This window comes from Vitis riparia, chromosome 18, assembly GCF_004353265.1.
Source record: "Vitis riparia cultivar Riparia Gloire de Montpellier isolate 1030 chromosome 18, EGFV_Vit.rip_1.0, whole genome shotgun sequence".
NCBI classification, from domain to species: Eukaryota; Viridiplantae; Streptophyta; class Magnoliopsida; order Vitales; family Vitaceae; genus Vitis; species Vitis riparia.
Window position 1 is genome coordinate 16050170 of NC_048448.1, and position 144179 is coordinate 16194348.

Consider the following 144179-nt stretch of genomic DNA (forward strand, 5'->3'; position numbering starts at 1 on the left):
ATCAAAAGAACTTAAGAAAATATCTAAAGTGGAGTCGGCAAAACAGGGGAGGGGGTGTGCGAATTTCGCACACCTCAAGAGGGATTTCGCACAGGTGTGCGAATTTCGCACATCCTTCAGAAGGTATGCGAAATTTTCGCACACCTGGAGCAGTTCTCTTCCGAAAGTCATAACTTCCTCGTTTCAGCTCCAAATTGTGCACGGTTTGAAGCGTTGGATTCTTGACTTCTTGAGCTTCTAAATGGTATATAGAATGTAAAAAATGGACTTCGGGAAGTGCTCCAAAAGTGCCAAAGAACACTGCAGCTGCTCACTTCAGATTTCCTCCTTGCTTCTCTTTTGATTTTCTTTGCTTCTCTTTGCTTTTCTTCTTTGGTTGGCTTGTCTTAATGATCCAAAAAGATGTCAAAACACTAAAACTAGCCACAAATATGATTAGAAGTCATTGCTAGGTCCTTAACATGCCAATTGGAATAAAGGTGAAGAATTACTACACAAAAGTGCTTAAAACATAATGACTTAAAGGTGTAAAATGGCACTTTTGGGTAGTAATCAAGCCTTAAAAATGAAAACTTCATTATCAGGGTGCTGGCAAGTGCCTTATCTGAAGTCACAAATTGTTCATCAATAGCCTTCAGTAATGCCTTGACATTGTCATGTTGATCTACAGAACCACGAATACCATCAAAGATTTTGGTCTTTATGAACATCAGACTAAGGCGATTTGATCGCTCCCATTGTCCATAAAGAGCCTTTTTTGTAGTAGTGTTGGTGTCAATAATGGTTGGTTTGTCTTTCCTGATAGCATAATCAATGTCCATGCACCCCAAATGAGGGAGAATTCTCTCCTTCCAAACCTTATAGTTATCACCTTTCAATTCGAGAATGTCACATTTTATATTAGAGAAATTCGCAGGTTGCATGACTGCACAAAAATTAAACACACGTGCTTATAATTCAAATTTGAGACTAATAAAAAAATATTATGTTTTACCAATGTAACTCATGTTCAAAAATTATGAATCTAGTGACATAAAACTTGCCTGTGGGCTAAAGTTCTAATTCAATTATGGTAAAACTATCAAATTATGTTTCATTTCCTAATTTTTGTGGGTAATTAAGAAATATAATTTGATATTTCACCCTAATTAATTATACAAATTTAATAAAAAATTCATGTGGGATAAAATTTTATTATATCAAATATAATTAATTACCCATAATGTCATTTTCCTATATGTGATCCTAAAACAATTAATATATAATTTTGCATAATTAAAGATGTTGTAGCTACTCCTTAATTAATTAAAATTATATGGATCACTTGACATTTAATTAATTCACAAGAAAACTTATATAAATTACATGAAACCATAAGCAATTTTTACACAAAACTCAATATCAATGTGCAAAATTTCTGAAATTGTATAAATTATAAGCACATTAATATCTAAAATTAAAACCATAAAAGCCTTTAAGAATAAATTTAATGTGCAAATTATTTAATTTAATGTTGTATGCACAATAAACCTTTGAAAATAAAAATATGCATTCAACTAGCAAAAATAAATATTCTATCACATAAAATATCCATAAATTAACATATTTTAAAAAACACTAAATTTTATGATTTTTTTTTTTTTTTTACGTTTTATTTTTATTATCACATTTCACTAAATCCAGATGCACGGACACGGAAATCCGTGTCATACAAGTCTTGAGGCAGAGGCTTTTTGAAAGAAAGAAATACCAGCAAAATCAACCCCTTTAAAAAAAATAAGGTTATAGGTTGCTGCCAGGAGGACTCAAACCCGTGCAATGAATGAATGAGGACAAGGCTATGACCAACTGGGCTACTGCCCCTTTTCTGATTACTTGTTTACATATTTAAATCTTATTGACAGTCAAAACGATAAGCCCTTATAGTCGTCCCCTACCTTCAGCCGGGTCTATTTGACCTATCTGTAACCCGAAATGAAACCCGACAATTTCTAGGCATTCCAGACACCAAATTGATGATTTAAAACACCGAAATGTTAGAAATCTCATCTCCTAATGATTTCTAACAATATTTTTCATCAAAACTTCTAAAACCAAAACCTCCAAAATACCGAAACTCACTTGATTGAAAAATGCAGATTGTAAAATGAACAAGGCAAAGGCATACAAGGCTCTGATACCAACTATAATCTTCATATCTAAACATGCTATAAAAAAACATTAAATAACAATTAGATCATAAACGGAATTATAAACTGATCGAAAAACATACCTCCCGCCATTGCCATTCTACAGGTTAAAATGGGTTTTGCTATTTTCGGGTTTCAGGTGCTTTTAAACCTTCACAATCTCCACTTAGATGGTGTTTTGAAAATTGAAAAGAGATTGCAGGCTTAGGGAACCCTCCCATTAGTGTTCTGCCTCATTTTAAAAGACTCTCTCCATCATTGAGTCTACCTGGAACATGAACAGAACATGGGGTAGTGATGCAAACGTGGTTTGGAGCATGAATCCCCATTCCTAAATTGATGAAATGATGTGGACCACATTCCAATCACATCTTCGGTTTAATACTAAACATGTAGGAGAAATAAAATCCCAACATCAAAGGCTTCAGCTCATAACCTGGAGTCTTCCATGTCAACCACAACCCTGAATGGTTCATAGTATCTAGAGCACTAAGCTTATAACCTGGTGTCGTTCATCTCATCCATAGACCTGAGTGGTTCACAAAATTTAGAAGCCTAAGCTTATGACACAGAATCGTTCATGTCATCCACAACCCTAATCTATCAATCACATCTAGAGCCCTAAGCTCATGACCAAGAGATTTTCACATCATTGACAAGCATGACTTGTTCATAGCATCTAAGGCCTTGAGCTCAAAACCCGAAGTCATTTATGTCAACCATAACCTAAAGTCATCCATAACATCTAAAGTCGTGAGCTCACAACCTAGAGGAGCTCATGTCATCCACAACCCTAAGATGTTCATAGCATCTAAAGCCTTGAACCCATGACTCAGAGTAGCTCATGTTATCCACAGTCTTGAGTTGTTCATAGCATTAAGATCTTTGACCTCACGACCCAAAGTTGTTCATGTCAACCATAGTCTAAAGTTATTCATAGCATCTAGTGCCTTGAGCTCACAAACCAGAGTAGCTCATGTCATTCATAGCCTTGAGTAACTAATTGCATCTAAATCCTTGAGCTCACCACCTGGAGTCGTTCATGTTAACCCTAACCCCAAGCTATTCATAGCATCTAGAGCCTTGAGCTCATGACTCAGAGTTGTTCATGTGAACCACAACCTAGATCTATTTATAACCTCTAAAACCTTAAGCTCACAACCAAAATTCATTCATGTCATCCACAACCTTGATCTATTCAAAGCATCTGGAACCTTGAGCTCACGACTTGGAGACTTTCATGTCATCGACAGCCTTGAGCTGTTCATAGCATCTAGAGCCTTCAACTCATGACCCAGAGTTGTTGATGTTAACTACAATTCAGACCTATTCATAGCATATAGAACCTTGAGTTCATGACCTAGAGGATCTCATGTAATCCACAACCCTGAGCTATTCATAGCATTTAGAGTCGTGAGCTCACGTCTTAATGTAGCTGATGTCATCCACAACCTTGAGCCATTCGTAGCATCAAGAGCCTTGAGCTCACGGCCCGTACTCTTTTATGTCATTGACAACCCTAAGTTATCATAGCATTAAGAACCCTAAGCTCACAACCCGAAGTCATTCATGTAAACCACAACCCAAAGTTGTTCATAGTAACTAGTGCCCTAAGCTAATGAACCAAAGTAACTCATGTCATTCACATCCCTGAGCTGTTAATAGCATCGAGAGCCCTGAGCTCATGACCCAGAATCATTCATGTCAACCACATCTTAGAGCTATTCATAGCATCTATAGCCTTGAGCTTATGACCTAGAGTCATTCACGTCAACCACAACCCAGAGCTATTCATAGCATCTAGAGTGCTGAGCTCACGACTCGGAGTCTTTCATGTGAGACATAACCTAGAGTTGTTCATTACATCTAGGGCCTTGAGCTCATGACATAAAGTCATCCATGTCATCCACAACTCTGAGCTGCTCATAGAATATAAAGCCCTAAGCTCGCAACCTGGAGTTTGTTTTGTCATTAATAACCCTAAGTTGTTTGTAGCACCTGGAGCCAAGAGCTCAAGCCTCGGAGTCGTTCATGTCAACTATAGCCTAGAGTTGTTCATGGCATTTAAAACCCTGAGCTCACAAGCCAAAGTGGCACATGTTATTGACAAGCCTAAGTTGTTCATAGCATCTAAATACTTGAGGTTATGACCTAGAGTCATTCATGTCAACCACAACCTTGAGATGTTCACATTATCTATAGCCCTTAGCTCATGACCTCAAGTCATTCATGTCATCTAAAACCCTGATCTGTTCATAGCATTTAGATCCCTAAGCTCAAGACCCAGAGGAGCTCAAGTCATCCACAACCCTGAGTTGTTTATAACATCTAAAGCCCTAAGCTCACGACTTAGAGTAGCTCATGTCATTCACAACCCTAAGATGTTCATAGCATCAAGAGCCTTGAGTTCACGACCTATAGTATTTTATGCCATCGATAAACCTAAGTCATTCATAGCATCAAGAGTCATCGGCTCATAACCCAAAGTCATCCATGCCAAGCGCGACTAAGAGTTGCTGATAGCATCTAGTGCCTTGAGCTCACAAACAAGAGTAGCTCATGTCATCCACAGTCCTGAGCTATTAATAGCATCTAAAATCATGTGGTCATGACCTGGAGTCGTTTATATCAACCGCAACCTAGCATCTAGAACCTTGAGATTAAGACCAAAAGTGGCTCATGTCATTAACAACCCTGAGTTGTTCATAGATCTAAAGCCCTAAGTGCATGACCCGAAGTCATTCATGTCAACCACAACCCTTAGCTCAAAACCTCGAGCCATTCATGACATCCACAACCATAAGCTCATGACCTAGAGTCTTTTATGTCATCAACAGCTCTGAGTTGTTCATATCATCTAAAGCCCGGAGCTCACGACTTGGAGTTGTTCTTGTCAACCATAGCTTAGAGTTATTCATAACATCTAGAGCTTGACCTAAAGACCAGGAGTCATTCATATCAACCACGACCCAGAGTTTTTCATAGAATCTAGGGCCTTTAGCTCACGATATAGGCTCATTCATGTCAACTACAACCTAAAGTTATTCATAACATCTAGAGCCTTTAGCTCATGACCCAGAGTAGCTCACGTTATTCGTAGCCTTGAGCTATTCATAACATCTAGAGCCCTGAGCTCATGACCAAGAGTTGTTCATGTCAATCATAGCCTTGAGCTATTCATAGTATTTAGAGCCCTAAGCTCATAATCCAAAGTCGTTCATGTGAACCATAATCTAGCATTGTTGATAGCTTTTAGAGCCTTGAGCTCACAACCCAGAGTAATCCATGTTATCCACATCCTTAAGCCATTCTTTACATCTAGAGTCCTCAACTCATGACCTAGAGTCGTTCATGTCATCCACAACCTAGATCTATTCCTAGCATCTAGAGCCCTGACCTCACGACCTAAAGTCTTTCATGTCATCCATATCCCTGAGTTATTCATAGCATCTAGAGCTCGGAGCTCATGACATAGAGACATTCATGTCAGCCACAACTCATCCCTATTCATAGCATCTAGATTCGTAAGCTCACGACCCAGAGTAGCTCATGTTATCCATAGTCCTCAACTGTTCATTGCAACTAGTGCCCTAATCTCACAACCTAGGGTAGTTCATGTCAACCACAACTCTAAGTTGTTCATAGTATCTAGAGCCTTGAACTCATGCCCATAGTCTTTCATGTCATTAACAACCCTAATTTGTTCCTAGCATTAAGAGCCTTAAGCTCACGACTCGAAGTCATTCATTTCAACCACCACGTAGAGTTGTTCATAGCATCTAGAGCCCTAAGCTCACGACCTAAAGTAGCTCATGTTAGCGACAACCCTAAGCTATTAATAGCATCTAGAGCCCTAACCTCATGACCCGGATTCATTCATGTCAACCACAACTTAAAGTTATTCATAGCATCTATAGCCCTAAGCTCAAGACATAGAGTAGCTGATATCATCCACAATCCTGACCTATTCATAGGATCTAGAGCTTTGAGCTCCCCACCTAGAGTATTTCATGTCAACCACAACCTAAATTTGTTCATTGCATCTAGGGCCTTGAGCTCATGACCCAGTTTCATACATGTCCTTAATACCCTTGAGTTATTCATAGTATCTAGAGCCTAAGCTCACAACCCGAAGTCTTTCATGTCATCGATAGCCCTGAGCTATTCATATCGTCTAGAGTTTTAAGCTCACAACCTAAAGTCGCTCATGTCAACCACAACCCAATGTTGTTCATAGAATTTAATGCCCTGAGCTTACGATCTAGAGTATCCCATGTTATCCACAACCCTAAGCCGTTCTTAGAATATAAAGCCCTAAGCTCACGACTCAGAGTCGTTCATCTCAACCACAACCTAGAGCAATTCATTGAATCTAAAGGCCTTACCTCATGACCTAAAGTTATTCAAGTCATCCATGGCCCTAACTTGTTCATAGCATCTAGAGGCTTAAGCTCACGACATGAACTTGTTCATGTCAACCACAACCCAATGTTTTTCATAGCACCTAGAGGCCTCAACTTATGACCTAAAGGAGCTCATGTTATCCACAACCCTTAGTTTTTTATAGCAACTAGAGCCTTGAGCTCTTGACCTAGAGTAGTTCATCTCAACCACAACCTTAAGTAGTTTATAGTATGTACAGTCCTAACCTCATGACCCATAGTCTTTTATGTCATCGAAAACTTTGAGTTGTTCATATCATCAGAAGCTTTGAGGGCACAACCTAGAGTCATTCTTCTCAACCATAGCCTAAAGATGTTCATAGCATCTAGAGCCTTGAGCTCACGACCTAGAGTGCCTCATGTCATCCAATACCCTGAGCTATTAATAGCATCTAAAGCCCTGAGCTCATAACCCGGAGTCATTCATGTCAACCATAGCCTAAACCTATTCAAAGCATTTAGAGCTATGAGCTCACGGCTTAAAGTATTTCATATCAACCACAACCCTGAGCTATTCATTGCATTTGGAGCCATGAGCTCACAATTGAGAGTCGTTCATGTCATCCATAACCCTGACCTATTCATAGAATCTAAAGCCTTGTGCTCACAACCCCAAGTCTTTCATGACATAGAAACCCTAAGTTGTTCATAGCATCTAGAGTTGTGAGCTCACAACTAGGAGATGTTCATGTCAACCATAACCTAGAGTTTTTCATAGCATCTAAATCCTTGAGCTCACAACCTAGAGTAGTTCATGTCATCGATGACCCTAAGTTGTTTATAACATCTAGAGCCATGAGCCCACGACTCATATTCTTTCATGTCAACCACAACCTAGAGTTTTTCACTACATCTAGGGCTTAGAGCTCACAACCGAGAGTCATTCATGTCATCCACAACCCTAATCATAGAATTTAGATCTTTGAGCTCACAACCCGAAGTCTTTCATATCATCGACAACCCTGAGTTATTCATAGCATCTAGAGCCTTGAGATCATGACTTGGAGTCGTTCATGTCAACAACAACCGAAAGCTTTTCATAGCATCTAAAGCCTTTAACTCATGACCCAGAGTGGTTTATGTCATTGATAGCCCTAAGCTATTCATAGCATCTAAAGCCCTCCGTTCAGTACCCAGATTCGTTAATGTCAATCACAACCCAAATCTGTTCATTGCATCTAGGGCCCTAACCTCTCAACCTAGAGTTGTTCATGTCATCCATAACCCTATGTTGCCAATAGAATCTAAAGCCTTGACCTCACGACTTGGAATCTTTCATGTTATCAAGAACCTTGAGTTGTTCATATCACCTAAAACCCTGAGCTCACCCCTTAGAGTCATTCATGTCAACCACATCCCAGAGTAGTTCATAGCAACTAAAGCCCTGAGCTTACGACCCAAAGTAGCACATGTCATCGACAATCCTGTGTTGTTCATAGCATCTAAAGCCCTAAGCTCATGACTTGGAGTCATTCATGTCAACCACAACCCTGAAATGTTTGTTGTATATATTGTCTTTAGTTCATGGCCCAACTCATTCATCTCATCCACAATCCTAACCTGCTCATAGCATCTAGAGACCTCAACTCATGACCAAGAGAATCTCATGTCATCCACAGGCTTGAGTTGTTCATAGCATTTAGAGCCTTGAGTTCATGCCTAGAGTAGCTCATGTCATCCATAGCCCTAAGTTGTTCATAGCACAAAGAGCCCTAAGCTCACAACCTGTAGTCTTTTATGTCATCAAAAACCCTGAGTTGTTCATAGCATCAAAAACCCTTGGCTCACGACCCAGAGTCATTCATGTCAACCACAACCAAGAGTTTTTGATAGCATCTAGTGCATTAAGCTTAAGAACAAAAGTATCTTATGTCATCCATAACCCTGAGCTTTTAATAGCATCCAGAGTTGTAAGCTTACAACCTGGAGTCGTTTATACTAACCATAACCTAGTGTTACTCATAGCATCTAGAGCCCTAAGCTCAAGACTTAGAGTGGCTCATATCATTGACAACCTTGAGTTGTGCATAGCATCTACAGCCTTGAACGCATGACCTAAAGTCGTTCATGTCAACCACAACCTTAAGATGTTATGGTATCTATAGCCTTTACCTCAAAACCCTGAGTCATTCATGTCATCCACAACCCTAAGCTCATGATTCAGAGTCTTTCATGTCATTAACAGCCTTGAGCTGCTCATAACATCTAAAGTACAGAGCTCACGACCCAGACTCATTCGTGTCAACTATTGTCCAGAGTTATTTATAGCATATAGAGCCCTAATCTGATGACTTAGAGTCGTTCATGTAAACCATCACCCAGAGTTGTTCATAGCATCTAAGGCTTTGAGCTCACAAAATAGAGTCGTTCATGTCAACCACAACCCAATGTTATTCATAACATCTAGAGCCTTGAGCTCACAACCCATAATCATTCATGTTAAACACGACCCTGAGTTATTCATAGTATCTAAAGCCTTAAGCTCACAACCCATAGTTTTTTATGTTCTTGATAGTTGATTACTACTTAAACATGCTATTTTGTGGCTTGTAATTAGCTCTTTTAAACACCCTTGAGTAGTAATTATTACCTTTTAACTCAATTGACATGTTAAGGACCCTTGCAATCGTTTCTAATCAAATTGTGTTAAGTTTTGGTGTTTTTGATAGCTTTTAGCTACACCAAAGCAATCCAAGAATGAGGGAGAGCTGTATATATTTCATGGAAAAGCTTTTGGAAGCTCAAATTCATGAAGAACCAAGCTTTGGAGCTCCATAGCCCTTTGCCAAAGTCGTTCAAAGTATGCAAGGAAAGAACAATGGAGAAGAGGAAAACAGAGTGAAGAAAACAGAGGACAGCAGCTGCAGTCTTCTTTTGCACTTTTGGAGCACTTTACGAAGTCCATTTTCTACATGCTATATACCATTTCAAAGCTCAGGACGTCAAGAATCCAACGCTTCAAACCGTGTACGATTTGGATCTGAAATGAGGAAGATATGGCCTTCGGAAGACAACTGCATCAAGCCATGCGAAAAATTCGCAAGGAGATTTTCTTCATGGTGCGAAATTTGGCCATTTCGCACCATGAAGAACTACCTTGCGAAATTTTTCAAGGTGGATTTAGGCACCTTGCGAAAATGCCTTTGAAATCCCCTATTTTGAGACGTTGTTGATGATATTCCACTACTGGTTCTCCAAGATATTTTGCTTGATTTTTAGCTTTGTAAATACCTATTTTACCCTTGTAATCAACCAATGAAAAGGTTGCTTTTGTAATAGCTCTTGTAATTTAGCTTGTTATTGTCTTTAAATAGAGGTGAAGAGCCTCAGACAAAGATATCTTGTAACTTGTAACTTTATAAGTTATAAGAGCACTTTTGTTCATACGCTTCTTTCTCATTTTCTTAGTAGCCAAACATCCTTGGAGGATGAAATCCCCAAGGATGAGAGGCTAAAACCTTTTAGTTTCTTGAAGTAATGGATGCCATGTGAAGCTCCTATGTCAGGATGGAGATTTCCAAGCCATAAATGTTAGTAGCTGAGCGTCATAAATGTTTTCATTCAAAGTAAAGCTTTTAATCCCTCTGACTTGCTTTGAATGGCCAATACTTAATAACCTTTTGGTCTCAGTGGATCCTTATTGTTGGATCCACTGACGTTCATTAGTTATCTCCTACAAGCCATTATATTGCAAGTCGAGGAGATGACCTATATCAATAAAAGAGCATTTATGAGGTTCAGCTACCCTTTTTGTAAGTTTTCAAGGACTAAAACTCAATTGTTAAACTCATACCGGTTCGGGAAGTAAGCATCACCTTAGTTGCTTCCCCAACTCGAGGTGAAAAGTCCCAAAATCTCCATTTTTACACAGTGAGTTAAGCATGGCTATCCAAAGCTTTGAGAAACTTCTTTTTCCATCTTTTAACCTATTTTCATGTTAGTTTAGTTTACAACACCTTCATCTTTTTATGTTTTCATCTTAACCTAAGTTTTATTAAGAAAAGTTCACTCCATCCTCCGAACTTCACCAGTTAAAGTAAAAACCCTTCCTAGTGTTCGATCCTAGAGCCACTATGCTATAGTAGCTTTGCTACTTTAGTGTAAGGACTTTAGGTATAAATTTTGTTGATACCCTTACATGTCAAGCTACCAAGAGTCGGGTTATCAATAGCCCTGAGCTATTAATAGAACTTATAGCCCTAAGCTCACAACCTGGAGTCGTTTATGTTAACCATAATCTAATGTTGTTCATAACATTTTAAGTCTTGAGCTTATGACCTAGAGTAGTTGATGTTATCCACATCCCTTGGCCATTCTTAGCATCTAGAGTCCTCATCTCATGACATGGAGTCATTCATATCAACCACAATCCATAGTTGTTCATAGCATCTAGAGCCCTGACCTCATGGCTTAAAGTCTTTCGTGTCATCAATAACCCTGACTTGTTCATAACATTTAGAGCCTTGAGATCATAACATTTAGAGCCTTGAGATCATGACATAGAGTCGTTCATATCAACCACAACCCAACATTGTTCATCGCATCTAGAGCTCTAAGCTCGTGACCCAGAGTAGCTCGTGTTATCCATAGCCCTTAATTGTTTACAGCAACTAGTCCCTTAAGCTCATGGCCAAGTGTTGTTCAAGTCAACCATAACTCTAAGCTGCTCAAAGTATCTAAAGCCTTAAGCTCATGACCTCTAGTCTTTCATGTCATCGAAAACCCTGAGTTGTTCATAGCATCAAGAGCCCTGAGCTCATGACCTGAAGTCGTTCATGTCAACCATGACCTAGAGTTGTTCATAGCATCTTCAGCATTGAGCTCACAAGCAAGAGAAGCTCATTTCATCCATAACCTTGAACTGATCATAGCATCTAGAGCCTAAAGTCACGAACTAGAGTCATTCATGTCAACCATAACCCAGAGCCATTTGTAGCATCTAGAGCCTTGGGCATAAGACCTAGAATAACTGATGTCATCAACAACACTGATTGTTCATAGAATCTAAAGCCTTGAGCTCATGACCTAGATTCTTTCATGTCATCAACAACCCTAAGTTATTCACAACATCTAAAGCTCTGAGCTCTTAACCTGGAGTCGTTCATGGCAACCACAGCCTAAAGTTGTTCATGGCATTTAAAGCCTTGAGCTCATGACTCAAATTAACTTATGTCATCGACAACCCTAAGTTGTTCATAGCATTTAAAGCCATGAGCTCAAGACTAGGAGTCGTTTATGTTAACCACAACCCAAAGTTGTTCATATAATCTAGTGCCTTGAGCTCACAAACTAGAGTAGCTCATGTCATCCACATCCTTGAGTTGTTAATAGCATTTAGAGCCCTAAGCTTAGAACCCTGGATTCATTCATGTTAGCCACAACCCAACGTTGTTCATAACATTTAGAGCTCTGAGCTCATGACCTGTAGTCGTTCATCTCAACCACAATGTAGAGTTGTTCATAGAATCTAGAGCCTTGACCTCACGACTTAAATTCGTTCATGTCATCCATAACCCTAACTTGTTCATAGCATTTAAAGCCATGAGCTCAAGACATGGAGTCATTCATGTAACCATAGCCCAATATTGTTGATAGCATTTAGAGCCCTGAGCTCACAACCAAGAGTATCCCATGTTATCCACAACCCTTAGTTCTTCACAACAACTACAACTTTGAGTGCATGATCAAGAGTCGTTCATGTCAACCATAAACCTGAGTTGTTCATAGTATTTATAGCATTGAGCTCATGACCCATAGTCTTTCATGTCAATGACAACTCTAAGTTGATCATAGCATCAAGAGCCTTGAGCTCACAACCCAAATCCGTACATCTAAACCATAGCCCAAATCTGTTAATAGCATTTAAAGCTCTAAGCTTATAACCTAGAGTACCTCATGACTTCCACAACTCTAAGCTATTAATAGCATCTAAAGCCTAGAGCTCACGACTTGAATTTGTTCATGTCAACCACAACCTAGAGCTATCCATAGCATTTAGAGCCCTGAGCTCAAGACCTAAGGTGGCTAATGTCATCCATAACACTTAGTTGTTCATAGCATCTAGATTCATGAGCTCACAACTCGGAGTCTTTCATGACAACCACAACCTAGAGTTGTTTGTTGCATCTAAGACCCTGAGCTCATGACCTAGAGTCGTTCATGTCATCCACAACTTTGAGATGTTCATAGCATGTAAGCCCTAAACTCATGACACAGAGTTATTCATGTCAACCACAACCCAATGTTGTTCATAGCATTTAAAGCCCTGAGCTCACAACTAAAAGTATCCCTTCTTATCCATAACCCTTAGTTGTTCATAGCAATTAAAGCCTTGAGCTCACAATCGAGAGTCATTCATGTCAATCATAACCCTGAGTTGTGCATAATATCTACAGTGTTGAGCTCATGACCCTTAGTCTTTCATGTCATTGACAACTCTAAGTTGTTCATAGTATCAAGAGCCCTGCGTTCACAACCTGGAGTCGTTCATCTCAACCATAGCCCAAAGTTGTTCATAGCATCTAGAGCCATGAGCTCATGACTTAGAGTACCTCATGTCTTCCATAACCCTGAGCTATTAATAGCATCTAAAGCCTAGGGAGTCATTCATGTTAACCATAACCTAGAGCTATTCACAACATTTAGAGCCCTAAGCTCAAGACCTAGATTGTCTAATATCATCCATAGCCTTGAGTTATTCATAGTGTCTAAAGTCATGAGCTCACAACTCGGAGTCTTTCATGCCAACCATAACCTAGAGCTATTCATTGCATCTAGGGCCTTGAGCTCACAACCTAGAGTTGTTCATGTCATCCACACCTCTAAGGTGTTCATAGAATCTTGAGCCCTGAGCTCATGAACCTGAGTCGTTCATGTCAACCATAATGTAAAGTTGTTCATAACATCTACAACCCTGAGCTTACAAGCCACAATCGTTCATGTCAACCACTGCCCAATGTTATTCACAACATTTAGAGCCTTAAGCTCACGACGTAGAGTAACCTATGTTTTTGACAGCCCTCGACTATTTTTAGCAACGTGCCCTAAGCTCATGACCAAGAGTCATTCATGTCAACCCCAACTTTGAGTTATTCATAGTATCAAGAGCCCTTAGCTTATGACCCATTGTCTTTCATGTCATCAACAACCCTGAGTTGTTCATAGAATAAAGAGCCCTAAGCCCACGACCTGGAGTTTTTCATGTCAACCACAACCTAGAGTTGTTCATCGCATCTCAAGCCTTGAGCTCATAACCTAGAGTAGCTCATGTCATCCACAAGCTAGGATTGTTCATAGCATCTAGAGCCTTGAGCTCACGACCTAGAGTGGTTGATGTCATCTACAACCCTAAGATGTTCATAACATCTAAAGTCGTGAGCTCACAACCCAAAATCTTTCATGTCAACCCTAGCCTAGAGTTGTTCATTGCATCTAGGGCTCTAAACTCATGACTTAAAGTTGTTCATGTTATTAACACCCTTGAGCAGTTGATAAAATCTAGAGTCCTAAGCTTACGACCTGGAGCCTTTCTTGTCATCGACAACCCTGAGCTCACGACCCGAAGTTATTCATGTCAACCATAACCCAAAGTTGGGCATAACATCTAAATCCTTAAACTCACGACTGAGAGTGGCTCATGTCATCAACGGCCCTGATTTGTTCATAATATCTAAAGCCTTGAACTCTAGGTCTTCAACTAGTGACTTAGAGTTGTTTATGTCAACCACAACCTAGAGTTATTAAAAGCATCTAGAGCCCTTAGTTGAAGACCTAGAGTGGCTCATGTTATCCACAACCGTGAGCTATTCATAGCATCTAGAGCTCTAAGCTCATGACCTAGAGTCTTTCATGTCATGTACAAACCAGAGCTATTCATTGCATCTAAGGCCTTGAGCTCACAATTGAGATTCATTCGTATCATCCATAGTCCTAAACTGTTCATAGAATCTAAAGCCTTGAGCTCATGAACCAGAGTCTTTCATGTCATTAATAACCTTGAGTTGTTCATAGAATCTTGAGCCCTTAGCTCACGACCCAAAGTCTTTCATGCTATTGACAACCTTGAGTTGTTCATAGCATCTCGAGCCCTAAGCTCACAACCCGGAGTCGTTCATGTCAACCATAGCCCAAACTTTTTCATAGCATCTAAATCACTGAGCTCACGACTAAGAGAAGCTCATCTCATCCACAAACCTTAGTTGTTCATAGCATTTAAAGACATGAGCTCATGACTTAGAGTAGCTCTTGTCATCCACAACCTTGAGTTATTCATAGGACAAAGAGCTTTGAGCTCACGACCCATAATATTTCATATCATCTATAGCCCTGAGCTGTTTATAACATGACGAGTAATGAACACACAACCCGTAGTCGTTCATGTCAACCATAACCTATAGTTGTTATAAATCCTGAGCTCACGACCTATAATAGCTCATGTTATCCACAACCTTGAGTTCTGAATAGTATTTAATGCCCTAAGCTCATGACTTATAGTTGTCTAGGTTAACCACAACCTAGAGCTATTCATAGCATCTAGAGCCTTGAGTTGTTCATACATAAATTGGCTCATGTCATCTACAACACTGAGTTGTTCATAGCATCAAGAGCTCTAAGCTCACGACCTGTAGTCTTTCATGTCATCGATAGACCTAAGTTATTCATAGCATCAAGAGCCCTGAGCACATGACCTAGAGTCATTAATGTCAACCACAACCTAAATTTTTTCATAGCATCTAAAGCTCTTAGGTCATGACATAGTGCAACTCATGTCATCAACAACCTGAGCTATTAATGGTATCTACAGGCTTGTGCTAATGACCCAGACTCAATCATGTTAACCATAGCCTAAAGCTACTCATAGCATCTAGAACTTTGAGCTTAAGACAAAGAGTGGTTCATGTTGTCCGCAACACTGAGTTGTTCATAACATCTAAAGCCTAAAGCTCATGACCCAAAGTATTTCATGTCAACCATTGCCTAAAGTCATTCATTGTATCTAGGGCCTTGAGGTCACGACCTAGGGTCGTTCATGTAAACCATAGCTCAGAGCTATTCATAGCATCTAGAGCCTTGAGCCCAAGACCCAAAGTGACTCATGCCATCCACAACCCTGAGCTATTCATAGAATCTAGAGGTTTTAGCTCACGACCCAGTGGTTTTCATGTCAAGTGTAACCCAGAGCTATTAATTGCATCCTATGCTCATAACCCAGTCATTGATATCATCCACAACAATAATTTGTTCATAGAATCTAGAGCCCTGAGCTCATGAGCTAGAGTCCTTCTTGTCATCATTAGCCTTGAGTTGTTCATAGAATCTAGAGCCTTGAGCTCACGACCCAGAGTCGTTCATGTCAACCATAACCTAGAGTTGTTAACAACATCTAAAGCCTTGAGTTCATAACCTAGAGTCCCTCATGTCATTGACAGCTCTGAGCTATTCTTAGCATCTCAAGCCCTGTGCTCACGACCTTGAGTCATTCATGCTAACCATAGCTCAAATCTATTTATATCATCTAAACCTCTAAGCTCATGACCTGGAGTCTTATATATCAACCACAATCTAGAACTTTTCATTGCATCCAGGGCCTTGAGTTGATGACCCAGAGTCATTCATGTCATCCACAGCCTTGAGATGTTCATAGCATCTAAACCCTTGTGCTCACGACCCAAAGTCGTTCATGTGAATCACATCCCAAAGTTGTTCATAGCATCTAGAGCCTTGAGCTCATGACCTAGAGGAGCTCATTTCATCCATAGCCTTGAGTTGTTCATAGCATTTAGAGTCATGAGATCACCACCCAAAGTAACTCATGTCATCCACAGCCTTTAGCTATTCATAGCATTAAGAGCCCTAAGCTCACAACCCTAAGTCTTTCATGTCATTGACAGCCCTGAGTTGTTCATGCTTACCACAACCCAAAGTTGTTCATAGCATCTAGTGCCCTGAGTTCAAGGAATAGAGTAGCTTATATCATTTAGTACCCTAAGATGTTAACAACATCTAGAGCACTTAGCTCCTATCCTAGAGTCATTTATGTCAACCACAACCCAGAGTTGTTCATAGCATTTAGAGCATTGAGTTGAAGACCTAGAGTGGCTCATCTCATCCAAAATCCTAAGTTATCCATAGCATTTAGAGCCTTGAGTTCATGAACTGAGGTCCTTTATGTCAATAAGAACCTATAGTTGTTCATTCAATATATGGCCCTAAGTTTACGATCTAGAGGTGTTCATGTCATTCACTGTCATGAGTTGTTTATAGCATTTAGAGCCCTGATTTCATGACTCAGAGTGTTTCCTATCATTGATAGCCTTAAGCTATTCATAACTTCTAAAGCCTTAAGCTCACGACCTGAAGTCATTCATCTCAACCATAGCCCAGAGTTATTCGTAGCATCTAAAGCCCTGAGCTCATGCCTAAGAGTGGCTCATGTCATTAATGATCTTGAGTTGTTCATAGCATCTAAATCCATGAGTTGAGAACTCGAAGTCATTCATGTCAACCATAGGCCTGAGTTGTTCATAGTATCTACAGCCCTGAACTCAAGACCTAAAGTGGCTTATGTATTCCACATCCTTGAGTCGTTCATAGCATCTAGAGCCTTGAGCTCATAACCCATAATATTTCATTTGAAAAGAAACCCAAAGTTGTTAATAGCATCTAGATCCTTGAGCTCCTGACCTAGAGTTGTTCATGTAAGCCATAACCTAGACCTATTCATAGCAGCTAGAACCCTGAGCTCACGACTAAGAGTAGCCCATGTTATCCATAGCCCAGAACGGTTCATAGCATCTAGAGACCTATGCTCACGACCCAGAGTCATTCATTTCCACCACAATTCAGAGTTGTTCGTAGCATCTAATGCCTTGAGATCCCAATCGAGAGTAGCTCATGTCATCCACAACCCAAAGTTGTTCATAGCATCTAGAGCCTTTAGCTCACGACTCAGAGTAGCTGGTGTCATCCACAACCCTAAGTTCTTCATAGCATCTTGAGCCCTAAGGTCATGACTCGAATTCTTTCATGCCATTGAAAACCTTAAGCTATTCATAGCATCAAGAGTCTGAGCACACAATCTAAAGTTTTTTATGTCAACCTTTGCCCAAACCTCTTAATAACATCCAAACCCCTGAGCTCACGACCTAGAGTACCTTATTTCTTTGATTACCCTGAGTTGTTCATAGCATCTAAAGCCCTAAGATCACAACCCTAAGTCATTCATGTCAACCACAACCTTAAGATGTTCTATGCATCCACAACCTTAAGCTATTCATATCATTTAGATGCCTAAGCTCATAACCTAGATTCTTTCGTGTCATCAATAGCCTTGAGATGTTCATAGCATCTAGAGTCCTTAGCTCATGACTCGAAGTTGTTCAAGTCAACCATAGCCAAGATTTCTTCATAGCATCTAGAGCCCCGAGCTTACGACCCAATGTTACTCAAGTCATCAATAACCCTAAGCTTTTCATAGCATCTAAGGCTTTAAGCTAATGACCTAAAGTCATTCATGTCAACCATAGCCTTAAGCTATGCATAGCACCTAGAGCCTTGAGTTGATGACCTAAAGTACCACATGTCATCTATAACCCTAAGGTTTTTATAAGATCTAAAGCCTTGAGATGCGGACTCGAAGTCATTCACGTCAACCATAGCCCTGAGTTGTTCATAGTATATAGAGCCCTAAGCTCACAACCCCGAGTCGTTCATGTTATCCACAACCCTAAGTTGTCCATAGCATTTAGAACCTTAAGCTCATGGCCCAGAGTCTTTCATGTCATCGACAGTCTTGAGTTGTACATAGTGTCTAGACCCCTGACCTGATGAACTAGAGTTTTTCATGTGAATCACAACCTAGAGTTGTTGATTGCATCAAGAGCCTTGAGCTCATGACGTAGAGTGCCTCATATCTTCAATAACCCTTAGTTATTCATATTGTCCAGAGCCCTAAGCTCAAGACCTAGAGTTTTTCATGTCATTCACAACCTAGAGCCGTTCTTAGCATCTAGAGCCTTGAGCTCATGACTCGGAGTCGTTCATGTCATCCATAGCCTTGAGTTGTTCATAGCATCTAAAGGCTTGAGCTCATGACCTAAGGATTTTCATGTCATCCACAACCTTGAGTTACTCCTAGCATCTAGAGCCATGAGCTCACGACCTAGAGTCATTCATGGCAACCACAACCCTAAGTTGTTAATAGCATATTGAGTCCCAAGCTCATGACCCATAGTCATTCATGTCAACCACAACCCAACATTGTTCACAGGATTTCGAGCTATGAGCTCATGACCCAAAGTAGCCCATATTATCTAGAGCCCTGAGTTATTCTTAGCATCTAAAGCCCTGAACTCATGACCTAGGGTTGTTCATGTCAACCACAACCTAGAGCTATTCATAGCATCTGGAGTCCTGTCCTCACTATCTAGAGTGGTTCATGTGATCAACAACCCTGAGTTGTTCATAGCATATAGAGCCTTGAGCTCATGACCTATAAAAGCTCTTGTCTTTGATCGCCCTGAGTTGTTCATAGTATCTAATGCCCTGAGCTAATGACCCAAAGTCGTTCATGTCAACCACATCCTTGAGATGTTCATAATATGTATAGCCTTGAGCTCACAACCTTGAGTAGTACATGTAATCCACAACCCTGAGTTGTTCATTGCATCTAGACCCCTATGCTCATGACCTAAAGTCTTTCATGGCATCGATAACCCTTAGTTGTTCACAGCATCTAAGGCCCTCAACTCATGACCTGGAAACATTCATGTGAACCACAACCTTGAGTTGTACATAATATCTAGAGCCTTGACCTCATGACCCAAAGTTGTTTATGTCAACCATACCTCAGAGTTGTACATAGCACCTAGAGCTTTGAGCTCATGATCCGGAGTAGCTCATGTCATCCACGACCTTGAGCTATTCATAACATCTAAAGCTCTGAGTTCATGACCCGCAGTCAGTCATGTCAACCATAGCCCTGAGTTGTTTATAGTATCTAGAGCCTTGAGCTCACAACTTTAAGTCGTTCATGTAATCCATAACTCTATGTTGTTCATAGCATCTAGAACCCTTAACTTGAGAGTCGGAGTCTTTGGTGTGGTCAACAACCCTGAGTTGTACATAGTATCTAGGGCCCTAAGCTCATGACCCAGAGTCGTTTATATCTACCATAGCCCAGAGTTGTTCATTGATTCTAGATCCCTTAGCTCATGACCCTGAGTAGCTCATGTAATCCACAACCCTAAGTTGTTCATAGAATCTAGGGCCCTTTGATCACGACCCTGAGTTTTTCATTTCAACCACATCAAAGAGTTTTTCATAGCATCTAGAGCCTAAGCTCATGCCCCTTAATAACTCAAGTCATCTATAGCCTTCAGTCGCTGATAACATCTAGAACCCTGAGCTCTCGACCCGGAGTCATTCATGTCAACCATAGCTCTAAGTTATTCATAATATCATGAGCCTTAAGGTCACGACCCGGAGTCATTCATGTTAACCATAACCCATAGTTGTTCATTGCATTTAGAGCCCTCAGCTCACGACCTAGAGTCGCTCATGTCATCCATAGCCCTGAGCTATTCATAGTATCTCAAACCATGAGCTCATCGGATCCTTAGTCTTTCGTATCATCCACAACTCAGAGCTACTCATATCATTTAGAGTCCTAAGCTCATGACCCAAAGTCATTCATGTCAACCACAACCTTGAGGTGTTCATAGTATCTTAAGTCGTGAGGTTAGTATCTAGAGTTGTTCATGTTATCAACAACCCTCAGTTCATGACACATAGTCATTCATATCATCAATAGCCCTGAGCTGCTCATAGCATCTAAAGGCTTGAGCTCACGGGATCCCTAGTCATTCATATCATCCACAATGTTGAGTTGTTCAAAGCATCCATACCCCTAAGCTCACGACCTAGAGTGACACATATCATCCACAGGCTTGAGTTGTTCATAGCATCTGGAGCCCTATGCACATGACTTGGAGTTGTTCATATCTTCAATAACCCTGAGTTATTCATAGCATTTAGACCCCTAAGCCCATGACCCGAAGTCATTTATGTCATCATAAGCCTTGGGCTATTCATAACATCTAAAGTTGTGAGCTCATGACCCGAAATCGCTATGTTATCCATAACTCTGAGCTATTTATAGAAATTAAAGTCATAAGCTCACAACCAAGAATCGTTCATAATACCCATAACTCTATTTTGTTCCTAGTATATTGTGGCTTGAGCTCATGGGATCCTAAGTTGTTCATATCATCTACAACTCTGAGTTGCTCATAGCATCCAGAGCCTTGAGCTCATGACTCGAAGTCATTCATGTCAACCACAGCCTTGAGCTGTTCATAGTATCTAGAGTTGTGAGCTCATAACTTATAGTCATTCATGCCATCCACCACCCTTAGCTCATGACGCAGAATCATTCATATCATCCATAGCCCTAACCTGCTCAGAACTTCTAAAGGCCTTAGTTCATGGGATATAAAGTCATTCATATCATTCACAATGCTTAGTTGTTGAAAGCATCCATAAACTTGAGCACATGACCCAGACTGACACATATCATCCACAACCTTGAGTTATTCATAGCATTTAGAGCCTTAAGCACACAACCTAGAGTCATTCGTGTCATCAATAAGCCTAAGTTATTCATAGCATTTACACCCGTAAGCCCACAACCCAAAATCATTCATGTCATCTATAGCCCTAAGATTTTCATAAAATCTAAAGCCCTGAGATCATGACTCGGAGTCATTCATGTCATCCCTAACCTGACTTTTCATGGCATCTGAAGCCTTGAGGTCATGACCCAGTGTCATTCATGTTCACCATAATACTGAGTTGTTATAGTACCTAGAGCCCAAAGCACACCACTCAAAGTTGTTTATGTCATCGATAGCCCTAAGCTATTCATAGCATTTAGAGCCCTAAACTCCTAACCCGAAGTAGTTCATGTCATCCAAAACCCTGAGTTCTTCATAGCATCTAGTGCCCTAAGCTCACAACTCGAAGTTGTTCATGTAATCCACAACCTTAAGTTGTTCATAGCATCTAGAGCCCCAAGCTCATGACCCGAAGTCGTTGATGTCCACCACAACCTTTATTTGTTCATAACATTTAAACCCCTGACCAAACAACCTTGAGTCATTCATGTCATCAATAGCCCTAAGTTGTTCATAACATCTAGAGCCATAAGCCAATGACCCAAAGTTGTTCATGTCATACATAGCCCTAAGTTGTTCATAGCATCTTGAGCCTTGAGCTCACGACCTGGAGTCATTCATGTCATCCATAGTCCTAAGCTATTTATAGTAATTAGAGTCATAGGCTCAAGACCAAAAATCATTAATATCATCTTTAGCCATGAGTTGTTCATATCATCTTAAGGCTTGAGCTCACAACATCCCAAGTTGTTCATATCATCCACAGTTTTGAGCTGCTCATAGCATCTAGAGCCTTGAGCTCATAACCCTGAGTCATTCATGTCAACCACAGCCTTGAGTTGTTCATAATATCTGGAACCATGAGCTCACGACCCAGAGTCATTCAACTCCTCAACAACCCTCAGCTCATGATATAGAATCATTCGTATCATCCACAACCCTGAGCTGTTCATAGCATTTAGAGGCCTAAGCTCACGGGATACCAAGTCGTTCATATCATTCGTAATGTTGAGTTGTTCAAAGCATCCATGACCTTAAGTTCACGACTCAAAGTAGCACATATCATCCAAAGCCTTGACTTGTTCATAGCATCTAGAGCCCTAAGCTCACGACGAAGAGTCATTCATGTCATCTATAGCCTTATTCTATTCATAGCATCTAAAGCCTTGAGCTCACGACACAGAGTCATTCATGTCATCTAAAGCCATGAGCTATTCATAGCATCTTGAGCCATAAAGTAACAACCTGAAGACATTCATGTCTACCACAACCCTAAATTGTTCATAGTATCTAGATTCTAAGCACATGGCCCGAAGTTGTTCATGTCATCCACAACCATGAGCTGTTCATAACATATCGAGCCCTAAACTCACGACCTGAAGTCATTCATGTCATCCATAACCCTAAGCTGTTCATAGAATCTATAGCCTTGAGCTCACAAGCTAGAGTCATTCATGACAAGGATAGGCATGTGTTGTTCATAGAATTTTTTAGGCATGGTCTCATGACCAAGAATCATTTATATCATCCACACCCCTAAGTTATTCATACCATCTAGAGGCCTGAGGTCACGAGATCCCAAGTCATTCATATCATCCACAACCTTGAGTTGTTCATAGCATCTAGAGCCCTAAGCTAACGACCCAAAGTAGGTCATGTCATCCATAGCCTTAAGTTGTTCATAAGATCTAAAGTGCTGAGGTCACAACCCAAAGTCATTCATGTGAACGACAACCCTGAGCTGTTCATTACATCTAAAGCCCTAAGCTCATGACTTTAAGTCGTTCATGTTATCCTTACACCTGAGTTGTTCATAGCATTTAGAGCCATAGGCTCATGACCAAGAATCATTGATAGCATACACAACCCTGAGTTGTTTATGACATCTAGAGGGCTCAACTCACAGGATTCCAAGTCATTCATACCATCCATAAAGAAGAGCATTTCAAAGCATCTATAACTTAAGCTCACAATCTATAGTAGCTCATATGATCCATAACCTTGAGTTGTTCATAACATAGAGCCTGGAGCTCAAGAACTAGAGTCATTCATGTCAACCATAGCCTTAAGTTGTATGTGGCATCTATAACCCTAAGCTCATGACCAAAAGTTGTTCATATCATCCACATCCCTAAGCTATTAATAACATTTAGAGTCCTAAGTTGTTCATAATATTTAGAGCCTTGAGCTCATGACCCAAAGTCATTCATGTTCACCATAGCCTTGATTTGTTCATATCATCCTTAACCTTGAGGTGTTCATAGCATCTTGAGGCTCGATCTTATGAGATCTCAAGTCATTCATAACATCCACAACTCTGAGCTTTTCATAGCATCTAAAGCCTTAAGCTCATGACTCAAAGTGGTTCATGTCAATGATAACCTTGATTTGTTCATAGTATCTGGAGTCATGAGCTCACGACTTGGAGTCGTTCTTGTCATGCACAACCTTGAGCTCATGACGCAGAATCATTCATATCATCTACATCCCTGAGCTGTTCATATCATCTAGAGGCTTGAGCTCATGGGATCCTAATTCATTCATATCACCCACAATGTTAAGCTAGTCAAAGCATCCATAGCCTTGAGCTCATGAACCAGAGTACCACATATCATCCACGGCCTTGAGCTATTCACAACATCTAGAGCCCTCTGATCACAACCCAGAATAATTCATGTCAACCACAATCCTGAGTTGTTCATAGTGATTACTACTCAAAAAGTACTATTTTATAGCCTGAAATTAACTCTTTTCAAACGCTTCTGAGTAGTAATTAACACCTTTTAACCCAATTGGCGCATTAAGGACCTTTGCAAGTATACTAATCAAATTTTGGTAAGTTTTGGTGTTGTTAATAGCTTTTTTATCATTAAAATGAGCCAAGAATGAGGGAGTACTTTGTTCCATTCATAGCAAAGCTAGTTGAATCTCAAAACATGAAGAATCCAAGTCTTGGAGAGCTTCGAAGCCTTTGCCAATTCAATCAAGTGAGCAAGGAGGAGAATCAGAGAAGGAATCTAGCATTCATCAATTTCGTAAGTTACCTTTCAACTTGCGAAATTTTCGCAAGTTCCTCTTTCAACTTGCAAAACTGGTGAGGAGTTTGTACTGCAGGACAAAGAGCAACAAAGTTGAAGGAATTTCCCAAGTCCTTGTTTTAACTTGCAAAATTTTCGCAAGTCCCTTTTAACTTGCGAAAATTCCCCCTGTGTAAATTTGGGATATTTTCTTGCCGACTCCGTTAGATTTTTATTTCAAGATATTTTGTGTAATTTCCTATTCTCTCCTTGTAATCAGTAGAATATATTTTTAGATATTATAACCAGCTGAAAATCTTTTATTTTTAGATTTTTAGGATATTTTAGTGAGGGGCTGCAAATATTTCTCTATATATGGCTTAGAATATCTCCTTTTGTAATATCAATCTCGAACTCTCAAAAGAAGTTCTTAGGGGATCACTTGTACATTCTTATTAGTAAGTAAAAATACAGAGCTTTGCTCTGCCTTACCTACTCATTTTGTCTTTTATTTTCTTTCTAGCCAAACACCCTTTGAATACGTTTTCTCAAAGGATGAGTGGCTAGACTTTTTCGTTTCTTGGACTAAAGGAAGTTAGGTAAATGATCTAGATACAATATTGGGAGTTTTCCTTATTTCAGTTTTAATGAAAGGAGGTTGTGACCCGTGAATGGTTTCTATTTTTCTAGTTAACTTAAAATCCCTTAAAATCGTCTGGGCTAACACTTGGTAAGCATTTGGACTCAGCCCATAGAGATCCATTAAGTTATCTCTTGCAAGCCTCTAAGAGGTGGTTTAAAGGTAGGAGTACTTGTGAGCTTTTGAAGGGTATTCCAAGGTTAAGGACCTCCTTAAATGGCTAATACCAGGTGAGAGGTATGAACCATTGCAAGGTGAGTCAGTGAGAGGTTTTAGGGTTGAAACCATTAATGGGAAGCATTTGTACCACACTGGTTATGGAAATAACTACATGTTAAATCCCTAATTCGAGGAAAAGATCCGGAAATTTTATCTTTTTGTATAAGGGACTTGAACCTAGTGACCTGGAAGTCCAAGAAACCTTTTCTTTGTAATTAATCACAGTTATTATTTTGATTAGCTTAAACATAATCTTTTTCAACCAAACGATTATGTTTTCTTTTAAAGCAAACTAGTAAAAGGAAAATCATCTTTTAAAACTAATATCATGTGTGATATGAAAACCAATCCCTATGAACGATCCTAAAGCCACTATGCTATGCTAGCTATGTTACCCTAGTATATGGTGAATCAGGTTTATAAATTTTTTTGATAACTCCCATCTGAAGACCAAATCAAGTTGCACATCGTTAGGGACGAATCAAATGGCGCCGCTGCCAGGGATGGTACCACTTCACAGTGATATGATTTTCTCAAAATACTTGTGATCTTCGTCACAAGTTCGATGATTTTTCTTTTCTTTTACTAACCCTTTTTAATCGTTTTCTTTTAATTTGTGCTTGTTTTAAGTTACCTTTGGATTTGTTTTAATTAATTTTAATCTTTTTTTAGATTAGTTTTTTTTTTCTTGTTTTTGTTTCAGTTACTGCTACTTGTGTATGCCATATTGGATACGAGACAGTGGGGGAAGACTTGTGAAAATTGAAAATCCTCACGAGAAAGAGTTGGATTTGTGCTTGAATATCATGGAGCCTACACCTAAAGATCAGCATAGTCACAACGCTCAGGAGGACAATCTCAATGCATTCCGCTCTATGCGGGATCGCATGCACCCACCTCGTATGAGTGCACCATCATGTATAGTGCCATCTACAGAGTAGCTAGTGATCACACCACATATTGTACCACTTCTACCTACTTTCCATGGCATGGAAAGAGAGAATCCCTACGCACATATCAAAGCATTTGAAGAAGTTTGTAATACGTTTCAAGAAGGAGAAGCATCCATCGACTTGATGCGACTGAAGCTATTTCCTTTTACCTTAAAGGATAAGGTCAAAATTTGGCTTAATTCTCTGAGACTAAGGAGTATCCAAACTTGGATGGATTTACAAGCTAAATTTCTCAAGAAATTTTTCCTGGCTCATAGAACTAACGGCTTGAAAAGGCGAATTTCAAATTTCTCAGCTAAAGAGAATGAGAAATTCTATGAGTGTTGGGAAAGATACATGGAAGCAATCAATGCTTGTCCTCAGCATGGCTGTTGGTGAGCTATTTCTATGACGAAATGTCTTCCTCAATGAAGCAGCTCTTAGAAACGATGTGTGGAGGAGACTTCATGAGTAACAATCTGGAGGAAGCCATGGATTTCTTGAGTTATGTAGCTGAAGTTTCACGAGTGAAGACATGCGAGGTACAGGCCGTTGTTGAAGCCCCAATGCAAGTTATGCCATGTTCAATTTGTCAATCTTTTGAGCATGTGGTGGCAGAGTGTCTTACAATTCCAACTGTGAGGAGATGTTCGAAGATCAAGCAAACGTTATTAGGCAATCTAAACCCGATAACAATGCTTCCTATGGTAACACCTACATTGCAAATTGGGGGAACCATCCAAATTTCTCCTAGAAACCAAGGGCACCTCAGTACACGCAACCCGGCTAAGCACCTCCACAAGCATCAAATCTGGAACAAGCCATTGTGAATCTTAGCAAGGTCGTGGGAGATTTTGTTGGAGACCAAAAATTCATTAATACTCAACTCAGTCAAAGTATCAATAGTGTAGAGAATACGTTGAATAAAAAGATGGATGGGGTGAAAAATGATCTATCTCAGAAGATAGATAATCTCCACTACTCAATCTCTAGGCTTACCAACCTCAACATAGTGCAAGAGAAGGGAAGGTTTCCTTCCCAACCTCATCAAAATCCAAAAGCTATCCATGAAATGGAGGCTAACCACAAAAGAGGGAAGTAAAAGCAGTGATCACTCTAAGGAGTGGTAAAAAGGTTGATCTGCCAACAACCACGCCAGAGCAAGAAACAGAGAGGGAAGTAGAGGAAGAGAAGAAGGAGGAGTTCAAAGGAAAGAGACCAAGGAACAACAAGAAGAAGGAGGACCATGATCTTACTGTAAAAAAGAAGGACCGGAGAGGAACATTGCCAAAGAAGATATGAAGAAGAACCACATGCCTCCACCTTTTCCCCAAGCTTTACATGGGAAAAATAGAATCAACAACGCATCAAAAATTCTTGAAGTGTTGAGGCAAGTGAAAGTTAATATCTTGTTGCTAGATATGATTAAACAAGTTCTGACGTGTGCAAAATTTCTAAAGGACTTATGCACTATAAAAAGAGGGTTGAACGTGAGCAAGAAAGCCTTCTTGATCGAGCAAGTAAGTTCCATTATACAGTGCAAATCCCTAGTAAAATACAAAGATCCAGGCTGCCCTACTATCTCGGTGACGATTGAAGGGGTGCCATTGGAAAAAGTTTTATTGGACTTGGGAGCAAGTGTAAACCTGCTACCATACTCTGTCTACAAGCAATTGGGGTTGGGAGAGTTGAAACCAACATCAATCACTCTATCTCTAGCAGATAGATCTGTGAAAATTCCAAGAGGTATAATTGAAGATGTCCTAGTCCAAATTGACAAATTCTACTACCTAGTAGATTTTGTTGTCTTGGACACAGATCCAAATGCAAAAGGAACCAACTGTGTCCCTATTATACTTAGGAGACCATTCCTAGCTACATCAAATGCCCTTATCAATTGTAGAAATGGAATGATGCAACTCTCTTTTGGCAATATGACAATGGAACTCAACATCTTCTATTTATGCAAGAAACAATTCCATCTGGAAGAAGAAGAAGGACCAAAAGAGGTGTGTATGATTGAAAACCTAGTGGAGGAGTATTTTGATCAGAAAATGCTAGAAGAATTCAACGAGAGTCTTAAGGATCTTGATGAAGGGTCACCTGAACCCTCAGAATTGCTTGCTACGTTTTACCCTTTGAAGAGGCGGGAAGAAATTCTACCTCTATTCAATAGGGTGGAGACACAAGAAGCCATTAAGGAGGAGATCCCAAAGCTGATTCTGAAGCCATTACCCACTGAGTTGAAATATGCATACCTGGAAGAGAACAAGCAGAGCCCTGTTGTTATTTCTTCATTTCTTACCATTACTTAGGAGGATTCTCTACTGGAAGTCCTCAAGAGATGTAAGAAGGCGATAGGGTGGAAAATCTCTTATCTAAAGGGGATCAACCCTTTAGTCTATACTCATCATATATATATGGAAGAAGAAGCTAAGCCAGTTCATCTACCTCAAAGAAGATTGAACCCTCACTTGCAAGAAGTGGTGCGAGCTCAGGTGTTGAAGCTACTTCAGGCCGATATTATTTACCCCATATCAGATAGTCCATGGGTGAGTCCTATGCAAGTCGTGCCAAAGAAATCAAGGATCACTATGGTGTAAAATGATAAGGGAGAGGAAGTTTCTACACGCCTCACTTCAGGTTGGAGGGTGTGTATTGACTATAGAAAGTTGAACGCTGTAACAAGGAAGGACCACTTCCCGTTGCCGTTTATGGATCAAGTGCTTGAGAGAGTCTCAGGCAATCCTTTCTATTGTTTCTTAGATGGCTACTCCGGGTACTTTCAAATTGAAATTGCTATTGAAGACCAGGAGAAGACCATATTTACATGCCCATTCGGAACATATGCCTACAGAAGAATGCCTTTTGGCTTATGCAATGCACTGGCAACATTCCAAAGATGCATGTTGAGCTTTTTTAGCGATATGGTGGAGCGTATTATGGAAGTCTTTATGGACGATATCACCATATATAGAAGCACATTCAAAGAATGCTTAGCTAACTTGGAATATGTTCTTGGTCGATGCATTGAAAATGACCTGGTGCTTAACTGGGAGAAATGCCATTTTATGGTACACCAAGGAATTGTCCTTAGACATATTGTCTTTAAGAGAGGCATTGAGGTGGACAAAGCAAAGGTAGACCTTATTGTCAAGTTGTCGTCTCCTACTACTGTTAAAGGAGTGAGGCAATTCCTCGGCTATGCTGGGTTCTACAAGAGGTTCATCAAAGATTTCTCTAAACTTGTCAAGCCTCTATGTGAACTATTGGTAAAGGATGCAAAATTTGAGTGGGATGATAGACGTCAACAAAGTTTTGAAGAATTGAAGAAATTTTTGACAACCGCTCCAATAGTAAGGGCACCTAACTGGCAATTACCCTTTGAAGTGATGTCCGACGCCAGTGACTTTTCTATAGGAGTCGTCCTTAGGCAAAGAGAAGAAGGAAAGCCCTACGTGATCCAGTATGCAAGCAAAACGTTGAACGAGGCACAAAGAAACTATATAACCACAGAGAAAGAGTTGTTGGTTGTAGTCTTTGCCTTAGAAAATTTTCGAGCTTACTTTGTGGGGTCTTTCATTGTGGTTTTCACTAACCACTCAGCTCTGAAGTATCTGCTGACTAAGCAGGATGTAAAAGCGAGGTTGATCAGATGGATCCTACTACTTTAAGAATTAAATCTTCAAATCAAAGACAAGAAAAGAGTTGAAAATGTGGTAGTCGATCATCTCTTGAGGCTTACCATCACGTATAATTCCCATTGTTTGCCAATCAATGATGATTTTCCAAAGGAGTCGCTTATGCTAACAAAAATTGCTCCTTGGTATGCCCATATTGCTAACTATTTAGTTACTAGAGAATTGCCAAGTGAGTGGAAAGCTCAAGACAAGAAGCACTTCTTTGCAAAAAATTCATGCTTACTATTGGGAGGAGACATTCTTATTCGAATATTGTGCGGACTAAATAATCCGGAAGTGTGTCCCTGAAATAAAGCAACAGGAGATCCTCAGTCATTGCCATGAAAGCATATGTGGAGGCCACTTTGCTTCACAAAAGATAGCTATGAAGGTATTGCAATTAGGTTTCTATTAGCCCTCCCTTTTTAAAGATTCTCACACCTTGTGCAGGAGTTGTGAAAGATGCCAAAGGCTTGGGAAGCTGACAAAAAGGAGCATGATGCCTTTGAACCCCATTTTAATCGTTGATATTTTCGATGTCTGGGGCATTGACTTCATGGGACCTTTTCCTATATCCTTTGGCTACTCTTACATCCTAGTGGGGGTTGATTATGTCTCTAAATGGGTTGAAGCAATATCGTGCAGATACAATGATCACATAATTGTTCTCAAATTTCTGAAGGAGAACATTTTCTCGAGATTCAAAGTACCCAAAGCCATTATTAGTGATGGGGGTGCTCATTTTTGTAACAAACCATTTGAAACTCTCTTAGCCAAGTATGAGGTAAAGCATAAGGTAGCTACACCTTATCATCCTCAGACTTCTGGCCAAGTCGAGTTAGGAAACAGGGAGATCAAGAACATACTGATGAAGGTGGTCAATGCAAGTAGAAAAGATTGGTTAGTTAAGCTCCATGACTCATTGTGGGCTTACAGAACAACTTATAAGACCATTCTTGGAATGTCGCCTTACCGCCTCATTTATGGCAAAGCCTATCATCTCCCCGTGGAAGTAGAATACAAAGCTTGGTGGGCAATCAAGAAGCTCAATATGGACTTGAACAAAGCTGACATGAAAAGATTCTTAGACCTTAATGAGATAGAGGAATTGAGAAATGATGCCTACAATAATTCAAACATTTCAAACTAGAGATTGAAGATGTGGCATGATCAGTTAATCTCCTGCAAACAATTCCAGAAAGGACAAAGAGTCTTGCTGTATGAATCTAGGCTCCACATATTTTTGGGAAAGCTGAAGTCAAGGTGGATAGGTCCATTTACTATTCACCAAGTATATTCAAATGGAGTAGTTGAACTACTCAATCCTAACAACACCAAGAGCTTTAAAGTCAATGGCCAACATCTCAAGCAATTCATGGAGCAATTTTCTCGAGACACGGAGGAAATCACCCTCCTTGAGCCACATCAAACTTGAAAAAGAACGGGTTAGATGGGCTTCGTATATTGAAAGACTACTGAAGTCCATATTTTTTTGTATGTCCATAGTTTTTTGCTTTACTGTTGATTGAAAGATTCATTGATTTATTTCTTGTTTTAAATTTGATCTTTTTGTTTCAATTCTAATCTATAGTGATTTAATTTACCTTTTAATTATTAATTGCAGGTAGATTACAAAATAGATGGAAAGATCTATGAAAATTCTTCGGAAGGAGAAAAATTCTGAAAGAGAAAAACAAAGCATGTTTCGCAACTTCAAATCCAACTTGCGAAAATTTTGCAACTACCCATTTACCCTACGAACAACTTGTGAAACCATTTCGCAAGTCTATTTATCTTGCGAATAGGTTGTGGAAATTTCGGAACTTAAAATAGCCTTGCAAAACGCCTTGCGAATCCCAATAGGCGTCTGAATTCAAAAAGCTACCTGTTAAAACAACTATTTAAACGCGACAAGCCCTGTTTTCATTTCGTATTCCTACCTGAGCCTTACAAAACCTCTCCACCACTTTCTGAAACTTAAGTGACCCGTGGCCAACAAACGATACCTCTCATTTCATTCCAGCCATGGTGCACATTAAAGGAGGCCACACCGACCCCTCAGGTTCTCGTGACCAGAGGCCAAGAGCCTCCCCACCTTTGGATTCTTCTTAGGCCCCCGCGCCTCAAACCATACCATCGTCCAAAGGAGGAGTGCCATCTAGCCCTCCTCAACGGAGATACGCCACGCGGAGACCACCAATGTCTCCTCCCCTTGAGCCATCAGTACGCAGAGCCCCACCCAAGAGAGCCAGGACCTCAAGCCCTGGAGAGTCTTCTAGGCATCCACGGCCTGAGCCGAGGGCCCCTTCAGATTCTCAGATACCTTCCGGCCTTGGTCCGGAAGCCATCATCAAGAGGCCTATGGTTACTATGCCACCCATTGAGGGAAATTCTGACTGCAAAGCCCGACCTTTTCATTCTAAGCTTTATTTTGACATAAAGGCCTTGCGACAGCAGCCAGAGCTTTAGGATTCATTCGGTCTACTTTAGAGGTACCATCTGGAACACCTCATGACCCCCAGGGAGTTTTTCTATCCCCGAGTAGCCATAGATCTACCAAACCATGACTACTTGAGATGTCTCGAGCCCGACAGCCGTCCATTTCATTGTCGACGAACAACAGGGGATCTTAAAGGCGAGAGACATAGCACATGCTCTTCATATTCCATATGAGCCAACTGACCCAACAAACTTCAAAGAGTGGTCTCAGATATCTCAGCGGGACATGGTCCATATCCTATCTAAGGGGACCTCATCAGACTCATATATTATCCGTAAGGAGCTTCCATCTGTGATGCTCCTAGTGGATTTGATGTTGTGGTCCAACATCTTCTCTCTCCAGCATCTAGTGCAGAGACGAGGAGTCATCCTGGAGGCATTATTCAGGATATCTAAGGGCTACTACTTTGGGCCCCATCACCTGATTATGGTCGCTCTCCTCCATTTTGAGGAGAAGGTGCACAGGAAAAGGCTAAAACAAGCAGACCACATTCCTCTATTATTTTTTAGGCTGCTTTGTCATATATTGGAGCACATGAGCTACCCTACTCAGCCCCACCATGAGCGCCGCCATCATTGTCGAGAGCATTTCATTCTCAACAAATGGACACATTGACATGTTATGCAGCCCCTGTAGCAAAGCCACCACAGGCTGAGAAGGTACCGCAGGATGAGCATTCCATATAGTCTCTACCACATGCCCCTGCACCACCTATGCCTGAGGTCACATCTACTATTCCACCACCTACTCTTGCAGCACCTACCATAGTGCCAGTACCTGAGAGTACTTCTACTACACCCCCTCTTCCACCAGCCACATCTGTATCTTCTACACCACAACCCTTTATGACCATATTAGCCACAGAATTTCATGGTATGATTAGTTTGTTCGAAACACTGACTAGGACACATGACGCTTTATTCCAGCAGATGGACTCGATGTGTGCGCAACTCAACCAGCATACTGCCATCCTTCATTAGATACAGTAACATCTGGGAATCCTGTCACCACCTCAGGCTGACATTCCTTGCCCATCAGAGCCTGTAGCTCCAGCTGAGTATGCCATCACAGCCGAGACCCCAATCCAGACTACACAAGAGGTGACCACAAATCCATCATCATCACATGATCCAGCCACCAGTTGATCATCTTTCTATCTTTTGTATTTACTTATTATAGCATAGTTATACTATTTTATTTAGTTGATTTTGTATTCTAGGATTGAATATATTACATGCTCATATTCCATATGTACTTTTCTAGAGTAATATAAAGACATGATTTCTAATTATATTTGCCATTTTTTTTCTTCCTCTACTCATTACTCGTTTGTTTTTTTTTTAAGCATGTGGTTTCTCCTATACGACTCACATCCAAACACATTCGGGAGGTACCACTCATCCCTCTATTTTTAATCGTTCTTGCCACATTGAGGGCAATGTAGATCTCGGTTAGGGGGAGAGTTGAGGAAGGAAGTTTTGTTAATAATATTAGGTTAATTTACTAATTTAGTTGTTTTGCCTAAATTTAATTTTTTTTTAAAAAAGTTTTTACTCTACTCTCTGTGTTTATTAAGGAAAAATTCTCAAAATGAAATGGGAGAAATTGAGTTCTTATCTTTTTACTTTAAGTTTAGAGTTAGTATTATGCTTATCGAGGTTGATGAATTATTGAAACACCTATTGAATTCAACCTTATTTCTTCCACTTTAATCTTACCACACACTGTGCACACTAGGTTCCGTTTATAAGATGCAAAAATTTTTTACCCCATTGACTTAGGAAAAATCTGACATAGTTTTCCTTTGACCTTGTTTTAATAGTGTTTGGACACCTTGTGAAAGGCCAATGAGCCTTTAGAAAAAAAAAATAACAAAGTATTATGCTTGCTTTGAAACCCAAGCAAGGTCCTAGGGGCATATGGTGAAAATCTTTAAAAGTCGGTGCCCTAAGCCTTGATTGGTTGAGAGTCACTGACCTCAATGCTCGTTACAAGGGTGAATGGGTGGAGTTTAGCATATTGTAGGTGCTTGGGTATTAAATTTCAAATTCAAAAGTCCGGGGTAAAATCTGAAGAGTTAGTGGTCGAAAGATCCTTAAAGCTTGATGCCTTGAACCTTAATTGGTTGGGAAACATCAATGGACCCCCGTTATGTGGACACTTTAGAAAACAATACCTTGAGCATTGCACTCCTACAATGAAAAAAAATTTAAAAATAAATTGTGAAATAGAGAGATGTGTTCCTAACTAATGTGTTTTGTTGGTCAGTTTACTAAGGACTGAAAAAGAACTAGGTTGAGGGGGAAAGAATAGTTTGGCATACTATTTTTGGAAACTAATAAATACCACGTAGATTTTTATGGAAGAGTAAGGATCGACCCTTTGGGAGTGAAAATTCCTCTGATGCTTAAATTTGCATAAAGCCTTCTCTATATGAATTGTGATCAGGCAAGTTATTTGATAACACTTGATTCGTTCCCAATTGGTGTACCTTGATTTTTGTCCTCGGATGGGAGTAATCAACAAAATTTATAACCTATATCACCATGTGTTAGGATAGCCTCAACTAGCATAGCATAGTGGCTCTAGGATCGTTCACTGGGAAGGGTTTTCATCTCACAACTGATATTAATTCAGAGTTGAATTGGTGCTTTTTCATTTCAAGGTTACCTTTAAAAGAAAACATAAACTTTGGTTTAAAAAGGATTGGTTTTAAGCTAACCAAAAATAATAGTAACTGAAATTACTAATAAAGAAAAGTGTTTCTTGGAGTTTTTGGATCATTGAGGTCAGGCTCCTAATACAAAAATAGAGTTCCGATCACTTAAATCTTTTCCTCACATTGGAGATTTAACATATAGTTATTTCTCTAACCGGTGTGGTACAGATGCTTCCCTTTTATGGATTCAAACACTAAATCTTTCTCACCGATTCATCTTGCAATGGCTCGTGCCTCTCACCTAGCATTTGCCATTCAAGGTGATCCTTAACCTTGGATTTTCCTTCAAAAGCTTGCTAGAGATAACTAATGGATGTCTCCTTAGAGTCCAAAAGCTTACCAAGTGTTGGCTATTCTAGAAAGTCCTACCTTTGAACCACCTCCCAAAGGCTTGCAAGAGATAAACTAGTGTATCTCAATGGACGGAGATCACTTGCCTTACCAAGTGTTGGCCTAGGTGATTTAAAGGCGTTTTAAGTTAACTAAAAACATAGAAACGATTAACGGGTCACACTTTCTCTTCATTAAAAGCTGAAACAACAAAACTTCCAATTTTTGCATTTGGCACCTTACCCAGCTTCCTTAACTCCATGAGACAAAAACCTAGCCACTCATTCTCTGAGGAAACATCCTCAGAGCTTGTTTGGCTAGTAAGAAAAATACAATCAAAATGAGTAGGTAAGGCAGAGCAAAGCTCTATGTATTACTTCCTTCAAAACTATACAAAAATTTGTCTTTGAGAACAAGCTCCCAAGATTTCTGAGTAAAGAAAATTACAAAACTATATGTAAGAGGTTATTCACCCTTTGTTCTTACTTACTAACTAAGGAATCCTATGATTGGTGGATTACAAGGAGAAAATGGGGATTTAAACAACAAATATCTGAAGAAAAAATCTAAAAGAGTCGATCGCAAATATTTAGAAGCACTCAGGTGGATTTCACAGCATGCAATATGGGCTGTGAGATTTCGCAAGCAGAAAGTCTCCATTTCGCAGCCAAAGGTCGATTTCGCAGCTAGCACTTTGTGATTTCGCAGCTGCGAAATCAGCTTTCAGCTTGGTGCGATTGGCTTCCAATGGCTATAACTTCTTCATTTCAGCTACGATTCATACACTGTTTAAAGCGTTAGATTCCTGACTTCCCGAGCTTCGAAACGACATATAGTATGCATGAAATGGACTCCATAAAATGCTTTAAATGTGTCCAACAATTGATGTCCTCTTGAATTCTTCATGTTAGATTTCTCTCTTTGTTTTCCCTCCTTGCATTCATGATTTGCTTTTGGCAAAGGACTATAAAGCTTCAAAGCTTGGGTTCTTCATGTAAATGAGCTTCCAATTGCTTTGCCATGGATTCTATAGAAATCTCCTCAATCTTGGATTGCTTTGGTGATCAAAAAGCTATCAAAAACACCAAAGCTTAACACAATTTGATTAGAAACACTTGCAAGGGTCCTTAACATGCCAATTGAGTTAAAAGATAATAACTACTACTCAAAAGTGTTTAAAAGAGTTATTTATAAGCTACAGAATAACACTTTTTGAGTAGTAATCACTCCCCCCAACTGACATATTGCTAGTCCCTTAGCAATTAAGGAGAGAAAAAGAAAAGATAAATAGTAGTATAATTTACGAAATCATGTTGATCACTTAAAAAAATTTTAAGTGGCATGAAGATCAAACCCTCACATGGAACATTAAAGATATAAAACTCAAACTTCAACAAGAGTTATCAAATACGTTGCCTAATCACAATTCATAAAGAGAAGGCATTATGCAAATTTAAGCTTTAAAAGAATTTCCACTCCCAAAGGGCCAAACCTTATTCTTCCACAAAAATCTAAGTGTTACTTGATAGTTTCCGAATATAGTATGTTGAACTAATCTCTCCCCCCAACCTAGTTCTTTTTCAACACTTACTAAACTAACAAAATTCAATTGGCTAAGAACGCACCCTTTTGTTTCACAATTTTTTCATTGTAGGAGTACAAGGCTTAAAGGTATTCTTTTCTAAATTGTCCATGTAACGGGGGTGCATCGATGACTCCCAACCAATTAAGGTTTAGGGCATCAAGCTTTAAGGATCTTTCAACCACTAACTCCTCGGATTTTACCCCGGACTTTTGAGAATGAATTTTAATACCCAAGCACCTACAGTATGTTAAACTCCACCTATTCACCCCTGTAACGAGCATTAAGGTCGGTGACTCCCAACCAATGAAGGCTTAAGGCACCAGGTTTTAAAGATTTTCACCATATACCCTTCAGACCTTACTCGGGTTTCAAGGCAAGTAAACATTTTTTCTTTCTTTTTTTCAAAGGCTCATTGGCCTTTTATAAGGTGTCCCAACACTATTAAATGAGGTCAAAGGTACCAAGTCTAAATTTTCCTAAGTCAAAAGGGAAGTAGTTTTTCATCTTATAATCGAAACCTATTGTGCACAGTGTGTGAATAGCTTAAAGTGGAAGACATAAGGTTGAATTCAATAGAATTTTCAACAATTCATCAACTTTAATAAGCATAATACAAACTCTAAGTTAAGTGAAAAAGACAAAAATTCAATTTCTCTCGTTTTATTTTGAGAAATTTTCCTTAATAACCATGGAGAGTAGAATAAAAACTTTAAAAATTTTAAAAATTAAGAAAAAAGCAACTAAATTACCAAAATAACAAAACTTCCTTCCTCAACTCTCCCCCCAACCAAGAACATTGTCCTCAATGTGGCAAGAGTGATTGAAATTACAGGAAGGAAGTGGTACCTCCTGAGTGACATGGAGTCTGAGTCATATAGGAGAAACCACATGTTTAAAAAAAAAAACACCAAAAGATATGAGTAGAAGAATTAAAATAAGATTATGCCAGGTATACTAAAAAAATGATAGATATGTATTACTTTAAGAAAGTACACTATGGAGCAAAAACAAGTAATACATCCAATCCCAATATATAAAACATCAAAAACATGGGATTATGAGTTCTAGTAAAGTAAAGAAATACAGAAATGAAACTAGGTAAATGATCAGATGATGGTGGGAGGATCATGTGGAGATGATGGCTCAGCTGTAGAAGTCTGAATGCTCGGGATGGATGCCTCTATCTGTCTTGTAGTCATCTCCTCAGGGGGCATAGTCTGCTCGGCTAGAGGAGGGCCCTGTGATGGATCTATAGGCTCTGATGGGATAGGCATATCGTGCTCAGGTTGGGATAGAATACCCAAATGCTGCTGTATCTGCTTAAGGATGGCAATATGTTGGGTCTGGGTGGCGATAAGTTGATCCTGATGAGCACGTATGGCCGCCATCTGCTGGGTAAGGATGCTTTGAGTAGTGGTTAATGTCTGCAAAGTATGACATAGGCCTTTGAACTCTGAAATGGATATGGCAATCCTAGACTCAGATGGATGAGGCTCGGATGCAGCTGGTACAACTGGTGGAGTCCCTGGTGTGGCAGGAGGAGAAAAAGTGCAACCTCAGGCATAGGTCCTGTAGAGGGCACTATAGGGGCAAGTGCTCTCATGTCCACAGGTATCTCAACCAGTTGTGGCTCCTCTGGATGCTCTGGTTGTGGTATCTCTAGATGCTTTGGTGCAGCTGGGGCTCCTGGTTCTACATCATAAGTTGTCATACTCGTCCATTTTTCGAGAGTGAATATCTCTCAGCAAATGCATCGACGCTCAAGCTGAGGCTCAAATGGATACCCCAAGTGCTCCAAGATCTAACAGAGCAATCTTGGGAATAAAAGTGGAATGGCATCCGCTCTCAGCAGCTTCTTCCTGTGGACCTTCTTTTCAAAGTAAAGAAGAGCGGCCATGATGAGATGATGAGGGCCAAAGAAAAATCCCTCTGATATCCTGAACAAGGCCTCTAGCAAAGCTCCTCTCCTTTGCACCATATGCTGAAGTGGATAGATGTTGTGGCGCAAAAGTGCATCAATAAAGAACATGCTGGGAGGGAGCTCATTCCTCAATAGATATGGGCGTGTAGATGTCCCCCTGGACAATATATGAACCATATCACTCTAAGAATGATGAGCCCATACTCTATAATCCTTTGGATGTGCTGGCTCATAAGGAATACGCAGGGCCTCTGCTATGTGTCTAGCTCCCAGGATACCATGGCATCCGTCAATGGTGAAGTGGATGACAGTAGGATCCTGGACGCGATGCGTAGTCATAGACTGATAAAAGTCTAATGCTACACGAGGATAGAAGAAATCTCGTGGAGTCATCAGGTGCTCCAAATGGTACCTCTACAGTAGATGGAATGAATCTTTGAGCTTCGACTGAAGCCTGAAGGTCTCTCTATCAAAACAAAGCTCGGAGTGGAATGGCCTAGCCCGATAATCCAAATTACCCTCTATAGGTGGCTGAGTGACCATGGGTCGCCTAATAATCACCTCAGGAGTCATCCTAGAGGGAATCTGAGACTCTGTAGTAGGCGGCTGAGGCTCTGATGAAGGCTCTGATGGCTCAACTGGAGCTGATATCCTTGTTTTCTTCTTAGGAGGGCGGCTAGCTGACTTCTTAGGACGAGAGGAGCTTACGCTTGGTGTAGTGGGTGGTCTCCTAGTCTCATATCGTCTCAGAGGAGGACTCTGAGGTGCGCCCTCTACTGAAGGTAGGACGGCAAGTGGCTGTGAAGGCTTAGTCATGGAGTCTTGCACAGGAACCACTCTCGGTGCTCTGTTATGACCTGAGGGAGATGGGGTCTTGGCTCCTCGTGTTTTGGCCATGGCTGACTTAGAGAAGGTTAAGAGAGGGTGGCTAGAGGTGCGCGTGGGGCTTGGCTTTAGATGGAGGTCCCTTGGAATCCCCTTGAAGATGGTGCTATGGTTTGGTTGAATTTCGCACCTGAGGGGGGTTTTTCGTAGAGCAAATGACCGATGTGAAATGGTCTTTAGCAATTTAAAGGCTCAAGTTAGGATTTAAGTGACGGTTGAAATTTTCGCTCGAGAAGGCTCATTTCACAACCAAGGGGCGATTTCATAGCCAATGGGAAATTTCGTAGACCATTTCGTAGCCCATTTCGCAGTTGTGAAATGGAAGTGTGGGGCTGCAAAATGGCACTCGTGTGCCAAGGGGGCGTTTCACAGCTGCGAAATGGTTTCCCAGAGGGTGCTTGGGCTAAGAAATGAAGCTTTAGATGGTTTTGCAGAGGGTTTCGCAACTGCAAAATGAGGGCTTGGGCTACGAAATGGCACACGTGTGCCTGAGAAGGGTTTCACAGCTGCGAAAATTTTCGCAGAGGGTGGTCTTGGGGCTGCGAAATGGTTTAGCAAAGGGGTGCCTGTTTTGTAACAAGACCTCAATTTCGCAGAGGGTAGTCTTGGGCTGCGAAATGATTTCGCAGAGGATGCCTCATTTTGTAAGGAAGCTATTTTGGCTGCGAAATTTTCGTAGGCCAATGAATTTGCATGCTTTTAAGCTCTTTTGGTTCCTTGAGACCTTCCTTCACCACTTTTGCAATTCCTCCTAAATTTGATCATTCAAAAAGTCTAAGTTACATCAAAATAACATAAATTAAAACTAAGATTAAAATCAAAACAATTAATAAAGCTCATAAATTGGCAAAATTAAACAAAAATATGGACTTTGGCAAGACTAAGTCCATCTAACCCCTTTCTGATTAGGATTTCTGTGGCTCAAGGAGGTTGACTTCCTCCTTATCTTCATTGAATGGCTCCATGAATGGTTTGAGACGATGGCCATTGACTTTAAAAATGTCTGTGCTATTGGAATTCAGTAGTTCCACCACTCCATTAAGATGCACTTGGTGAATAATGAAAGGGCCTATCCACCTTGACTTCAGCTTCTTAGGAAAGATATGGAGCCTAGAGTCATAGAGTAAGATTCTTTGTCCCTTCCGGAATTCTTTGTTGGAGACTAATTGATCATGTCACTTCTTTATCCTCTGTTTTGCAACTTTGGAATTGATGTAGGCATCATTTCTTAATTCCTCCATCTCATTAAGTTCTAAGCACCTCTTTGCCCCGGCTCTGATCAAGTCCATGTTTACCTTCTTGATTGCCCACCAAGCCTTATATTCAACTTCCACAGGGAGATGGCATGCTTTGCCATAGACTAGGTGATAAGGAGACATGCCAAGAATAGTCTTATAAGTTGTTCTGTATGCCTATAGTGAATCATGGAGCTTAACGGACCAATCTCTTCTGCTTGTGTTCACCATCTTCATCAATATTTTCTTGATTTCCCTGTTTGCTAGCTCAACTTGCCCGAAAGTCTGAGGGTGATAAGGTGTAGCTACCTTATGCTTCACCCCATACTTGGCTAAAAAGGTTTCAAAAGGCTTGTTACAAAAATGAGTACCCCCATCACTGATAATGGCCTTAGGCACCCCAAACCTTGAGAAGATGTTCTCTTTGAGAAACTTGAGAACCACTCTGTGATCATTCTGTTTACAGGGGATTGCCTCAACCCATTTAGAAACATAGTCTACCCCCACCAAAATATAAGAGTTACCAAAAGACATTGGAAAAGGTCCCATGAAGTCAATGCCCCAAACATCAAAGAGATCAACTATTTGGGTAGTAATCACTCCCCCCAACTGACACATTGCTAGTCCCTGAGCAATGAAGGAGAGAAAAATAAAGAAAAATAGATAATATAATATTTTACAAAAATCATGCTGATCACTCCAAAAAATAATCAAGTGGCATGATTGGATCAAACTCTCACATGGCAAGTCAAGGATATAAAACTCAATCATCAACAAGAGTCATCAAATAACTTACCTATCACAACATGCAAAGAGCGGGCATTATGCAAATTTGAGTATCAAAATAATTTCCACTCCCAAAGGACCAACTCTTAATCTTCCACAAAAATCTATGTGTTATTTATTAGTTTCCGAATATAGTATGTCAAACTAATCTCTCCCCTCAACCTAGTTCTTTTCAAAGCTTAGCAAACTAATCAACCTCCAATAGGCTAAGAACGCACCTCTTTTCTTTCACAATTTTTTCTTGTAGGAGTGCAAAGCTTAAAGGCATTCTTTTCTAAATTGTCCATGTAACGGGGGTCCATCGATGACTCCCAACCAATCAAGGTTTAGGGCATCAAGCTTTAAGGATTTTTCAACCACTAACTCCTCGGATTTTACCCCGGACTTTTGAGAAAGAATTTTTAAATACCCAAGCACCTACAGTATGCTAAACTCCACCTATTCACCCATGTAACGAGCATTGAGGTCGGTGACTCCCAACCAATTAAGGCTTAGGGCACCAGGTTTTAAAGATTTTCACCATATACCCCTCAGACCTTGCTCGGGTTTCAAGGCAAGCAAACATTTTTCTTTCTTTCTTTATTCTTTTTTCAAAGACTCATTGGCCTTTTACAAGGTGTCCCAACACTATTAAATGAGGTCAAAGGTACCAAGTCTAAATTTTCCTAAGTCAAGGGGGAAAATAGTTTTTCATCTTATAAACGGAACCTAGTGTGTTCAGTGTGTGGATAGCATAAAGTGGAAGACCTAAGCTTGAATTCAATAGAAGTTTCAACAATTCATCAACTTTAGTAAGCATAATACAAACTCTAAGACTATGGCAATAAGATAAGAATTTAATTTTTCCCATTTACTTTTGAAAATTTTTCCTTAATAACCATGGAGAGTAGAATAAAAACTTAAAAAATTTTAAAATTAAGCAAAAAGCAACTAAATTACCAAAATAACTTAGCATTATTAACAATACTTCCTTCCTCAACTCTCTCCCCAACCAAGCTGAACATTGTCCACAATGTGACAAAAGCAATTGAAAAATAGGGAGGAAGTGGTACCTCCTGAGTAACATGAAGTATGAGTCATGTAGGAGAAACCACATGTTTCAAAGAAAATATAAGAGTTAGTGAGTAGAGGAAATAGATAAATGTCAAGTTTAAACAAAAATGATGTCTATATATGATGTATCATCAGTAATACATCCAATCCCAAAATTTAAGACATCAAAACATGGAGCTATTTATACTAATATAATATGTAAAGAAAAAAAAAAGTAAAAAGATGATCAAGAAATGGTAAGGTCCTGTGGAGTTGATGCATCTATTGTGGCCTTCTAAGTGGGTTGGATCAGGACTTTGACCTCTGTTCTGATAGTCTCCTTAGATGGCATAGTCTCCTCGGGTCTTAGGCATAAGGGAGCAAAGAAATGAGGCTCAGAGGCTTGGGATTAGGGAGGGTAGGGATGGAGAAACTAAAATTTTCGCACAAGGGGAGGTGGTGTGCTAAATTTTCGCACAAGGGAGGGTGGTGTGCGAGTTTCGCACAGGGCACTATTCACCCATGCAAATGCGAAATTAGATTCTTTCAAATGGCCATAACTTCTTCGTTTCAAATCCAAATCGAGCACCGTTTGAAGCATTGGACTCCTGACTTCCCAAGCTTTGAAACGACATATGGTATGCATGAAATGGACTTCGATAAGTGCTCCAAAAATGGCTGTCATGACTGTCATCAAGAATGCTTCATGGCAGATTTCTTTTTGCTTCCCCTCCTTGCTTTTTGAGCTCCTCTTGATTTTGATCATCCAAAAACCTCATGGGATGTGGACTGGGAGTTGAGAAGGTTGAACCACCAAGATAAACGAGGTGCAAAAGTTTTTGCACTGGTAATTGAGGTGCGAAGATAGCATCCCGGGAGACTTGGCTTTCCAAAATGTATAGAAATTCCTTTTCGCACCATGCACTGTCACTGTGCGAAAAATTCGCACTGAGTGTGTTCATGGTGCGAAATTCCACTGAGAGCTTTGCTTATGCATTTTGGCTCCCCTGTTTCCTCTGTTTCACCTCCATTTCGATTTTTGCAAGCATCGTACCTGCATGAACACTTCAAAACTCATCTTAAAAACATATTAAAACTAAATTAAAGCTAAGAATTCAAACTAAAACATGCATAAATTTAAAGAAAGCATAGAATTTAAATGAAGCTGATAGCATGTATCCCAAAAAGGAGATGAACCGTTTAGCTCATCCTCACTCACACACCCACGTCATGCTGAATTCCCCCCTGGATCCCAAACAAAATTGGCATCCTTCCCATTTGGTCCAAGGGAATTCATTTCTCTTCTCTTCCCTGCAGAAGTGGATGCTTTAAAGGGTTCAGGTAACCCTTTATCATCTTGAACCTTATGATTTTCAATGGAAGGTTGGTCCATAGAGTTGTCATAGCAATCCCCCACCAAAGTGTCGATCTTCAACACTTTCCTTGATCTTTTTGTATTGGTTCCTTGAAGGTTATGGTGGGGTTGAGGAGGAAGCTTCCTTTTCCCCCTTGCTATGTCGAGATTGGTGAGCTTCTCAATGGAGTCTTGAACTTTTTCTATCCTTAGTGATAGATCATTATAAACCTCCTCCATTCTTACATTTATTGAACTCTCCAAATTATCAATCTTTTCATTAAGATGAGAGTTGATCTTTTGTTGCTCACCTACAAAGTCCTCCATGACTTTGCTTATCTTCAAAATGGCTTGCTCCAATGAAGATGTACTCATTGATGGTTGAGGTTGAGGTTAGGTTGTAAGGTTGGGATGGTTATTCCAACTTGAGGTGTAGGAGCTTTGGTAACCGCACATGTCTCTCACAATTGGAATGGTAGGGCACTCCCCTACCATATGCTCATATGAATCATCTCCATTCAAAGCATACTTACTACCCCATTGGCTTTGTTGAACTTGCCTTTTTCCTAATTCAATCCGATCCCTCATGGATAGGTATGCGAATTTGTCCTTCGGTTGATGTTGAGAGCTTTGATCTTCATGTGGAATTTCCATTTCTAAAAAAAAAATGATATTCAATTAAGGCTCTTTTCTTCAACTTGTACCAGGGTTCCCTCTTGGTCTCGAATCCAACAAGGAATGCACAAATTGAAATTAAAACAAAAATAAAAGAAAAGAGAATAAAAAATTTAACTAAATAAAAACTAAACTAAAAAAAAAAATTATAAGAAAACTCACTAAACTTGTGATGAAGATCACAAGTTACCCTTAATGGTTGCTTCACTGTGCTTGTGGCACCTTCCCCAGCAACGACGCCATTTGATTCGACTCATGGTAGCTTAGCTTTAAAGGCATATCAACAAAATTTATACCTTAATACTATTACTAAAGTAGCCAAGCTACTATAGCATAGTGGTTCTAGGATCGTCCACAGAGATGAGTTTTCACTTCACAAGTGATATTTAAATTAGGAAAATAGGTGATTTTCTTATGGATGTTAGCTTTAAAAGAATATGTAAATGTTTTAGAAAGATTTAAAATAATTTAAGCTAACATTAAAGACTAAAATGAAAGGGTGTAAAAACAAGTTTCTCAAAGATAGGATAGCTATGCTCTGACTCTTATGCAAATTGGAAATCTCAGGATAGGCTCCTCGCGTTGAGGTTGCAACTATGGTGATGCTTGCTTCCTGAACCGGTATGGATTTAGCAAATCAAGTTTTAATCCTTTAAAATGGCAAAACAGATGGTAATGAATTTCATCAATGGTTATTCACCTTCGACTTCCTTTGAATGGCTCGTAAGAGATAACTAATAGTCTAAAGCTAAAAGCTTACCAAATATTGGCAACTCAAAGTCATTCCATGTGATAAACTCACCTTTCAATGACCATTGAAATTGGTTCTAACAAATTAATGCAAAACTTGGAATTGAAAACCTCACCTTCCAATAGCTCATAGGAGATAACTAATGGATAGAAATCCAAAAGCTTATCAAGTATTGGCCGTTGGAAGTTGTCCAAAGGAAATAAAAACCAAACTTTGCATTAATGAACCATTAATGAAAAACGACTACCTTACCTTCCAGGTGCGAGAAATTTCCATGGGATTGCATCCAAGCCATCACATAACATCCATACTTTGAGAAACTTAAAAGGTTTTAGCCTCTCGTCCTTGGGGATTTCATCCTCCAAGGATGTTTGGCTACTAAGAAAATGAGAAAGAAAGAGAAGGAAAAACAGAGCAAGGCTCTGTATGTCAATTCTATATATTTTAGTAATAATTTCTATATATCTATTACAACGGATGCAAGGGAATATATATAGAGAAGTTTTTCCAACCTTCCTAGCTAAGAAATCTTATGATTGGTGGATTACGAGGAGAAGAATGGAAATTTATACAAAAATATCTAAAAGAAAAGATCTAAAGTGGAGTCGGCAGAAACAGAGGAATATTCACACCACGCATGGGTTGTGCGAATTTGGAAGGTGGTGTGCGAATTTCGCACTCCGTTCGCACAAGCTGAAGGTGTTGTGCGAATTTCGCACAAGCCTGGAGTAGTTGTCTTCCGAAGGCCATATCTTCCTCATTTCAGCTCCAAATCATACACGGTTTGAAGAGTTGGATTCTTGACTTACTGAGCTTTGAAATGGTCTATAGCATGTAAAAAATGGACCTTGGGAAGTGCTCCAAAAGTGCTAAAGAAGACTGCAGCTGCTGTCCTCTATTTTCCTCTTTGCTTCCCTTTGCTTCTCTTTGCTTCTCTCCTTTGGTTGGCTTGTCTTAATGATCCAAAAAGCTGTCAAAACACCAAAACTAGCCACAAATATGATTAGAAGTCATTTCTAGGTCCTTAACATGCCAATTGGAATAAAGATGGAGAATTACTACACAAAAGTGCTTAAAACATAATGACTTAAAGGTGTAAAATAGCACTTTTTGGGTAGTAATCAATAGGCATTTTTTTCCTTTGTGTTAGCTTCCCGAGCCTTTGGCATCTATCACAACTCCTACACATGGTGTGGGCATCTTTGAAGAGTGATGGTCAACTAAACCCTGATTACAACACCTTCATGACTGTTTTTTGAGAGGCAAAGTGGCCTCCACATGCACTCTCATGACAATGACTGAGGATTCCTTGTTGCCCTTCTTCAGGGACACATTTCCTTATTATTTGATTTGCACAATACTTGAAAAGGAAAGGTTCTTCCCAATAATAGGCATGAATCTTTGCAAAGAAGTGCTTCCTATCTTGTGCTTTCCATTCACTTGGAACTTTACCAGTAACCAAATAGTTAGCAATATGAGCATACCAAGGAGTGTTTCTGATTACTAATCAAAAAGTGTTATTTGATAGCTTGTAATTAACTCTTTTAAACACTTTTGAGTAGTAGTTATTACCTTTTAACCCAATTGGCATGTTAAGGACCCTTGCAATCAATTCTAATCAAATTGTGTAAGTTTTGGTGTTTTTGATAGCTTTTTTATCACCAAAGCAATCCGAGATTGAGGAGAGTTCTTTGGAATCCATGGCAAAGCAAATGAAAAGCTCAGAAACATGAAGAACCAAAGCTTTGAAGCTTTAAAGTCCTTTGCCATAAGCAAATCCGGAATGCAAGGAGGGGAAGCAAAGAGAAAACCAACATGAAGCATTCTTGATGACAGTCGTGTCAGCCACTTTTGGAGCACTTCCTGGAGTCCAATTTATGCATGCTATATGTCGTTTCGAATCTCAGGAAGTCAACAATCCAATCCTTCAAATGGTGCATGATTCAGAGTTGAAATGAAGGAGTTACAGCCATTGCAAGCAGATCACTTCAAGCTGAAGGCAGAATGTTGCACGACTGCGAAATCAGCCTTTGGCTGCGAAAATGTTGTCCTTTTGTTGCGAAAATTTCGCAGCCATTTTGCACAGTGCCGCGGTGTTCTCCTGAAGCTTCCCGACCGACATTTTGAGATATTTTTCTTTAGATATTTGATGTCTAAATCCCCAAACTCTCCTTGTAACCCACCTATCATAGGATTCCTTAGTCTTTAAGTAAGAACAAAGGGTGAATAACCCCTTATATATAGTTTTGTAATTTTCATCATATATCAATATATGTAATTGGTGGAAGGAAGAAATATATTTTTACAGAGCACTTGCTCTGTTTTTCCTTCATATTTTTGTTTTCTCGTTCTTTTTCTTTCTAGCCAATCAAACTCTGAGGATTTTTCCTCAGAGGATGAGAGGCTAGGCTCTTTGTCTCTTGGAGTGAAGAAAGCCGGGTAAGTTTCCTCATGCATAAATTGGAAGTTTTGTTGTTTTAGTTTTTAATGAAGAGAAAGTGTGACCCGTTAATGGTTTTTATCTTTTTAGTTAACTTAAAACGCCTTTAAATCACCTGGGCCAACACTTGGTAAGGCAAGTGATCTCCATCCATTGAGATGCACTTGTTTATCTCTTGCGAGCCTTTGGGAGGTGGTTTAGAGGTAGGATTTTCTAGAATAGCCAACACTTGGTAAGCTTTTGGACTCCAAGGAGACATCCATTAGTTATCTCTTGCGAGCTTTTGACGGGTAATCCAAGGTTAAGGATCACCTTGAATGGAAAATGCTAGGTAAGAGGCATGAGCCATTGCAAGGTGCATCAGTGAGAGGGAATTAGTGTTTGAACCCATTAAGGGGAAGCATCTGTACCAAACCGGTTCGGGAAATAACTATATATTAAACCCCAATGCGAGGAAAAGAAACAAGTGACCGAAACTCTCCTTTTTGTATGAGAAACCCGAGCCTAGTGATCTAAACTCCAAGAAACACTTTTCTTTGTAAGTAAAATCAGTTACTATTTTTGGTTAGTTTAAAACCAAACCTTTTTCACTCAAATATCTTTATGTTTTCTTTCAAAGCTAACCTTGAAATGAAAAAACACCAATTCATCTTTGAAGTACTATCAATTGTGAAGTGAAAACCCATCACAGTGAACGACCCTAGAGCCACTATGCTATGCTAGCTAAGGCTATCCTAGTACATGGTGTAATTGGTTATAAATTTTGTTGATTACTCCCTGAGGACCAAAATCAAGGGACACCAGCTAGACACGAATCAAATGGCACCACTGTTAGGGACCATTGAGAGGACATGAATCAGCTGAGACACTAATTGGGAACGAATCAGTTTCCTAGCAACATAAGTGATTCCTCAGGAAAGTCATCATTAATAGGTAAAACATGGGAGTTATTTGCTATAGCCAACCTTGAAAGGTGGTCAGCTACCACATTCTCCACTCCTTTCTTATCTCTGATTTGGAGATTGAACTCTTGTAGTAAGAGAATCCATCTAATCAACCTTGCTTTTGCATCTTGCTTTGTCAATAAATACTTCAAGGCTAAATGGTCAGTGAAAACAATGATGAAAGACCCTACTAGATAAGCATGAAACTTGTCTAAGGCAAACACTACAACTAACAATTCTTTCTCTGTGGTTGTGTAGTTCCTTTGAGCTTTGTTCAATGTTTTGCTTGCATAGTAAATCACATAGGGCTTTCCATCTTCTCTTTGGCCAAGAATAGCTCCTATAGCAAAGTCACTAGCATCACACATCACTTCAAAGGGTAGTTTCCAGTTAGGAGCCCTCACTATTGGAGCGGTTGTCAAGAATTGCTTCAGTTGCTCAAAACTCTTTTGACATCTTTCATCCCATACAAACTTAGCATCCTTAGCCAATAATTCACAAAGAGGCTTTGAAAGCTTAGAGAAATCTTTTATAAACCTTCTGTAGAATCCTGCATGGCCAAGGAATTGCCTTACTCCTTTTACAATTGTTGGGGATGGCAATTTGACAATATGTTCCACCTTTGCTTTATCAACTTCAATGCCTTTCTTAGAGATGATGTGGCCAAGGACAATTCCTTATTGTACCATAAAATGACATTTCTCCCAGTTGAGCACCAAGTCCTTTTCAATGCATCTGTTCAAAACCGCTTCCAAGTTGACTAAGCATTCTTCAAATGTACTTCCATATATGGTGATGTCATCCATGAAAACCTCCATAATTCGCTCCACCATATCACTGAAGATACTTAGCATACATCGTTGGAATGTTGCAGGTGCATTACATAAACCAAAAGGCATTCTTTTGTAGGCATATGTTCCAAATGGACATGTGAAAGTGGTCTTCTCCTGATCTTCAACATCAATTTCTATTTGAAAATACCCGAAGTAGCCGTCCAAGAAACAATAGAAAGGATGGCCTGAGACTCTCTCCAACACTTGATCAATAAATGGCAATGGAAAATGATCCTTCCTTGTCACAGCATTTAATTTTCTATAATCAATACACACCCTCCAACCTGAAGTGAGGCGTGTAGCAACTTCTTCTCCCTTTTTATTTTGGACCATCGTGATTCCTGACTTCTTTGGTACCACTTGAGTAGGACTCACCTATGGGCTATCGGATATGGGATAGATAATACCTACTTGAAGTAGCTTCAGAACCTCAGCTCGCACCACCTCTTGCAAATGAGGATTCAATCTTCTTTGAGGTTGACGAATTGGTTTAGCTTCTTCTTCCATGTATATATGATGTGTATAGACCAAAGGACTGATGCCTTTCAAGTCAGATATTTGTCATCCTATTGCTTTCTTACACCTCTTGAGAACTTCAAGTAGACACATCTCCCGAGGAGTAGTAAGAGATGAAGATATAACACCAGGGAACTTTTGATTCTCTTCTAGGTATGTATATTTCAACTCCGTGGGCAGGGGCTTTAGATTGAGCTTTGGGGTCTCCTCTTTAGCAACTTCTTGTGCCTCCTCTTTATTGAACAAAGGTAGAATTTCTTCTCTCCTCCAACCTTGTAGAGCAGCAAGCACATCAGAGGGTTCAAGCAACCCTTCTTCAAGATCCCCAAGACTTTCATTCAACTTCTCTTGCATTTTCTTATTACAATGCTCCTCCACTAGAGTGTCAATGATGCACACCTCTTCTAGACCTTCTTCTTCTTCTGGAGTGATTGGCTTTTTAGACATATAGAAGATATTGAGTTCCAATGTCATGTTGTCAAACGTGAGTTGCATGAACCCGTTCCTACAATTTATGATTGCATTTGATGTAGCTAGGAATGGCCTTCCAAGGATGATAGGAACATAATTAGTTTCCTTGAAAATTAGGTTTGTGTCCAGAACAACAAAGTCTACTGGATAGTAGAAATTATCAACTTGAACTAAGACATCTTCAATTATCCCCCTTGGAATTTTCACTAATCTATCTACTAGAGATAGAGTGATTGATGTTGGCTTCAATTCATCAAGTCCCAATTACTTGTAGACAGAGTATGGTAGCAAATTCACACTTGCTCCCAAGTCTAACAAAGCTTTCTTCACTACAGTTCCTCCAATCATGACTGAAATGGTAGGCTAACCCGGATCTTTGTACTTCAAAGGAGACTTGCATTGTATGATAGCACTTACTTGCTCAGTCAAGAAGGCTTCTTATACACATTCAACCCTATTTTGATAGTACACAAGTCCTTCAGGAATTTTGCATAAGTTGGAACTTGTTTAATCATATCTAGCAATGGGATGTTGACCTTCACCTGTCTCAATACTTCAAGAATTTCTGATGCATTTCTGATTCCCTTTTTCTCATGCAAAGCTTGAGGAAAAGGTGGAGGTGTGTGTTTCTTCATCACATCTCCCTTGATAAGTACTTTCTCCGGAGTTGCTTTCACTGTTGAATCATGGTCCTCTTTTCCTTCACTACTATCTTTCTTCTTTCCTTTGATTTCCTCCCTCTTCTCTATCTCTTCTTCTTCTTCCTTTTCAACATGTGGCTTGGGTGTTGGCAGCTCAACCTTTTTACCACTCCTTAGAGTGATCAAGGCTTTGACATCTCTCACCTGAGAAGATTCTCCCTCATGAGTTTCCACTTCATGGATACCCTTGGGGTTTTGGTGAGGTTGAGAAGGAAATCTCCCCTTCTCTTGCACTGTGTTAAGGTTAGTGAGCCTTGAGATTGAGTATTGGAGATTATCTATCTTCTGAGATAAATCATTTTGCATTCCATCCATCCTTTTATTCAATGTATTCTATACACTATCAATTCTTTGACTGAGTTAAGCATTGATGGATTTTCAACCTTGCTTAGATTCACTATTGCTTGCTCAAGATTTGAAGCTTGTTGAGATGGTTGAGCTGGCTGTGTATACTGAGGTACTCTTGGCTTCCAGGAGCACAACGATATGACTGATCATAAAGGTGCATTTTATGTCAAAAATGACACTAAGATGTTGTGATTGATCTAACCAGGTGTGGTCTATGATTACTACCCAAAAAGTGCTATTTTGCGCTTTTAATTCATTATGTTTTAAGCACTTTTGTATAGTAGTTCTCCATTTTTATTCCAATTGGCATGTTAAGGACCTAGCAATGAATTCTAATCATATTTGTGGCTAGTTTTAGTGTTTTGACAGCTTTTTGGGTCATTAAGACAAGCCAAGTAAAGGAGAGAAGCAAAGAGGAAAAACAGAGGAAAATAGAGGACAGCATCTGTAGTCTTCCTTTGCACCTTTGGAGCACTTTCCGAAGTCCATTTTCTACATGCTATATACCATTTCAAAGCTCAGGAAGTCAAGAATCCAACACTTCAAACCGTGTATGATTTGGAGCTGAAATGAGGAAGATATGGTATTCGGAATACAACTGCATCAAGCTGAGAGACAATTTCGCACCTTGCGAAATTGGAACTTCAACGTGCGAATTTCGCACCAGCCCATGCGACTTTGGTGCGAAATCTCCTCTGTTCTGCCAACTCCACATGAGATCTTTTATTTTGTATTTTTTTATGTAAATTCCTTTCTTATCCTTGTAATTAGCCAATCACAGGCTTTGCTTTGTAAAGACTATAAGAGGGATGGAAATCATCTCTCGAAACAACTTATGTATGTTTTACACTTAGTGAAATTTTCCTCTCGGGAAAAAATACAGAGTTCTCTTTGCTTTCCTTTTCTCTCTTCTATTTTCTTTTTCTTGGAAGCCAAACAACCTCTGAGGATGTTTTCCCAGAGGATGAGAGGCTAAACCTTTGGTTTCTTGGAGTGAAGGAAGCTAGATGAAAAGTCCAGATGCAAAAGTGGAAAACTCTCGTGCATTAAATACAGGTAGTTGGAGTGCATAAATAGCTTTTAAATCTAAAGTTTTGCTTTAAATCCCTTAGAATCACTTTGAATGGCCAATACATGATAAGCTTTAGGTCTTTGTGGATACTTATTGCTAGATCCACATCAGACCATTAGTTATCATGTACTAGCCATTGGAAAGTGGCTCAAGGTGAAGACCCATAGTGTCTAAAGCCATTAATGGAACTTGACTACCATTTCTATTGACTTTTTATGGATTAAATCTTCATTGTTAAACCTATACCGGTTCAGGAAACAACCATCCTTTATGTTGTTGTCCCCAATACGAGGAGAAAAATCTGAAATTTCCCACTTTGCATTTGGAACTTGATCCTAGCAACCCTTAGCTCCGGGAGACTTTCTTTCTTCCATTTTTACCTAGTTCTATGTTAGTTTAGTTCCAAACACCACTTTCAAAACAAATTTTATTTTCTTTTAAACTTTAAGTTTTTGACAAAGGAATTCATCAGATTCAATTTCTAATCTTGAGTCTATCACTGGTAGAATGAAAACCCATCCCAGAGTTCGACCCTAGAGCTGCTATACTATAGTAGCTTTGCTACGCTAGTATGAGGTCATAGGATTTATAAATATTTTTTATTAAAACACCCAACTGAGCATGAATCAGTCTATGATGAAAACCAAATAGGACAATGACGTGACCAATCTTACAAGTGCGCTCTATGCTGAAAACGTTACTAACATGTCGTGATCAATTGGCCCAGTGCCGACTATGATGAAAACTAGATAAGACAAAGACGTGATTGATCATACCAATGTCGTCTACGTAAAAAACAAAACTAAGCTTCCGTAATCGATCATATAGGTCTGGTTTATGTCAAAAATGATACTGAATTGTTAGGACCTATCGGACCAAGTGTGGTATATGATGAAACAAGACAGGATAATGATGCGACTAATCTTCCACATGCAAGCGACACCGAAAATGAAACTCAAATGTCGTGACTAATCAGATTGGTTGTAGTTTGTCATGAAAACTAAACATGGCAATGACATGATCGATAGTATAGGTGTAGTCTACACCAAAACTGATATAGAGCTATCCTAACCGATCAAATTGGGTGCAGTCTGTGACAAAAACTAGACAAGAAAATGACGTGACCAATCGTACAGGTAAAATCTACGCCAAAAATGAAACTGAACTTTCATGACTGATTTGACTAGGTGCCCACTATGATGAAAACCAGATAGGACAATGACATGACTGATCGTACAAATATGGTCTATACTGAAAATAAAACTGAGTTGTTATGACTGATCGGATCGAGTACAGTCTATGACGAAAAGCAGATAGGAGAACAGCATGACGGAACTACAGGTGTAGTGTACGCCTAAAATGAAACTGAGTTCTCATGATCGATCAGTTCGGGTGTGGTTTATGATGAAAATTAGACAAGACAATGATGTGACTAATCGTATGGGTTTAGTCTACGACGAAAATGATACTGAACTGTTAGGACCAATTGGACTAGGAGCAATCTGTGATGAAACTAGACAGGATAACAACGTGATGGATCATATAAATTTGGTCTACATTTAAAATGATATTGAACTCTCGGGACCTATCAGATCAGGTGCAGTCTATGACGAAACCAGACAGGATAACAATGTGATCGATCTTCCACGTGCAATTTACGTTGTAGGTGTAGTAAAACTAGACAAGACAATGACGTGACCGATCGTATAGGTCTTGTCTACGTTGAAAATAATATTGAATTGTCAGAACCTATCATATAGGGTGCGATCTATGACGAAACCAAATAGGACAACAATGTGATCGATCATATAGGTCTGGTCTATAACCAAAACGGTACCGAACTATAGGGGCCTATCGGATCGGGTGTAATCTATGAAGAAACTAGACAGGACAATAACATGACCAAGCGTATAGGTCTGGTCTGCATCAAAAGTGGTAGTGAATAGTCAGGACCTATCTAACCTGGTGCGGTCTGTGACGAAAATCAGACAAGACAAGGACATGATTGATTGTATAGGTGTGGTCTACGACGAAACCAAAACTGAACTATTGAGACTTATTGAACTAGGTGCAGTATTTCACCAAAACCAGATAGGACAATGACATGATTGATCATACAAGTGTGGTTTTTCATTGAAAATGAAATTGAGTTATCGTGATCGATTGGATAGAGTGCAATCCGTGATGAAAATAAGATAGGACAACGATGTGATCGATCGTACAAGTGTATACTATGTCAAAAATGAAACTGAACTGTTATGACTGATCAGACCGAGTGATGTCTCTAATTAAAACTAAACAGGATAATGATGTGATTTATCGTACAGGTCTAGTTTATGCTAAAAACAATATTGATCTATCAGGTCCTATCGATCTAGGTGAGATCTATGACGAAACCAAACAAGACAACAATGTGATCCATCATATAAGTTTAGTCTATGTTGAAAATGATACTAAATAGTTGGGACCTATCTGATCGGTTGTAGTCTATAATAAGAATAAGATAAGACAATGATGTGACTGATTGTTTAGGTTTGGTCTATGACGAAAATGAAACTAAGCTACTGTGATCTATTTGATCGGATGCAGTCAATCACGAAAACCAAACAGGACAAATACCTGACTGATCATACAAGTATGGTTTATGTCGAAAATAAAACTATGCTTTCATAATCGATTGAATCAGGTGCCTTATGTAGTAAAAACCAGACAAGACAATGACGTGATCGTCTGTATATGTGTAGTTTACACCGAAAATGAAATTAGGTTATTATGTCACATTGGACTGGGTGGTTGTCTGACAAAAACCAGACATGACAACGATGTGATCAATTGTACAAGTGTGGTTTACACCAAAAACAAAATTAAGATTTTGTGATTGATCAGATCGGGTGTAGTCTATGATGAAAACCATATAGGACAACAATGTGACTGACCGTACAAGATAGTCTACATAGAAAATGAAACTAATTTATCATGACAGATCAGACCAGGTGTAGTTTGTGATAAAAACCAGACAGGACAATAATGTAACCGATCATATAGGTTTGGTTTATGTCGAAAACCAGACAGGACAACGAGGTGACCAATTTTATAGGTGTGGTTTATGACGATACTGAAAATGAACTGTAGGCATCTATTGAACCGAGTGCGGTATGTTACCAAAACTAGACAGAACAACGATATAACAGACCGTATAGGTGCGGTTTACATGCAAAAAAAAAAAAAAAAGCTATTATGACTGATCGGACCATGTGCAATCTATGATGAAAACTAGACAAGACAACGACGTGATCGATCATATAGGTGTTGTCTATGCTGAAAACGAAATTGAGTTGTCATGATCGATTGGACTAGGTGTAGTATGTGATGATAACTACATAAGACAACAACGTGATCGATTATGTAGGTCTTGTGCAAGCCGAAAACAATACTGAATTGTTGGGACATATCAGACTAGGTGTAATTTGTAACAAAACCAGATAGGAGAATGACATGACATATCTTATAGGTCTGGTCTATGCAGAAAATGATACTAAACTGTCAGGACCTATCAAACCGTGTGCGAATGATGATAAAACTAGACAGGACAATGATGTGATCGATCATATAGGTTTGGTCTACACTGAAATCAATATTGAACAATTGGGACCTATCTAAGAGGGTACGGTCCCTGATAAAAACCAAAGAGAACAGCAACATAACCGATTGTATAGGTGGGGTCTACGTAAAAAATGGAACTGAGTTGTCATGACTGATTGAATCAAGTGTAGTTTATCATGAAAACTAGATAAGACAACGACCTGACCGATCATACAAGTACGGTCTACAATGAAAATAAAGTTTAGCTATCGTGATCGATCGGATTGGGTGCAATCTATGATGAAAAACATACTAGATAATGACTTGACCAACTGTATGGTGCGGTTTACATAGAAAAAAAAATTAAACTGTTGTGAACAATCGGACTAGGTGCAATCTGTAATGAAAACCAAACAAGACAATGACGTGACTAATCGTATAGGTTTTGTCTATGTCGAAAATGATAGTAAGCTATTGGAACCTATCAGATCGGGTGCAATTTGTGATGAGTCCAAAGAGAACAACAACATGATTGATCGTATAGGTCTGGTCTATGCAGAAAATGATTCTAGGATGTCAAAACCTATCAGACCGAGTGCAGTCTGTGATGAAACCAACTAGGACAATGATGTGACCGATCTTCCACATGCAACCTACGTCGAAAATGAAGTCGTGCTATTGTGACCAATCTAGGTATGGTTTTTTATGAAAACCAGGCAGGACAATGACATGATCGGTCGTACAGGTGAGGTCTATGCTAAAAACAATATTGAGTTGTTGTGACTGATCAGACTGGGTACAATCTTTGACAAAAAGCAGATAAGACAACGATGTGACCAATTATATAAGTGTGGTCTACGGTAAAACTGAAACAGTACAGTCGGGACCTATCTAACTAGGTGTGGTTTGTGACAAAAACCAGACAGGACAATGACGTGACTGATTATATAGATTTCGTCTAGGTTGAAACTGAAAATAAACTATCGGGATCTATCGAACTAGGTGCGGTATGTTACCAAATCCAGGCAAGACAACGACATGATTGACTATGGAAGTACAATCTACACCAAAAATTTAAACTATAAAATTGGGACCTATCTAACCGAGTGCAATATGTGATGAAAACTAGACATGACAACAATATGACCGATCGTACCAAAGCAGTCTACGCCAAAGATGAAACTAAACTGTCATGATTGAATAGACTGGATGCATTTTGTGATGAAAACTAGACATAACAATGACGTGATTGTTCATATAGATAAATCAATGCCAAGAATGAAACTGAGTTGTTGTTATCGATTAGATCGAGTGAAGTTTTTTATGAAAACCAAACATAACAATGTCGTGACCAATCATACAAGAACAGTCTACGCCAAAAATGAAATTGAATTATCATGACCGATCGAATTGGGTCCGGTATGTTACCAAAACCAAAGAAGAGAGCAACATGAATGAACGTATATGTGTGATTTACACCAAAAAAGAAACTGAGTTATCGTGACTGATTAGATCGAATGTAGTCTATGACAAAAACCAAATAGGTTAAAGATGTTACTGATTGTATAGGTCTAGTATACTCCAAAATTGAAATTGAATTCTCAAGACTTATTTAACTGAGTGTAATCTTTGTTGAAACTAGACAGGACAATGACCTGACTGATGATATAGGTATGGTCTACATTGAAAACAAAACTGAACTATCAGTACCAATTGGATCAAGTGCAGTATGTTACCAAAACCAGAGAGGACAATGGCATGACTAAACGTACAGGTGTGATTTACATAGAAAAAGAAACTGAGTTTTCGTGACCGATCGAATCGAATGTAGTTTGTGACGAAAACTAAATAGAACAAAGACAGTACTGATCGTATAGGTCTAGTCTACTCCAAAATTGAAATTGAATTCTCAAGACTTATCTAACTGAGTGCAATCTTTGTTGAAACTAGACAGGACAATGACCTGACTGATGATATAGGTATGGTCTACATTGAAAACAAAACTGAACTATCAGTACCGATTGGATCAAGTGCAGTATGTTACCAAAACCAGAAAGGACAACGGCATGACTGAACGTACAGGTATGATTTACATAGAAAAAGAAACTGAGTTTTCATGACCGATCGAATCGAATGTAGTTTGTGACGAAAACAAAATAGAACAAAGACATTACCGATCGTATAGGTCTAGTCTACTCCAAAACCAAAATTGAATTGTAGAGAACTATCTAACCAAGTACGGTCTTTGACAAAACTAGACAGGACAATGACTTGATCGATGATACAAGTATGGTCTATGCTAAAAATGAAATTGAGTTATAGTGATCGGTTGGATAGGGTGCGGATTATGATGAAAACCAAATAAGACAATGATGTGACCGATCATACCGTTGTAGTTTATGTCGAAAACAAAATTGAACTTTCATGATCAATGAGACCTAGTGTAGTTTGTGACGAAAACCAAACAAGACAATGACATGACTGATCATATAGGTGCAATTTACATCGAAAATGAAACTGAACTACCATGATCGATCGAATCGAGTGCTGACAAAGACAAAAACCATATAGGACAATGACTTGACTGATCGTATAGATGTGGTCTATGTCGAAAATGAAACTGAGCTACCATTATCGATTAGATCGAATGCGGTCTGTGACGAAAATGAGATAGGACAACAACATCACCAATCGTATAGGAGTGGTCTACGTCGAAAACAAAGCTGATCTATCATGACAAATCGGACCGAGTGCAATCCAAATAGGAAAACGACGTGATCGATCGTATAAGATGTGGTCTACGCTGAAAATGAAAACAAGACAGGATAATGACATGATCGATCTTATAGGTACGGTCTAAGCCGAAAAGGAAACTAAACTATCATGACAAAAACCAATGACATGTGATGAAAAGCAGGACAATGACATGATCGATTATACAAGTACAGTCTATGCCAAAAATGAAACTAAGTTGCTATGACCGATCATGTCAAGTACGGTGTATGATTAAAACCAAATAGGGCAATGATATGACTGATCATATAAGTCTGGTCTATGTCAAAAACAAAATAGAGCTATCGTGATCGATTGAACCGAGTGTGATATGTGATGAAAACATGACATGACAACGACCTGATTGATCATAAGGTGTGGTATACGCCGAAAACTATATCGAACTATGGGGACCTATCAGATCTAATGCAGTCTATACAAAAACAAGAGAAGACAACGATGTGATCAGTCTTACATGTGTGGTGTAAGCCAAAAAGGAAATTAAACTATCATGACAGATCGAATCGGGTGTAGTCTGTCATGAAAACCAAATAGGATAATAAGATGACTAATCATATGGGTGCGATTTACGTCAAAAATGCTATTGAGTTGTCGTGACTAATCGAATTGAGTGTAATCTATGATGAAAACCAAGTAGAACAATGATGTGACTAATTGTATAGGTGTGGTTGACGTCGAAAAATGAAATAGAGTTGTCGGGACCTATCGAACCAGGTGCGATTTATTACCAAAACCAGATAGGACAATGACATGACCGACTGTATAGGAGCAGTTTACACCAAAAACGAAACTGAGTTATCATGAATAATCAGACTGGGTGAGGTCTGTGACGAAAACCAAATAGGAAAATGACATGAACGACCATATAGGTGCAATTTTCACTGAAAATGAAATGAGTTGTCTTGACCGATCGGATCGGGTGTAGTTTGTGACAAAAATCATACAGGACAACGATGTGACTGATTGTATAGGTCTGGTCTACTTCAAAACGAAAACTAAATTATCGAGACCTATATTACTAGGTGCATTCTATGATGAAAACTAGACATGACAACAACTTGATCGATCATACAGGTACAATCTACGTTGAAATAGAAAGTGAGTTGTCTTGATCGATTAGATCAAGTGCGATTTGTGATGAAAACCAGACAAGATAATAACTTGATCGATCCTACAAGAGTGGCCAATACCGAAAATGAAATTGAAATGCTGTGACTGATTAGACCAGGTGCCGACTGTGACGAGAACCAGATAGGGCAATGACATGACTGATCGTATAGATGTGGTCTATGCTAAAAACAAAACTGAGTTACCATTACCGATCTAACCGGGTACTATCTGTGACGAAAACTAGATAGGACAACGTTGTAACCGATCGTACAAGTGTAGTCTACACCGAAAACAAAATTAAGTTATCGTGACCAATCAGACTCGATGCTAACTATGATGAAAACCATATAGGACAATGACATGATTGACCATATAGATGTGATCTACGTCAAAAATGAAAATAAACTGCATAACCAATCGAACCAAGTATGATCTGTGACAAAAACCCAATAGAACAATGACGTGATCAATTATATAGGTCTGGTTAACGCTGAAAATGATACTGAACTGTCGAGACCTATCGGATCAGTTGCAATATGTGAAGAAACCAGATAGGACAATGATGTGAATAATCTTCCATGTAGGGTCTACGCCAAAAACGAAACTTAGTTATCATGATCAATCAAACTAGGTGTGGTCTATCATGAAAACTCGATAAGGCAATGACATGACTGATCGTATAGGTGCGGTCTACATAAAAAACGATACTAAGCTTTTGTGACTAATTGAACTGGGTGTAGTATGTGAAGAAAACCAGACAAGATAACAACGTGACTGATTGTATAGGTGTGATCTACATCGAAACCGAACTTTCAGAACCTATATGACGTAGTGCAGTCTATAACGAAAACCAGATAAGATAACAGTGTGACAGATTATATAGGTGTGGTATACCTAAAACCAAAATTGAACTATTGGGACTTATTAAATTGGGTGCGGTACGTTACAAAAACCAGACAAGACAATGACATGATCAATCGTATAGTTGGGGTCTACACTAAAATCAAAATTGAGTTGTCATGATCAATCGAACCGAGTGCACTTTATGATAAAAACTAGATAGGACAACGATATGACTGATCATAGAGGTCTTGCCTTCTCCGAACTAAAATTGAACTGTCGGGACCTATCTGACTAGGTGTGGTCTATGATGAAAACATGATAGGAAAATAACATGATCGATCGTATAGGTATGATCTGGGTGAAAATGAAACTGAGCTATTGTGACTAATCGAATCAAGTGCGGTTTGTGATGAAAACCAGACAAGACAATAACCTAACTGATCGTATAGGTGTGGTCTATATCTAAAACTATATTGAACTGTCAGGACCTATCGAACTGGGTGTAGTCTATGATGGAAACCATACAAGACAACAATGTGACTAATCGTATATGTTTGGTCTATGCTGAAAAGAATACTGAGTTATTGGGACATATCGGACTGGGTACGAAATGTGACGAAACCAGACAGAACAATGATGTGATAGATAGTATAGGTTTGGTCTACGCCGAAAACGATACTGAATTGTCAGGACCTATTGAATCGGGTGTGATTTATGATGAAACCACACAAGACAACGATGTGACCGATAGTATAGGTCTGGTCTACGCCAAAAATGATACTAAACAATTGGGATCTATCAGATCGGGTACGATCTGTGATGAAAACCAGACAGGATAACGACGTGACCAATTATATAAGTGTGGTCTACATTGAAATTGAAATTGAACTATCGGGACTTATCAAACCAAGTGTGGTATGTTACCAAAACCATATAGGACAACGACATGACTGACCGTACAAGTGCGATTTACATAGAAAATAAAACTGAGCTATCGTGATCGATTGGATAAGAAGTAGTCTATGACGAAAATGAGACAGGACAATGACATGATCGATCATATAGGTCTAGTCTACGTTGAAAATAATATTGAACTATCAGGACCTATCAAATTGTATGCGATTTGTGATAGAAACAGATAGGACAACGATGTGATCAATCTTCCACATGTGGCTTACATTGAAAAATTAAACTTTATTGTTGTGACCAATCGGACAGGGTGTGATATGTGATGAAAACCAAACATGATAACGACATGATCGACCATACAGGTGGGTTTACACTAAAAATGAAACAAATTGTCATGATCGATCGAACTGGATGCAGTCTATGATGAAAACCATATAGGACAACAACGTGACTGATCGTATAGGTCTTATCTACGTCAAAAACAATACTGAATTGTCAGGACCTACCAGACTACGTGCGATCTATAATGAAACCAGATAGAACAATGATGTGACTAATCGTGTAGCTCTAGTTTATGCCGAAAATGATACTGAACTATAGGGTCCTATTGGACCGAGTGTGGTATCTGACGAAACTAGACAAGACAATGACGTCATTAATCGTATAGGCCTGGTCTACACCAAAAATGATACTAAACTATTAGGACCTATCAAACTAGGTGTAGTTAGTGACAAAACTAGACAGGACCACGATGTGACTGATCTTCCATGTGCAGTCTACACCGAAAATGAAATTGCTTTTTCATGATCAATCGGACAGGGTGCGATCTTGCATGAAAACTAGCCAAGAGAATTATATGATCAATAGTACAGGTATGGTCTACGCTAAAAACGAAACTCAACGATTATGCCATATCAGATCGGGTGCAATATGTTATTAAAACCAAATAGGACAATGACGTGACCGATCGTATAGGTCATGTCTACGTTGAAAATAGTACTAAATTATTGGGACCTATCGGACTGGGTGCAATCTATGATGAAACCTGACATGACAATAACATAACTGATCATATAGGTTTGGTCTGCGCTAAAAATGATACTGACTTGTAAGGACCTATCAAACTAGGTGCGGTCTGTGACAAAACCAAATAGGACAACGATGTGGTCGATCGTATAGGTATAGTTTACACTAAAAACAATATCAAACTATTATGACCTATCGAATCTTGCACGATTAGTGACGAAACCAGACAGGACCATGATGTGATCGATCTTCCACATGCGGTGTATATAAAAAATGAAACAGTGTTTTCATGATTGATCGAACCAGGTGCAATTTGTCATGAAAACCATATAAGACAATGACATTACTGCTAGTATAGGTGTGATCTACGCTGAAAACGAAACTCAGTAGTTGTGCTCAATCGAAGCAGGTGCAAGCTATGACGAAAACCAGATAAGACAACGATGTGACTAATCGTATAGTTTTAGTCTACGTCGAAAATAATACTAAACTGTTAGCAGACTAGGTGTGATTTGTGAGGAAACCAGACATGACAACAACATGACTGATTGTATAAGTCTAGTTTACGCTAAAAACGATACTAAACTATCAAGACCTATCTAACCGGGTGCGGTCTCTGATGAAAATCATATAGGACAATGGCGTGATCAATTGTATAAGTGTTGTCTTGTCGAAAATGAAACTATGCTACCTTGATCAATCGGATCAGGTGTAGTTTATCATGAAAACAAGACAATACAACTATCTAATCGATCTTGCTGGTATAGTCTACTTCGAAAATGAAATTGAGTTATCGTGATTGATCTGATCGGGTGCAATCTGTGATGAAAACTAAATAGGACAATGAAATAACCAATCATATATGTCTGGTCTACGCTAAAAACAATGCTAAACTGTTGGGACCTATCAGACTGGGTGCGGTCTGTGATGAAACAAGATAGGACAATGATGTGACCGATCTTCCACATGCAATCTATGCCGAAAATGAAACTATGTTGTCGTGATCAATCAAATCAAGTATGGTTTGTCATGAAAACCAAACAAGGCAACAACATGAATCATTGTACAGGTGTGTTCTACTCCGAAAACAATACTGAGGTGTAGAAATGAATCGGACTGGGTGCAGTCTGTTACGAAAACCAAACAAGACAACAAGGTAACTAATTATATATGTGTGGTCTACGTTGAAACCGAAACTTAATAGTCGAGACCCATCTAACTGCATGTTGTCTATGACGAAAACTAGACAAGACAATAACATGATCGATTTTATAGGTTTAGTTTACGTCAAAATCAAAATTGAGTTGTCGAGACCTATCAAACCGAGTTCAGTCTGCCATAAAAACCAAACATGATAACAACGTGACCAATCATTTAGGTGTGGTCTACATCGAAAAGAAAACTGAATTCTTGGGATTTATAGGATCGGGTATGAAATGAGATGAAACCAGACAGGACAACGACGTGACAAATAGTATAGGTCTGGTATTCGCCAAAAATGATAATAAAATATTGAGACTTATCGAACCAGGTGCAACCTATGACGAAACCACATAGGATAACGATGTGATTGATCATATAGGTTTGGTTTGTGTCAAAAACAATACAAAAGAGTCAAGGCTTATCTGACCAGGTGTGGTTTGTGATGAAAACCAAATAGGACAATTATGTGACTGATTGTATAGGTATGGTCTATGCCAAAACTAAAACTGAACTGTTGGGACCTATCAAACCAAGTGCGGTATGTTACCAAAACCAGATATGAAAATAATATGATTGACCATATAGGTGCAATTTACACCAAAAATGAAACTGAGTTGTCTTGACTAATCGGACTGGATGCGGTCTGTTATGAAAACCAGTCTGGACAATGACGTCATTAATAGTATAGGTTTGGTCTACGTCGAAAAATAATATTGAACCGTCGAGGCCTATCAGATTGTATGTGAAAACTGAATTCTCGGGATTTATAGGATCGGGTATGAAATGAGATGAAACCAAATAGGACAACGACATGACAGATAGTATAGGTCTGGTCTTTGCCAAAAACGATAATAAAATATCGAGACTTATCGAACCAAATGCAACCTATGACAAAACCATATAAGATAACGATGTGATTGATCATATAGGTTTGGTCTATGTCAAAAACAATACGGAAGAGTCAGGACTTATCTGACCAGGTGTGGTTTGTGATGTAAACCAAATAGAACAATGACATGACCGATTGTATAGGTATGGTCTATGCCAAAATTGAAACTGAACTATCAGGACCTATCAAACCAAGTGTAATATGTTACCAAAACCAGACAGGACAATGACATGATTGACCGTATAGGTGTGATTTACACCAAAAAGGAAACTGAGTTGTCTTGATTGATATGACCAGATGTAGTTTGTTATGAAAACCAGTCTAGACAATGACGTCATTAATAGTATAGGTTTGGTCTACATCAAAAAATAATATTGAACCATTGGGGCCTATCGGATTATATGCGATCTGTGATGGAACCAGACAGGACAATGATGTGGTCGATCTTTCACATGCGGTCTAGGTCGAAAACAAAATTGTGTTGTCATGATCGATCAGATCGGGTGTCATTTGCCATGAAAACGAGATAGGACAACAATATGACTGATCATATAGGTGCGATCTATGTCGAAAATGATACTGAGCTGTCGTGATTGATCGAATTAGGTTCAGTCTATGAAAATAAAAACCAAACAGGACAATGACGAGATTGATTGTATAGGTATGGTCTACGTCGAAAATGAAATTGAACAGTTTGAACCTATCTGATTAGTTGTGGTCTATGATGAAAACCAGACAGGACAATGACGTGACCGATTATATAGGTGTGTTCTACAACGAAATCAAAACTAAATTGATGGGACATATCAAACTGGGTGTGGTATGTTACCAAAACCAAATAGGACAACAACATGACTGACCATACAGGTGTGGTTTACACTAAAAATGAAATTAAGCCATCGTGATTGATCAGACCGAGTGTAGTTTGTGATGAAAACCAGATAGTACAACAACGTGATCGATTATAAAGGTTTGGTTTACATCAAAAACAATACTAAAATGTCAAGACCAATCAAATCGAGTGTGATCTATGATGAAACTAGATAGAACAACGTCATGATAGATCATATAGTTTGCCAAAAATAATACTAAACTATCAGGACCTATCAGATTAGGTGTGATCTACGATGAAACCAGATAGAACAACGACATGATAGATCGTATAGTTCTGGTCTACGCTTAAATGAGTTGAGATATCGTGACTAATCAGAGCATGTGTAGTATGTGACAAAAATCAGACAAGACAATGATGTGATCGATCGTACAAGTGTAGTCTATGCTGAAAACAAAACTAAGTTGTCATGACTAATCGAACATGTTGTAGTCTATGATGAAAACGAAATAGGACAACGACGTGATCGATTGTATAAGTGTGGTCTATGCTGAAAATGAAATTGATCAATCCAAACCTATCTGACTAGGTACGGTTTGTGAAGAAAACCAAACAAGACAACAAAGAAACTGAAAGTGAAGTATCCGAACCTATCGAACCGGTACAGTATGTTACCAAAACAAGATAAGACAATGACATGACTGATCATACAAGTGTGGTTTACACCAAAAATGAGTTGAGCTATTGTGATTGATCGGAGCGTGTGTGGTATGTGACAAAAATCAGACAAGACAATGACTTGATCGATCATATAGGTGCAGTCTATGCCAAAAACAAAAGTAAGTTGTCGTGACTGATCGGACCTGCTGCAGTCTATGATGAAAACCAAATAGGACAACGATGTGATCGATTGTATATGTGTGGTCTAGTTGAAATCAAAACTGAACAGTTGGGACCTATCTAATCAGGTGTGACAAAAATTCGACAGGACAATGACGTGATCAATTGTATAAGTGTGGTCTACGATGAAACCGAAACTGAACTGTCGGGACCTATCAAATCGGATGAGATATTTTAGTAAAACAAGACACGACAAAGACATGACTGACCATAAAGGTGCGATTTACACTGAAAATGAAATTGAGCTATTGTGACCGATCAGACCAGGTGTAGTTTATGACAAAAATAAGACAGAACAATGACGTGACCGATCGTTTAGGTGGTTTACGCTAAAAACAAAACTGTGTTGTATTGTCTAATTGGACTAGGTGTAGTCTATGACAAAAACAAGTTAGGACAACAACGTGACTGATTGTATAAGTGTGGTCTATGCCAAAATCAAAACTAAATAATCGGGACCTATCTAATAGGGTGTGGTTTGTGATGAAAACTAGATAGGACAATGACGTGACCAATTCTATAGGTGTGGTCTACGATGTAACCGAAATTGAACTATTAGGACTTATCGAACCAGGTGTGATATGTTACCCAAACCAGACAAGACAACGACATGTTTGACCATATAGGTGCGGTTTTCATCGAAAATGAAATTGAGCCATCGTGACTGATCGGATCGGGTGTTGTCTGTGACGAAAATAAGACAAGACAACAACGTGATCGATCATACAAATGTGTTCAACACCAAAAAATATACTAAGTTGTTGTGACTGATCGGACTGGGTGTAGTTTGTGACAAAAACTAGATAGGACAACAATGTGACCGATTGTGTAGGTGTGGTCTACGAAAAAAATCACAACTAAACTATCAACATCTATCGAACCGGGTGCGATATGTTACGAAAACTAGACAGGACAACAGCATGACTAATTGTATAGCATAGTTTACATAGAAAAAAAATTGAGTTATGGTGATTAATCGAACCGTGTGTAGTCTGTGATGAAAACTAGACAAGACAATAATGTGATCGATCATACATGTGTTGTCTATGTCGAAAACCACATAAGACAACAACGCGACTGATATTATAGGTTTGTTCTACGCTAACATCAATACTGAACTATCGGGACCTATTGGATTAGGTGCGATCTGTGACAAAACCATATAGGTGTCGACCCTCAATTTTGTTCCTTGACACTTGCAGGTATCTCAGGGGTGTCGCATGCACCCAATTTTTATAGGTCACGACCATGGAGCCCTTATTGAGCTTAATCGATTTTCGAACCTCACAAGAGTTCACCTATGGCTCGATTTAGTGCGAGCGTGGGTCCATTATGAAATGTCGTCATGGCCAATTCCTTGGTTCATATCATGCTATAGGTCAGGAGTTAGGGTCTCCACAAAAACTTCAATTCAGTTGGAGCTCACTGAAGCCCATCCAAATCAAAAGCACTTTGGCTTGTTTTAGTCATTTCTCCCTCATCCGAGCTTGGAATTATGCACCATTTTTTTGTTGGATTCCTTATTCTTCGAGAGATATTCTATCAAAATTTGAGAATTTTTATCAATTGGTTCAACCGGTTTGTTTTTGGCGTTCTTGCACTACTACAAAAATTGAAAATAATGACGCTTGAATCCTTGACGCTTTTCAAAAGCATCATTATTTATATTATAACATGAGATTCAATGGCGCTTATTAAAACCGCCATTGTTTAATCTAGTATTTTTCAATCCATGGCACTTTTTAGAAGTGTCATCATTTTGATAAGGCTTATTTAGGCATTGTGTTATATAATGGCACTTATTCAGAGTATCATAGCATTAATCCAATACCTTGGTGCTTTAAAAAAGCGTCATTGAATTATGAGTATAAATATACCCCTCCAAAATATTGGCCCCTCTCCACCATCTCTCACCCACCAAACATTCCCTCCACCATTTCAAAACCCCCAAATACTTCGACCAAAATCACTAAATGTACAAGATTGAACGAGAGCTATAGAAGACTTAGTAGTGGGTCATCATCACAAATCCTTGTGATATCCTTCCTTATTCCCAAACCCCCAGTTTCCCAAAATCTCCTTTGTCACCATCATCGTCACCATCATCGTCACCATCATAAAGAGAAATTTTCAATTGTCAATATCAACAATAAACACTAGAATCCCTTGATACCTTTGCGACTCCACCCTTTCAATGGAAAAAGTTGTGGCTATTCATAGATAAGCACTGCATTCCTCGATCTTGAAAACCTAGAAGGGGATTTTCAGGCTGGAGCCATTGTAAGGTACTCATTGTTATGGTTATTGACGTGGGTGACAATTATAGAGTTCTTCATCTAGTTATTATGGGCGAGGGTTGGGGTGGCCATGGGGCATCATCTTGCCTAAATCCATAGGAAAGAGTATCGCATGGGTTGGACTGTTGTTGTGGTTCATGGCAGAGTTGGCCTTAATTGAGGTTGATCGCTAGCAGGTGATTGTTGGTCGTGGGTTTTTGCCGCTTTAGGTTAGAGTTGTAGTTACTGCATCTGATTGGTAAGTCTTTTCATTTTTTAAATTGCACTTTATTATCTTGTATTTTGCAACTGGTTTATTAAATTTAACCTTTCATGAAATGTCAATGTCTTCAATCTCAGTGTTATATATTTTAGGTTTTGAATAGATTTTGTTGGAGTTGTAGGTTTTTAATTATATATTTTAGGATTTATTTTAAGGTCTTCTAGACCTCTTAAAACAGTCATAATCATCTCATCATAAATATGTTTTATGATTTTTTATTTTGTACACAACATCCAGGGAATATTTTTAAGGAGATGATATTCTCTAACAAAATTGTGTTCATTGCTCTTTCTCTCACGAATGTAGCTCTGGTTGTCCTTTCTAAAATTTAATTAGGAGATTTGCTTCTGTTTTGGATAGAGGGAATCATAGGGTAGTGTGGACCCGCATTTTTCACGTGCGCCCCCACTCGATCGGCGAGACTCGCTTTTTATTGGTGAAAAATAATTTTTGGAAAAGTTGGAGTCGCCACTTATTTTATTTTTATTTTAAAGGGAAAATAAAACAAGAAAGAAAAACCCTAAAATGTGACTCCATAATTTTTGGAAAAAAGGCATGTCTTTGAAAAACCCGAGTCTAAGTCCGGGGATCAGGTTACTTATTGGGAAGGTACCTCTAGGAGGTAGCACCCCTCTAAGCCCTATAAAGGTCTCTACTGACAAAGTTAAGGGAAGTGTGGCCATTAATCAGTTAAGTATAAGTACCTAAGTAGGCTAGGTGATTTTAAATATTGCATGCCTAACAAGAAAACCAACCATAAGAGGGAGTCAAAGTGCGTACCTGAACGGCTTCTCAAGCGCTATCATAAAACATAAGAGATTAGCTTGAAAATATGTCACATGGTATGTATTTTCATCAAAGATGATCAAACAAGCATCAAGGCAATCAATTATGGCATCAAACATGGTCATGTCTCATGAGAACATACACATTCATAGAATTTTAGGATTGTGGGGTAGAAAGGGCGTACCTGATTAGCAAGCATCCACATCTCTATGGGAAACAAGGATATCTCAACAATAAATATAAAGTGAATTCAAGTACTTCATCAAGAAGAATAAAAAATCATCATATCAAGCAAACAGTATTGAAGTGAGCGTTATGAATGTCGGGCCCCCACCAAAGCCCTAATCAATTTCGCATGAGTTGATTCTATGAATTCCATTGCTTGGAATCATGAATTTTATTCACGCTTGGGAAAATCAAGAAAATCAGTTGAAAATCGAATAAAACAATGAAAGTGCATGCCCGAAGGAAAGTGGCAGCGAATAGCATGTTAAAGTTGGGATTTTATACCTAGAAGCTCCTAAGGAACTTTTAAAGAAAACTAAAGTTATTTTGATGAATTTTCAAAGCTAAATTTATTCAGTTGAAAAAGGGTTTGAAAGATCAATTCAAAACTGTAAATCCTCAATGAAGAAAATGGAGGAAGAAGTGTGCGTCAAGATGGCCATGCTAGAAGTAGAGTTTGGGAATTCGGGATAGAAATGCCTAATTCGTTGCCAAAGTATTCAGCGATCAGAAGCATTTCCACCTATGAGATAACTTGGTTCGTAAGCTCAGATGGATTCTCCCCGATACTAGTCAAATACTGAATATAAAGCTCAAAATTCTTATTTTCTGTATTGCTGCATTTCCTGCATTATGTGTCATCTTCTCAGCATCGAGGCTTAATCCAGCAGCTCCGTTAGAATACAAACCCTTGTTGTTGCCATGAACCAATCAGATTCCACATTATTCAATTTAGCTGTAGTATGATTTATCAGCTCATGAACTCCTTTTATTGAAGCAAAATTCTATTGCCCTTTTTTAAAAAAATGACTGTTACCTATTCTGTCTCTTCAATGTTTTTAGCCTACTGCATCCTTATGAGTTCTCCTCACTTATGGAATCCCCATTTTTGACTTCTCTAGGCCATTTTCTTGAATATTTAAGCTTCTCGTTGCTCATTGTGTCTTCTTTAACGGCAGAGATTTTAGACTCTTCTAGAGGTCCTGAATGCTGTTTGACTGCTATCTGCTCTTAGCAACAGCTTCCGTTTGGTCAGATAAGGCATAGGTAGACTGCTTGATCCGTTTGGAATTTAAACCCTGCATGCCTAGCCCAACACCTTCGAGAAATGGGCAACAAGTTTGCTTCCTTGATTCAGTATCTGGGTGGGTAGTATTGTGTCTATTGGATGAATGAAGCTCTGCCACAGATAGATAGAATTATGGCCTGCAAGTGCAAAGTTTCCAGTTACTTGAAATGCTTCAAAATCAAGGTTCCAGTTTACATCTGCAGTCATTGACTCAAGTAAATTCGTATCAGCTTGGGTGGCTTTTGATTCCAAAAAACTCTAACAACAACATGGTTCTCAAATATCTGAACAACAATGTCCATAATTGAATCAAGAAATTCTTTAGTAGCAGTCTATGCTGTCCTTGCTGGAGCCATTGTAGGAGAAACTAAGCTAACTGCCAACAAGGTTCTAGCCAGTGGGATTCCATTCTGACGTTTCAGTTTTGGCGACTGATAGCTTTCTAATTGTCCCTTCAAATAACATAAACCAGTAGTTGCATTGAACGGATTATCATTCAGAGCGAGGATCTGAATACTTGTAAGGCCAGCAGAGAAACCAGTGGGGATGGTGGGCACCAAGGTGGCATCTGCATGGGTGAAGCCTGGAGACGTGATTGACTCCTCTGCTGGTGTTGAATCCTTGAGTTTGAAAGTCATTCCGCAATCTGAAATTTTACTTCATTTTCAATGTTCTTATCTTCTTTGGATATAACTTCCCGTCAAAGAATGAACATTACTCAGAAATCATTTTTTTATGCTTCTTTGAACCGTATTCTTCTCTTTTCGGGCGCATTGGAAATCTGTATTCTGGTTGCTACAATAATTCACCAAAATTACTCATGAGCATGCTGAGCAAGATTCACAGAGGCGGCCTTATTGAGAGGGTCCTTGTGTTTCAGCTTCAGAAAATCAACTCAGCCACAGAAAATAACGCTTGGGAAGATGATCGGCATTATGTAGCCCTCAACATTGCTTAGCCTTCCACAAAGACTAGGTTATGTTGCATTAAGACTATTTTGGACATCTTCCATTGTGGTAAGATTGGCACCTTTGATGCTGTTTGGTTTATAGGACTTTTAGGGATAGCGCTATCAGATGACGAATTATCAACTCAACTGCACACCATATTCAGAATGCCCGTGAACAGTGGCACGTTTCTACAAATAATCGGATGCTTCATTATTTCTACTGATGAATATAGCTGGAAATGGGGCAGCTTCTGGGGAGTCATCTCAGTTCGAAAGAATTGCAGGTGTTCAGTTCCTGCTGTAATTGAGACTACGAATTATGCAACTTCTGGGGAGTCATCTCAGTTCAAAAGAATTGCAGGTGTTCATTATGTGCAAGGGTCTGAAGTTGTTGCAATCCTTCCCACTTCCTGACAAGCTCGACAGTGTTGAAGGAATTCTCGAGAATCTGGAACATATCTGTGAGTAATCTTGGAAACAATTGGGCAATCTGTAGGTTCTTCACTTGCTCTCTTCGCTGAGTTACCCCATTCTCTGATACCTGGACCTGCCACCTCTTATTTGCTTGGAGATCATCAATAAAAGGACAATCAAGGTAAAGTGAGCCAACTGATTCGTATTCATGTTGGTCAGATGTTAACTTGCTGGTGTATTCTTTCAAACTAAGCGAGCTTGTTGGTGTGTTCTATTGAACCGGAGGACGCTATACTTACCCTCAAATTTAGATCTTTTAACCTGAGTTCAGAATTAGTGGCGTCATTGGAAAGAGTAGAAAGCGACTCATCATCAACTGAAAATAGTAGGGAATGTAGACAGGAGGAAGTCCATAGAACCTGAAGAAACCTTTCTCTAGGTTGACCCAACAAGTTGACAGGGATATCTCGAATGTGTTCCTCCTTTTGAGACATATTCTTTAGGAGAAAACAGGCGTGAGCAGAAATAGTAGATTCTCTGATCTCAACTTCATTTCCGGTATCAGATATTCGATCCTCCAGTCATGGTACTGTTGTTTCAACAATTCACAAGCAAATAACAGTTCACTACGACTCTTCAATTGTCGAATAACCAGTAGATTTGGCTGATATTTTATCAATGGTGAAATCAGGTTCCTTCTCATGGGCATCAGAAGCCAACTTGTTTTCTGCAACTGGTGGGATGAACAAAGAAGCATGCTCTCAGGTTGAGTCAGGTACAAATCCTACTGCATTTCCTTCCATAGTTTCAGAAGAAAATCTAGAATGGGACTTTTAGGCTTTGTCAACTGGTCCATTTCGAATGATTCCCTTCAGAACCTTGCTTTCTTTCCAGTCCAGTGCTTTAATTCCTGGAATTTCTGAACTTATTATCATTCACTTCATTCTTCGTCTCAGCAGGCTATAGGCAAACTCGATGTTTACTGCAGTCTCTGTCTTATCTCCAGTCAGAACCCGTAATTTCCTTCCAGCTTGTGCAAGCTTGTTAATGCACTCAAGAACCCCATTTCGGAGTTTGTCTTCAACAGTAGCGGCAGCGAGAAGAATCAAATCTTTCTTAATCCTTTCTGCCACTTCTTCGATAATCTCCTCACAATCTGTACTGGCTAAGTTCTTGTTTTGAGGGAATTCCTCGTCGAATTGATTATATTCTTCCTCATCAGATTCTCAATACACAAATACCAGTCTTCAAACCAGCATCAGCATTTTCATTAATGTGTAGCCTGGTCTGCACTTCAAACACTTTTTCATCTAGAGCAAGCCTCTCAAGCACGACACTGTCAGCATCTTTTAAAAAGTAGCAGCAGCCTTCCCAAGTCTATGCACATTTAATTCACAAGTCTCAAACATCAATTGATAACGATCCAGAATTCCATGACACTCTTCAATACCTTTTGAAATGACCCTTCACCCGTTAGATTCAAAACTCCTCTGCCATATTTGCTATCATTCCCAAATTCGTCGGAAGACTTGGCACCATTAAGCTCGCCTCTCATATCGACTCTTCCGCCATCCTCCAGTGCAACCCAAATACAAAGGCAAGGATTCGAACACCGTGCGGAGAAAGGGATATTGAACAAGTAAAATAAAACACAGCAAAACTCGGAGAAGGAAGAGAATAAGAGATATTGGTTAGTAGACATAAGTAGCCCCCCACTTCAAGTTTTAATCCATGGGCTGATAATAGTGGGAATAGAGCATAATAGGATTTAAGCAAAAGACGAACATGATCATATTCAGGCATGGAGTCATGAATTTCAGACGACATCAGTGACACATAAGAGAATCAGAATCCAAAACAGGGCAAACAACCGAGTAATCAATCTCAACAAATCAATTTGTGGCCCTTTTCGTCCACACCAATCAACAGTATATTAAATATTCAGAGACAAATGCACGGAGAAATCGAATATGGGTAATAATTCCAAGAATGACGAGAAGCATACCTGGGCAGCCTTGGTTGCAATTGCTCTCTTCCCCAATTCCTTTGTGTTTTTCCCTCCAATGCCTCTCCCTCTTCAGAATTTCTTCTCTCATATATATATCACCCCCCAAAGGCCTAAATCTGTTCCTAAAAAGGAAAATTCTCCTATTTCCTTTCTTCTCTTCTTCCTTTTCCCTTTTTCTTTTTTTTTTTAAATCTTCCAATTCAAATTCCCCTCCAAAACCTTCCAAGGAGAGTCCCACCTTCCTTAAACTCCAATGGTAATTTTCCTTGCAAAAACATGAAATTTTTGAAGTTAAATAATTGAACGAATAGATAAGTAAGTAAATAAATTAGGAAACGGTAAAATAAATATATAAATAAATAAATAAAATAAATAAATAAAAATAAACGAATAAATACAAAAATGGGCCCCACAAGCTATGCAACCACACAAGTCATACAAGTCACGCTAAAAATGTCCGAATAGGCCAAATGTATCTAAAAGCTATCCTAAAAAAACGAGAAAAGCCTAAGTCTAAGTTAGGGCTGCCAAGGGTCACAATGAGGGATCAAATAATCCCTCAACCAAAATCTCCGGGGTGACTCAGAAAAAAGGTAAGTGGTATGAGTATCCATGGGCCACCAAGGAACTATTGTGGAGCATTGAAAACGAATTTTAAAGACATGTGCTAAAGGGACAAAATTGAGGGTCTACAGGTAGCCTTTGAGTGGGAATATGAAATTGGATCTCATCATGAATTTGCTTGGTTGAGATATGCAAGGCTTACATGTCCGGCCTGTGTTGAAACTTCAGGAATCAGCAAAGAAAGTCATTGACAACTATTTTCCCAGGGAAATGGTCAAGCCTCCTACCTGGTTAATTAGGCATTCAATCCCTTTTACGTTATCTCTTTTCTATTTAGGCCATTTGACCTACTTATGTTGGATTTCTTGTTTTCCAATGATTTTGTTTAGAAGAAGGCATGCATTAGAGTTGTTAATTATTTTTTGGATGCATGCATTAGAGCTGTTAATTATTTTTTGCCTATCAGAAAAGAAAAATAAAACATTTAGAGCCCATTAGTGAGTGGTTTTGAGAGAGTTAGAAAAACTTTCTAATACTTAGAAGCACTTTGTTATAGAAATTAGGCATTTGAAAAATTTTTGAAAATCACTTCTATAATTTTGGATAATCACTTCATAGGTGATTCTTCCAAAAATCATTTTTTTTGTTTGTTATATAACATATTTACCATAAACAATATCAAAGCATTTTTTTTTTATTTATATCCAAACACCAAGTGATTCTCTTTACAAGTGGTCGTAATGGAAGCATTATTAACAAAAGTATTACAGACTAAAAGTGCTACATGTTAAAAGCACTTTAATTAGGGTAACTCTCAAACATAATTTTTGTTTCATGAAGGTCATCCATGGTAAATAATTTGATTTGTTTCTAATTGATACACATTAATTTTTGGATGTAAATTTTACTAAAGTCATTGATTTTGTGAAATGGTAAGATAATCGATAGAGATTTTTTGATAGGTAATAATCAGTTGGTTCTTATGTTTGAATGTATATCTAAAGATGAAGGGATGTCTATTCTTAGTGAATATTGCATTTTTCTTGTCATAATTAGAAGCCTTAATCACATTTGTTCATAGAATAACTCTTAAAGTTTGGGATATACTTTCGGTACTACTTACTTTCTCAAAGTTTCCTTGCTTTCAAGAATGAAAATCAAAATAGAGAAATAAAAGTACTTTGGAGATTCTAATTCAATGCCCCTGCTTATTTAGTGTTTTTGAAGTTTCCTTAATGTTTATATGTAGAGATAGTTATGGAAAATTGGTTCAGAGAGAGTTGGAAGCCCAAAGGCATCTTTTAGATTCTAGTTCTAGGTCATTGGGATCTTTCCTGCCAGTTATGCCATCACATTGTAAGTTCTAGGGACAAAATATTTTCATCTAGATCTCTAGATTCCTGACAACATATTACACTATTGAGCTTCTTTTCAAGAAAATTCTATGTTTTTTTTTACTCATATGGTCTTTGCATTTCAATCATATACTGTTATCGTGTTCTCAATAACTTGACTTTTAAACCTAGAACTCCTTTAAAGCAATTCAGTATTCCCAAATGATAATTATCTTTTCTTGCTGCTTGTTGGTGAAGAACATTTGTCCACAAACTAAGATGAATATATATAATTTTTCTTATAGGCAAAGATATTTTATTGAAGAAGCGACTAATAGATGGTGTGCAACCCAAGGATACAAAATGCATATAAAGCCTGCCAATAATTTTTATTTCCAATTTTTTCTTTTCTTACTTGTGATTAAAAAATGTGAAAACTATTTTTAAAAAGTGAAATTATAAAATCTTGTTTGATGTGGAGTTTTTTCTCATGTAAAAAATTTTAAATAAATATAATTAAAATTTTATATAATATACTTGTTATGTCGTGGAATATATTATTATAAAGGATGTTATTATTATTATTATTATTATTTAAGGTTCCTTTGAGGGGTTCTATCTGACTTTCATTGGTTGTTTCCCTCATTATCTTTCTAATACATTCTTTCTTAAGGTTTTTGGTTTTTGCTGATTTTATTTTGTATTGTACTCTCTGTACACCATCTTATTAGTAGTGATATTTCTTAGGGTGCTCATTAGATGGGCCACTGCCATGACAACACATGATTGTTTGCTGGCACTCAGTAAAACCACATGACGTTCCCCATTTATTTTATCTCACAATCATCTTTGTTTTAGTTTTCCACAAAGCCAAGAGTTTGAAATTTGTAGTTGAAAACACATCCATTGTTTTGAAGGCAGCATTCACATCTGATCAGACTCTTTCTCTATTAAAGAAAAGTGAGCCTCTAATATCCTGATTCTCACTACTTGATGACATTCAATGATGCTTGTTCTACCCCTCCACAATGGTGTAATTCACCTTGACTTGGGATGAATGCTTTACTTTTTCTCTTCAATTAGCCATGAGGTGTCCTCGAGTTTGTTCCCTTTATTTTTGCTGCATAAGTTTAAATTTTCCTTCCACCTTATCTGTTTAAAGTTTTAATAAATATTTAAACTCCATTTCTATTTTTCATTTCTAACCTACATACCCATCCTTTTTTTTTTTTGTTGCTTTTGCCTTTTTCTTTATATTTTTCTTTTTTTTCTTTCTTTATTTTTTTGGTTTGTGTGTGGCTGGGGAACATCATAGGACCCTCCTTGTCTTGTAAAAGAAAACCTTGTTTAGAAAATCTTGTTGCTCCAAAACTTACTCTTCAAAAGTTTCATTCCTTTATGGAATATATAAGTAGCAGACGTCATGAAGTCTTGCAAAATTAAGTGTCCTTCAAGCCTTCTCTAGAAAATCCCATCCTTCTATGAACATTAATAAAGGTCATGTTGTTTGTGTACAAGCTTGCACTTCAAAATACATGGAATCCATCCCAAATCAGTTTATTGCAGAGGATATTCTTGAAAACCAGCGTGAACTGAACTACTGGAAGGAAATTACTGAGGAAAACACAAGATATGCGATTATAGTGATTCACAACAGATTATTCACTTTTCTCTACCATAAATCTCTGGAACTAATATATACTCTATATTAGTTGATGTGTCTGTTGTTATTTTCAAATGCAAGTGGTTACCTTTCTAGAATTGATTACATGCATTTTTTCCAATTAGCAATTAAAGTCCTGAATAATGCATTTTGGTTCATCTCATCCACTGGTGAAGGGGTTTATACTCTGGCCTTAGATGGGATATCAATTCCCTAGTTCTGTATGTAAAAAAATTATAATTTTATATTTTTCATTAACTATTTGAGTCTTGACACCTCTTTAATAGAATTGTTTCACACACCTATGCTAAAAATGGGCTTGATCTCAAGCGAATGATAAGAGGAATGATGAACATAAGAGGTGGTGCCAATTTAGAATACAATTTGTGTTGCTCCATAGATCTATACAATTTAATGCTATAATTGTTCCTCTGCTTTAGAAATCAGAAGGCTCAACCCTAGTTACATAGGATTCTGATATCACTTTAGAAGATCATGGTTGGCTACCCATGTCTCTCTATTTTCTGATCTTACTATTTCCCAATTCTTTCCATCTTCTTCTTATTCTTCTTCTTCTTCTTTTCTTTTTAACCTTGTCCTTGCTCTTCTCCACTTTCTTCACGTATCATCAGAAGGGAATTAAGTCAAAAGCTTGTAGAGCGTCTTAGTGTTCAGGAAGACTTTGATGCTCTAGTTACTGAATGTCAGCCCCACTTTCTTATTTTGAGTGCTAAATGGGTACTCCATTTCTCAGTTTTGAAATATACATTTTTTTTTCTCTTTTGTGATTCTATTTTATGTCTTTATTAACTTCTTTTGTTTCATTAATTATTGTTTGGGCTTTGTTTCTATTCTTTAATGGAAAATATTTTGTAGGCTTTTTCCCATTTTCATTTCTTTTACTGGTTTTTCTATTCTAATTATGAGAAAATTGCAAGGTGTTTTTCCTATAATTAACAAGGCAATTCAATACCTATGGATTTACATATGTGACTTAAAACTTGAATAGTACTCGGTCTCAAAATCTCCATTGCATTGCTTAGAAAATAGCATGCATATAGGAAATGCAATTAATTAGGGAATTATAAATTTGTATTTCTATATGCTTCATTTTCACTAAAGTAATTACTTGCCAATTGAATAAGTCTATTATTGTGTATATCGGAATGATTGTGTTAGATGCTCTATTACTCAACATAAATAAAAATGGGCAAATTTAGTTTAAAGAAAGTTTGGAATTCATGGGTAAACAATCCTATTCATTTCCTACTTAAGTTTAGTTAGCATTTGAATATATATTTAGAGTATTTTATTAATTTGTTATAGCCTTAATAATTTTACACTATTTCATTATCATTTTTTTTAATTTTTTAATTTTGTAATTTTGTTTATTTGTGAATTTTAATTTTACCAAAAGATTTCTATAGTGTTCTTAAATTTATTTATTATTAATAACATTTGTAGGAAATGGGAAAATAGTATTTGTTATTAATCCAAGATATATTAGTATTTTTATTCAATTTATTTATTCAGGCTATACATTAAACTATGAAAAGACTACTCTTTAGTTCCTATTTCTCTTTTATTCTCAATTGTTGGTGGCTCTACTAACCTATCCAATTAGAGGATAACTTATATACACAAGAAACAATAAACACAATTAATCTTCCAAAAACTAAGAATTATATAACATATAGAAATTACTAATAAATAGAAATATTAGATATTCATCGTTTTAATTCCTAAATCCTCTTCAATCATGTTTCTTAGTTGTTACTCTTTTCCTCAACACTATTGAACGCTATTTCATATCTTCTAACAATGAAAATCTCTAACCATATTTTTTTTCATCAATATTAGTAATGAGAAACATGTTGCTAAATGTACCAAGTTTTTGCTTAGTCCTAACTAAGAACCCACCTCAAGGGAATCCCTTAAGAAATTTTTTGCTTTAACTAGGGAGTTTATGGTGGTGAGCAAAGTTGAATTAATTTTTGTCAAGATTTATAACTTTAATTATACTTATTGATTGTTGCATGTAGTTTAAAGGTTTTGTATTCTTTCTATCTTTATTTATTTATTTATTTATTATTAATTTTTTTTTTATAGGTTGCAAAGGAAACAAATTTACCAAAAATAGAGAAATTGTTATGTTGAAGGAGGTGATATTGAAAACCATGAAGATTCTATCAATGGACTAATTGAAGGTTGAACTAGATTTTTGTAGATTATGGTTTCTCTTATTAGTCATTGTATTAATGTTTGGCCTAATGTTGAAGGAATTACACATTCTTGTTGAAATCTTTTGATATAATTGATAAATTTATATGTAATTTGTAAATAAGTAGTTACAATAATTATTCAATATTTGGAGATATTTTATTTGATAAATTTAATTTAATTTAATTTTATGATATATTTTTTTATTTTATTTAATTATATAGGAAATCCATTATTTTAGTAATATGATATAAATTTCATTTTTTAAAAAAGAAAATTTTAAAGATGACACTTTTAAAAGTGTCATTGAAAGGATTAATCAAAGATGACGCTTCTATAAGTGTCAATGTTGATAATTTTATTAAAATTATTTAAAGAGAAAATACTAGAAAATGACGCTTTTATAAGTGTCATAGTTAACATTATTCAAAGATGACGTTTCTTAAAACGTCATTGAAAGCTTAAATCAAATATGACACTTCGTAAAAGTGACATTATTGATCGAAACATATAATGACAAGCTAGAAGATGACGCTTTAGAGAAGCGTCATCTTTTACCTTTCTTGACACTTAAAAAACGTCATTATTTCCCTTTTTTTCTTGTAGTGTTGGCACCCTAAGCCCCATTTAGATGCACCTAGCCCATTAGGTACACTCCTAAGTCACTTGGCATAGTTTTTTATCACTTGGACACCTATTGGGTTTAGTTTCCACCTAATTCACCGTGATACTTTCCACTTAGGTCACCTAGGTCTCTTAGATATTTTTTTGTGGGTTTAATTCCCTAAGATTAATTTCTTGATTGTTTGATTTTTGAGATTAGGTGAGTTTTTAGCTTGATTTTTTATTTGGATTACCTGAGATGAATTTTCGATGTTTAATTGTGTCAATTTGGTATTTTGTTTTTTTATTTTTATTTTTTAGTTGTGTTTTAGTTTAATATTTAGATTGTTGTTACGTACACGCCGTTTATTTCTTTTTCTTGTTTTATTTATTCATCCACTTAATTATTTATTTTTAGAAAAGTGCAGGTAACTAGGGATCTAATATTATTATTATTAGTTATTGCTAGTATTATTAGTTATTAGTATCATTATTATTATTATTATTATTATTATGTACTTACCGTATGTTTGTTTTTATTTATTATTATTACTATCTTCTTATTTTATTTTTCATTTTTTTTTATATAGGTTTTTTTACCTTTATTTTTCTTTTTTATTCTTTCAGTTTATAAAAAAAAAGATGAAAAAACGGGAGTCGGGTGAGGAAGCTTAGAAGAAAAGAAAAAAAAAATCTGAGAGGGAAGGTTTTAGAGGGACTGCATGGGAAAGAGATAGGGCGTATTTTTGAGATGGAACAGAGAGGTTTTCAAGCGAAGATATTCAGTGAGGGGGGGTTTTTCTAGAAGGAAGACGTACGGCTTGCCAGAGAGGGGTGGGAAGAAAAAAGCATTCAAATTTGAGAAGAAAGGGATTTAGAAGGGGAAGAGGAGAAAACAGAGAAATGAGAGAGGGAAATAGAGTAAGGAGTGGCAGAAAACTGGTTTGAAAAACAAATTGAGAGGGAAGGAAAACCGGGCAAAAGATTGATGAAAAAGAAGACAATGGTTGCTTTGTTGAAGATCAGAATCGATTCCGGTAGAAAGGGAAGCTTCTCTGTACTCCTGTTTTTTTCTTCTCATGATTCTCATTCTTCCGCTTCTTTAGCTCTCTCTTATGCTCTTACTTCTTCTCCATTTCTACTTTTTTTTTTCAAAAGCTTCAGATCTTGACTTTGATTTCTTCTTGTTGACCATTGAGGGTTTTGAGTTTACTTTTGATTTGGGTTTTAATGCTGGATAACATCTCATGTTGCATTCTGGATGATTCTGGGATTGGTTAAAGGGCATCTGTGAAAGAGTTTATCGCTTTGGTAGCTTAATCCATGGTTCTCTGTGTGTTGTTGTTGTTTTGATAACTGGTGAGAGGACGCTGAAAAAAAAAAAGTATGCTCTGATTTCCGGAGGTGGATGAGTTTCGGGGGGAGATTTTAAAAGCCAAAAAGAAGAAGCGAAAAGGCTATGAAGAAGAAGAAATATGGGACGATGAGAAAGGACTTGTTTCTTGTGAAGAATTCATTGGGGACTCTAGTTTTCGACGCATATGGGAAAGTCCAAACAATATACACAGATCACTTTGAGGAGGACACCCTACAACACGCACGGGTTGAGGGACAACCTGCACTCCCATGGGGACCATGCACTAACAGCAACCACACGGTCAAAAGATCACACACTTGGCTGCATCTTGGAGAAGACGACCATCACGCCACCACGGGTCAGTGGTACGTGCCAGAATTTGAGGAAGGAGGAGCAGCCTCCTTTTCTCCATTGATCATCAATACGCACCAAGTTGTTTTTTTTCTCATAGGCTCACGTGGGTATCATCCAAAAGTGCACTAAGAATTGAAAGCCTTCACGGCCAAGTTTTGGCTTGAATTCTCCATCCTTGTGTAGAAAAGATGGCATTGTTCTTCGTTGTCCGCATGTCAAGGAATCTCCTTCACTCTGAGGCAATCATTTTTTTGCCACAACCTCTTGGAAGCCTTGTGCTGAGCGCTGCAATTGTCACGACCCAAATTCCGGGTAACCCAAAATTTGACCCGTGACCCCAGGTCAAAGGTTTGACCCTAAGGGTTTCTCCTATTCCACGTTGGCAGTCAACCAAAACACTCTGGATTTTTTTTTTTCATACATCCCACTAGAATTCTCATAAACTATAATATCCCAAAACTACTCAAAACAACAAGATTAAATAAATATTCATTATAATCCAAAATAAAAGTTCCCAATTAACAAATTTATCAAAATAAAGCTTCATAACAAATCCATGAGTCATAATTACTAAAACAAATCCCAAAATCCAAAAAAAAAAAACACAATAACAAAAAATGCCACGCTCCACTAGGCCGCTCCAAGAGCATCCTGAAGTCCTCCCTGCCCCACCTGTGGATCCTCATGAGAGATATCTGCATCTAAAAAGGTATAACAAGGAAGGGGTGAGCATTTCCACATTGCTCAGTAGGGTGCCTAACACCCAAGGGGTTAAGGGGATTACTAAGTTCCAAAGAATACGAAAAGGACACTTCAACACAAAAGGAACAATTCAACAGTATCAATCAATCACATAGTGTAATATATAATATTATACACAATCTCATAATATTCAACAATTACATGGATACACATGAACGTGTGACACACAGTCATACAATGCACTATTGTTTTCGGGCTTTCACCGAATGATACGCGTCCGCACCCAAATACACTCCCCATTCGGAGTCTTCCCGGGGTAACTTTTGGGTCTTTCACCCTAGGATCTCTCTCCCTTCTTAATTCGCCCACACGGGCTTCCACTTCTCATCTCTATTTCATTTTTTTTTTCCATTTCATACACTTTTCACAATCTTCATAATTTTATTTATTTATTTCACATAACCATGATGCACATGAATGCCATAATTCCAATGTTCTTCAATAATTCAACAATCTCAACATTCCCAATAATCCAATAAAATAATTTCACACATTAAGTTTCCGATAATATCTCAAACAAATATTCAAAAATTCTCATATCAAAAATCTTGAAATTTTACCACACTTACAAAATTTTTCAACCATTATAATAATTTCTAACTCCAAAATTAACTAACTTTTTACCCTAAAATTTTCGAAATATTCTAACCAATGCCTAAAAATTCACAAATCATTATATTTGAAATCTAACCCAAATTTTGGAATTTTCCAACCCATCTAATAATTTTAACATTTCAAAACAATTAATTATCAATCAAAAATCAATTTCCCGAAATTCTAAAAATTTCAAACAAATTCCAAATATTCTAGAAAAATTCATACAACACCTATAATTCCTAATTAACTAATAATGACAATATTTACAATTTTTTTCTCAAGGGAAAGACATAAAAATTTAAGTTTTAGGGTTAGGATCCCCTACCAACAAATCTGAGAATCTGGCCGTTAAAAACGAAATCAGCCACCGTAGGCTTGTTCCTCTATCGAATAGAGTACTTCCTCCGAATTTGGGCCAAAACGGAGATCGTTTGGCCATCCAAACGGCCGGTCAAAGATCCGGTGAGTGCCCTAATTCCACAGCCGCCGCTCCTTTCTTCTCCCCGCGTTCTGCCGTTTTCAAAACTCCTTTCCCTATTTTTTTTTTTTTTCTTTTAAACAGCCCACTTCACATGGCTTTTAAAAGCCACCAGCCCACTTAAGCCCACATCCAAGCCCAACTAAAAATCTAAGCCCAATCCATTATATTATTATTATTATTTACAACCCATTACCTTAACAACCAATATTCAAAGCCCATTGCATATATTTATTTTATTTTTTTATTTTATTTCTTTTGTTTATTCTAATTGTTTATTTATTTCAATTCATTTTTTTTTTTAACACATAAATTTATTTATTACTACCAATCTAAAACTAGTTTTCTCAATTTTATTATTCATCAATTTAATTTAATTGATTTATTTATTTTTCTTAATTAATTCTAATTAATCTTAATTTATTTATTTTTCATTTTCGTTTTCGTTTTTCGTTCCCGGAAATTTCCAATTTCTAAAATCCTAAGAAATTTTCTATCCTAAGGCTGACATGGCATAAAATTTTCAACTCATTTAATTGACCGACACAATAAAACGAAATTCACCAATCCGAAATTGACACGTGTTCTCCAAACACTTTTCTTTTTGACTTTTCAACCATTACACACAATAAGACTTTTCAAACTAAAATGCTAACGTGGCATAAAATACCCGGTCATTACATCCTACCCCCCTAAAAGAAATTTCGTCCCGAAATTTAAACTAGCTTACCTTAAAATTCATAGAAGAGTTGCGGATAATGTCGTCTCATTTCTTCCTCAGGTTCCCAAGTGGCTTCTTCTATCCCATGGTGTTGCCACCACACTTTGACTGCAGGAATCACCTTGTTCTGAACTTATGCTCTCCAACTTCCAGAATTCGTAAAGGTTCCTCCACATAAGAAGTATTTTCACTAATCTGAACATCTTGCAAGTCCACTACCCAAGTTGGATCTGGAGTACACTTCCTTAGCATTGACACATGGAAAACATCATGCACAAGGGACAACTGTTGAGGCAAAATTAACTTGTATGCCACTGGGCCAACTCTCTTATCAATCTGAAATGGTCCCACAAACCTAGGGGCTAACTTCCCCTTCTTCCCAAATCGAAATATGCCTCTTCGAGGGGACACTTTTACAAACACCCAATCCCCTTCCTCAAACTCCAAGGGCCTTCTCCTTTTGTCTGCATAACTTTCTGTCTATCTTGGGCAGTCTTAAGTTTTTCCTTGATGAGTTGTATCTTCTCTGTAGTCTCTTGGACAATCTCAGGTCCCAACAAACGACTCTCACCCATCTCTATCCAACACAAGGGCGATCTACAAGGTCTCCCATAGAGTGCTTCATAAGGTGCCATGCCAATACTAGATTGGTAACTTTGTTATAAGCAAACTCTGCCAAAGGTAAGTAATCTGCCCAATTTCCTCCAAAATCCAAAACACAAGCCCTTAACATGTCTTCTAAGATCTGGATCACTCTTTCTGATTGACCATCTGTCTGAGGGTGAAAAGCGGTGCTAAAATTCAGTTGGGTGCCCAAAGCCCTTTGTAAACTCTGCCAAAACTGAGAAGTAAACTTAGGGTCCCTGTCAGACACTATAGATACAGGTATCCCATGCAATCTCACAATCTCCTGTATATACAACTTAGCCAAAGAGTTCATGGAATCAGTAGTTTTCATGGCTAGAAAATGGGCTGACTTAGTAAGACGGTCCACAATCACCCAAACTCCATTTTTCTTGCTTCTAGTTCTTGGCAACCCTATCACAAAGTCCATAGTGATATTATCCCACTTCCACTCAGGTATAGGTAAAGGTTGCAACAACCCTGCAGGCTCTGGTGTTCAGCCTTCACTTGCTGACAAATCTGACAATTAGCTACAAACTGAGCAATATCTCTCTTCATCCCACTCCACCAAAACTGTCTCTTTAAGTCTTGATACATCTTGGTATTCCCAGGGTGGATGGTATACTTCGCCCTATGAGCATCTGCTAGAAGTTCATTTCTCAACTCCACATCTTTTGGCACACACAATCTCCCTTTGAACCTCACACTCCCATCTTCATACATAGACCAATTTTCATCTATTTCACCTGCTACCAATTGGGCTTTAACCTTTTCTAAAAACTCATCATGAACTTGGCCTTCCACTATTCTCTGGATAACCATTGGTCTAGCTGATATACTGTATAAGCATGGACCATGCCCTTCCAAACCAAGACATAATTCAAAATCCTCAATAACTGCATGCATCTCAAACTCTCTCAACTCCAAGCTAGACAACTGGCCAACACTCTTCCTACTCAAGGCATCTGCTACAACATTCGCCTTTCCTGGATGATAATGAAGAGCAAAATCATAATCTTCCAATGTCTCCATCCATCTCCTTTGCCTAGAGTTCAGATCCTTTTGAGTGAAAATATATTTCAAACTCTTGTGATCTGAGTACACCTCAAACTTCTCTCCATACAAATAGTGTCTCCAAGTCTTAAGGGCAAACACCACTGCTGCAAGCTCCAAATCATGTGTTGGATAATTCCGCTCATGCTGCTTTAACTGTCTTGAGGCATAAGCTACCACCTTGCCTTGCTGCATTAGCACACACCCTAGCCCACTGTGGAAGCATCACAATAAATTGTAAACAACTCTCCACTAATAGGAGCAGTTAACACTGGAGCAGTGGTCAATTTCCGCTTCAACTCCTGGAAAGCATTCTCACACTCCTCATTCCAATCAAACTTCACCCATTTTCTAGTCAACCGAGTCATTGGTGCTGCAATTCTAGAAAAGTCTTCCACAAACCTCCTATAATATCCAGCCAGCCCCAAGAAACTTCTAACCTCAAATACATTAGTAGGCCTTTGCCATTCCTGTACAGCTTCCACCTTTGAATGGTCTACTGCTATTCCTGCCTCAGAAACCACATGGCCTAAAAATTCACTTCAGTAAGCCAAAACTCACTTTTGTCCAACTTCCCATACAACTGATGCCTTCTCAAAGTTCCAAGGGTGGTCACCAAATGCTGCTTATGCTCCTCCAAACTCCTGGAGTAGATCAAGATGTCATCCACAAAGACAATCACAAACTGATCCAAGTAAGCACGAAATACCCTGTTCATTAAATCCATGAAAGCAGCGGGGGCATTAGTTAACCCAAAAGGCATGACTAAGAACTCATAATGCCATATCTTGTTCTAAAAGCAGTTTAGAAACATCTTCTTCCCTAACCCTCAATTGATGATACCCAGTTCTCAAGTCAATCTTACTAAAATACTTTGCACCCTTCAACTGATCAAACAAGTCATCTATCCTTGGAAGAGGATACTTGTTCTTCACAGTAACTCTATTCAACTTCCTATAGTCAATACATAACCTTAGTGTGCCATCCTTCTTCTTCACAAACAACACTGGGGCTCCCCATGGCGATGTACTTGGACGAATAAAACCCTTACCCAACAATTCATCTAACTGAGTTTTCAATTCTTTCAACTCAAGAGGGGCCATCCTATAAGGGGATACTGAAATAGGATCAGTTCCTGGGTATACTTCAATAGAGAAATCAAACTCTCTATGTGGTGGTAAACCTGGTAACTCATCTGGGAATACATCCTGAAACTTCCTCACCACTGGAATTTTTGTAATGTCCTTCTGGGCTTTCTCTTTACCACGAAGGCAAGCTAAGAAATTTATTGATCCCTTCCTCAACACATACTGATAACACGGATCAGACTGCGAAAAAGGCAAACTAACACACTTCCCTCCAACAAAGCAAACCTCAAATCCCTCTGGCAGACAAAATATTATCCTGCGGCGATGACAATCAATAATCGCTCTATACACTGTCAACCAATCCATTCCCAAGATAACATCATACCCAGTCATATCCAAAATCCTCAAATCCACATTTAGTGCTCTATCTGCCAAGGTAATAACACACCCCTTGCATATTCTATCAACTCTAGAGTTCGTACCCATAGGGGACTCAATAAGTAACAAATTCTCTACCCTTTCCGATTTCAACCCCAATGCATTAGCACAAGATGCAGAAATGAAAGAATGAGTTGCACCAGTATCAAACAAAACACGCACCCAAGTACTATATACCAAAATCATACCTTCCACCAAAAGGGCGTCCTCCTCTGGCTCTATTGGGGTTAAGGCAAAAACTCTCCCAGCTGTCTGTCTTCCCCTACCTCTAGCATTCGACCCCTGAGAAGAGCGAGTCTGACTCGTGGTAGTTGTCCTGGTTCCTTGCGCTGCTGGGGGTAATTGTGGCATTTGATAGTAAGGCAACTGAAACTGAGGAGGTCGGAAAGGCACTACTGACTGTTGCTGAGAACTTCCTTGAGACTGAGGTCGAGCCTGCTGTGTGCCTCGCAATGGGCAAGCCCTCCATAAATGGTCTCCTGCTCCACAACCATAACATACTCTATCAGCAGCCGCCCTCTGAGTAATCTGCCCCCCTCCTGCATAGGACGAGGGACGCCTCTCAAACTGCTGAGTCCTCTGCCTCTGCTGTGGCCCCTGGGAACTTTCCCCTATTCTCTGTTTCCCTTTTCTGTCCCCCTTTTGCTCTCGAATTTGGTTGGTTTCGTCAATGTCCTGCTCCACCAACAAAGCCCTCTTAACCAACTCAGAATAATCCCTTATTGCCAGTGGGACTAATCTGTTCCTAATAGCAGGCCTCAACCCCTGCTGGAACCTCCTAGCCTTTTCTCCTTCCTCACTGATCATCCCCAAAGCAAAACGAGACAACTCTGAGAAACGTGACTCATACTCCAGCACCGACATGGTTCCTTGGATGAGGTGCTCAAAATCCATCCTCTTGGCATGCTTAGCCACTTCCCCAAAATACTTGCCTAGGAAGATTCTCTCAAATTCTTCCCAGGTCATAACCTCAGTGTCATACACCCTTTTCATTGATTCCCACCAGAAATCAGCTTTGCCCACAAGCATATATGTTGCCAAACCTACCCTTCTTTCCTCAGGTATGTCCAGTCCCACCAGAATTCTTCTCATCCTCCTCAACCAATGCTCAGCTGCTTCAGCACTGGGCTCTCCATTAAAAGATGGAGGCTGCATCACCATGAACCTCTTCATTGCTTCCATTTGGTTCATTACTGGCCTCTCAGTGCGGCTCCTCCTATGTGAGTGGCCTGAATCCTCCTGGCCCTGGGTACCTCTTGCTCTCCTGGAACCCTGGCCTCTCATCAATTCAACAGTTTCTCTCAGCTCTCTTCTTATTTCTCGGAGTTCTTCTCTTACTGTCTCCAACTCCTCATTCCTCTCTGATCTTCCTCCTCTGGTCCTTCCCGCCATTTCAAGTTTAACAAACCCTAATTCAATCACATTACTAAGGTGAGCAAAAATAAATTTCACATATACACACTTAGCAACCTCAACAATTATCAAAACTTTCACTGTCATACACTCACAATACATAATTCAATTAATCATCAACTTGTTAATTAACACATACAAAAATCATAACATTACAACACACATAAACACCCACAAACATTGACCCTAAGGTATTATTGCAACCTTGGCTCTGATACCACGCTGTCACGACCCAAATTCCGGGTAACCCAAAATTTGACCCGTGACCCCAGGTCAAAGGTTTGACCCTAAGGGTTTCTCCTATTCCACGCTGGCAGTCAACCAAAACACTCTGGATTTTTTTTTTTTTTTATACATCCCACTAGAATTCTCATAAACTATAATATCCCAAAACTACTCAAAACAACAAGATTAAATAAATATTCATTATAATCCAAAATAAAAGTTCCCAATTAACAAATTTATCAAATAAAGCTTCATAACAAATCCATGAGTCATAATTACTAAAACAAATCCCAAAATCCAAAAAAAAAAAACACAATAACAAAAAATGCCACGCTCCACTAGGCCGCTCCAAGAGCATCCTGAAGTCCTCCCTGCCCCACCTGTGGATCCTCATGAGAGATATCTGCATCTAAAAAGGTATAACAAGGAAGGGGTGAGCATTTCCACATTGCTCAGTAGGGTGCCTAACACCCAAGGGGTTAAGGGGATTACTAAGTTCCAAAGAATACGAAAAGGACACTTCAACACAAAAGGAACAATTCAACAGTATCAATCAATCACATAGTGTAATATATAATATTATACACAATCTCATAATATTCAACAATTACATGGATGCACATGAACGTGTGACACACAGTCATACAATGCACTATTGTTTTCGGGCTTTCACCGAAGGATACGCGTCCGCACCCAAATACACTCCCCATTCGGAGTCTTCCCGGGGTAACTTTTGGGTCTTTCACCCTAGGGATCTCTCTCCCTTCTTAATTCGCCCCACACGGGCTTCCACTTCTCATCTCTATTTCATTTTTTTTTTCCATTTCATACACTTTTCACAATCTTCATAATTTTATTTATTTATTTCACATAACCATGATGCACATGAATGCCATAATTCCAATGTTCTTCAATAATTCAACAATCTCAACATTTCCCAATAATCCAATAAAATAATTTCACACATTAAAGTTTCCGATAATATCTCAAACAAATATTCAAAAATTCTCATATCAAAAATCTTGAAATTTTACCACACTTACAAAATTTTTCAACCATTATAATAATTTCTAACCTCCAAAATTAACTAACTTTTTACCCTAAAATTTTCGAAAATATTCTAACCAATGCCTAAAAATTCACAAATCATTATATTTGAAATCTAACCCAAATTTTGGAATTTTCCAACCCATCTAATAATTTTTAACATTTCAAAACAATTAATTATCAATCAAAAATCAATTTCCCGAAATTCTAAAAATTTCAAACAAATTCCAAATATTCTAGAAAAATTCATACAACACCTATAATTCCTAATTAACTAATAATGACAATATTTACAATTTTTTTCTCAAGGGAAAGACATAAAAATTTAAGTTTTAGGGTTAGGATCCCCTACCACAAATCTGAGAATCTGGCCGTTAAAAACGAAATCAGCCACCGTAGGCTTGTTCCTCTAATCGAATAGAGTACTTCCTCCGAATTTGGGCCAAAACGGAGATCGTTTGGCCATCCAAACGGCCGGTCAAAGATCCGGTGAGTGCCCTAATTCCACAGCCGCCGCTCCTTTCTTCTCCCCGCGTTCTGCCGTTTTCAAAACTCCTTTCCCTATTTTTTTTTTTCTTTTAAACAGCCCACTTCACATGGCTTTTAAAAGCCACCAGCCCACTTAAGCCCACATCCAAGCCCAACTAAAAATCTAAGCCCAATCCATTATTATTATTATTATTATTTACAACCCATTACCTTAACAACCAATATTCAAAGCCCATTGCATATATTTATTTTATTTATTTTATTTTATTTTCTTTTGTTTATTCTAATTGTTTTATTTTATTTCCAATTCATTTTTTTTAACACATAAATTTATTTATTACTACCAATCTAAAACTAGTTTTTCTCAATTTTATTATTCATCAATTTAATTTAATTGATTTATTTATTTTTCTTAATTAATTCTAATTAATCTTAATTTATTTATTTTTCATTTTCGTTTTCGTTTTTCGTTCCCGGAAATTTCCAATTTCTAAAATCCTAAGAAATTTTCTATTCTAAGGCTGACATGGCATAAAATTTTCAACTCATTTAATTGACCGACACAATAAAACGAAATTCACCAATCCGAAATTGACACGTGTTCTCCAAACACTTTTCTTTTTGACTTTTCAACCATTACACACAATAAGACTTTTCAAACTAAAATGCTAACGTGGCATAAAATACCCGGTCATTACAGCAATGGTGGAATATCAGACCTTCCTCCTAAGAATGAAACAAGTGGCTATATATTTATCCATGCAACGGGTGGGTCTATTGAGAAGAGTAAAAGAAACAGTAGGCCTCATGAGGAGTTAGTTTATAGATCGCTAAAGGGAAGGCTAATTCGTGAATTTCCTAAGGCTTGGAGATTATGTGGTGAGAATTTATTTGCTGATAGATACATTTTGGTACAGAAAAATAATGTTGTGAAAGAATGTGGGTTTGCATTAAAAAAATCATTTTGCATAGAGAGGTCTTCCAGTTGGGATTTTTATTTCTTCTTTGGCCAATGGAAGTGCATTGACTATTTTTGAAGAGACTTATGATATGGCTGATAAAAAAAGGTGAGCAATTTGGTGTTGGAAGACCCCTGAAATTTGGTCAACATGCACAGAAGGGGGCAGTGAGGACTCTGAAGGGGATTTCAATATATATGGCTGATGAAAAAGGTACGTGTTCAATAGATACTATGGCTGCATATGAAAAATCAAAAGGTGGCACCTACTTTGAGGTACGTGATTGTCTTTTATATTATTATTATTGTTATTATTATTATTACTATGTTATAAGATTTTCTAAAAGTCCACTAACTTTATTATTTAAGGGATTATTGATGCATAGTGGTCATAGCATTTCGTGTAGATTTATATTATAATATGCATGAAAGAATAAGGTGCTTAGTTCATGAACTGTAGTGTTTTTTTTTATTTTTTTTATTTTTTTTATGGGCTCTTATATTTTAGTTTCTAAGCTATTGCATGTTTATTATTTATTTAAAATGTTCGGTTTGATCTCATGGCATAAGAATTTTTATTTTATTCCTCATAAATTCATTTGAACATGAAAACAATTAAAATAATTTTTAACATTCATTTTAATTGCTATTCCTCAATGATCCATGGTAATTTAGTTTTCTTAAATTGCTCTCTTTTAATTAATTTTAGTTTTGGTTAATTATGAACAATAGGGAAAAATTGCAATTTTTAAAAATTTTAGTTTTGATTTATTTTAATAATAATGGAAAATTGGATTTCTTTTTAAAATAATAATGCAAAATAGGAATTTTTTTAGTTTCGGTTAATTTTGAATGATAGTGGAAAATTGGAAAATTTGAAATTTTGGTTTTAAAATTTTGAAATAGTAGAAAATTAGAACCTTTTAATTTTTCTTGTGGCTAATTTTGGGGGATAATTGGAAAATAAGATTTGAAAATTTTAGTTTTGAGGTTGATGCAAATTAGTTTTTTGAAATACTAATTCAACATTCGTGTATTAAATGATTTTTCATGAATATAGAATAAATTAATTTCATGATTAATATTATGATGTTTAATTACTAGTAGTTTGGCTTTAGGTCGATTTTATGTTAAATAAGTTTTTTAGAATATTAAATATTTAGCTTCCTGATAAATAACCTTTCTTGAATGTTAATATGTTTCATAGTGGTGGAAAGATGCGTTGTGAAAATTATAAGTTGAGGAAAATCTTGGAATTTTTTTAATACGAATAGTGTCAGGTCAACTCACCACCAACAAGGTAGCCACCTTGCACCCTGGGCCCCACTTTTGCATGGCCATGCATGGTCACCCTCCAGTGCACCACTCAAAGACCACATTTCATCCTTTTTTTTAGGCTTCATCTTTGATATAAAAACTTAATTTTCCAAAATTCCAATTTTTTTTTAAATTTAATTTTCTAGAACTCCCTTCTCGAAATTCCAAATTTCCAAATTTTCATTTTTTTTAAAAAAATTAAATTAAATTTTCAAAATAATTTTCCCAAAATTCCAATTTTTAAATTTAATTTTTCGAAATTCCAATTTTCCAAAATTTCATTTTTTAAAAATTTAATTTTCTGAAATTCTATTTTCAAAATGATTTTCCAAATTTTCATTTTTTAAATTTAAATTTCCAAAATTCCAGTCTCGAAGTTCCAATTTTGCAAAATTTTATTTTTTAAAATTAAATTAAATTTTCCAAATTTCTATTTTCAAAATGGTTTTTCAAAACTCCAATTTTTTTTTTTTAAATTCTATTTTCAAAATGATTTTCCAAAATTCCAATTTTTAAATTTAATTTTTCGAAATTCTATTCTCGAAATTCCAATTTTCCAAAATTTCTTTTTTTTAATTTATATTTCTGAAATTCCATTTTCAAAATAATTTTTCCAAATTTCCAATGTTTAAATTTAATTTTCCAAAATTCCATTTTCAAGATAATCTTTCAAATTTTCCAATTTTTAAATTTAATTTTTTGAAATTCCATTTTCAAAATAATTTTTCCAAATTTCCAATTTTAAAATTTAATTTTTTTAAATTCCGTTTTCAAAATAATCTTTCCAAATTTCCTATTTTTTAAATTAATTTTTTGAAATTCCATTCTCAAAATTCCAATTTCTCAAAATTTAATTTTTTAAATTTAATTTTTCGAAATTCTAATTTCTCAACTTTTTTTTTTAAAATTTAATATTTCAAAATTCCGTTATCAAAATAATTTTCCAAAATTCCAATTTCCAAAGTTAATTTTCCGAAATTCTATTTTCAAAATAATTTTTCCAAAATTCCAATTTTTTTAATTTAATTTTCCAAAATTCAATTCTCAAAATTCCCATTTTCCAAAATTCAAAATTTATTTATTTATTTATTTTTGAAATACCATTCTCAATTTGATTTCCAAAATTTTCCAAAATTTCCAAACTTATTTTTAAAATTCCACTTCCAAAATTTCCAAAAATTTTCCAAAATTCCAATTTTTTTTTTTTAAATTCCATTTCCAAAATTTCAAATTTAATTTTCAAAACTCCCATTTTCAATTTTTTTTTAAATATAAAAATGAATAAGTTTTCATAATTCCAAAATGATGGAATTTATGAGAATTAATTCATAGCAAAAATAAATTGGGATTTGGTCGGGGCCCGACATTCATAATATTTCTTTTGAAAATAATTCAAGTAAGTTGTGCACTCAATTTTGTTTGATTTTGATTTGGTTTTGTATGAGATTTTTTACACTAACCTTGTTTTCATGACAGCGCTTTATTACTCGCTACTAAGGTACACTCTCACTCTCACTTTGTTTATTATTTCGTTATCATGACTTATTTTTTAACTATGATCATTTTAGTATCCATTGATCTTCTAGTTAAGTGTCATGTCTGCTTCACCTTATTTAGTAGAGAACCTTTTTTTAGGGGCTTAAAGGGGTGCTACGGTCTTTACTGTACCTTCCCAATAAGTAACCTGATCCTTGGATCCAGACTCAGGTTTTTTGCAGAGAGCTTTTCCAAAAAAAAATCAGGAGTCCATTTAGGGGTTTTATTCTTACTTGTTTTTCCCATTAAAAATAAATAAAAGTAAGTGGCGACTCCAAATCTTTTCTAAAAATCATATTTTTCACCAAATAAATGAAAAGCAAGTCTCGCCAATTGAGTGGGAACACATCATTAAATATGTGGGGTCCATAATAGGAGAACAACATGGCTGATCATATAGGTCTAGTCTATGTAAAAAGCGACATTGGATCGAGTGTGATTTGTGACAAAACCAAACAGGACAACAACATGACCGATCATATAGGTCTGGTCTACGCCAATGATTGGCACTCAAAAAGTGCTATTTTGTACCTTGTAATTAACTCTTTTAAACACTTTTGAGTAGTAGTTAATACCTTTTAACTCAATTAGCATATTAAGGACCTTTGCAATCATTTCTAATCAAATTGTGTAAGTTTTGGTGTTTTTGATAGTAATTTGATCACCAAAGCAATCCAAGATTGAGGAGAGTTCTATGGAATCCATGGAAAAGCAATTGAAAGCTCATTAACATGAAGAACCTAAGCTTTGAAGCTTATAGTCCTTTGCCATAAGCAAATCATGAATGCAAGGAGGGAAAGCAAAGAGAGAAATCTAACATGAAGAATTCAAGAGGACAGCAACTGTTGAACACTTTTGGAGCACTTTCTGGAGCTCAATTTATGCATACTATATGTCTTTTGAAGATCGGGAAGTCAGCAATCCAACACTTCAAATGGTGCGCGATTCGGAGCTGAAATGAAGAAGTTAGTGATTACTACCCAAAAAGTGCTATTTTGCGCTTTTAATTCATTATGTTTTAAGCACTTTTGTGTAGTAGTTCTCCATTTTTATTCCAATTGGCATGTTAAGGACCTAGCAATGACTTCTAATCATATTTGTGGCTAGTTTTAGTTTTTTGACAGCTTTTTGGATCATTAAGACAAGCCAAGTAAAGGAGAGAAGCAAAGAGGAAAAACAGAGGAAAACAGAGTGAAGAAAATAGAGGACAGCAGCTGCAGTCTTCCTTCGCACTTTTGGATCACTTCCCGAAGTCCATTTTCTACATGCTATATACCATTTCAAATCTCAGGAAGTCAAGAATCCAACGCTTCAAACCGTGTACAATTTGGAGCTGAAATGAGGAAGATATGGCATTTGGAAGACAACTGCATCAAGCTAAGTGCGAATTTCGCACAGCAGCCCAAGTAAGTGCGAATTTCGCATAGCAGCCCAAGCAAGTGCGAATTTCGCACCACCAGCCATGCAAGTGCGAATTTCGCACCAGCCCATGCATCTTTGGTGCGAAATCTCCTCTGTTCTGCCGACTCCACATGAGATCTTTTCTCTTGTATTTTTTGATGTAAATTCCTTCCTTATCCCTGTATTTAGCCAATCACAGGCTTTGCTTTTGTAAAGACTATAAGAGGGGTGGAAATCATCTCTCGAAAGACACTAACATATTGTATATTTTACACTTAGTGAAATACAGGGATCTCTTTGCTTTTCTTTTCTCTCTACTGTTTTCTTTTTCTTGGAAGCCAAACAACCTCTGAGGATGTTTTCCCAGAGGATGAGAGGCTAAACCTTTGGTTTCTTGGAGTGAAGGAAGCTAGGTGAAAAGTCCAGATGCTAAAGTGGAAAACTCTCGTACATTAAATACAGGTAGTTGGAGTTCATAAATGGCTTTTAAATCTAAAGTTTTGCTTTAAATCCCTTAGAATCACTTTGAATGGCCAATCATGATAAGCTTTAGGTCTCTGTGGATACTTATTGCTAGATCCACATCAGTCCATTAGTTATCATGTATGAGCCATTGGAAAGTGGCTCAAGGTGAAGACCCATAGTGTCTAAAGCCATTAATGGAACTTGACTACCATTTCTATTGACTTTTTATGGATTAAATCCTCATTGCTAAACCTACACCGGTTCGGGAAACAACCATCATTTATGTTGTTGTCCCCAATACGAGAAGAAAAATCCGGAATTTCCACTTTGCATTATGAACTTGATCCTAGCAACCTCTAGCTCCGGGAGGCTTTCTTTCTTCCATTTTTACCTAGTTCTATGTTAGTTTAGTTTCAAACACCATTTTCAAAACAAATTTTATTTTCTTTTAAACTTTAAGTTTTTGACAAAGGAAATCATCATATTCAATTTCTAATCTTGAGTCTATCACTGGTAGAATGAAAACCCATCCCAGAGTTCGACCCTAGAATTGCTATACTATAGTAGCTTTGCTACGCTAGTATGAGGTCATAGGATTTATAAATATTTTTTATTAAAACACCCAACTGGGCACGAATCAGTTAGAGCCATTGGAAGCCGATCACACAAAGCTGAAGGCCAATTTCGCAGGCTGTGAAATCACAAGATGATGGCTACGAAATCAGCCTTTGGCTGCGAAATGGTGTCCTTCAGGTTGCAAAATTTCGCATCCATCTTGCATGCCTGCAAAATCCTCCTGAGTGCTTCCAGATATTTGCGACCGACATTTTTAGATTTTTTGCTTCAAATATTTGATGTCTAAATCCCCATTCTCTCCTTGTAATCCACTAATTATAGGATTCCTTAGTTATTAAGTAAGAACAAAGGGTAAATAGCCTCATATATATTATTTGTAATTTCCATTATAGACATATCTCGGGAGCTTATTCTTAGAGACAACTTTTTATATAGTTTTGGAAGGAAGTAAAATACAGAGCTTTGCTCTGCCTTACCTACTCAATTTGATTGTATTGTATTTATTTTTTCTTACTAGCCAAACAAGCTCTGAGGATGTTTTCTCAGAGAATGAGTGGCTAAACTTTTAGTTCCTTGGAGCTAAGGTAGCTGGGTAAGGCCCCAAATGCAAGAATTGGTAGTTTTGTTGTTTCAGCTGTTAATGAAGAGAAAGTGTGGCCCGTTAATGATTTCTATGTTTTTAGTTAACTTAAAATGCCTTCAATTCACCTGGGCCAACACTTGGTAAGGCAAGTGATCTCCGTCCATTGAGATGCACTAGTTTACCTCTTGCGAGCCTTTGGGAGGTGACTTGAAGGTAGGATTTTCTAGAATTGCCAACACTTGGTAAGCTTTTGGACTCTACGGAGACATCCATTAGTTATCTCTTGTGAGCTTGAGAAGGGAAGTCCAAGGTTAATGATCACCTTGAATGGTGAATGCTAGGTGAGAGGCATGAGCCATTGCAAGTTGCATCAGTGAGAGGGAATTAGTGTTGAAATCCATTAAAGGGAACATCTGTACAACACCGGTTAGAGAATTAACTATATGTTAATTCTCTAATGCAAGGAAAAGATTCAAGTGATCAGAGCTCTGTTTTTGCATAAGGAGCCTGACCCTAGTGAACCTAAAACTCCAAGGAATGCTTTTCTTCATAAGTAATTCCCATTACTTTCTTTTTAGTTAGCTTAAAACAAATCATTTTTCAACCAAAGTTTATGTTTTCTTCTTAAGCTAACCTTGAAATGAAAAAGCACCAATTCAGCTCTGAATTGGTATCAGTTGTAAGTTGAAAACCCTTCCCAGTGAACGACCCTAGAGCCATTATGCTATATTAGCTAAGACTATCCTAGTGCATGGTGATATAGGTTATAAATTTTGTTGATTACTCCTGTCTGAAGACCAAACTCATGATACACCGATTGGGAATGAATCAGCCAAAAACACTATTGTAAAGTTGGGACCTATCTCACTAGGTGAGATCTCTAACGAAAACCATAGAGGACAACAACGTGACCAATTGTATAGGTGTGGTCTACGCCAAAAATCAAACTAAGCTGCCATGATCGATTAAATCGAGTGTAGTTTGTCACGAAAACTAGATAGGACAATGACTTGACCGATCATACATGTATGGTCTATGCTGAAAATGAAACTGTGTTATCATGATCGATCATACCCGGTGCGGTCTATGACGAAAAATAGATAGGACAACGACATGACCAAAGTACAAGTGCGGTCCACTTTGAAAACAAAATTAAGTTGTCATGACCGATTAGACTAAGTGTAGTTTGTGATGAAAACCATATAGGACAATGATGTGACTGATAATATAAGTGTGGTCTATGCCGAAAACGATACTGAACTGTCGGGACCTATCAAACCAGGTGCGATTTGTGACGAACCCAGAGAGGACAATGGCATGATCAATCATATGGGTCTAATCTACGTAGAAAATGATTTTAGATTATTGGGACCTATAAGACAGGGTGTGGTCTATGATGAAACCAGACATGACAACGATGTGACCAATCTTCCATGTGCGGCCTACGTCGAAAATGAAACTATGTTGTTGTGATCGATTAGGCCGGGTGTGGTCTGCCATGAAAACCAAGCAGGACATGATCGATCGTACATGTACGGTCTACGTCAAAAACGATACTGAGCTTTTGTGACTAATTAGACTAGGTACAGTCTTTGATGAAAACCAGACAGGACAACTATGTGACCGATTGTATAGGTGTGGTCTACACCGAAAACAAAACTGAATAGTAGGAACCTATCTAACTTCTCTTTTCTCAATTTTATGTGATTTCGATCATTATGGCTGCGTCTCATCTCCTACCTCAATTTTAGGTGATTTCAATTATTACGATTGCATCCCATATCCTTTCTCAATTTTAGGTGATTTCGGTCAGTGCGAGCACATTTTATCATTCCTTTAGTTTTAGGTGATTTTGGTCATTATGACCATGTCCCATCCTTTCTTCAGTTGTTTGGTCATTGCAACCGTGTCCTATCTTCTTTCATAGTTTTAGATGATTTTGGTCATTATGAGCGCATCCCGTCTCCTTCCTCAATTTTGGGTAATTTTGATCATTACGGCCTCGAGTCATCTACTTCCTCATTTTTAGGGGATTTCAATCATTGCAACTACATCCCGTCTCCTTCCTAAGTTTTAGGTGCTTTTGGTCATTGCGACCGTCTCTCGTCTTAATCCTCAATGTTAAGTGATTTCGACTATTTGACTGTTGGCATCTTAGATCTAAGCAACGCAAGCAATAACAATTTTTTTAAAATTGATCTTCTAGGGTTAAGTACTAACCTTTAGGTTTTGATGTTCACAAACCTTATATTCTAAGTGTTGAAAATGATCTTGAAGTTGTTGGAAGTCCCATAAACCCACAATCTTCCGCCCGGTGACTTAACCTTGTTCTTGGCACACTTCCAATGAGGAGGAAAGGAGGGTGAAGGCTATGGCTCTCTTTCTCTTTGGATGTTGGAAGACAAAAGTGATAGAAACCTTAACCCTTAGGGGGTATTTATAGGGTTACTAATTGGGCTTAAGTGACTTGAGCCCACATAGACTTTGGTCACTTAATCTAGCCTAAAATGGGTTCTAATTTGATTAATTAACTCAATAGGGCCTACTGATTAATCAATTAACCCAATCTAAAGACCATGTTCACTTACCCTTGTGTAACCTTATGTAATTACCAAAACACCCTTATGCACAAAAGTGAACCTAGAGCAAATTCGACCCTCATAATCCATGCCAACAAGGTATATGAGCTCAGAGCATGAACCACTAGGAGCCATAGGAGTATTAGCTCCCTTAAAATCCAATTCTGAAGTTGATTTAGCATCTTACCACAAAGTATTAACTGAACTATAGTATCATATGTAAATAACAACGAGACACTACGTGCTCAGGTTCGTGACTTGCTATCCATTGTGTTCAGTCTCCCCATGAATCGATGTCTGTAGTTTAACAAGGTAAAAGCTATCAGCCTTTCAAGACTACCTCTATTATCCTTGAGTTACAGATCCTCTTATTATGTATTCAATTGACATGTCTTAGCTCTCAAAAAGGGTATGTCAAGTTCCACTTAAGGAACTACTATGACCATTGTTTTCATGAACACACCTCCTTAGGATCACCCAAAGGGACACACTATCTCAATCCCATGAGATATCATAATGCCTCTATTGAGAATACCTATTGTTACCGGCTTCTGTCAATAGTGACCCAATCCATAGGGAATATATGATCAACTTACGATCTCACCCCTAGGTCAAAGTCATTGTTAACTTTAGCATAAGCTCTATATTCTCTCAAGGTTGGAAAGATAACATAATGAATCATCTTGGTGAGGTCATGACTACTTAATAGCCTTAAGTCATGACTTATCGTAGATCCTATCCAATGTGTAACCATACACACTAGTGCACTCACTATAGGAAACCTATCCCGATAGCCAAGACCAACAATTTCTTGACTGATCTTCTCTGTTGTACCAAAATACTTAAACCTAATACGTAGTAGCTCTGGCCAAGAAAAATTAGAGAAAAACTACTACGACCTTTGTAGTATTCTAGGTATCATCCTTAGGGACTGGTTTATGGAATTTGTCAATACAAGGATAAATGAATCACTTTTATTTAGATCCTAAAGTGAAAAGCAATATGGGAATTAACTTTTATGAAATAGAACTAAGTAAAGGAAACTAAATTGATAAAAAAATGAATATTGATTTTAAATTCGATTGATTCAATCTAGGGCTTTCCATAATCCAACTTAGGGTATAGAAATTAAAGAGAACAAAGGTCTTTTAAGTAATATGATTTTGGGGTTTTATGATCCTTGGCCATTCGCGATCAACCCAAACTCTATAACTCAAGATTGCATCTGAAATCTAATTTTCCTTTTTAAAACAGACTCCTAAACTTATCGAATAAATGAGATGAATAACTAGTTTAAGATTTGACTTTTTAACATAGGCTCACAACCAAGAATCATTCATATCATTCTCAACCTTGAGTTGTTCATAACATCTAGAGGTCTAAGATCATGAGATCCCGAGTAGTTCATATCATCCATAACTCTGAGTTGTTCATAGCATTTAGAACCTATAGCATATAACTTGAAGTTCTTCATGTCAACTATAACCCTAACCTATTTATAACATCTAGAGCCCTCAACTCACGACCTAGAGTCATTTATATCATCCACAACTCTGATTTGTTCATAACATTTAAACTCATAAGCTCATGATCAAGAATCATTCATATCATCCTTATCCATAAGTTGTTCATATCATCCATAACTCTAAGTTGTTCATAACATCTAGAGCCCAGAGCTCATGACACAAAGTCTTTCATGCCAACCACAATATGAGTTGTTCATAGTATCTAGGCACCTAAGCTCATGACCCAAAGTTGTTATTGTCAACCACTATCCCTAGGTGTTCATAACATCTACAGTTCTGAGCTCACGACTTGAAGTGTTTTATGTCCACCATGACCTGGAGCTTTTCATAGCATCCAAAATACTTAGTTCATAACTCGAACCAGTTCATGTCAACCACAACCTTGAGTTGTTCATAATATCTAGAGCTCTAAGCTCACGACCTAGAGTCATTCATGTTATCCACAACCCTGAGCTCAGGACATAAAATTGTTCATATCATCCACAACCCTGAGTTATTCACATTATCTATAGGCTTGAGCTCACGGGATCCTGAGTCATTCATATCATTCATAATGTTAAGTTATGCGTAGCATCTAGAGCTCTAAGCTCACGACCCATAGTCATTTAGGTCAACCATAGCTCTAAGCTACCCATAGTATCTAAAGCCCTAAGCTCATGATCTGTAGTTGTTCATGTCATCCATAGCCCTGAGCTGAGCATAGCATTTAAAGCCCTAAGCTTATGGTTGGGAGTCATTCATGTAAACCACAACCCTGAGTTGTTCATCGCATCTAGAGCCCTAAGCTCACTACTCAGAATCATTCATGTCATCCATAACCTTCAGCTATTCATTGCATCTAGAGTCTTGAGCTCACAACTCGAAGTTGTTCAAGTCAACCATAGCTCTGAGCTACTCATAGTATCTAAAGCCCTGAGCTCATGCTCAGAGTTGTTCATGTCATCCATAGTCCTTAACTATTCATAGCATTTAGAGCCCTTAGATCATAACCGCAAGTCATTCATATAAACCACATCCCTGAGATGTGCATAGCATCTTGAAACCTAAGCTCATGACCCGAACTCATTCATGTCATCCACGACCTTGAGCTATTCATTGCATCTAGAGTCCTGAGCTCACAACTCAAAGTCGTTCATGTCAACCACAACCTTGACATGTTAATATCATTTAGAGCCCTGTGCTTAGGACCCAGAGTTGTTCATGTCGTCCACAACCCTGAATTGTTCATAAAATTTAGACTCATAGGCTTACGACTAAGAATAGTTCGTATCATCCTTAACCCTAAGTTGTTCATAGCATCTAATGGCCATGGCTCATAGGATCATGAATTGTTCATATCATCGACAACTCTGAGCTATTCATAGCATTTAGATCTCTGAGCTCATGACCCATAGTTGTTCATAACATCTAGAGCCCTAAACTCAAGACCCAGAGTTGTTCATGTCAACCATTGGCCTGAGTTGTTCATAGCATTTGGATGCTTGAGCTCATGATTGGGAGTCATTCATGTCCACTACAACTTGGCGCTTTTCATGGTATCTAGAGCCATATGCTAATGACCCAAAGTCATTGATGTCAACCACAACCATGAGTTGTTCATAGCACTTAGATCCTTGAGCTCACAACCTAGAGTCATTCATGTCATCCACAACTCTAAGCTTTTCATGGCATATAGAGCCCTAAGCTAACAATCTGGAGTAATTCATGTTAACTAGAGCCCTGAGTTTTTCATAGCATTTAGACTCATAGGCTCACAACCAAGAATCATTCATATCATTCTCAGCCCAAGCTGTTCATAGCATTTAGAGGCCTAAGCTCATAAAATCTTGAGTTCTTAATATCATCCATAACTTTCAGTTGTTCATAGCATCTAGAGCCCTAAGCTTACGACCTAGAGTCATTCATGTTAACCACCACTATGAGCTTTCATAGTATCTGGAGCCTTAAGCTCACGACCTAGAGTTCTGCATGTCAACCAACAACCCTAAGCTATGCATAACATATAGTAACCTAAGCTAACGAGTTGGAGTTATTCATGTCATCCACAACCCTGAGCTATTCATAACATTTAGACTTAGAGGCTTATGACCATGAATCGTTTGTATCATCCTCGGTCTTGATCTATTCATAGCATTTAGATGCATGAGCTCACGGGATCCCTAGTTGTTCATATCATCTATAACTCTGAGCTATTCATAGCATCTAGAGCCTTAAGCTTACAACCAAGATTCATTCTTGTCAACCATAGCCCTGAGTTGTGCGCAATATCTGAAGCCCTGACCTTATGACTTGGAGTCATTCATGTTAACCATAGCCTCAAATTATTCATAGTATCTAGAGTCTTTAGCTCATGACCCGAAGTCATTTATGTCCTTCATAACCTAGATCTTTTCATTGCATTTAGAGCCTTGAGCTCATGACCCAGAGTCATTCATGTCAACCACAACCCTGTGTTGTTCATACCATCTAGAGCATTGAGTCCATGACCAAAAGTCGTTCATGTCATCCATAACCCTTAGCTCATGATGTAAAATCTTTCATCTAATCCACAACCTTGAGCTATGCATAACATCTATAGGCTTAAACTCAAGGGATCTTATGTTGTACATATCATCCATAATGTTGAGTTGTTGATAAAATCCATAGCCTTGAACTCACGAGTCGGAGTAGCCTTGAACTCGTGATTCAGAGTCATTCATGTCAACCATAGCTCTGAGTTGGCCATAGCATCTAAAGCCTTGAACCTATAACCTGAAGTTGTTCACGTCATCCACAACTTTGAGTTTTTAATAGCATCTAGAGCCCTGGCCTCATGACTCGAAGTCTTTAATTTCAGCCATAACCCTAAGTTGTTCATAGCATTTGGACTCATAGGCTCATGACTAACACTCATTGATATGATCCTCAGCCTTGAACTATTCATAGCCTTTGGAGGCATGAGATATTGGGATACTGAGTAGTTCTTATTATCCACAACTATGAGTTGTTCATAGCATTTAGAGCTTTGAGCTCATGACCTGAAGTAGTTTATGTTAGCTGCAACCCTAAGCTCATGACCTCGAGTCCTTTATGTCATTCATTGCCATGATCTTTTCATAGCATCCAGTGTCCTTAGCTCACAACATTGAGTCATTTATGTCCACCATAGCCTTGATTTGTTTATGAGATCTAGAGCCCTCAACACATGATTCAGAGTCATTCATGTCATCCACGACCCTCAACTCTTCATAGCATCTAAAACCTTAAGCTCACCAGGCGAAGTCATTCATGTCATCCATAGCCATGTGTTGTTCATAACATCTATATCCTTGAGCTCACAACCTGGAGTCGGTCATATCAGCCATTGCCTTGAGTTGTTCATAACATCTAAAGCCTTAAGATCATGACCTAGAGTTTTTTATGTCATCCATGACTTGGAGTCACTCATGTCATCCACAACTCTTAACTGTTCATAGAATTTAGAGCCATTGGCTCACGACCACAAATCATTCTTATCATCCACTCCCCTAGCTGTTCATAAAATCTAAAGGCCTAAGTGGACAAGATCCTAAGTCGCTCTAATCATCCAAAACCCTAAGCTTTTCATAGCATCTAGAGCCTTGGTTCATAAGCTGAGGGATCTAGATGTTATGAACAACCTAGGGGTGTGGTTTAAATGAATGATTCTAGGTTGTGAGCTTAAGGCTCTCAATGCTACAAACAGCTCAGGGTTGTGAATGACATGAACTACTATTGATCATTAACTCAGCACTTTGGATGTTGTAAATAGGTCAGGGTTATGGATGACCTGAATGACTCAAGATGCCATGTGCTTAGGCCTTTAGATGTTATGAATAGGTCAGGGGTGTAGTTGGTATGAACAATTCTTGGTCATGATCCCATGGCTATAAATGCGATGAACAACTCACAACTGTAGATGACATTGACAACTCTAGGTTGTGAGCTCAAGGCTCTAGATGCTATGAACAACTCAAGGCTATGTTTGACATGAATGACTCTGGGTCGTGAGTTCATGAATATAGATGCCATGAATAGCATAGTGTTATGGTTGACATGAATGTCTTTATGTCGTGAGCTTAGGGCTTCATATGTTATGAAATTGCTAGGGCTATGGATGACATGAACGACTCTGAGTCATGAGCTTAGAGGTGTGGTTTACATTATCAATTGAGTCATAACCTTAGAGATTTAGATGCTATTAAAAGCTTAGGGTTGTGGATGACATGAATGACTCTAGGTCGTGAGCTCAAGGTTCTAGAATTTATGAAAAACTCAGGGTTGTGGTGTGGACCCTCACCCGATCCATCGGACCAGCGCGACTCGCTATTAAAAGAAAAGAAGGAATGAAAAAGTTGAGTTCTTCAGTTTTGAAAAACCCGTCCCCGGTGAGGAACGGTGTTGTATGGAGTCGCCACTTACTTTTTATTTTTATTTTTAAAATGGGGAAAATTAAGTAAGAACCAAAACCCCTAATGACCCCAGTATGGAAAAAAACGGTCTGGGAAAACTAGATTCTGGGTCCGGGGATCAGGTTACCCATTGGGAAGGTACCTCATGCGAGGTAGCACCCCTCTAGGCCCGAAACTCGGTCTCTACTAATGAATTGGGGTATGTGGGAGCATATGGGTCAAAGATGAAACCCTAGGCTAAATAGATGTCATGAATCACACAATCCTAATTGGTATTTGGCATGCATATGAATTCAACCAACCCAAAACAATGGGTGCGTACCTGTAGTGCCCAACCATACGCTGCATAAAAGGTCAGCCAAACACAGATAAACATGTAACAAAAATTCAGGATTAGGCACCATGCATGCATATGATTCAACAATCAAAACCAACGATGCGTACCTGTGGTCCCTAGCCATGTGCTAAGCAGAGGGTGAGTCAGCCACGCAACATGTATTCAGAATCAAGCATCGAATTTTATGCCAAACAGGAAGAAGGCTAGTTGAGATCAGCTAATGGACTCCCCAAATGTCATACAAATCAAACTAGACTTACCTAGACCACACCACCCATAACTTCAAAATTGCCCATACTAACTGAAATCAAACACTGACTTAAACCTTCAAAATGGCTCACAAGCTCCCTATAGAAAATGGGTTTGAGCCCCAATGGATAAGGGCTCGAAAAATGCCAAAATCGAGGGCTACCTAAAGTCCTTCAGCAGAACAGGTTGAACTAGTTCTCAATTGGTACAACCTATTGAGAAGAATTCCCAAATTTTTCTAGAAAACTCATAAATGATTGAGGATTCAAACAAAATAAACGGTTCTCAATTCCGAGCCCGGATGAGTGAGAACCGGACCAAGAAAGGTAGGTGTTCCTCATGGTTGACAGAGGCAGCCAGTTATGGTGCTGAACCGGTTGAACCGGTTCCCAACTGGTTCATCCGGTTGATAAAAAATCCCAAATTTGGTCAGAAAGTTCCTAAGTGATTAATGAAGCAAAAAAAAGAAACGGTTCTCAATTCCGAGCCCGGATGAGTGAGAACCAGACCAAGAAAGGCAGGTGTTCCTCATGGCTGACAGAGGCAGCCACTTATGGGGCTGAACCAGTTGAACCTGTTCCCAACTGGTTCAGCTGATTGATAAAAAATCCCAAATTTAGTCAGAAAGTTCCTAAGTGATTAAGGAAGCAAAAAAAAGAAACTTTTCTCAATTCCGAGCCCGGATGAGTGAGAACCAGACCAAGGAAGGCAGGTGTTCCTCATGGTTGACAGAGGCAGCCAGTTATGGGGCTGAACCGGTTGAACCGGTTCCCAACTGGTCCATGCAGTTGATAAAAAAATCCCAAATTTGGTCAAAAAGTTCCTAAGGGATTAAGGAAGCAAACAAAATAAACGGTTCTCAATTCTGAGCCCGGATGAGTGAGAACCAGGCCAAGAAAGGCAGGTGTTCCCCATGGCTGACAGAGGCAGCCAGTTATGGGGCTGAACCGGTTGAACCAGTTCCCAACTGGTTCATCCGGTTGATAAAAAATCCCAAATTTGGTCAAAAAGTTCCTAAGTGATTAAGGAAGCAAACAAAAGAAACGGTTCTCAATTATGAGCCCGGATGAGTGAGAACCAGACCAAGAAAGGCAGGTGTTCCCCATGGCTGACAGAGGCAGCCAGTTATGGGGCTGAACCAGTTGAACCGGTTCCCAACTGGTTCATCCGGTTGATAAAAAATACCAAATTTGGTAAGAAAGTTCCTAAGTGATTAAGGAAGCAAAAAAAAGAAACGGTTCTCAATTCTGAGCCTGGATGAATGAGAACCAGACCAAGAAAGGCAGGTGTTCCCCATGGCTGACAGAGGCAACCAGTTATGGGGCTGAACCGGTTCCCAACCGATTCATCCGGTTGATAAAAAAAATCCCAAATTCAGTTAGAAAGTTCCTAAACCATTCATAACCAATAAAAAAAAAATCATGTGTGGCCTTTGTTATCCACACCCAAGCAATACAATATTCATATCAAAGGGAAGAAAAGATGATGAGGAAGGAGAAAAACATATGAAGACGAGGAAGATAAACTGTTAGCAAAGAAAATTCAGCATGCTTACCTCAGAATCTCCACCAAATATGATCCGTGTATGCCAATGATGACTCCCAAAACTAAGATGCTGTCATTCTCCTCTTCAAAGAAACCACAGTGCTGAAGCTTTCCCCACACCCTCAACTCAGAAGATGCTCCTGACCTTTTTGTTTCTCTCACCAGCAAAATTTCCCCTCTCTCAGAAAATGCCAAAAGGTCCTTTGCTCTCCTCCCTTCCCACCTTTTATACTCATACCCCTCTTAGCATTTGAGCCTCCTAGGTTCCTTCCCCTTCAGCACTGAAATCCCCTTCATCAGCATGGGAACCACACCCCTCATTACTTCTCTTAAACTTACAAGGCCAGCTCACTCCCTTCAGCTTTCAGCTTGCTTCACCACCAAGAATCCATATGGATTCGTGGTGGGCTGCAAGGAACCCAAACCAAGGCCAAAATGGACCCACAACATTGCCCAAAACCAGTCTGGAGCTTACGGGCCTGAGCCATGTAGGATTTGGGCCCCAAAATTACTAGAATTAGTGTTTTACCTCAGCTGACTCAATGAACTGGCTGAACCGGCTGAACCGGATGCCCACCGGTGGAACCGATGGCAAAAAATTTTGAAAATTTTAAAGAATGTTACTAGAAGAGTAAGGAATCCATAAAAAAAATGGTGCATGATTCCGAGTTTGGAAGAGGGAGATATGATCAAAACAATTACCAAAAATCAGTGTTCTACACCGGCTGACTCGATGAACCGGCTGCCAACCAGCCAACCGGTTGCAAAAAATTTTGAAAATTTTACAGAATGTTCCTAGAAGAATAAGGAATCCATAAAAAGAAACGGTTCTTGATTCCGAGTTTGGATGAGGGAGATACAATCAAAACAAGCCCGAGTGCTCCGAACCTCAACATGCCCCTATAAACTCCAACTAAGCTAAAACATCGGGATGACCCCACTTCCTTCCTATAGCGTGATGTGAATGACTAGGAAAATGGCCATGGTGACCCTCCAAAATGAACCACATATGCACCACAATGGACCACAGACAAACCCACACGAGGCTCGGACACCGACTAAGCCCAAAAGGGGCCCTAGTGGTGCCATATGCGAACGATGGGTGGATGTGACACCCGAAGGATAAATGCCAGTGTCGAGGGACAAAATTGAGGGTCTACATGTGGTTGACATGAACGACTCCAATTTGTGGGCTTAAGGTTGTAGATGCTATGAAAAATTTAGGATTGTGGATGATATGAGCTACTCTAGGTCATAAGCTCAGGGCAATGGATGTTATCAACAGCTCAACGTTGTGGATGAATGAATGACTTCAAATCCCATGAACTCATTATTGGTTTAGAGCCAACTGGAGTCAAATTCGTCTAGCTCAAAGGGGAATGGATGATCTTCCTCCCTTAGTGTGCCTCTTAAAGTATCTGCTCCAGCAATAATGAGGCTAGATAAACTACTTTCCTACATAAAGGATGTCTAGACAGATGATCTAGGCATGCCACTTTAAAGCTTAAGTCAAGCAAAAGATAGCTCAAGTGGTCTGAGAGAAAGAGAGAGAGTCAGTAGGCTTCTTCTTGTTTGTGCTCGTGATGGGTTTTTATAATGCTGAAAAGAATGCCACTATAGTGCTAACTAAGCACTTTGACCTTATTTGTAATGATGATTGTCTTGCAAGTGGCAGGGTTATCATCACTGTTTTGGGTGTTTGGCAGGTGTTGTAAGCTGACATGTTATGATGTCTGACCACGCAGCCGCCTGTCCCTTCAACTTATTGATGGTCTGGGGTTATGTGTGGCAATTAATTGATATGGACTTGAGATTTGGAAGAGGTTACATCCAGCATTCCCTTATCAGGACGTGAATGATTACTCATGCAAGTAGGCATTGAAGGATTGATTGGACAATTCCGTCTGCTTGGGGAGTCCGGTCTCCCTTACCATTTGACTTAATAGGGAAATGACCTCTTTATGTTTATGGTCAGATGAATTAGACGAGGTCCAGATGGAAGGATCTAGATGGTTGCATGCTACACTACTCGACCAAGTATTGGGATTGAAAAGTGAAACATGGAATGATACGTGGAGGGGAGTCTCCCACAATGCCCCCTTTAATCTGTTTACCTATGCTCGAGTAAAGGTGGATGGGTTATCCATCTCTTCAAATCACTCAAGCACTTTTGGGACATGTGTCATCTAGGGAATTAAAGATGAGTCACTTTCATTGAGGCCACCTGTCAAGAGGCACGTCACTTTGGGGTGCGTTTCCATGTGGCATGTTGTGAACCTTCACCCAATCCACCGACCAGCGCGACTCTCTATTTAAAAAGGTAAAAAGGAAAGCTGGTTTTCGAGTTTTGAACAATTCATCCTTGTGAGGAATGGTTTTGTTTGGAGTCGCCACTTACTTTTTATTTTAATTTTTAAATAGGGAAAACTTAAGTAAGAACAAAAACCCTAGCATGACTCCTGTTAGGAAAAAGCGGTCTACGAAAACTAGATTCTGGGTCTGGGGATTAGGTTACCTATCGGGAAGGTACCTTATGTGAGGTAGCACCCCTCTAGGCTCGGAACTTGGTCTCTACTAATGAACTGGGTATATGGGAGCATATGGGTCAAAAATCAAACAAACCTTGGGCTAAACAAATGACATGAATCACATAGAGTCGCCTAGTATTTAACATGCACATACACTCAATAAGTCAAAATTAGAGTGCATACCTGAGGTCCCCAGCCAAGTGCTGCATAAGAGGTCAGTACATAAACTCAAATGCACAACAAATATACATAGCAATCATGCACCAAGCATTCGTATGAATTTCATTATCCAAAGTCGAAGTGCATACCTGTGGTCCCCAGCCATGCGCTGCAAGAAAAAGGGTGAGACAAGTAATACAAGCATACAAATGCACTCTCAATCAAGAATCAAATCTCATACCTAAAAGGGAGGAAAGCAGGTCAAAATGAAATAAATGGTTTGCTTTCTTTTGCACACATTCCTCTAAATTCCATCAAACCAAACCATGCTCGCTTAACCCACATTCTTTCCATCCATGAGGTGGGCTCACATGAAATCTAACCAAACCGAACTCTGACCCTAAAGGTGGCCCACAAGTGCTTTGGAGCCTAAGGGCTCAAGTCATAACAAAAATGGGGGTCAAAACATCCTAAAACGGGGTTGGTCATGTAGAACCCGTTGAACTAGTTCCCAACTAGTAAAACCAATTGAGAAAAAAATTGAAACTTTAATAACATATTTCTCAAAGAATAAGGAGTCCAAAAAAAAAAAAAAAAAAAGGTGCTCAATTCTGAGCCTGGATGAGGGGGATATATGATCGAAACAATGCAACGTGTTCGTAAAATAGGGCTGCCTAGTAGGACCTGTTGAACCAGTTTCCAACTGATTGAGAAAAATTATGATACTTTACTAGAAGATTCCTCGAAGAACAAGGAATCTAACAAAAAAACGACACTCAATTCCAAGCTCGGATGAGGGAGAACTGGCTAAAACCAGGCAACGTGTTTATAAAATAGGGTTGGTCATGCAGGGGCTGTTGAACTGGTTCCCAACCTGTTTATCCGATTAATAAAAATTATGAAACTTTACCAACATATTCCTCGAAGAACAAAGAATCGAAAAGAATTGGCACTCAATTCCGAGGCTGGATGAGGGAGAACCGGTTGAAACAAGGAAACGTATTTATAAAATGGGGTTGGTCATGTAGGGGCTGCATGGGAAAATATTCAGTTTGCTATCGTTAGTAAGACTCCCATCTAAATAGCTACCCTAACTTGCTCCTATGTATCCCGATGAGTGAGGGGAGGCACAAAAAGAGAGGCCTGGCCTATGCCATAGCAGCAAAGGAAGCCATCCCGTTCGGGCTTTAATCCATTAACACAAAACCTTCCAGAACTGGACAGACTTATCCCTTATATCCAAGTCTCTATCATTCTCCAATACAGGCTTAAACACTTAGGCAAGGACTCTAGCACCATATAAAAAAAAAATAGCAGAAAGCATAGATGAAAACATTAAAACAAATTCCTGGGGAAGGATGAGCAGAAAATGAACATAAATAGCCTTATTTTAGGAATAGATTCATGGGTTGAAATGGGAGAATGATTCAAAATAGATTTTTAACATGAACAAAACCAAACGGGACCAATGGCATAAACTAAATGAAGATCATAAAAAACAAACAAAGAATCAATTTCAACATAAAAATTTGTGGCTCTTTTCATCCACACCAATCGATAAAGCATTAAGCATTTTGAAACGACCAGAAAGAGAAACTGAATGTAAGCAAGAATTCTGAGAGTGACCAGGAACGTACCTAAAGAACCAACTTTTGAGAGGGGTTCCTCGGCTTCAAGTGAGATTGACTTTCCTTTTGAAAAATCCACTCAAGATCGGTGATCACAATTTTCTTTCATCTTTTCCAAAGAAAACAAAAATTCCTCTCTGCTTTTTTCCTTAAGATATTTTTTTCTTTTCCTGTTCTCTCTATTTTTTTTTTAAAAAAAACCTTTCCCACTTCTCCTCTCATACCTTTTTTTTTTTGTTTTTCTCATTTTCTATTTTTTTTCTCTAGCTGCCAAACCCTCAGAGACCCCTAGAATCTTTCCTTACGCTTTCAGTTTCTTCCTACTGTAGTGTCTCTTCTTAGGATTATTTTTCTTTTTTTTCAAACCCCTCTTCCTCTTTTTCTCTTTCAAAAACCTCTCAGACTTCCTTTTTCTAGCATCCGCACCACACCATTTTTCTTCCCATCACGCTCTAGGAATCTTCTTCTTCAACCTTGGAACCCCCCAACACATTTAGTTCTCCGTTTTTTGAGGTGGGCAGTTGCCCCTCACAATTTTAACATGCCTTACCCACCAAGAATCCACATAGATTCAAGGTTGGTTGCAATCAACCTAAAAAAGGGCCCAAATCAAACATAAAACCATCCTCCTAACCCATATGGAGCACCAGGGCTTGAACCAGCCTGAACAAGGGCACCAAAGATGCCAGAAACAGAGTCGTTCACAAGCAGCCCCGACGAACTAGTCGATCGCCTAAAAAAAAAGCTTGGCAAACCGGTTAAACCTGTTGACCATCTGGTCGAATGGTTGAGGAAAATTTTGAAAATTTGACATAATATTCCTTGAAGAATAAGGAATCCAACAAAAAAAAAAATAGTGTGCAATTCCAAGTTCGGATGAGGAAGATATGATCAAAACAAGCCCAAGTGCTCCATATTCAAACCTGCTCCTATGAACTCCAACTAAACTGAAGTTTTGGGGAGACCTCACTTCCTTTCTTTAGCATGATGTGAACAACTAGGGAATTGGCCATGATGGCACTCTAAAATGAACTATACACTCGCACTACATTGGACCATGAATGAACCTACACAAGGGTAGAATCCGGGTGAGTACCAGGAAAGGTTCCGGGAGAGTACCGAAAAAGGATCATATCCAGGAGAGTACCAGAAAAGGGTAGAATCCGAGCGAGTATTGGAGAAGGGTCCGGGCAACTACCGAAAAAGGGCCCAGGCGAGTACCGGGAAAGGTGGAATCCGGGTGAGTACCGGAGAAGGGTCTAGGTGAGTACTGGGAAAGGGTCCGGGTGAGTACTGAAAAACCCAAAAAAACTAGCCAGGCACATCAACACAAAAAAAGAGGGTGTATGCCCCAGTATGAACATGAGAACACGATTAAATGATTCGAATAAGCAAGAAATCAAACATCTCAATCACGAAAGACGAAGAGGTATGCCTTAGTGTGGCGTCTGGAAAATTCCAATAAATGACAAGCTAGAAAACAAGAACACCACTAACAAGATGGAAAGAAAGGAAGTATGCCCTTATAGGACAACTCAGAAATGTGACTAGAGGTGAAAGAAAAGGGCTATGCCTCGGTCTAAGATATCCATACCATGTCAAAATCCCATAATCGTACATGTGGTCAAAGTTAGCAAGTTGAAAATATCACAAACATTCATTCCTAGAACAACATCAACTTTATTCCGCAACATCCAACATTCATAATGAAATGATAGGGGGTATGCCCCAATATGTATATATGATATGCAAGTGCCTCGGTAAAAACACAACTCTGACATATATTATTGAAGACCCAATCATCTAGATAAGCGAACATGACAAAGTATGGGGTATGCCCCAGTGTGCACACCCATTGGGTTGACGAATAAGCATGAATCTGATCCCGGGCCATCTCTCAAAAGCATGCTACTGTATGAAGAAACCAAGCCGAAGGTGAGGGCCTACTCAGACACTGATGCCAAGCGCCACCTAGTGAAATGGGCTGCATGCGTCCCAGTGTAAGAATTGATGCCATCATGCAAGGATAGGGGTATGCCCTAGTATGAATATAACAAACCAACAAGCGGAGGGGGTCCTAGACAGTCTTGACTCTATGTATCATCTGTCTCTAATAGTGGACCAAAGGCGAAGAGATGAAACAAAAAAGTAGTATGCAATCCTCGATATCCCTCAAGAAATGGAGCCCTGTTGGCATCCCGTACTTCAATCAATAGACGAAGCTTGTCCGAATGAAATGCGTCGAAGCAAACATGAGATCTCATGGCCTCAGAGTGGTCTTATGACTCGGACCGTAATGAAGGCAAAGACCTAAATACCCAATAGATAATGCCAAGCCTCTATGTGTGTAATGTCAAATGTTGGAGGGCCATGTGAGTAAGGTGACTCAATCCTACATCCAAATGAACAATGTCCAATGACAAGTGATGTGCACCAAAGAACACGTCGTTCATGAAGCGAGACGACGATCGATGAGGGTAAAAGAAGAAGAAAAGGGATAAGACAAATGATGACTGGGTGTAGAAGAAAATGATGAAACAAGCTAGGATAAAAGTGTAGCAATGTGTGATAATGAGGAACAACTCATCACATGAACGCCAAATCGAAGCAAGTCAATGTAGGACGGGAGTGGTGATATAGATAATGATCTAAGGAGCCTAGTGCAAAGTAAACCCAAACCTCACTCGCAATATATCTCCCAAATCCATGGAGAAAAGGATCATACAGTGCTCTCACCGACTCTCAGAAGAAGAATAAGTCTCTCAAACCTAAAATGACCTCTGATGATCAAATCGTGATACCGTCGACAAACCATGCAAAACCCAAATATTAATGACATGAACATCGAACGAGCACAATTTTATTTTATTTTTATTTATTTATTTTTATTTTTATTTTATTTTTTTGTAGAACAACCAAAAAAGGAAGCCAATGACCATACCAACATGATATAACAAATTTACCTCAAACCCCAAACCCAAATGGTCCCCTCAAACTAAAACTCCTTGATCAAAACCTAAGGGTGGAACGAAGGGTGTGACAAGCCTAACCTATAGCTTTGGGACAAAAGCGCATCATCATGACATAAAGGAAGATAGAAGCGAAAATATTCGAAAGGATAGAAACAAAACTCAATGACAGACAAAGTGAAGATATAAAATATAGGAAAGAAGAAATCATGAATGACCCAAAAATGAAACAAACAAACAATGACACAATGGATTCACAATACTCACCGATCCAGACAATAAATGCAAAGTGCACAAGAGGAGGCCCCCAACCCAGGTGAGAAAAGGTATGCAAGGCTAAGTGAACGAATAGGTCATAATGAATCGTGTGTGGCTCAATGGGCTAGTAATGGGATATATCAATGTGTGGGTGTGCAATAGGGAATATGGATACTCAAAACGATGGCCACCCATCCTTTGACCATGATCTCATGCATAAAACTTCTTTAGCTGATCTACATTGATTGGCTCCAAAAATTGATTTCCATCCAAATCTGTCGACCAGGCAGCTCACTCTCAGGTCAAATCTCGGATAACATACGACCCACTCCAGCTCGGTCAGAACTTGCCTCTAGGGTCGCTGATCAATCCCCTGAGGACCTTCAAAACTAGGTCATCTTTCTGGAATTTCCTAGGCTTAACCCTCTTCCTGAATGCACGAGTTGTTTTCCTCTGATAAGCCTGAACATAATCTGCTGCCCTCAATCTCCTCTTATCTAGAAGGCTAAGCTGATCATAACGAGACTAAGCCACTCGGTCTTGGATATCTACTGCTCTATTGCTACTCTCAAAGATCCCATATCAAACTCAACAGATAGCACTACTTCCATACCATACACCAAAGAGTAAGACGTAGCTCCGGTAAAGGTACGAAAAGAAGTACGATCAACCCATAGCACGAAAGGGAGCTTCTCTGACCAATCCCGAGAAGTCTCAACCATTTTTCTCTAAATTCGCTTAATATTCTTAATGGCAGCCTCAACTGGCCCACTAGTCTACGGCCTATACATAGACGATCTATGATGCTGAATGCCATACTCCTGAACCAATGTATCCACCTCGCCTCTAAAATGCACCCCTTTGTTTGAGATCAACTCATGAGAGACTCCATATCGGCAGATGATATGTGATTTGATGAACTTGGCCACCTCGGCCACTGTCAATCTGGCGTAAGAAGCGACTTCTACCCACTTGGTGAAGTAATCAATGGCTACTAAAATGTACTCGTGCCCGCTGGAAGACTTGGGCCAGATATTTCCAATAATATCAATACCCCACACTGAAAATGGCCAAGGGGATGTGAGTGCATGCAACTCTAAAAGTGGCATGTGAATGAGATCACCGTACATCTGGCACTCTGGGCACCTCTGAACGAACTGACAACAATTTGCCTCCATGGTCAACCAGAAATAACCTGTCCTTATAATCTTTTGGGCTAGCATGTGTCCTCCCATGTGTGGGCCACAAACTCCTGCATGAACCTCTCTCATCACTCGATCTTCAGAGGCACGATCTAGACATAACAACAATAGGCCATCGGGCAATCATCTGTACAATGACTCTCCACAAATCACAAATCTAGTGGCTAACTGCCTCAAAGCTCTCCTATCCTTGACAATGGCTGACTCAGGGTAAGCGCCACATGACAGAAACTAATAAATATCATGGTACCATGGTAGTCCGTCTTGATCCTCGATATCTCCAATCAGACAACTATAAGCTAGTGCGGATCTGGTCTCAATCAAAAATGGTCACACAGTCACTCTCGCATGGATCTCAATTACAGAAGCCAAGGTGGCTAGCACATCAGCAAACTGATTTTCTCCCTTGGGCAAATGTATATATCTCAACTCCTCAAACCTATCAACCAACAAATCCAAATAAGCATGATAGGGTTTCAACTTCTTATCCCAAGTCCTCTAGATACCCTGAGTCTTCTGAATAACCATGTTGGAATCCCCGTGGATTTTCAATTATCTAACTCCAAGATCGAGCGCAGTCTCTAGACTTGTAATGCATGCCTCGTACTCAACAACATTATTCATCAGTCGGTGATGATCAGAGAATGCCAACTGGACTGATCTGGGAATTTGATCACCCTGAGGTGATATCAATAGGATGCCAATACCAAACCCTGATTGATTGGCGGCACCATCAAAGTACAACCGCCATCTTGCAATACTAGTCACTGAGACAAACTGCTCATCAGGGAAATCATTGTCAACTGGGTTGTCATTAGATACTAGTAAAGAAGCCAAATGATCTGCAACAATGCTCCCTTTTACTAATTTATGCGTAAGATACTGAATATCAAACTCTATAAGTAGCAATAACCATCTCATGAGCCTACCAGTCAAAACAGGCCCGTCGAACAGATATCTCAATGGATCTAATCATGAGATCAATAATATGGAATACTCAGTCACATAGTGTCTCAACCTTCTAGTGGCCCAAACTAGTGCTAAACAGAAGCGCTCAATCATAATGTATTTGCACTCATACTCAAGCATTCTCTTACTCAGATAATAAATGGCTCGTTCTTTTCCTGAATCATCTAGCTGAGCTAACATGCATCCCATGGCAATGTCCGATACTAACAAGTACAGAAGTAGAGGGTGCCCTGGCATAGGCGGTACTAAAACTGGAGAAGAAATGAGACACTCCTTAATCTTCTCAAAAGCACGTTGGCAATCATCATCCCAAATTGTAGGCTAACTCTTCCTCAAAAGACAGAAGATAGGCTAGCATATATCTGTTAATCTAGCAATTAAATGATTGATATACTATAATCTGCTAAGAAAGCCTCTGATCTCTCTCTCAGTCCTCAGAGCAGGCATGCCAAGTATGGCTCTGATCCTTTTTGGATCAATCTCTATACCACACAGGCTAACGATATGCCCTAGCAATTTCCCAAAAATTACCTTAAAGGTGCACTTCTTGGGATTCAACCTTAACCTGAACTGTCTAATCCTCTAAAAAAATCTCAGTAAGGCTACTAAGTGATTTGCCCTGTCTCGAGACTTCACTATCATGTCATCCACATATACCTCAACATCTCTATGCATCATGTTATGGAATAGAGTAGTAGTAGCTCTCTGATAGGTGGCCCTTGCATTCTTCAACTCAAATGGAATAACCCGATAACAGTAAGTGCCCCACTCAGTGATGAAAGATATCTTCTCCATATCCTCTGGAGCCATCAAAATTTGATTATACCTAGAAAGCCCATCCATAAATGATAACATAGAATGCCTTGCAGTGCTATTAACCAACATATCAATGTGTGGAAGGGGAAAATCATCCTTAGGACTGGCCTTGTTAAGATCCCTGTAATCGACATAGACCCTAACCTTGTCGTCCTTTTTAGGAACAGGGACAACATTAGCTAGCCACTCAGAATATTTGACCACTGACAAGAAACCAACACTGAGTTGTTTCTGAATCTCTTCCTTAACCTGCAAACTCCACCGAGGGTGTAATCTCCTCAATTTCTGCTTAGCTGGTCTAGCATGTGGTAGGATGGGCTAGTGATGCTGGACTATAGAGGGATCAAGGCCTGGCATGTCCTCATATGACCATGCAAATACATCCAAGTATGACCTAAGTAGGTCAATTAGTTTGCTCTTCTCGTCAGGAGATAAGGAGGTGCCAATCTTAAGCTCCCTGGGCTGATCAAGGGTCTCAAAATCCACCAACTCAATGCTACCAAAAATGGGTGTTACTTTCCTTTCCTCCAAACCTAAATCAAAATTCGACTAATCACTCAGTGGGCCATCTGGGCCTCTCACATCATCAACATTATGTATATATGTCGTGGGTGTCGGTGGTACAATCGAAGGAAAATGTAGTGACACAGGTGAATACTCGAAAACACTCATATCATTATTATTTCCACCAACCACATCATCAAAGCGGGTGACAAACCTGAGCATAGTGTCAAAAGAAAGAGGTGGGTCCATAGAATCGGACACTCCCTCAACAGTAATAACATCAGGAGTAACAACAGTAATAGAGTCATCATCATCTATCTCAAGCAAAAAAGCCCTAAACATATCTAAAACAGAACGAAGCCCATGTGGGGCTACATCCAGAATACGACCAGTGTCAATCATATCCATCTCGTTTGTGTAAGCATCATAAAGAGTCACATCATCAGTGTCAATCACAGAAACTTCGAACGAATCAAAATCAAAGTGGGGACTGTGTGGGACTGCATAGAGAATACGGCCTACCCCTATCATGTCCATCTCGTCGGTACAAGCATAAAGCAGAGTCACTCCATCAAGATCAATCACAGTATTCATAAGTATATCATAATAAAAAACTGCCTCCAGGAAGCATATGGAGAACATGCTAGCTCGGTCGGGCGACGGGGGTGCAACTATCATAACATCAGGTGTCTTAGGGATCCTGACACCCAAATGCATCTACCCCAAGGTTTGCTGGAGATCCTGAACCTCAACAGCCTCTGAAATAGAAATGATCCCCTCCATGTGGGGTGCATGATCTGAACCTTTGACAAAGTAGTCAATCAATTGAAAAGTGTACGGGCGAAAGGGGTAATCAAATGGAACCCCAGACAAGTGGGCCATTACTCTGTGATGCGACTCATGGTAGCTTAGCTTTAAAGGCGTATCAACAAAATTTATACCTTAGATACTATTACTAAAGTAGCCAAGCTACTATAGCATAGTGGTTCTAGGATCGTTCATTGGGAAGGGTTTTCGCAAACACAAGTGATATTCAAATTAGGAAAATAGGTGATTTTCTTATGGATGTTAGCTTTAAAAGAAGATGTAAATGTTTTAGAAAGATTTAAACTAATTTAAGCTAACATTAAAGACTAAAATGAAAGGGTGTAAAAACAAGTTTCTCAAAGATAGGATAGTTATGCTCTGGCTCTTAGCAAATTGGAAATCTCAGGATAGGCTCCTCGCGTTGGGGTTGCAACTATGGTGATGCTTGCTTCCCGAACCGGTATGGATTTAGCAAATCAAGTTTTAATCCTTTAAAATGGCAAAACATATGGTAGTGAATTTCATCAATGGTTATTCACCTTAGACTTCCTTTGAATGGCTCGTAAGAGATAACTAATGGTCTAAAGCCAAAAGCTTACCAAATATTGGCAACTCAAAGTCATTCCAAGTGATAAACTCACCTTTCAATGGCCATTGAAATTGGTTCTAATGGATTAATGCAAAACTTGGAATTGAAAACCTCACCTTCCAATAGCTCGTAGGAGATAACTAATGGATAGAAATCCAAAAGCTTATCAAGTATTGGCCGTTGGAAGTTGTCCAATGGAAATAAAAACTAAACTTTGCATTAATGAACCATTAATGAAAAACGACTACCTTACCTTCCGGGTGCAAGAAATTTCCATGGGAATGCATCCAAGCCATCACATAACATCCATACTTTGAGAAACTTAAAAGGTTAGCCTCTCATCCTTGGGGATTTCATCCACCAAGGATGTTTGGCTACTAGTTTCTCAAAGAAAATAAGAAATAAAAAGAGAAGGAGAAACAGAGCAAGGCTCTGTGGTATATTTCAATATATATGGGTATATTACATATATTTCTCCCTTTGTTTCAACGGATGCAAAGGAGTATATATAGAGAAGCTTTTCCATCCTTCCTAGCTAAGAAATCTTATGATTGGTGGATTACAAGGAGAAGAATGGAAATTTATACAAAAATATCTAAAAGAAAAGATCTCATGTGGAGTCGGCAAAACAGGGGAAGGGGTGTGCGAAATTCGCACACCTGATCAGGAGGTGTGCGAAATTCGCACACCATTGCACACCATTCAGAAGGTGTGCGAAATTTTCGCACACCTGGAGCAGTTTTCTTCCAAAGGCCATAACTTCCTCGTTTCAGCTCCAAATCGTACACGGTTTAAAGCGTTGGATTCTTGACTTCCTGAGCTTTGAAACGGTATATAGCATGTAGAAAATGGACTTCGGAAAGTGCTCCAAAAGTGCCAAAGAAGACTGAAGCTGCTGTCCTCAGTTTTCCTCTTTGCTTCTCTTTGCTTCTCTTTTGCTTTTCTTTGCTTCTCTTTGCTTTTCTTTGCTTTTCTTTGCTTTCCTTCTTTGGTTGGCTTGTCTAAGTAGCTCCTCCATCATTTGGCATGCTTGAATTGATTCATAAGCTGATATAAACATGTAAACTTGCCACAAAATGGTTAAAACCAATTACTAAGGACCTTAATGAATTAATTGGGTTAAATGAATATGATTACTACACAAAGGTGCTTAAAACCATTATAATCAGGTCTACAAAATAGCACTTTTTGGTAGTAATCACACCCCCCAACCGACTCATTTCTAGTCCCTTAGCAATGGAGGAGATAAAAACTAAGTAAACTATAATATACATAAAAGGGATCATGCAAATCACTCCAAAAAATGATATGAGTGGCATGATTGGATCAAACTCTCACATGGCAAGTCAAATATATAAAACTCAATCATCAACAAGAGTCATCAAATAACTTACCTATCACAACATGCAAAGAGCGGGCATTATGCAAATTTGAGTATCAAAATAATTTTCACTCCTAAAGGACCAACACTTAATCTTCCACAAAAATCTATGTGTTATTTATTAGTTTCCGGATATAGTATGTCAAACTAATCTCTCCCCTCAACCTAGTTCTTTTCAAAGCTTAGCAAACTAATCAACCTCCAATAGGCTAAGAACGCACCTCTTTTCTTTCACAATTTTTTTCTTGTAGGAGTGCAAAGCTTAAAGGCATTATTTTCTAAATTGTCCATGTAACGGGGGTCCATCGATGACTCCCAACCAATCAAGGTTTAGGGCATCAAGCTTTAAGGATTTTTCAACCACTAACTCCTCGGATTTCACCCCGGACTTTTGAGAATGAATTTTTAAATACCCAAGCACCTACAGTATGTTAAACTCCACCTATTCACCCATGTAATGAGCATTGAGGTCGGTGACTCCCAACCAATTAAGGCTTAGGGCACCAGGTTTTAAAGATTTTCACCATATACCCCTCGGACCTTGCTCGGGTTTCAAGGCAAGTAAACATTTTTATTTTTCTTTTTCAAAGGCTCATTGGCCTTTTTCAAGGTGTCTCAACACTATTAAAATGAGGTCAAAGGTACCAAGTCTAAATTTTCCTAAGTCAAGAGGGAAATAGTTCTTCATCTTATAATCGGAACCTATTGTGTTTAGTGTGTGGATAGCTTAAAGTGGAAGAACTAAGCTTGAATTCAATAGAAGTTTCAACAATTCATCAACTTTAGTAAGCATAATACAAACTCTAAGACTATGGCAATAAGATAAGAATTTAATTTCTCCCATTTACTTTTGAGAATTTTTCCTTAATAACCATGGAGAGTAGAATAAAAACTTAAAAAATTTTAAAATTAAGCAAAAAACAACTAAATTACCAAAATAACTTAGCATTAATAACAAAAACTTCCTTCCTCAACTCTCCCCCCAACCAAGCTGAACATTGTCCTCAATGTGACAAAGCGATTAAAAAATAGGGAGGAAGTGGTACCTCTTGAGTAATATGAAGTATGAGTCATGTAGGAGAAACCACATGTTTCAAAGAAAACATAAGAGTTAGTGAGTAGAGGAAATAGAAAAATGCCAAGTTCTAAACAAAAATGATGTCTATATATGATGTATCATCAGTAATACATCCAATATAAAGCATCAAAATATGGAATTATCTATACTAATATGTAAATACAAAAATTAAAGAGATGATCAAGTAATGGAAGGGTCCTGTGGAGCTGATGCATCTGTGGTGGCCTTCTGAGTGGGTTGGATAGGACTTTGGCCTCTATTCTGGTATTCTCCTAGGATGGCATAGTCTCCTCAACTGGAGCTCTCAGTTGGAGCTATGGGCTTTGATGGTTTAAGGAGGTTAGAAATAGAGTGAGAGGCTTCATGTGTGTGATCCTAGGGTGCACGGGCTCTTTGACTGCTCTGGGGAGCTGTGGCATAGCCTCCTCGGGTCTTAGGCATAATGGAGTAAAGAAATGAGGCTTAGAGGCTTAGGTTTGGGGAGGGTAGGGATGAAGAAGCTGAAAAATTCGCACCATGCAAGGGGTGTGCGAAATTTTCGCACAGGGCACTATTCACCCGCCCAAATGCAAAATGGTGGCTCCTTCAAATGGCCATAACTTCTTCGTTTCAAATCCAAATTGATCACCGTTTGAAGCACTGGACTCCTGACTTCCTAAGATTCAAAACGACATATGGCATGCATAATTTGAGCTCCAGAAAGTGCTCCAAAAACGTGTCCAACAGTAGCAAAAATGGGTGGGGCTGCAATATTTCCGTTAAGCTTTGCACAGCCATCTTCAAACGGCCATAATTCTTCGTTTCAACTCTAAATCGAGCACCGTTTGAAGCTATGGACTCCTGACTTCCCAAGCTTTGAAACAAGATATAGTACGCATGAAATGGACTTCGGGAAGTTTTTCGCACAGGGAGGGGGTGTGCGAATTTCGCACACCTCAAAAGGGTGTGCGAAATTGCTGAATCTTGTCTTTTTCTCCCCTGTTTTCCCCTGTTTTCACCACCATTTCGATTTTTGCAAGCATCGTACCTGCATGAACACTTCAAAACTCATCTAAAAATTATATTAAAACTAAATTAAAGCTAAGAATTCAAACTAAAACATGCATAAATTTAAAGAAAGCATAGAATTTAAATGAAGCTGATAGCATGTACCCCAAAAAGGAGATGAACTATTTAGCTCATCCTCACTCACACACCCACTTCATGCTGAATTCCCCCTGGATCCCAAACAAAATTGGCATCCTTCCCATTTGGTCCAAGGGAATTTGTTTCTCTTCTCTTCCCTAGAGAAGTGGATGCTTTAAAGGATTCATGTACCCCTTTATCATCTTGAACCTTATGATTTTCAATGGAAGGTTGGTCCATAGAGTTGTCATAGCAATCCCCCACCAAAGTGTCGATCATCAACACTTTCCTTGATCTTTTTGCATTGGTTCCTTGAAGGTTATGGTGGGGTTGAGGAGGAAGCTTCCTTTTCTCCCTTGCTATGTCGAGATTGGTGAGCTTCTCAATGGAGTCTTGAACTTTTTCTATCCTTAGTGATAGATCATTATAAACCTCCTCCATTCTTACATTTATTGAACTCTCCAAATTATCAATCTTTTCATTAAGATGAGAGTTGATCTTTTGTTGCTCACCTACAAAGTCCTCCATGACTTTGCTTATCTTCAAAATGGCTTGCTCCAATGAAGATGTACTCATTGATGGTTGAGGTTGAGGTTGGGTTGTAAGGTTGGGATGGTTATTCCAACTTGAGGTGTAGGAATTTTGGTAACCGCACATGTCTCTCACAGTTGGAATGGTAGGGCACTCCCCTACCGTATGCTTATATGAATCATTTCCATTCAAAGCATACTTACTACCCCATTGGCTTTGTTGACTTTGCCTTTTCTCTAATTCAATCTGATCCCTCATGGATAAGTATGCAAATTTGTCCTTCGGTTGATGTTGAGAGCTTTGATCACTACCCCATTGGCTTTGTTGAACTTGCCTTTTCCCCAATTCAATCCGATCCCTCATGGATAAGTATGCGAATTTGTCCTTCTCATGATCATAATGAGAGCTTTGATCTTCATGTGGAATTTCCATTTCTAAAAAAAATGATATTCAACTAAGGCTCTTTTCTTCAACTTGTACCAGGGTTCCCTCTTGGTCTCGAATCCAACAAGGAATGCACAAATTGAAATTAAAAATAAAAATAAAAGAAAAGAGAATAAAAAATTTAACTAAATAAAAACTAAACTAAAAAAAAAATTATAAGAAAACTCACCAAACTTGTGATGAAGATCACAAGTTACCCTTAATGGTTGCTTCACTGTGCTTGTGGCACCTTCCCCGGCAACGGCGCCATTTGATGCGACTCGAGCAACGGCGCCATTTGATGCGACTCATGGTAGCTTAGCTTTAAAGGTGTATCAACAAAATTTATATCTTAGATACTATTACTAAAGTAGCCAAGCTACTATAGCATAGTGGTTCTAGGATCGTTCACTGGGAAGGGTTTTCGCAAACACAAGTGATATTCAAATTAGGAAAATAAGTGATTTTCTTATGGATGTTAGCTTTAAAAGAAGATGTAAATGTTTTAGAGAGATTTAAACTAATTTAAGCTAACATTAAAGACTAAAATGAAAGGGTGTAAAAACAAGTTTCTCAAAGATAGGATAGTTATGCTCTGGCTCTTAGGCAAATTGGAAATCTCAGGATAGGCTCCTCGCGTTGGGGTTGCAACTATGGTGATGCTTGCTTCCCGAACCAGTATGGATTTAGTAAATCAAGTTTTAATCCTTTAAAATGACAAAACATATGGTAGTGAATTTCATCAATGGTTATTCACCTTAGACTTCCTTTGAATGGCTCGTAAGAGATAACTAATGGTTAAAGCCAAAAGCTTACCAAATATTGGCAACTCAAAGTCATTCCAAGTGATATAAACTCACCTTTCAATGGCCATTGAAATCGGTTCTAATGGATTAATGCAAAACTTGGAATTGAAAACCTCACCTTCCAATAGCTCGTAGGAGATAACTAATGGATAGAAATCCAAAAGCTTATCAAGTATTGGCCGTTGGAAGTTGTCCAATGGAAATAAAAACTAAACTTTGCATTAATGAACCATTAATGAAAAACGACTACCTTACCTTCCGGGTGCAAGAAATTTCCATGGGAATGCATCCAAGCCATCACATAACATCCATACTTTGAGAAACTTAAAAGGTTAGCCTCTCATCCTTGGGGATTTCATCCACCAAGGATGTTTGGCTACTAAGAAAATAAGAAATAAAAAGAGAAGGAGAAACAGAGCAAGGCTCTGTGGTATATTTCAATATATATGGGTATATTACATATATTTCTCCCTTTGTTTCAACGGATGCAAAGGAGTATATATAGAGAAGCTTTTCCATCCTTCCTAGCTAAGAAATCTTATGATTGGTGGATTACAAGGAGAAGAATGGAAATTTATACAAAAATATCTAAAAGAAAAGATCTCGTGTGGAGTCGGCAAAACAGGGGAAGGGGTGTGCGAAATTCGCACACCTGATCAGGAGGTGTGCGAAATTCGCACACCATTTGCACACCATTCAGAAGGTGTGCGAAATTTTCGCACACCTGGAGCAGTTTTCTTCCGAAGGCCATAACTTCCTCGTTTCAGCTCCAAATCGTACACGCTTTAAAGCGTTGGATTCTTGACTTCCTGAGCTTTGAAACGGTATATAGCATGTAGAAAATGGACTTCGGAAAGTGCTCCAAAAGTGCCAAAGAAGACTGCAGCTGCTGTCCTCAGTTTTCCTCCTTGCTTCTCTTTGCTTCTCTTTTGCTTTTCTTTGCTTCTCTTTGCTTTTCTTTGCTTTTCTTTGCTTTTCTTCTTTGGTTGGCTTGTTTAAGTAGCTCCTCCATCATTTGGCATGCTTGAATTGATTCATAAACTGATATAAACATGTAAACTTGCCACAAAATGGTTAAAACCAATTACTAAGGACCTTAATGAATTAATTGGGTTAAATGAATATGATTACTACACAAAGGTGCTTAAAACCATTATAATTAGGTCTACAAAATAGCACTTTTTGGTAGTAATCACTCTGTCCTTACGCAATTGCACCATGTAACGTGCATCCTCCTCCGTATAGGTGTAACCTAACCTATAAGGTATTCCATGATCAACTATGAATGTAAACTTGCATGGTCCATGCTAGTGGTGACCCAATCCCAAGCTGGGTAGATAAGACATGCCCCTCATCATGTTAAGAACCAAGGTGCTACTGGACTAGTCGAATGACATAGGTACCATATCTCTGCTGTCATCCTCACTATGACTAATTTGCAATACTGGCTTGGAAGAAGTGACAACATCTCGGTCAGACTGTATCGTGATAATGTGACCCTCGTGTATGAACTTCACCTTTTGATGAAGGGAAGATGGTATGGCACCAGCCTTATGAATCTAAGGATGACCAAGAAGAAAGTTAAAGGATGACTGAATCCTCAGAACCTGGAAAAGCACTGAGTATTTGACTGGCCCAATCATAACGTGTGCAGTGAGAGTACCCATAACTGTCCTCTGAGTCCCGTCATAAGCTCTGATGGTCGGTGTAGATGGCCCAAAATCAGATGGAGAAAAGCCAATAGCAATGGCTATAGCCAAAGAACAAACGTTCAAGGCAGAGTTGTTGTCCAATAGGACTGTTATCACTCAATGGCCTAAACATGCAACACTGATATACAAAGGGCGAATGTGACCTGACCCTTCTGGTGGAAAGTCATCGTTGGAAAACACAATGCACGTAGCCCTATCAGCTATCAGAAAGTGAATTAGCCCCTTCGGGGTGGTAGCAGTATCAACTCTAATCTGGCCAAGGGCTTTGATCAATGCATCTCTATGTGTGCTAGATGAGGCTAATAGGCTCCAAATGGATATGCGAGCCTGCGTAGTGTGCAATTGGTGTAAAATCTCATCGTCCTCTCTATGAAGCTCCTCTCTAGTAGTCGTACAAGCAAATGGCCTATCAACAGGTGGATGATGTGCTACTCTCCCACTTCACATGACTATCTGAACATCCCTATAAGCAAGCCCATACCCCTATGGGAACAAAATGAAGGGTGTCAAAGGTGTGCATGCTGCAAATACCCTGGTGGTACTAATGGTTATCTAAGAGTCCTATCTAGGGCCAACCTGAATGGCCTGTAGATTTGTTGGTCAAAAGTATATCCAATGAAGTCTGAATCCTCATACAAACTGATCGGCTGAGAAGCCTTTCCATCTCATCCCATCATAAATATCTCATTCCCTGCAATCTTAATCAAATGGATTCCCCCTTGGGGTGGAGGTACAACTCTAGTGTCATGAGTAGGTAAAGGGTCTGTGGTCACTGCATGTCTCAGTGTTGAGCAACTGTCTGTATCATGGCCCGCTCTCTACTGGTAAGCATAGTGAAAGTCTGTCCTGAATCTTGGTGGGGTAGGCTATAGTGGTGGTCTGGGCAATAACAGAGCAATCAATCCCACCTCAACCAATCTCTAAAATGCTCTACTCAATGGCATCCCAAGCTGTGTGAACTGTCTAGCTGGCCTCGGCGAAGGCGGTGCTTTATATTGATGGAACTGCATGGGTGGCCTCTAGGATGCCTGTGTAACATATACTGGTTATGGCGACTGATGCAGATAAGAAGGCCCTGTTAGCCTAATGGGAATAGCTAGTATATACTGATCATGTTGCATCATCTGATAAGAGGTATCTGAAAACTGCCTTTGAGTCCGAGGCTGACGCGGGGACCTATGCCCCATCATACCAATGGTGCCAACATCTGATGGCCTGGGTCCTGACCCCAACTTCTTCTCTTTTGAGTCTGAGGGGGAAGAATCTGTCCATAATCCTTTATATATACCCTCCTCGATGCCATAAAGGACCTACATTAAGAAGCCAAAGTCTGTTTGAGGAAAACCCATGAGATGTCTAGCGTAGTGGGGCTAAAGGTTGTGCATAATCATACTGACCTGATCACGCTCTGAAGGTTTGTCAATAATCCATGGTATCTTCTCCCTCCAACGAGAGATGAAGGAGGTAACTGTCTCATCTGACCTCTGTCTGAGGGCCTCTAACTCTTTTCGGGATACATCGACTAAAGTATTAAAGGAATACTATTTGAGAAACTCCTGTGCCAGATCAGTCCATGTCCAGTGTCATGAGGGGTTCAATGAAGCAAACCACAGCTGGGCGGCACCACTCAATGACAAGGGAAACAACATAATCATCTGTGCCTCATCTAACCTATGCCCACGCATAACAACACTATACAACTGCAAGTGAATACGGGGGCACCCAATCCCCATGTATCTCTCAATGTTTGGCATGCGGAACTCAACCGGCGAAGCTGCAATATGCAAGTCATCATACCCATCCCGACTCATGACTCCATTGGTGACATGTAGTGGCTTCATCCTTTACTCAATCCTCTCAATGCGGGTCTGAGTATCATTTGCAACCTGTGTAGGGGCCACAACAGGATGTGGCGTAGTGTCAGTCTGACCATGCAAGACAGAGGCCCCTGCCTGTGGGGCTGACTGAACTAGGGGTGGTGGTGGAGGTTGGACTGCGTAGTTCGGCTGTATGGTAGGTCAAGATGGTGGTGGTGGTAACGGTGGGGAAGAATCGTGTGGGATGGTCCCCTGAATTGGTACTGGTGGGGCTTGGTGCCTATCAATCCTCTGACCTAGTCCCAAAATAGCATCTCTGAGTGACGCCATGGTATCTGTAATCTTTGCCAACTGGTCAACAGTAGCATACTACGGGTTCATATCTTTCTGAACTGATGTATGTCTTGATTGGCTATATTGGTCTGATCCTCTAACAAGTCTGCCTCTGACCCTGATCCAAGCTTGAGAACCCAGGTCGGTTTCAATCAAAAATCCTACAAAAGAAAAGGGGTATGTCAATCCCCGTGACTACCAGGCCTAAAATCAATTCCGTAATGTAATCCCACAACTAAATCCTCTAAGGGAATGAACTGTCACGTGATGTTAATAGCTAATCTAATACATGGCTCCATGGGTAGGAGCGGGATTATGACTTGGTGATACCTCAGGGGTAAGGTGGCTCAAAAGCCAACAATGGGAAATACAAGTCCTAAAAGCCAGATAACAATACCCACAAAGGGGATACACAAGCTATGATTCTAACAAACAATCAAAGTGATACTCTGGCCACACAGGTATCCATAAAATACAGCTCAGGGCTATACAGGTCCTCATTGCTTGGGTATTCGTCATCTCCATAGTGCTCCCAAGCATCGATATAGCCTTTATGCTAGACCTTATTCTAAACCCTTAGCCTGGTTGAAGGCAAACAATTGGTAATGACTCCCAAACAATTCAAGAAAGCAATAAGGAATAGTAAACTAAGACTAGTGATTTAGAAATAAGAGGATACAAGTGCGCCCCACAAACACAAACAACGAGCAGTCATGTAAGAGAAAGGGGCGTTGATTCGTGTATTTCCCAATTGGTGTCTTAGCTGATTCATGTCCAGCTGGTGTTCCTTGATTGAGGGAGTAATCAACAAAATTTATAACCTATATCACCATGCATTAGGATAGCTTTAGCTAATATAGCATAGTGGCTCTAGGATCGTTCACTGGGAAGGGTTTTCAACTCACAACTGATACCAATTCAAAGTTAAATTGGTGTTTTTTCATTTCAAGGTTAGCTTAAGAAAAATCATAAACTTTGGTTGAAAAAGGTTTTGTTTTAAGCTAACTAAAAAGAAAGTAATGGAAATTACTTATGAAGAAAAACATTCCTTGGAGGTTTAGGTTCACAGGGGAGGTTCCTTATGCAAAAACAGAGCTCTGGTCACTTGGTTCATTTCCTTGCGTTAGAGAATTAACATATAGTCAATTCTCTAACCGGTGTTGTACAAATGCTTCCCTTTAATGGATTTCAGCACTAATTCCCTCTCACTGATGCAACTTGCAATGGCTTGTGCCTCTCACCTAGCATTTTCCATTCAAGGTGATCTTGAACTTTGGACTTCCCTTCTCAAGCTCGCAAGAGATAACTAATGGATGTCTCTTTGGAGTCCAAAAGCTTACCAAGTGTTGGCAATTCTAGGAAATCCTACCTTCAAGTCACCTCCCAAAAGCTCGCAAGAGGTAAACTAGTGCATCTCCATGGACGGAGATCACTTGCCTTACCAAGTGTTGGCTCAGGTGAATTGAAGGTGTTTTAAGTAAACTAAAAACATAGAAATCATTAATGGGTCACACTTTCTCTTCATTAATGGCTGAAACAACAAAGCTACCAATTCTTGCAATTGGAACCTTTCCCGGCAACCTTAGCTCCAAGGAACTAAAAGCCTAGCCACTCATTCTCTGAGGAAACATCCTCAAAGCTTGTTTGGTTAGTAAGAAAAATTAAATAAATATATACAATCAAAAGGAGTAGGTAAGGCAGAGCAAAGGCTCTGAATTTTACTTCCTTCAAAAACTATACAAAGTTGTCTGTGTACAAGCTTTCCGACCCTTTTTCATGGAAACTTACAAGCATTAAATATGGGGTTATTTACCCTTTGTTCTTGCTTAAAGACTAAGGAATCCTATGATAGGTGGATTACAAGGAGAATTTGGGGATTTAGACATCAAATATCTAAATCAAAATATCTCAAAAAATGTTAGTCACAAATATCAGGAAGCTTCAGGAGAATTTCGCAGCCGTGCAAGAGGGCTGTGAAATTTTGCAGCAAAAAGGACACCATTTCGCAGCCCTGCGAAATTTGCCTTCAGCTTGGAGTGATCAGCTTCCAATGGCTGTAACTCCTTCATTTCAACTCTGAATCATGCACCATTTGAAGCATTGGATTGCTAACTTCCTGAGCTTCGAAAAAACATATAGTATGCATAAAATGAGCCCTAGAAAGTGCTCCAAAAGTGACTGACAGTGACTGTCCTCAAGTATGCTTCATGGTAGATTTCTCTTTGCTTTCCCTCCTTGCATTCCGGATTTGCTTATGGAAAAGGACTTCAAAGCTTCAAAGCTTTGTTTCTTCATGTTTATGAGATTTCCATTGCTTTGCCATGGATTCCAAAGAACTCTCCTCAATCTTGGATTACTTTGGTGATCAAATTACTAACAAAAACACCAAAACTTACACAAGGTGATTAGAAATGATTGCAAAGGTCCTTAATATGTTAATTGGGTTAAAAGGTGATAACTACTACACAAAAGTGTTTAAAAGAGTTAATTACAAGCTATCAAATCACACTTTTTGAGTAGTAATCAGTAGTCATGCAGTAAGTAGTCATGCACAAAGAGATACCCTACCATACAATTGATTACTACTCAAAAAGTGCTATTTAATAGCTTGTAATTAACTCTTTTAAACACTTTTGAGTAGCAATTATCACCTTTTAACCCAATTAACATATTAAGGACCCTTGCAATCAATTCTAATCAAATTGTGTTAAGTTTTGGTGTTTTGATAGCTTTTTGATCACCAAAGCAATTCAAGATTGAGGAGAGTTCTTTGGAATCCTTGGCAAAGATGTCCAGACAGGGCGTCCGGACACACCATCGGAGAGCGGCGGAACGTGGGCTGTGGCAGGCTGTCGGAATGATGTAGCAAGGCTTGCTCACTTTAGTCAATGATTCGGACAACATAGCCGGATAGGATATGCTATCATTCGGGGTGTGATGTTCACGAGTGTCGTGTGATTCTCCCTGAGGGAGCCTGGATAGCAATGCACGCTTCGTGTCATCAGGGGGAGGGGTCCCTACACCTTGTACATGTAGACGGTCCCTCTTGCGACGCGCGGATATCTCACTCCCGGAATTCTGTCCGGTCAGACATGTCCGGATCCTCTGATCGAATATTTCACATCCGGCGCCTGACGCCGGATGGGAGAGGAGGGCGTTTCAACTTCCCCGGATAGACATGTCCGGATCCTCTTAAAGCGCTCACTCGGAGAGTTTCGCAGCCATTTTGCACAATGCCGTGGTGTTCTCCTAAAGCTTCCCGATATGTGCAACCGACATTTTGAGATATTTTGCTTTAGATATTTGATGTCTAAATCCCCAAACTCTCCTTGTAATCCACCTATTATAGGATTCCTTAGTCTTTAAGTAAGAACAAAGGGTGAATCACCTCTTATATATAGTTTGTAATTTCCTTTACACGAGATATCATGTAAGAGGGGAGCTTGTTCTCAGACGCACCCTTTGTACAATTTTGCAAGAAATATATTTTACAGAGCACTTGCTCTATTTTTTAGATATATTTTTGTTTTCTCATTCTTTTTCTTACTAGCCAAACAAGCTCTGATGAAGTTTCCCCAGAGAATGAGTGGCTAGACTTTTAGTTCCTTGGAGCTAAGGTTGCCGGGAAAGGTTCCAAGTGCAAGAATTAGTAGCTTTGTGGTTTCAGCCATTAAAGAAGAGAAAGTGTGATCCTTTAATGATTTCTATGTTTTTAGTTAACTTAAAACACCTTCAATTCACTTGAGTCAACACTTGGTAAGGCAAGTGATCTCGGTCCATGGAGATGCACTAGTTTACCTCTTGCGAGCTTTTGGGAAGTGACTTGAAGGTAGGATTTTCTAGAATTGCCAACACTTGGCAAACTTTTGGACTCCAAGGCGAAATCCATTAGTTATCTCTTGCGAGCTTGAGAAGGGAAGTCCAAAGTTAAAGATCACCTTGAATGGCAAATGCGAGGAAATGAACCAAATGACCGGATGATTCATGCTCAGTCGGGTATTTTAATAAAAAAACATTTATAAATCCTATGACCTCATACTAGCGTAGCAAAACTACTATAGTATAGCAGCTCTAGGGTCGAACTCTGGGATGGGTTTTCATTCTACCAGTGATATACTCAAGATTAGAAACTGAGTCTGATGAGTTCCTTTGTCAAAAACTTGAAGTTTAAAAGAAAATAATTTTTTTTTTTAAAAGTGGTGTTTGAAACTAAACTAATATAGAACTAGATAAAAATGGAAGAAAGAAAGTCTCCCGGAGCTAAGGGTTGCTAGGATCAAGTTCAGAATGCAAAGTGGAAATTCCGGATTTTTCTTCTCGCATTGGGGACAACAACATAAAGGATGGTTGTTTCCTGAACTGGTATAGGTTTAACAATGAAGATTTAATCCATAAAAAGTCAATAGAAATGGTAGTCAAGTTCCATTAATGGCTTTAGACATTGTGGGTCTTCACCCTGAGTCACTTTCCAATGGCTCATACATGATAACTAATGGACTGATGTGGATCTAGCAATAAGCATCCACAGAGACCTGAAGCTTACCATGTATTGGCCATTCAAAGTGATTCTAAGGGATTTAAAGCAAAACTTTAGATTTAAAAGCCATTTATGAACTCCAACTACCTGTATTTAATGCATGAGTGTTTTCCACCTTTGCATCTGGACTTTTCACCTAGCTTCCTTCACTCCAAGAAACCAAAAGTTCAGCCTCTCATCCTCTGGGAAAACATCCTCAGAGGTTGTTTGGCTTCCAAGAAAAAGAAAATAGTAGAGAGAAAAGGAAAACACGAGAGCCCTGTATTTTACTAAGTGTAGAACATAACATATATGGTCGAGAGATGATTTCCACCCCTCTTATAGTCTTTACAAAGCAAAGCCTATGATTGGATAGTTACAAGGATAAGAAAGGAATTTACATCAAAAATACATAAGAAAAGATCTCATGTGGAGTCGGCAAAAACAGAGGATATTTCGCACTTGCGTGGGCTGCTATGCGAATTTCGCACAAGGAGAAGGTGTTGTGCGAGTTTTGCACAACAGGAAGGTGTTGTGCGAATTTCGCACAAGCTTGGGCTGTTGTGCGAATTTCGCACATGCTTGGAGCAGTTTTTCTTCCGAAGGCTATATCTTCCACATTTCAGCTCCAAATCGCACACGGTTTGAAGCGTTGGATTCTTGACTTCCTGAGCTTTGAAATGGTATATAGCATGTAGAAAATGGACTTTGAGAAGTGCTCCAAAAGTGTGAAGGAAGACTGCAGCTGCTGTCCTCTGTTTTCTTCACTCTCTCTTTGCTTCTCTTTGCTTCTCTCCTTTGCTTGGCTTGTCTTTAATGATCCAAAAAGCTGTCAAAACACTAAAACTAGCCACAAATATGATTAAAAGTCATTGCTAGGTCCTTAACATGCCAATTGGAATAAGAATGGAGAACTACTACACAAAAGTGCTAAAAACATAATGAATTAAAGGCGTAAAATAGCACTTTTTGGGTAGTAATCACTCCCCCCAATTGACACATTGCTAGTCCCTGAGCAATGAAGGAGAGAAAAATAAAGAAAAATAGATAATATAATATTTTATAAAATCATGCTGATCACTCCAAAAAATAATCAAGTGGCATGATTGGATCAAACTCTCACATGGCAAGTCAAGGATATAAAACTCAATCATCAACAAGAGTCATCAAATAACTTACCTATCACAACATGCAAAGAGTGGGCATTATGCAAATTTGAGTATCAAAATAATTTCCACTCCCAAAGGACCAACTCTTAATCTTCCACAAAAATCTAAGTGTTAAGGTGCTTAGTTTCCAGTTATAGTATGTCAAACTATATTCTTCCCCCAACTAAGGTTTTTCTCCAACTTTAGCAACACTAACCCCCATATATAAAAGGCTAAGAACGCACCCTTTTTCTCTTTTTTCTTTTTTTTTTCTTCTTTTTTTTTTATTTTATTTATTTATTTTTATATATTTTTATTATATATACTCCACCCATCCACCCATGTAACGAGCAGTGAGGTCGGTGACTCCCAACCAGTAAAGGCTTAGGGCACCAGGCTTCAAAGATTTTCACCATATACCCCTCGGACCTTGCTCGGGTTTCAAAGCAAGTGAAGCAAATTTTTTCATAAGACACATTGGCCTTTTATAAGGTGTCCCAACACTAATAGAATGAGGTGAAAGGCACCAAGTCGAAAATTTCCTAAGTTTAGGGGGTGAGAAAGTTTTCCATCTTATAACTGGAATCTAATGTGTTCAGTGTGTGAAAAGATTAGAGTGGAAGACTTAAGATTGAAATCAAAAGGAGCTTCAACAATTTATCAACTTTAATAAGCATAATACAAACTTTGAGATTATGGCAATAAGATAAGAATTTAATTTCTCCCATTTACTTTTGAGAAATTATCTTTGAGAAACAAAGAGAGTTTGCAAAAAATTTGTTAGCAAAATAACTTAACCAAAAATCCAACAAATTACTTCCTCAACTCTCCCCCCAACTAAGATGAACATTGTCCCCAATGTTCCAAAAGCAAGTGATAATAAAAGGGAGGAAGTGATACCTCCTGATAGTAAGGGACTCTGAATGAACAGGAGAAACCACATGTTGCAAAAGAAAAAGAAATCATAAAAGTGATGAGTAGAGGAAATAAAAAGGAATAGCTAAAATACACAAAAAGGAAGATGTCTATATAAACTGAGAGAGTACAATATACAAGATAAACATGAAATACATCCAATCCCAGTATATCACATCGAAAATATATAAGACATCCAAAAACGTAGAATATAGATACAAAAAGGGAGAGGAGTGATCGTATGATCAAGTAATAGGCTCCTTTGGTGGATAGGAGGGGTCCTTCGCTGGAACTGTGGAAGGTACCGCTACAGGTGGAGCAGAAGGCTCTGAGGGCACAGGAGAAACAGGTGGAGCTGGCGACAAAAGACCAAGGTGCTGCTGAATCTCACGAAGAATGAGAGTCTGCTGGTCTTGCCGAAGCTGGAAGTGGTCCATCCGCTCTATAATAGTCGTCTGAGTAGTGGTCAGAGTCTAGAAAGCAGCGAGCAAATCACGATACTCTGCACCAGGGATAGTAATGGGCGGCTCTGAGGTAGGAGGAACAATAGGTGGGGCATCAGATGATGCTGCCTCTGGTACTGGCTCCAAGGGAGCGGAAGTAGATGGTGTGGATCTAGACTCTAGGGAATGCTGATGGAGAAGTACCTGATTCCATTGGTCAAGAGAGAAGCTCTCTCGACAATGGCGGTGGGGCTCAAAATGAGGGTCTGCAGGAAAACCCATATGTGCTAGAACATGGCATAGCAGCTGAGGAAAAAGTAAAAGAATGGAGTCTATCCTCGTAAGACGCCGCGTATGCACCTTCTCCTCAAAATGGAGGAGGGCGGCCATAATCAAATGATGGGGGCCAAAGTAGTAGCCCTCAGAGATACAGAATAATGCCTCTAGAATGGCCCCTCGCCTATGCACTCTATGCTGAAGAGGAAAAAGATTGGCGTGAAGCACCACATCAACTAGGAGCATCCCAGGGGGAAGTTCCCTCCTTATAATGATCCTTGCTGAAGATGTCCCTCGAGATAATATACGAACCATGTCCCACTCAGAAAGTGGGGTCCAGCGTCTATATGCAGCGGGATCTGCTGGTGCATAAGGGATATGGAAAGCCTCGGCAATCTGTCTAGCCCCCAAAATACCCTGGCGTCCATCGATGGTAAAGAGGATCGAGGCGGGTACCGGGACGCCACAAGTAATCATAGACTGGTAAAAGTCTAAAGCTACTCGAGGATAAAAGAATTGTGGCGGCGTCATAAAGGGTATAAGATGGTACCTCTCAAGTAGGCGGTATGAATCCCCCAAGTCAGGCTACTGTCGCATAATAGAGTGATCAAAATATGCCTCGACATGGAATGCTCTCGATCGGCAATCGGAGTTGCCCTCAATGGGCGAGCTAGCGAGGATAGGGCGCCTGGTGGGAGGAGACTGAGACTGTGAATCGCGAGGTGCCTGGAGGACTCTCCTGGCTTTGAAGTCTTGGCCTTCTTTGTAGGAGGACTCTTAGGTGGAATCTGAGTAGGGGCCACAGGCGTGGCAGCTGCTCTCCTCGCATGGTATCTGTGCTGAGGAGCAGAATCAGGTAAATGCGAGGGTGCATCTAGTGGGGCCCGTATAGGGGCGGCTCTCTGACTGCTCTGGGGAGCTGAGGCATAACCTCCTCGGGTCTTAGGCATGAGGGAGCAAAGATATGAGGCTCAGAGGCTTAGGATTTGGGAGGGTAGAAATGAGGAAGCTAAAAAATTCACACAAGGGAGGGTGTTGTGTGAAAATTTCGTACAAGGAGAATGTGGTGCGAAAATTTCGTACAAGGGTGGGGTGTTGTGCGAAATTCGCACAAGGCACTATTCACCCGTCCAAATGCGAATTTTGTGGCTCCTTCAAATGGTGAAAATTCTTGGCTTTTGAGGGTGGGAAATGCTGGCTGAGGTAGGAAAGGAGTTTTTCATGGTGGCTAAGCTTGGAATTTAGAGCTTTTCAAGAAGATAATTTGGAATTTGGAAGCTCCTCTAGCTGGCGGCAATGGGTTTCTTATGAAGAAACCGTGGCTTGAATCCTTAGCTTGAGGTTTTGGTTTGGTAAAATCAAGGTTGGGATTGGTTTAGGGATGGATTTAGAGGGTTGAGTGAAGAAATCAAGGGTTTTTGATGGTGGAAGGAGGAGAAAGAGCTGAAAATGGAATGTGTGGACTGTTGTGAATAGTGATGGTCGCGGCTATGGAGTGAGGCTCTTGAAATGGGCTGCCATGGTGGAATTGGGGATGGGAGATGATGAAGGAGAGGACCTTATGGATGGAAAGGGGTGATCAGAAGAGAGGTGTTGAGAGAATTGAAGAGGAACAAGCTTAGAATTGAAGAGGAACAAATGGCTTTTAAAGAGGAAGTGCGAATTTTGCACAAGGTGATGGGTAGTGCGAAAATTTCGCATTCCTGTGGTTCTCCAAGACAGAGAGCATGTTTTTTGAAAATTGGTCACAAAAACGAATTCGCACAAGGTTCGCATTCCTGTGCATTTTCGCATTGAGATTTTTGGAGGGCCGAGAGCATGCTTTTTGAAAATTGGCCACAAAAGAGAATTCGCACAAGGGGATGTGTTGTGCGAAAATTTCACACAAGAGGATTGGGTGGTGCGAATTTTGGCTTTTCTCCCCTGTTTTGCCTTGTTTTCATTCTTCAAGCTTTCCTACCTGCATGTTAACACAAAAAACCAATTCAAACCACATTAGAATGAAATAAAAGTAAAAAATAAAAATCAAAACATGCATAAACACAAGAAAAACACTAGATTAAACTAAAATCAACTTAAAAGAAAACAAAAAGAGGATGAACTTTTTAGTCTTTGAAGAGACTAAGTTCAACCATGAACCAAGTGTTTTCATGTTGAAGGTGGATCAAGGAGGATGAATTCCTCCTTGTCTCGGGAAAATGATTCCATATAGGGCTTGAGACGATGCCCATTCACTTTGAAAGTTTGAGTGCTATTGAAGTTGAGTAGTTCCACTACTCCATTTGATTGCACATCATGAATTATGAAAGGACCTGTCCACCTTGATTTCAATTTTCTCGGAAAAAGATGAAGCTTAGAGTCATAAAGCAAGACTCTTTGCTCCTTGGCAAAATTCTTCTAATTTACCAACTGATCATGCCATTTCTTCAACCTCTCTTTTGCAATTTTTGAATTGAGGTAAGCATCATTCCTCATTTCCTCCAATTCATTCAAATCTAAACATCTCTTCAACCCGGCTCTTGTTAAATCCATGTTGAGCTTCTTGATTGCCCACCATGCTTTATATTCAACCTCCACTAGGAGATGGCATGCTTTGCCATAAACAAGGCGGTAAGGAGACATTCCAAGGATGGTCTTGTAAGCAGTCCTATAAGCCCATAAGGAATCCAGGAGCTTAATAGACCAATCCTTCCTATTCACATTCACCACCTTCATCAGTATATTCTTGATTTCTCGGTTGGCTAACTCAACTTGACCACTTGTTTGAGGGTGATAAGGTGTAGCTACCTTGTGCTTGACCCTATATTTGGCTAGAAGAGTCTCAAAAGGCTTATTACAAAAGTGGGTTCCCCCATCACTGATAATGGCCTTAGGCACTCCAAATCATGAAAAAATATTCTCCTTGAGAAATTTAAGAACCACCTTATGATCATTGCTCCTACATGGGATTGCTTCTACCCACTTAGAGACATAATCCACTCCCACCAAAATGTAGGAGTGTCCAAATGACATTGGAAATGGTCCCATGAAGTCTATCCCCCAAACATCAAAGACATCCACTATCAAGATGGGGTTCAAGGGCATCATATTCCAGCGTGTTAGCTTCCCAAGCCTTTGACATCAATCACATCCCTTGCACATAGCATGGGCATCCTTGAAAAGAGAGGGCCACCAAAAACCTGATTGGATCACTTTCATAGCTATTTTCTGGGAAGCAAAATGACTTCCACATGCACTATCATGACAATGGGATAGAATTCCTGATTGCTCTTGTTCAAGAACACATTTCCTTATGATTTGATCCGCACAATATTTGAAGAGAAAAGGCTCCTCCCAATAATAGGCATGGATCTTAGCAAAGAAATGCCTCGTCTTGGGCACTCCACTCACTTGGAACTTCTCTAGTAACCAAGTAATTTGCAATGTGAGAATACCATGGAGCTACCTCTATTGACATGAGAGACTCCTCAGGGAAGTCATCATTGATAGGTAGACCATGTGAGTCATGTGCTATCACAAGTCTTGACAAGTGGTCAGCTACCACATTTTCTACTCCCTTTTTATCCCGGATTTGGAGATTGAATTCTTGAAGCAAAAGGATCCATCTTATCAATCTTGCCTTGGCATTTTGCTTGGTTAGCAAGTACTTCAAAGCGGAATGGTCAGTGAACACCACTATAGAGGACCCTACCAAATAGGCACGAAACTTATACAAGGCAAAAACTACTGCCAACAACTCATTCTCAGTAGTTGTGTCATTCCTTTGAGCCTCATTCAAAGTTTTTCTTGCATAATAAATCACATAGGGCCTTCCATCTTCTCTTGCCCCAAAACAGCCCCCATAGCAAGATCACTTGCATCACACATTACCTCAAAAGGTAATTTCCAATTTGGGCTCTCACTATTGGTGCAGTTGTGAGGAATTGCTTCAGTTCCTCAAAACTTTTCTGACATTTCTCATCCCACACAAACTTGGCATCCTTTACCAAGAGTTCACAAAGAGGTTTTGAGATTTTTGAAAAATCCTTAATGAACCTCTTATAGAACCCGACATATCCTAGGAATTACCTAATTCCTTTAACATTTGTGGGATGTGGCAACTTAACAATTAGCTCCACCTTTGCCTTATCTACCTCAATGCCATTTTTGGAGATTATATGTCCTAAGACAATTCCTTGTTGTACCATAAAATGGCACTTCTCCCAATTTAGCACTAGGTCTTTCTCAATACATCTTTGGAGAATAGCTTCTAAGTGCAACAAACACTCCTCATAAGAATCTCCATATACAGTGATCTCATCCATAAAGACTTCCATGATGCGCTCCACCATATCACTGAAGATGCTTAGCATACATCTTTGGAAAGTTGTAGGAGCATTACATAGACCAAAGGGCATTCTCCTATACGCAAAAGTACCAAAGGGGCAATGAAGTTGTCTTTTCCTGATCTTCCAAATCAATCTCTATTTGGAAGTACCCGATAACCATCTAGAAAACAGTAGAAAGGATGTCCTAAGACTCTCTCAAGACTTGGTCATGAAAGGCAATGGGAAATGGTCCTTCCTAGTCACTGAATTCAATCTCCTGTAGTCTATACACACCCTCCATCCTAAGGTAGGATGTGTAGAGACTTCCTCCCCTTTCTCATTTTGGATCACAGTAATTCCAGATTTCTTTGGGACTACTTGGGTGGGGCTCACCCACAAGCTATCTGAAATGGGATATATTATCCCTGCTTGAAGTAGCTTCAGAACTTCACCCCTTACCACCTCTTGCATGTGAGGATTCAACCTCCTTTGGGGCTGCCTCACTGGTTTTGCATCTTCCTCCATGTAGATATGGTGGGTGCATACCAAAGGGCTAATCCCTTTCAGATCAGAAATTTGCCATCCAATGGCTTTCTTGCATTTTCTGAGGACTCCCAAAAGACTATCCTCTTGATCACTTATAAGATTTGAAGAAACTACCACTGGACATTTCTCATCTTCCTCCAAATATGCATACTTCAAATCAATAGGAAGCGGCTTCAAAACAAGCTTTGGAGGGTCCTCCATAGCTGCTCCTTGTGAGTCCTCCTTATTGAACAGTGGTAAGATCTCTTCCCATTTCCTCCAAGGAGACATGATGGCAAGCACATCAGAGGGTTTAGGTAACCCTTCTTCAAGCACTCCAAGGCTTTCGTTCAAGCTTTCTGCTAAATTCCTGTCACAATGCTCTTCAACCAAAGTGTTGATTAAGCACACCTCCTCCAATCCTTCCTCCTCTTCTGGGTGAAGATGCCTCTTGCACAGTGGAATATGTTTAATTCCAAGGTCATGTTTCCAAATGTGAGCTGCATCACCCCATTCCTACAATTGATGATGGCATTGGAGGTAGCTAGGAAAGGTCTCCCAAGGATGATTGGCACGTAATTTGCTTCCTTAACAGTGGGATCAGTATCAAGTACAACAAAATCCATGGGATAGTAGAATTTGTCCACTTGAACTAGAACATCCTCAATCACCCCCCTTGGGATTTTGACTGACCTATCAGCTAAGGAGAGAGTGATGGTTGTGGGCTTCAATCCTCTAAGTCCTAGTTGCTTGTACACAGAATATGGGAGCAAATTCACACTTGCCCCCAAGTCTAGTAAAGCTTTCTCCACATGTGTCCCTCCAATGTTGACTGAAATGGTGGGACATCCAGGATCTTTGTACTTAACTGGAGACTTACTTTGAATGATAACACTTACTTGCTCAGTGAGGAATGC